Genomic DNA, 124,350 nt, shown 5'->3' with positions numbered 1-124,350 from the left:
CACAAGTGTGTCTTCTCCAGTTACCATCATGCCAACAGATATCCCTGGAGAGAAGACTCCAAGTGTCCTGGGTGCAGCCACAGCTGGGAGTGGTCCCTGGGCTCAGGACTGATAACATATAGACTGCACTCTACCAGGAACCTTTTCCTGCACATACCCTCCTTGGACAGGGAGGCTTCAGTCATTTGGTCATTCCACAGTTTGCCCCACCCCAGGTTCCAGACCCAGGGCCTGCCCCTGTCTTGGGAAGGCAGCATCAAATCTATTAAATGCTCAGGATGCAGCATCAGCCTGGACACAAAAAAACACGGATTGATCTCAAATAAATGATAAGTAGGATCATATGTCCCTCTGCCTGGCGTCTTCCCCTCCACTTACTGAGCACCTCCCTTTTCCCCCTTGTCCTCCCACCACCGTACTTCCTCTGCCCGTAATTTTACTTGCTCTCTCAAGAGCAGACAGCCCCACGTTCACATTTCAGCTTCAGATGTTGACCATAATGTTTGGCCCCCGGCAGGTACTCACAGAAGGGGTGTCACACATTTTTAATTGAATGAAGGAAATGTTAAAACTAACATTTGGGCTGGAGAGTTGTTAGGAAGGCACAGAACTGGGGGAACTTGGAATGCTAGAGTTTCAATTGTGTCTTATAAGGACCATCAAAAGAGATTTTGAAACAAAGGAATGTTTTTCAGATACTTCTGCCCAAGGAATTCCCTGGTGGTCCAGTGGTTAAGACTCTGCGCTCTCAATGCCGAGGGCTCAGGTTCAATCCCTGAAGGGAAATGAGATCCCACAAGACACACCGTGCAGCCGGAAAAAAAGAAAAACATTAAAAAAAAAAAAAAAGATACTTCTGCCTCACCCCCAAGGGCATCAGTGTAGAGGACAGAGTCATGGCAGCAGGTAAGTGGCCAGAGGCATGAGAGGTCCAGAACCAGCGGTGGAAATGGGAAACTTTCAACAACAGGGTGGATCCCAATGCAGGGAAGCAATTCAATTAACTGATTCAAGAAATCAGACCTCAACAGAGAAATTTCCTCACCACTTCTCAAAAGATTGAGATTTTATGAATAACTGCAAAGCACCTATATTTGAGTTCCAGCAAAGGACCTGCAAAATATTCAGGTCAGAAAATAATAGCTGGATTTTACTGGGGAAGACACCATGGGCCAGGCACGATACTAAGAGCTTCGCCTTCATTTTCCATTTAATGCTCATCACTATGAGAGGCAGGTGTCAATCAGTAAGCTCCTCATTCTAAAGATAAGGAAACTGAGGTACACAGGTGTTAAGTTGCCATGATCACACAGCTAGTGGGCAGGTGGCTTGAAGCAAAGCACCCATACTTTGAAATGTAAATTGAGAGTACAGTTTGTGAAAATATGTCGAAATGATTGAGGCTGGTTTGCACCAGGAGCTAGTCATCAGGAGACAATCCAACATCCATACTCTCTAGAACCTCACCAGGTGATAGGAGAGACAATGGGTAAACAGAAAATTAGATCTATCAGGGCGAAGATAAAGGCAGGGGCTGTGGTTATCAACCAAAGGGGTCACTGAAGGCTCTTCAAAGCTGGGTGACTTAGGAATTTGCAAGGTGGCCAGAGGGAAAAGCCAGTGCATATCAAGGAGAGAAATATTAGGAAGTACTCAGACTGCCCAGAGTTGAAGTCACTTTTTCTTTTTTGACTTTAAAAAAAATTTTTTATTGGAGTATAGTTTCTGCTGTACAGCAAAGTCAATCAGTTATGCATATATCCACTCTTTTTAGATTTCCTTCCCATTTAGGTCACCACAGAGCACTGAGTAGAGTTGAGTTGAAGTCATTTTTGATTCTTCTCTCACATCATTTATCTGACCCATCTGCAAATCGTATTGGCTCTACCCTCAAACTCTACCTTCAAAATATATCCAGTGGCAAAGCACACAAAAAGATGCTCCATACTATTTCATTTGGGAAATGCAAATTTAAAACCGCAATGAGATTTACACACCTATTACAATCGCTGACTAAAAAGACTAATCATGTCAAGTGTTGAAGATGGGGAGTAATCAGACTTCTCCAATACTGCTGGTGGAATGTGAAAGTGTACAACCAATTTGGAAACAGCTCAGCAGTTTCTTAAAAACATATACACCTACCATATGACCCAGCCATATGGAGCCAAGAAAAATGAATGCACATGTTCACACAGAGCCTTTTACATACTTTTATTTGTAATAGCCCCTAACTGGAAACACCCCAAATGTCCATCAACAGGTAACTGGATAAACAAATTATAGATATAAAACAAATATATCCACTCTGACAATAAAAAGGAATTACTTATACAATGTGAATCTCAAAATAATTAGGCTGAAAGAAGACAAAGAGTACACACTTTGTGATTCCATTTACACACGACTCCAGAAATTGCAAGCCAATCTAGTGACAGAACCAATCTAAAGTGACAATGGTTGTAGAGAAGGGATGACAAAGGGACACGAGGACGTTTTGGGGGAGTGATGGATATGTTCCATTTGCATGACTCTAGGGGTCCCTCTTCAATCACTGGGAGAAGTGTGGGGTCACTGACCACAGAACAGGGCAATCAACCCTGCGTGGGCTTGTCCAGACTCATGCCCGCCCCAGCTGTGTCCTCATTTATGCAATCGCAAAGGGTGAGAATTTGGTCTCTTAGAAACCTTCTGGGAATTCCCTGGCGGTCCAGTGGTTAGGACTCCGCACTCCCACTTCATGGGGCACGGGTTCCATTCCTGGTCAATCGGGGAACTAATGCAAATCTCTTGCATTCCTGATGAGGGGTATGAGACTCCAAGAGAAGAGCCAGGATCCTGGACTGCTTTAATACACACACCACGTCCAGCCCACACCTCTGACTTCTTATCCTGGGCCTTCTGGGGCATCAGCTTTCACAAACATTTAGTTCTTCCTTTTGTAACATGGCCACTTGCAGTTCAGCAATCAAGCTGGAAGGAGTCGCGGATTAAGGAGTTAGGGCACAAATTCAGGGAGGGAACGAACGACGGACACCAAGGCCTAGTCCAGAGGCGGGTGGAAACCACCTGCACGGCCCAGCCCGGCCAGGCCCCGCGGCCGCACTTGAAGGTAACATCACCCACCTGTGAAGATGGAGAGGGAAAATCAGGCCTTGGAGTCCACCTGGCAGTCTCTCGCCGCCCACAGTGAGCAGGGACAAGAGACGTGACCTGTTTCGAGGGGTCCAACTAGTGAATAAAGGCCGAAGATCCCAGGCCGTCTGACCGCGGGGCCCGCGCCTCCGCCCAGAGCCGGCCCACTTCCAGGCGCGCGCTCCGGCTCCGGCTCCGCGCGAGGCATCGCGGGAGTCGCACGGCCTGACGTCACTATAGGGCGCGGGCTTGGGGTTAGGTCGGATCCCGGCTGCTGGGCTGTGGAGCTCCCGCAGACTTTCCCCGCGACGCGGTCTCGCCCGGTAACCCCCGCCGGCCCCGCGCCCTCTGAGCCATACTCCCTGGGAGCCTGATCGTGAGAGGACGGGTGAAAGGCCCGGGGGAGGAGAGGGAGCAGGGCAGGTACGTCGCCGGCCTCCGACACTATGGCGGTCACGGCCCGGAGCCCGGTTGACCCCCTTCAACCTCGAGCCGTCCCTGACTCGCCGTGTGGCTCAGCAAGCCCTGCACAAGCCCCTGACACTGCAAGTTTCCTTCACGCTATTTGTCACCGTCAGCAACTCTTACGAGGTTTATTTCTCTCTCGCATTGTGAGCTGCAGGAGCGCAACCCTAGGATGAATCATTAGTGGGCTTCGTGTTAAAATTTGGTATAAGCAAGATTTATTACTCTTTTTAAAGTATATATTTCTTCCTGTCTCTTGAAGGCAGCGGAAGAAATTAATAACATTGGTTGCAGAAAGAGGAACTGAATGGCTAAAGAGGGTGAAATTCTCTTTCAACATCCTTCAGCCCCGTGCTTACGTATTACCTAAAATTTTTTAAATTAAAATTTAAATTTCCTTAAGGCATACGTAGCGCTCTAGGACCTTTTACGGGAGAGTTTGAAAACGTCTTACATATGATTTTATGAATAAGAAGTAACTTAGCAAAAGCCACACAATGGATCTATGATCTATCATAAGATACTTCAAGTTTTCCTCCGTGCTCTTGGGGGAGGAGAGACCCTTTGTCACCCATACATCTCTCTCATTATGTTATCACCTCTTCGTTTTTTGTTTTTTTTTTTTTTGCGGCACGCAGGCCTCTCACTGTTGCGGCCTCTCCCGTTGTGGAGCACAGGCTCCGGGCGCGCAGGCTCAGCGGCCATGGCTCACGGGCCCAGCTGCTCCGCGGCATGTGGGATCTTCCTGGACCGGGGCACGAACCCGCGTCCCCTGCATCGGCAGGCGGACTCTCAGCCACTGCGCCACCAGGGAAGCCCTTTTTTTTTTCTTTTAATATTTATTTACTTATTATTTATTTTTGGCTGTATAGGGTCTTAGTTGTGGCACACTGGCTCTTCGTTGCGGCCCGCAGGCTTCGTTCTAGTTGGGAAGTGCGGGTTTTCTCTCTCTAGTTGTGGCGTGCAGGCTCCAGAGAGCGTGGGCTCTGTAGTTTGTGGCACGCGGACTCTCTAGTTGAGGTGTGAGAGCTCAGTAGTTGTGGCCCGTGGGCTTAGTTGCCCCGCGGCATGTGGGATCTTAGTTCCCCAGGCCAGGGATCGAACTTGAGTCCCCTGCATTGCAAGGTGGATTCTCTACCACTGGGCCACCAGGGAAGTCCCTCCTCTTCGTTTTTCTTTTAAATAAATAAATTTATTTATTTATTTATGGCTGTGTTGGGTCTTCATTGCTGAGCGCGGGCTTTCTCTAGTTGTGGTGAGTGGAGACTTCTCATTGTCGTGGCTTCTGTTGTTGCGGAGCACGGGCTCTAGGTGCGCAGCCTTCAGTAGTTGTGGCACGTGGGCTCAGTAGTTGTGGCACACGGGCTTAGTTGCTTCACGGCATGTGGGATCTTCCGTGCCAGGGATCGAACCCATGTCCCTTGCATTGGCAGGAGAATTCTTAACCACTGCACCACCAGGGAAGCCCCCTCCTCTTCGTTTTGATACCAACATTTCTCTGATGAGAGATTTTTTGAGTTCAACAAAGTCTCCAACAATTTTTTTTTTCGCTGCTACCTGCTAGGACTGGTACTACTACTTTATTGTTGTTTTGTGTGTATGTGTGTGTGTTTTTTTTTAAAGAGTGAAGTTGAAACACGTTCGAGTCAGTTAACTTTTTCATCTCAAGTGGTTTATGTGCCAGAAAAAGTATGTGCACATAGGTGAACAGCATCTGGGATAAAGGGCTCATGTTTGAATTTAAAAACAGCCCTGCTCGTTATCTTAACCAATTGTTTAGACTTAACTTCACTAATACTGGACCAATCTGACATTATACATAGCATCACCTATGAAATATTCTTGCCAAAAATGTTTAATTCAAAGCTAGCCTTTTATGTCTAACTTCCAGTATGCAGGAAATAAAGAAGATAAAGGGACAAGTTAATAGACATCAGATAAATTTAGTCTCTTCAAAAAGTCAATGTCATTTAAAAAAAAAAAGGAAAGAAAAAGGAACCAAAGAAAGAGGTAGGGAGACTGTGTATTGGATTTAAAGAAACTAAAGAGACAAATCCAATGTGAAACTTGACTGGATCCTGGCTTGAAAAAACATCTATAAAACATTTTGGGGACAGTTGGGAGACATCTGAATAAACATTAAATATTAGGTATGATAATGCTGTGTTGTAGTTATACACTGATGTATATTAAGGGGTAAAGTATTATAATGTGTGAAGTTTAATTTCAGATGTTCAGTAAGAAAAATTATACACACATCAAGTATACATGGCAATATGTTAACTTTTGAAAGTAGGTGGTGGGTACTGGTGTTTATTGTACTATTCTTACTACTTTTCTGTATGGTTCAAGTTTTTCATAAGAAGTTGGGGAAAAACATACATCCTTGCCACAGTCACCCATAGACGAAGGGGAAAAGGCAGCTGACGCATGGCAGGACAGGCCTTGCTTCCTCCGAGGAACCTTCTCGAGTCAGTAGTGTGGGGGGAGAAGATCCAGGTTAGCAGGCAGGCAGTGCTCCTCTGGACCTAGGTTTCCCTAGTCCTCTGTGTCCCAGTTGGAAAGGGAAGTTGGATTAGTTTCAGATCCAAAAAGTTCCTTCTAAAATTGTAGGTATGGGACTTCTCTGGTGGTGCAGTGGTTAAGAATCCGCCTGCCAATGAAGCGGACAGGGATTTGAGCCCTGGTCCAGGAAGATGCTACATGCTGCGGAGCAACTAAGCCTGCGAGCCACAACTACTGAGCCCGTGTGCCACTACTGAAGCCTGCGCACCTAGAGCCCATGCTTTGCAACAAGAGAAACCACTGCAATGAGAAGCCCGCGCACCACAATAAAGAGCAGCCCTCGCTCGCTGCGACTAAAAGCCCATGCGCAGCAATGAAGACCCAACGCAGCCAAAAATAAATAAATAAAATAAGTAAATTTATAAAAAGATAAAAAATAAAATTGTAGGTATGAACACGCAGATACAAAGAACAGAGTAGTGGTTACCAGAGGGGAAGAGGCAGGGGGGAGGGCAAAATGGATAAAAGGGATCAACTGTGGTGACAGATGGAAACTAAATTTGTGGTGGTGAGCACACTGTAGGAAATAGAGGAGTAGAAATGTACACATGAAACACAGAATGTTATACACCAGTGTTACCTCAATAACAAAATTGTTATCTACTGCTGCATAACAGTGTACTCCAAATTAATGGCTTAAAACTGCCATTTTATTATGTTCATAGATTCTGTGGGTCAGGAATTCAGGAAGGTCAGAGCAGAGACAGCTTGTCTCTGCTCCATGATGTCTGGGAACTCAACTAGGACAACTCAACAGACTAGGGGTGACTTCATGTTTGGAGTCCTCTTCACCACGTTTAGCAGGTGATGCTCGTACAGGTTGGGACCTCTGGCTGTTGGCCAGAACATCCATACGTGGCATATCCACGTAGCCTATCCAGGTGGCCACAGACTTGTATGGAGGCTCCGAGTGCCCCAAGTGAACCAGGCAGAAGCTGTATAGCCTTTTATGACCTAGCCTCAGAAGTCACAGTGTCAGTAACATAGTGCCAGATTGAGAGGGAGGGAACAGAGATCTCACCTCTCAATGGCAGGAGAACCAAAACCACAGTGTAAGAGAAGAGCACATGGGATGGGAGGTAATTGTTGAGCACATTTTTGGAATGTATTCCAAATACATTTCCATGACACTCCCTGCTGTTCCACAGCTGCTTGTTCTCAGCTGGCCCCCAGGTCTGCCCTTTGAGCAAAGTGGCCTCCCCCATCCCTAACATTGTGTTCTGGCTTGGCTACTCTGAATAAGCCCTGCACTAGGGCTTCAGTGTCAGAGAATGGAAGCCTACAGAGCCTTAACATGAAAAAATCATTTGAAATTCAGGATGTGACTTGAGCCTTTCTCCCCAAGGTTTTAAATTTCCAAAAATGTATAAAATAGATAACTAATGAGAACCTACTATATCGCACAGGGAACTCTACTGAATGCTCTGTGGTGACCCAAATGGGAAGGAAATCTAAAAAAGAGGAGATATATGTATACGTATAACTATTCACTTGGCTGTACAGCAGAAACTAACACAACACTGTAAAGCAACTAGACTCCAATACAAATTTCAAAAAGTGAACTTCCAAAAATGTTAATTCCTCGACAGACTATTTTCCTGGCTTCAATTATCCTACTCCATGTGAACAACTCAGGTCTTGAGACTGGACACCTTTCCTAAGCCTTAGTTAGGTATTTCTAGCTATTTACTGGTTATTACCACTTGCACGTATTGCCACTGTCTCAGCTGGCTCCTATGCTCTGCAACAGCTCACGCTTCAGAATCCCCGTCTTCCAAAAACTCCACCACTGTCCCAGGCAGTCAGGCTCAAAATCTTGCCAACCTGACCTCTAACGCCCAGACCAAATCTATTTCAGAATGCCACCTCTCCTACAACAGCATCTTAAATCCGCACTCTCGTTACTTCCTCTTGGAGTTATATGACACTCCCCCTAAGGGCCTTCCTTCCAAAGTTCTATCTTTACAGAACCCACCAGCTAAGCTATTCCCATTGCACCATACCCCTTACACACTGGCAGTGGTTTTGCAATCTTCTATCTGGCTTTCAGGCCTTCGCCAAAGCTGGTTCCCAGTGTATCCAGTACATTTGCACAATGCACAAATGCTGTGCATTTCCACATCAACTGCTCCATTCAAGCAGGTACAGTCTCTCCCATTGTCCTTGGGACAGATGATCACATTTTGCCCTGCATTATAACCTAAAACGATGATAGAACTGAGTGGCAGGAGCTCAGAGGAGAGGGACAAAGTGTGGGTGAAGGCAACGGCCTCCAAATGGTTGTGCCTGTGTGCAGCTGGGAGATGAAGGAGTGAGTAAGCTATGTAAAGAAGATACCTATCAACTATTTTACCTTTTTCATTAGGTACAGTGGGGCAAACAGACTGTGGGTTAAGTTTGTTTTCTATCCTTTTGAGCTAGTCCAAAAGCTGTACAGTATTCATAAGCTTGAGAGTTATTTATGCTTCTGATAAAAGAGACTCAAATCTAGAACTGGAGTCGAAAGAAAAGACTTCAATGAAAGACTGATGCATAAATTATAAAAATACATATTCAAACAGATTTAATTTAAAAAATGGAACACACCTTACAGAAGTTAGAAATGTTATCCCTCTCTGGGCACTATAGAAGATGCACAGACCTTCCACAGCTCACAGAAGAAAGACTGTATAGACAATTTTGATAAAGAATTGAGGGACAATTCAAAAAGAGTTTATAAAGAGAGAATCTGGAGGCAGAAAATGCTTGAAGAGGCTTGGTCCTCAGAAATTGTTCTGGAATGCCGTTTCACTTGTATCAATATCATGTTCCTGGATGAGGGAATAAGACAGAGAATCTTAGAATTTCAGTTCAAAACCTGAAATGTGAACTCTTTGTTGTTTTGGACTTTGATTAGAGATTCTAAATCATCACTGATTGGGACACAGAGCTAATCTCTGGGCTTTAAGGCTAAATCCAGCCCGAGGATTAAGTTTTCACGACCAGGAGAAGGCTCTGACCACAGCCTACCACCCACCATGATGAATGGGGAGCAAATACATTTGAAGGTACTGATGCAGACACCACACCAGCCTTCTTACCTTGGCCTTAGGGGCCTGACCCTGCCTTGCCACCAAGGTAAGTACTGCTGGGAATCTACCTGGCCCCCACCCCACATTTCAGTGCTGAGCAAGGATACCAATACGTTGCCTCTGAGTTGCTTTCCTGGCACTGATCTCAGAGCACTCTAATTGCCCAGATGTTCCTGTCTCGCTCACTGCACGTAGCTCAGGCAGACAGCAACGACAGCACTCACCACCACAGCCCTGACATCTAGCACCAGCCCGGCACATACGAGGCATATATTATAATAGAGTACACAGCAGAGCCAGCCCCCGCCAGTAGCGGCTCAGATCCTAATCAGTCTCTCTGTTCAGCATCTAAAATCGTGTGTGTGTGTGTGTGTATGAAAGATGGACATTCTCTTTATACTGTTTTATAGTCCTTTCCCCCCACCCCATTTACTGCATCATGAATGTCTTCCTAAGTCCTTAAACATCCTTCTAAACATTCTTAATCTTATGGATGCACCCTAGGTACTTGTTCCCTACTGATGAAAGTTTTTCTTCAATTAAAACAGTGCTTCACTGAGCATCCTGACTGGTAAATCTGCACACATTCAGGAATATGTATATATATTTTGGCCACGCCACATGGCATGCAGGATCTTAGTTCCCCGCCCAGGGATTGAATCTGTGCCCCCTGCAGTGGAAGTGTGGAGTCTTAACCAGTGGACCACCAGGGAAATCCCAGGATTATATTATTAAGACAAATTCTAAGCATTAGAATTGCTGGGTCAAAGGTATATATATATATATATATATATATATATATATATTTAGGGCTTCTGAACGATATTATAAAAAATATCTCCATAAAAGTGGAACCAGCTTATTCTCTCATCAGTAGTATATAAATGAATGCCCATTTACCAACCTTGGTTGGACATTTAATTTTAGAAATCCTGTCCAGGGATACGCAAGATGAAGGCCAGGCATAATTTTTAAGTTCTTGGTCCTCAGCCCTGGGCAAGATGATTTCTAACATAAGGTGCTGACCTCACGTCCTGCTGCTCCATCCTTGGTTCAGTTATCTCCAGCCACACAGGCATTACTGCTGTCCCTCAAACAAGCCAGGCAGAGCCCAGCCTTAGGGACTCTGCACAGGTCTTCTCTCTGCCTGGGACACTTGTCCCCCAGCTATCTCCATGGCCAACTCCCTCAACACCTTCAAGTCTTTGCTCCCATGTCAGCTTTGTAGTGTGGCCTATCCTGACCACCCTATTTAATTTAATATCACCACATTCAGCACACTGACCCCTCTGACCCTGCTCTACTTTTTAATAGCGCTTATCATCTCCTAGCATCCTATGTGATTTACTTATATATTACGTTTATTGTTTACTGTCTCCTCCAGCTAGATATATGTCCCAGAAGTGCAGGGAACATCATCTGTTTTGTTCACCTAGTAGCTAGTGAAATGCCTGCAGAATGAATGGCACGGAACACGAGAAGTCCAGTTTATGGATGATATCACCACTGGAAGGACTCCCACTTGAGTGGGCCTTCTGGGTTCTGTACCTGGTTCAATTTCTTGAATTCCACCACTTGGAAGAAGATGTGCTCGAGGATATGTTTGGCATCTTGCTGGTCCTTTGGTAGTTTATTGGTGACTCCAAGGATGTCACCACACTTCCTGATGTAGAATTCCAGGTCTTCTTCAGTACCTAAGCACAGTTGGGGCAGTTAGGTTCACCTGTGACTCTGCCCTTCCCCAAGTACAGACTTACTGTGGTTTGGGTATCCCTGTCAGGTTCCTACATCTCTCAAGATCACTCACCTCTCCCTTGGGTAATGTGACCAAAGGACTTAAACAGTGACAAACTGTAGAGATCTCTGATGTGCTGTTTTTGTAAATTAGGACAAAAGTGTGACACTCCTAATTAGAATAAAGCTAGCCAGGTTCTGGCTCGCTATTACCAGATCTGGCATTCCTACATTACAAAGAACAGGAGCCACCGGCGGGGAATCAAAGTACCATTCTCTGATTGCCGCAAGGATCATTATGTGAAGGACATATGCGTATTTTATTTTATTTATATTATTTATTTAAAAAAAATTTTTTGGCCGCACCACGCAGCTTGCAGGATCTCAGTTCCCTGACCAGGGATCAAACCCGCGCCCCCAGCAGTGGAAGCGTGGAGTCTTAACCACTGTATTGCCAGGGAAGTCCCAGGGGTATTTTAAATAGCATTTACTATAGCAATATTATAGGAAAGGAAATAAAAGAAACAAAAAATCATCCATAATTCTCTGTGTAACCATCCCCAGTCCTGTATCAAGGATGGACAGCCATTACTGCCCTACTTACACTATACTGTAATTTCTTTTCTTCCCCTCTGATTTGCATTTTTAAAGTTATGATAGAAGTGTTCTCTTGCTCTAGCTCTACCCCCACCAATACTTCCTAGGGTAATTACTGCCATGTATGTCTACATGTCTACATATGTGTAAAAACAGGGGATCAAACTATAATAGTTCTGTAAGTTGCTGTCATCAGTTAACGATGTAACATGGACATTCCAGTCAAAGCTTATGCTCCACATCTTTCTTTTAACAGATGTATAATATTCCACTTTGTCTCATATTTTTTAAAACCAATTCTCCTACTGATAGACTATTAGACTGTTGTCTATTTTTTGAATGCTACAATTAATATCTCTATATCTTTTCTGTTATGCATTTCTACTAGGATTTCTGCAGGATAAACCGCTAGAAACAGAAACGCATGGTCAAAGGGTCTGATCCTTCACAGGTCTATTATTCCCACTGGACTAATTACTAGGTCTTGCTAATTTCTGATTGCCTAGCACCTACCACAATGCCTGGCATGGAACAGAGATGCAGTAAAGGTGTCTGACATTGAACTATTTTCATTTTTGCACATTCCTTTCTGGTCTTCGAGCACATACAGATGTTCACATAGTTGGGATCCTACTCTAAGTGCAGTTTTATATCTTGCTTTCTTCATTTAGGAATCTCAGTGTCACCCCCTGGCCTTTGTAAGCCTCTTTTATAATGACTACATATTGTCCCACTGATTGAATGTGGTGCAATTTACTACCATTTCCCTGTGAGTGAACACTAAGGCTATTCCCAACTGTATTTTATTTTTTAATAAGTAATGTCGTAGTCATCTGTGTACCTTCATTTATCTCCCTAGGTTAGATTCCCAGGAGTGGGGTCACTGCCTCAATTTTCTGTCTCCGAATCCATGTGTGCAGGCCCACCTGCTGTGCTGGAGGAAGGGCATGTCAGGAGGAGCACGGGGCTGAGAGTCGGGAACACGACTCACCCTGTAGCTGTGTGGCCCGGAGCCTCATTTCCTCACCCACGGGTCAGGGTGGGCACACTTGACTCTCTCTAGAATCCCTTCCAATTTGAAGTCTCTGTAATTCTCTTGGCCCTGACTGAATTTTTTTATTCAACGGCTCCTGTGACCAATGGCCTAGGTTTGCTAAGAGGCAGCCAGAGTCAGAATTCATCCTGGGGTCACCCAACAGGTCAGAACTAAAGACACACAGGAATTAAAGCTGAGACCCTGGCCTCTGCCTGGCACCATGTTCTAGCTCACTGAGCTAACTGACCCCTAGGGAAACAAGCCACATCATTCACATGAAATAAACAAAAATTGTGCTTTTATACTTCCATTCATATTCTGTTCTCCCTAAACAAACTCTAAGCTTTCTTTCACGACAAATCTCAGAAATTCACAATTTAATAAAACTCACAAAAGAAAACAAACAAGAATTTGACCACACTCACACTTATTGGTGATCTGAGCAAGCCGGGCCTTCTCAGAGGAGAACGTCTCATCTAAGTCAAACAGCTCCAGCGGAGGGGGTGATAATTCCCTGAAACTAGGAGGGAAAACCTAAAAGGCAATAAAGTCTTTCATGAAAGAGCGCATCCAAAGCCATAACTGACGGTGATGAGATGTAAGGAAAATGAGACGAAGAACCGCCCAGCGCCCATCACCTCCTTCCGTCCTAACCCATGAGGCCACAGCAAGCAAGACGGCGGCCCAGTGCAAGCAACCCAGTAGAACCAGCTCCAAGCATGCCGCCAAACTCGCCAAGCTGATGTACCAGCGCCCTTGCATGTACCAACTCATGCAAGGACACACAGCTTGGGGCTTATCCGGCTTATTTGCATTTTGTGCAAATTTGTGTTGAACACTTGATTGCATGAGTCGTTTCTCATCTGATGATGAGTTCTTCAGGAACAGAAATTGGGGAAACAGATGTAGATTAATGTAGAAAGTGCTGAACTTATAGCCAGAATTTGCAGGTATGAGGCAGTGGTGTGCTGATAAATGTTGAGCTATCACTCAAAACAAGAGGCCTCATCTGTAGCATTTGTCATTTCCTGTTTTGTAAACACTTCCGCTGTGGCCGATTTTCAGGTTACCAAGGTGAAGCCAGCTGGCTCACAACCTTCCAGAATGTGGTGGGATAAGACAATTTTGAAGGCAAGTGGAGCTCACGCTGGACTGGAATGTTGAAAAATAACCTATAGACACATGACTGTCCCCTGGGCTCTTAGAACTGTGCTGTGAATCTGAGTGCCCGTTGCCTGGAGAGCTCAAAGCTTTCTAGCACAAAGCTCTTCCTCCTTTTCAGCCAGGTGTTCTCATACATGCCCTTCAACCCCACAAGACAGGAAACGTTTAACAGCCAGAGAGGTCCACACCCGTGATTCCTCAGTTGGGAACTACACCAAATGGAAGTCCCTGTAGAATACTAACAGATTTGGTCTCTGTGCATGGTTTGAGCCAGAGAAACATGACCCCATGAGGAAGCCAGCCCCACACGAGGCCAGCTGGTGAGGGAGGGGCAAACAGCGGGGCTCCGCGGCAGGATGCCCCCCACACACCCACTGACCGCTGGCTGAAGGGCTGGCAGCGGCGTCTCAAACTGAGGTTGGATGAGCTGGAGAGGTTCATGTTTCACGTTTAGCTGTTCGTGAGCCCTGTGTTAAGAAGAAGATAAAAAAGCAGGAAGCAAGATGAGACACTGATGCAAAGCATGTCTAACTGATCTCACGGTGCTCGTCTCCAACGATCAGGAGGCTCAGCACTTTGGCAAAAAAAATAAAAATCACACAAAATGTATTGTTACACATAATGTAATGATCCTTTCAGGAATCTTCTCTACTGCAACAGACGGCATGACTTTATTGAGAACTGAAAGGGAAAGTTCATTCAAGTTTCCTATCGGGCTTCTCCTAATAGGCTTTTAATTTTTACCCACTGGACACCGTGAATCTTGTAACTCACTGTGTTTCCTTATTTGTTTTCACCATCAAGAGACAGGAGTCAAATCTGAAGTCTGCTTCTGGCGACTGAACAGATCCACAGGATATGCACTTCTGTGTGCTCATTCACTCCACAAACATCTACTGAACACCTACTGTGTACCAGGCAGTTTTATCTGCCAGGAGTACGGCAGCAGGGGAAGAAAGAGACCAAGGCAGGCCCTCGTGGGACTGACATTCTAGCGGAAGACAGACACACAATAAACAAAAGCCAAGATGCCAGGGATTAATAAGCATTAGGAAGAAAAGCAAATCTGGAGAGAGGGACAGAGACAGGGAAGGGGCAGGGAGTGGGGCTTTGCCAGAGCAGCCCTGAGTGAGGGGAGGGGCAGGTCAGGCAGTCTCCCTCAGAGGCGTCCCAGGCAGAGGCCAGAGCAAGAAGAGGGAAAGGGGAGCGAGACATTTTCACGGAAAAGCAGGGCAGCCAGAGCAGCTGTGGCGGAGTGAGAATGGCACGAAGGAGTTAATGGAGTCAAGGGCTGACCTTCCCCCATGGTAGTTTTTTTATTGCGGCTTCCCCTTTGCCTCCGTCCTCCCAAACCTTAATTTGACCTTCTGCATTGGGGTATAGATTGTACAAGCTCTGTGACCTCCTCTGGGAATGAGGCAAATTAAAATATACTCACTCACCCAACTTAAATTGTGTGCTCATTTGTGGCCTTTCAAAATTCATCTAAGCAAGCAAATGCCAAGGGGTGTGGACAAAGTTCATGACTGTTTCTCTGTAGGGGTGCTTTGAGAAAGGAGACAGGTCTATGACCGCAGAAAGATGGCTAGCTGAGCTTATGCCGTCACCACCTCCACTAGTCCAAGATGCTTGGGGAACGTCTATCCTAGCAATGAGCAGATGATCCCCACGGAGAGAAGAGAAATAACTTTTCTTGAGCATCTACCACATGCCACGTGCTGTGCCTGACCCTGTGCGAGGCACTTATTTAATGTAATCCTCAAAACAGCCCTGGACAGTGGGTGTAATCTCTTACAGAAGAGGAAACAGAGGTATAGAGTTGAAGTAGCTCCCCAAGGTCATGTGCTTAGGAAGCAACAAAGGCAAGGTCAGAACTCAGACCTGGCTAATCCCTGCCAACCAGAAGCCCCGCGACTCAGTCTACCCAGATGGCAGAATTAGAGGCAGTTCTAAGCTAAAGGTTCTAGTACCCACACACAAAGAACCCTGATGCCAAGTCCTGGCCTTGGTCATTCTAGCCATGACATTCTGTTTTCTGTCCCTAGGTAGAGCTGACTGTGCTGAAGCCCTGTGTAAGTAATAAAATAAATTCCATTAAGTCTTCCCTTTCTCCACTCGGCTCACCACCTGCCCAAATCGTCCTCCTACTAGTAGCCAACATGTACTTGATGGGGGTGGGGAATGGGTGGAGAAGCTAATCTTAAAAGCAAGCAAAACCTAATTCAGAAAGATGATCAATATGGGAAAAGGGCAAGAATAAATGCCATTGCTATACACAAATCTGTGAAATGGGGCTGCTCTATATTCCAGAATACTCTGGCCTGACCTTTGGTGGTGCATTTTCACCGCCCATGTCTCACTCTCCATCCCACCATGAACTCTGAGGGCAGGGACCGCCACACTGTCTCTACCTCACACCCCACAGGCATCAATAAAGACCAGCTGGACAAATGAAGTCACTTCAGAGCAATACCCTACAGCTGACATAAATATTTAATGACGAATGCAATTTTTATTCAAAAAGAGAATCTGCGTTCAAAAGTTGTTACATGCGAATAAAAATACCTAAGCGCTCCATACAGAAACTGTAAACCAGTAACTCCTGCCCTTTGCTGTGGTATGAAAGACAAATACAATTAAAGGAGCCGTCCAAGCCTCTGAAACATCCACCACCTGACTCTGCCGACACTAAAATAGCAGACAGTTCCAATCAGTCCCTCATTCAACACTGAAGAATGGTCGTGATGGCCTGGTTCACCTGCATCAGGAGAGAAGCAGGTCAAAACGGCAGAAGCCGGCCGGACTGGAAGCAGCCAGCGGAGCAGCCTGATGGAACTTTTGTTATCCTAAGAAAAGCCCTGAGTTAGAAGGAGAACATCAGAGCTCAAAACCAAAGTGCAAATGAAGAGCCAAATGTGCAGGCAGGATTTACAACCTGGCTGTCACCCGCAGCCTGCAGGTGGTGAGGGGGTGACAGAGATGCCCTGGCAGCTCTGGGGGTGTCAGTGTTGTCCTCTTTTTCAGAGACTCTCTAACTTCCTACAGTAATATATCTCCAGATAATTTCTTCCCAGGTTCAGGGTTAAGATTGGCTGGATTCAAATTCAGGTGCCACCAAAAACTAGCCGTGTGACCTTAAGCAACTCACTTATTTTTTTCTGTGCCTCAGTGTCCTCATATGTAAAACAGGGATAATAACTGTATTATGATTAGTACATGATAAAGCAACGTACATAAAAAATTAACATGGTATTGTTAAAGGAGTCAAGGCTAAATGCAGTTCAAATGGCAACTAGGAATGAACTTCCTTGCCTGGACATACCCTGCCTTTGCTCAGAAAGCAACCTCCCTGCAGAATGTTCTCTCCCAACACCGCAAACCATCTCCTGAAATCCTCTCACCCCTTAAAGTGTGCCATCCATCAGAGGGCCAAGCAGACACAAGTCACCCAGAAATGTTTTTTGAAATCCTCAATGCCTGGCTAAAATGGCCCCTCTTTCTTAAAGCCTTCCCTGCTTACCCCAGTCGGAATCGAATTCTCTTTCCTCATTATGCCATGGCCTCCACTTCTACATTTCACATTTAGCATTAGATTAACCTTGCATCACAGCTTTTGTCTGTCTCCTCCATAAAACCATACACTTTAGGTACGGTGCTCAGCACAGTCAGAGCTCTGTGAGTGCTTGATGACCTTGAACATAAGTACAGGGCCAGGACGTTAGACAATCATCTGTAGCTGTGCCTTCAGCCTTTGGTTTATCCAGATGTCGATCCTGTGCCAGGCCAGAGATGCTCAAAAATGTTAGGCCCTGCCCCTGTTGTTAGGGATGCAGAACACCACCAACAAAGCCGGCATGAAACAGAGTCAAGGACTGGCCTGAAAGATACTCAGGCCTGGCTTGAGATCCCTGCTCCCACCGTGGGAGAATCCTTTCCCTCTCTAAACCTGTTTCCTCAGTTGGAAGTGAGGCAGGTAACTCAGAGGACCACTGAAAGTATTAAATGAAGGCACAGTGTGGAGTGCTTACAGGGTGACTGCCCCCCTCGGTTTACTGAGGGGGGTTTCTGGGACATGGGGCTCTCTGTGCTCAGACCAGGAATGTCCTGGGCAAACCGGAACAAGCTGGTTTCTCTAAATGTCCAATACAGAGCCTGGAACACAGCAGGAACTGACAACTGCTGGCAGTTCCCTCTGTACCGAGCCCCGCCCCGAACTCCCAGCTGTCTCGGCCAACCTCCTCACAGGTCTGAGAACACGTTCTGCACACCACACTTGCCGTGCCCCTAACTCCCGCCCCCAGGCCAGTGTTTTCAAACCGAACACTCAATGGAGTGCAGAGCAGCTGAGAGAGCCGAGGTACTGACTTGATGACCTTGGGGAGGGAAGTGGTATCCAGCTGGTAGATGGACAGGTCGAAGAGGGTGGTGAAGTCCCGAGGGTTCTCATCGCCCTCCTGGAGACACACTCGCAGCCGCTCGGACAGGGTGGCCGTGTCGGGCAGCATCATGTAGTCGGAAATCTGAAAGCCACAAGAGGGTTCCTTTCAGCATAGCAGGGACAAGAATTTACTCTGTCTGGTCTCCAGCGCCTCAGGTCTAAATCTGCAGTATTTCTACTCGCTTGCTAAGACATCTCACTGTTCATGATCACTGACAACTAAAGCTTAAATAAGCCACTCTCGGTGGAAAGAAGGACAAAGGTCACCTGGGTAATCCCCAATGCTGACAAAACCCACCTCTGCAATGATTCATGCTGGTCCGCACACAGCTGAATATGGCTGGAGAAACGCACAACCCTGCTGACTGGTCTCCTTCTCATTACACACTGATCTTGAGTGCTCAGCCATCAATTAAATTCTCAAGTTCATTCCCTTTCCCATTCTTGTAGGCAACACTTTCCTTCTGTCACTTCAACCATCTAATATGATTTTCTATCTCTTAATTTTAGCTGATGACCTTATTTTCTACATCAGTGAGAAAACAGACACAATCATAAAAGAAAGTCCACAAGCTACCATTTCAACATGTATCCTCTCTCCACCCACTAGCATCTGGGCCATACACTCTGCTTTCTCTCCTGTCCTGTGTACGAACCACCTGTGACCCCAGCACAGACAACCCCTCCTTGGACACTAGACCCCAGCCCTTCTCACCTAGCCGAGGACATGCCTGCAGCACTGCTGAGAACCCTTAATGATGACATGTGCTCTCTGTTGGTAAAAGACCGGGAAAACCTAAATGACCATCAATAGGAGACTGGTTAAATATACCACAGTACAAATACTGGAAAATTCAGTTTTCAAAAAACAAAACAAAAAACAATCAAAAGAAAGCTCTTTATGAATAAGTATGGGAAAACCTCCAAGACATACTGGTAATTGTAAAAAGCAAGGTGCTAGACAGTGTGTATACAAAGCGTACATAGCACCATTTGGGTAAAACAAGGGGGAAGGAGAGCATAAACATAAGCGTATTTGCTTATCTCTATATAAAATCTCTCTGGAAGAACATACAAGAAACTGCTAAGACTGCTGTCACTGGGGAAGGGAACCAAGTGGCTGGGCAAAGACAGAAGGAAGACTGTTCATTGCGTATGCTTTTGAATTCCAAACTATGTGAAGGCATTACCTAGTCGAGCAATAAATTGAAGTTTAAATAAATGCATGCTGGCAACCAGGAGTTTGTGTATTCCTAATTTCCCTTTGAACTGCATTTAGCCTTGACTTCTAACAAGGCCAACTTGGTGATAGTTTTAAAAACTGGTCTCTGAAATCACCCACAACATACTGTTCCACATTCTCCAGAGCCAGCACTTGGGGAAACGTGCCTGAGCGTGACGGAAATGAGACGTCAAGACAAACAGGCTCACTTTTCCCTATATCCCAAGCGTCGAAAATTCCCCCAATTCTCAAACTTTTTTTTAAGACAAGAAACAAGGGAGAAGCGTCAACAAATGTCCTTCCTAGCACTATTTGGCTGTTGTAGAGGCTTCAACCCTCTAATAGGACAGGGATGAAGGTCAGAGCAGTAACAAGGGCGCTGACTATGGCAGAACATACACCCGGGTCACAGCTCAAAGATAAGTATGGGCCCAGCAATCCCAAAGGTCCCGTGGCTGATTCTTAGCTCTGCACAGAAGACTGCTACAAAATCCTAGTTCAGACAAGTAGCAAGGACTTAGATGTCCAGACAGAAACATAAAAAGAGTGCTCCCCAGGGAGATCAGCTTGGTGCTTTGTGACCACCTAGAGGAGTGGGATAGGGAGGGTGGGAGGGAGACGCAAGAGGGAGGAGTTATGGGGATATATGTATATGTATAGCTGAGTCACTTTGTTATGAAGCAGAAACTAACACACCATTGTAAAGCAATTATACTCCAATAAAGATGTTAAAATAAATAAATAAATAAAAATAAATAAAAAGAGTGCTCCCAAGACCACTGGTTTTCATGACTTCCTGGCAGATTTTGAGGTTAAAACTTGTTATGTAAATTCCTTCAGCTCTTTATCAAACTATTGTTTTATTAAATATCATTTGAAACTGGGCTATTGTCTGGGTTTGAAACCCATTCCAACATAGTAAGATCTGATCTGAAATCACAGGAAGTTTAGATTTTCAGAATTTCTTACTGTACAATGTTACTGGGTCCAGTGTTTTACTTTCCAAAGCCTTACAATACAAAGAATGTTTTTCACCAGGTCTCACAACTGGAAGATATATGAAACTGCACGGTTTTAGAGAAAGGCCTTAACAACACTCCCCTCCTCTGGTTTCTACTGATGCTTCTTCCCTTTGGAACCAGCCCAGTGTCACACGTGGTGGAGTGTGAACAACAGAGCAGTAGAAAAGGCTCAGGCTCCGGAATCAGCCTGAAGTGGGCATTAAGAATGGCTTGAGCGGGTATTAATCGAAGTGGGAACCTTGAAGAATTTACTTACTTCAGCTTCCTCAGCTAGAAAACAGGAATGACAGAAACTTAGCAGGAGCAAAGTGGCCACACAGGACAGGAGCAGATGCGGCACCTCTTAGCGCTGCTTCCCTCAACCCACGACACTCTAAGTAGGATTGGCGGCTGTCAAAGATGCCGTCCACTCAGAGTTGGGTCCTGTGAGACCTGAAAAGCGAATTCCTGGCTGTACCCCAATTCTTCTGTTTTGGGGGCGAACATCACTTTTCAGGAGAAATTTAAGCAAAATAGCTCCACACTTAATGTTTCCAGGTAAGGGAGTATTTTAGACATAGGGCTCTCGCGTTTGCTAACCCTAGTCAGGCCCTGGGTTTCCCAGCGAAGTCAGTCCTCAGCTGAGGGCAGGAGCAGTCAGCGGGCAGCCATTTCTGAGGGCCTCTGCCCACCTCCTGCTACCCATCGCCAAGAAATCACTTTCCTGACACTCCAGAGTTTAAGAAACACAGAAGTAAAGGAAGAAGGAGTAGATTTTGAATTAGGAGACCTGGGTTTGAGTCCCAGCTCTGTAACTGCTTGCTCTTTGGGCATATTACAATCCTGCAGAATCTCAGTTTCCTCATCTGTAAAATGAGAATAAGACCATCTACCTCCCAGGGCTGTGGTGAGGTTTAAACAGGATGATTTATGTGGAAGTATGTGATATACAGTGCTTGGTAGATAAAAAATACAAGAATTTTTTTTAAAGTCTTGATAGATATATAGCCCTTTTTACAGCCTTTAGTTTAACAAGTAAATTTACATCTATTCATTTAGGCCTCACAATTATCCTGTGAGACAAAGAACACAGGTGTTAGTGTCCCCAAAACTAATGAGAAAACTAAGATGAAAAGGGTCCGAAATAACCTGCTTAAGGTCCCAGGGCTCATGGTGGAGCGGGACCTAGAACGTAGTTGCTGGTTCCTGGTCCAGTCCTGGTCTCACCACTCCGGTTTGTCTGACAGGTATTATCATAATGCCCTTAGGACTGTTATTCCTAAAGGCGACAAAATGATAGCTTAAAACTTAAATTCTGATGATCTTTGTTTCTTCATGAAAAAATTATTTTTATATCCTTCATATTTTTGAAAGAAGTATTTCTCTACAGATACTGACTCTGAAAGTTTGGGCCAGACAGCATACATTAAATTCCAATCATTACATATACAGAGAGAGGCTCCCACCCCACTGAGCTCTACGACGAATTATATAATTCATTGATTATTTTTTTACAACATGGCCTTCGTCTCGCCAAAAAGCATCACTTCTTGGGCTTCCCTGGTGGCGCGGTGGTTGAGAATCTGCCTGCTAACGCAGGGGACATGGGTTCGAGCCCTGGTCTGGGAAGATCCCACATGCCGTGGAGCAACTGGGCCCGTGAGCCACACCTACCGAGCCTGCGCGTCTGGAGCCTGTGCTCCACAAGAAAAGAGGCCGCGATAGTGAGTGGCCCCCGCTTGCCACAACTAGAGAAAGCCCTCGCACAGAAACGAAGACCCAACACAGCCAAAAATAAATAAGTAAATTTAAAAAGCTTCACTTCTTGCCATCTGTCTAACAGATAAAGTAAGAGATAGATATTCTTTTGGAACTGTTAGAAGTGGTGCTGAGAAGCTGGACCCATTTTTCATTTCAAAGTTTTCTTTTAATGATTCACAACCTCCTACCTCTGGGTCCTCAGCATCAATCTGGTTTAGGTGGATGTCTCCTGTTGTGAGCCACTGGAAAACAACGTCCTAAATTTAAAAAAATAAACACAGAATTACCCATTTGGTTATTTGAGAAAGCTGAGGGCAGGACTAGAGAATAAAACCAATCAAGAAAAATGATAAAGGGAAAGAGAATACACACCAGTGATTTGAAAAAGGGTAGCCACCCTTATCTTGGTGAAATCATATAAAAACTGCAAAGTTTTCCTTACCCTAGTGCCATTTTTATTAATGGAAATTTATCATTTATCTTAGGGCACTCTAACCTTTAATCACCAGCCAGAATTTATTAAAATTTGTTCACTGTTCTGAAACAATCCCTGTGTAATGTGCTGATGACAGTCTGGACTTAAAAAGTACAATATAGGGCTTCCCTGGTGGCGCAGTGGTTGAGAGTCCGCCTGCCGATGCGGGGAACACGGGTTCGTGCCCCGGTCTGGGAAGATCCCACATGCTGCAGAGCGGCTAGGCCCGTGAGCCATGGCCGCTGAGCCTGCGCGTCTGGAGCCTGTGCTCCACAATGGGAGAGGCCACAACAGTGAGAGGCCTGCGTACCGCAAAAAAAAAAAAAAAAAAAGGTACAATATAACAAGATGCCCCCAGAATGTGATAAACACGTTGGAACTTTGTGTAGATTCTACAGAAACAAGATCCTTTTTTTTTTTTTGGCCACAGCTCACAGCTTGTGGGATCTTAGTTCCCCAACCAGGGACTGAAACCAAGCCCTCGGCAGTGAAACTGCAGAGTCCTAACCACCGGACCGCCAGGGAATTCCCGGAAACAAGATCTTAAATCAATCTCTCAATAAGACAATAATCTTTAAGGCTGAAGGAACTTATTTCATTAATGAGAAAGCTCAGCGGGACCTTCTCCCTCTGGTTGAGTGAGTCACCGGCATCACGCCAACATCTAGCTCTGGCCTGCACCCTGTCACCCTTCACAGGACATGCTTCCTTTGCACTTACCATGCCTTTCCCTCCTTCCCCGCCTCAATCAGGGACAGTCCTATCATAACCCCTCCTAAATCCCACTCGTGCTGGCCAGCCCCTCCCCCCACTCACACCTTCCCTGCCTTCATTCAGGTCCTTGTTCCTTCTCTGCCAGCCTCCTAACTGGCTCCAGATTGCCCTCTCCCTTCCATCTTCTGCACTCACAGATCTGACTATGCCCAAGGCTGCTGGACACTCTACAAGGGCTCTCCGTGGCTTTTCAAAGAAAGTTTGAGTTCCTAGGCTCTATACGGGAGGCCCTGCTTGGATCTGCTCCTCCCCACTTCTCCAGGGTGGCTCCCAGCCCGGGGTGGTGTGCTTAGAAACGCTCGCCACGGCCTTCTGGATTTAATTCTCTGTCTCTCACATTCTGTCTCAGTGTCCTATATACTTTTTTAGAGCAGAGACTATGCCTGACTCATCTTTGTATCCTTAGTACCTGGTGTATAATGGGTTCTGAATAGCTGGTTTTAAATGACTAGATGAACTCAGCAGTACTTTTTTTTTAATGACAGGAAAATCATACATATTATTCATTAGATAAAAGAGAAGAGCTTACCATGATTTTGCTGTTTTCTTCTTTATCCAAATATTGGTCACTGAACATGTGACATGAGCCAAGCACTGCCAGTTTCCCACCTTGGTTCTGTTGATGACAAAGCAGTGTCAGATATTCAGACCGCAAAATGTACCACGTGCATTTCAGTCCCCAAACACTTATCATTACAACCATGTGAGCAAATGTCTTATATACTGAGAAATGCCAATTCACATGGGTATTTTAATGGTCTAGAAATGTCAATTATGATAACAACTATATTCCAACCTGCTTCTCAATTTAGACACTTCTATACCCTTCAATTTGACATTAATAGAAAGCAGTGTAAATTCATTCGACACTATTTTCCCCATTGTTAGTGAAATTATAAATGAATATCATAATCTTAAAGGAAAAAACAGACAAATCCATAGATAATCTATAAAGATTTAGACATTTATGAATACCAAAAAACAGTATTTAAGATCCAAACAGAAAACTAAGCCACAAGCATGAAAAATTCACAAAAGAAACGACTGGTTAATAATAAAAAATTTAATATTAGTAATTTTTAAAAATCAAAACAAAGTACTTTTTCCTATCAGATTAATAAGAAAAACATGACTACAAACAGTGTTGGTCAGGTTTAGTGAAGTAACTTCTTTGACACAACGTTGCTGAAACTGTCAACAAATGCAACAAAGCAGTATAAAATATACCAAAAACTCTGCAGAACTTTATAGTCATAATCACAAAAGATTAGAAACAAATCCAAATGTCCACCCACAGAAATATGGTTAAGAATAATGGAACCTCCCCCAGTTGTTAAATTATATATTAGAAAGGTTTCTCAATAATATGGGAAAATGCTTCTGTCATAACATTAGGCTAAAAAAAAAGTGTACCATCAGTTGTACAGCTATTGGAGTTTAAAGCCTGTGAGGCAAGTAAACAAAAATGAGGCACAAGCAAAAGTGGGAGAAAATGATCAAAACGTCAGCCTGGGCTGCCTCAGAGTAGTGCATCTCTGCATTTAAAAATTTTCTACAATGAGCATGTATTATTTTTGAAATGAGAAAAAAAACAGTGCAATATTAAAAACACAAAATGAAATCAGATTTTCTAGCAACATCGCATACAGAGAACAGGCACAACTGCAACCACGCTGGGAAAGAAAGACACCTAAGCAGAGTTGCTGAGCTACAAATGCACAAATTCTGTAAATAAAACAAAATTTGCAAAACAAACTCTGACCTGTCCCACATTAAAAGCAAATGCTTCAGAGGAAAAATAATATGATTACTATACCATAACCACTGCAAACAGATAGGTTACTGAGAATAGGAAGTGAATTGGGTGGAATTCTATAGAAATAGCCGGGACGTGACTAAATGAACTGGGCTGCGATTTGAATCCCTGTAGGTGAGTAAACACCTACACCTCTACTCACAGTCAGATTTATATTATCTTTTCCTTAGTATACAGTTGACCCTTGAACAACATGGGTTTGAACTGCATGGGCCCACTTACTAGCGAATTTTTTTCAATAGTAAAGAGTACTGTACTACACAATCCGTGGTTGGTTGAATTCGCAGATGCACAACCGCATATACAGAGGACTGACTCTGTAACACACGATTTTCCACTGTGCAGAGGGCTGGCACCTCAAACCCCTGCACTGCTCAAGAGTCGACTGTATTTTCTTTTCCCTACCTCATTTATTTCAAATAGATTATACATCGTCTTTTAATCCTTTTATTCTGTCCTGACTGATTCTACCATTGTCTTCAGCTTCCTTTTCCAGCATCTGTCTATAATTTGTTCCAATTAAATAAGAGTATGTCTACTCAAGGACCAATTTGCTCCTTCAATGTTAATGAGTCTATCCCAGTAAACCAAAGACCTAGAAAGGACCATGATAAGCTCAAGGAAGGCAATGGCCCTGGGCAAGGAGGCAGAACGCCCCCGGTGCTAGCCTGGCGCTGCTATGGGTTCCAGATGGAGCCTCTCCCTGGGATCACTGCTTCATCTCACCAACAAGAGTGACAGGCAACAACCTCTCTGAAAGATTGTGTTTATAAGGCAGGACTGAAAGCCTATCAGGAGGAGAAAATGGGCTTTAAATAGCTAGGCAATGAGCACATGATAATCTCATGCATTCTAGAAGAATCACCACACTTAGCACAGAATTCTGTACCCAACAGATGCTCCATATAAATCCACTGATTAAGCCAGGTAAAATCTCTGTGCACAGTTAGAAAATCAAATAATTATAACAGTTCTAGTATTATACTACCAGAGGCCCCTTAAGATGGTGTCTCATTACTTTTGTGCCTATAAACAGACATTTAATGTAAACAGTTATTTCCACGTCTTGAATCATTTAACAACACGTTAATTTGGTTTTTTTTGGCCGTGCCGTGGGGCATGCGGGATCTTAGTTCCCAGATCAGGGATCGAACCTGTGCCCCTTGCAGTGGAAGCACAGAGTCTTAATCACTAGACCACCAGGGAAGTCCAATAACAGTTTAATTTTAAAACAGTATTTCCTGCTGTTTAGGAGAGACTAACTACCATTAATAGCTATACCAATTTTGTCTAAATATCATCTTTCAAACACAGCGTAGACATTTATTTACTTCCTAATAAAAATGACGTCAGAGCTTTTAAATATGAGAGGGAAAAGTAATACTTAGGTCCCACAAAGAAAAACAGAATCATGTGTAGCTAGAGACATGCAAGTCTCTGGAGAAAAACTGAGAGGTCAGCTGGTGAATTCCAAGTCTTGGTAGACAGATGAAGGTGAATTCAGCAAACACGAATTCAAAGGCAGTGGATACGTGGGGTGATAATGAGGACGGCTGTGTCCTCTGGGACCACCTGTTCCCACATTTTGTGGGGTTTCCAGGATGAGAATTGAACACGTAGTCTTCTGGTATGTCTTCCTGGGATGCACTAAAATACCAGCAGCACAATTCTGTGCACTGTGGTACAGGTTGCTAACTCAACCTTTCTCTGAATGGATCCTCTTACACTGAGGGTGAGAGCTGGTAGTCAGAGACAGTTATACTACAGTGGCCTCATGCTACAGTGGAAAGGCTTTGGATCTGGAATAAGAGCTAGGTGTAGTCTTGATTCCATCAATGACTGGACAATCCACTGTTTCCCCGTAAGTAAAAGGTAGTTCATTGAAATCCTACTTCGCAGGACTGTTGTGAAGACCAATGAGAAAATATGGGAGTTCCCTGGTGGTCCAGTGTTTAGGACTCCAAGCTTCCACTGCAGGGGGCATGAGTTCAATCCCTGGTCGGGGAACTAAGATCCCACATAGTGGCGCAGCCAAAAAAAAAAGAGAAAATATATGAAACCCCATGGAAACTAAAGTAGTTCTTACTATTTCAGTAATAAAAATTACATATCCACCCTTATCTAAGAAAGGCTGTACCTTCGAGTGATAGAAAGCCAGGATGGGTCTGTTAAGTGGGAAACAGACAGAGCCTGTGGACAGAACAGCCACTGCTGGTTTCATGACACTCAATGTGGCACCAAAAGGATAGACAAAGGTGAGAGCCCTGAAAGAAATAAAGAAATATTCAAGGTTTTTTTTTAATGAATAAAAATTTTTTGAAGGTAATCTCAGTGTTTCTTGAGCAAGTCACAAACAAACAGAAAATATTCTATAAGCTTTGGTTTGTTAACTTAAAATTAGTATCACTCTAGCTACAGGTTTAATAAAGCATTTTAAGAAATGTGAGTATAAATTAACAATTTACAATCGTATGTGTAAATGACTGTAACTGGAAGAACTAAAGTAGCCCCAACGGAGGAAGAGGAAGAAGAGGGGGCCTCATCTAAGAACTGAACCAGAGCTATACATGAGCCTGCTCTGTGTAACAATGTCGTAGATGTAAATACTTTCCTCTCCCTTATAAATTTGACTGATGTTATCTCTAAGAATGAGTATCTGTCATCAGAAGGGTATGCTACCTGTTGAGTGCTTCTATCAATAGAGGCATATATTTATCTCACATTGGACACTTTTACACAGACCTGCTTTGGAGTCCCTCCTCTACTCTCCACTGTCCTAGCAAAGACTGCGAGTGTCTTGAGTGAATCAGTACTTGGGGCAATGTACTCCTAGAAAGGGTGTGGGATGGAGGGGATAAGGGTGGGGTGCAGACCTAGAGGAGGTCAACCCCTGCAGGAGGGGCTAGGGTTTTAGTGAAAGAAAAATGGAGCTCTGCAAAGGTATCTGTTTGAAGGAAGTGTCCTCAGAAAGGAAAGAAACGAGAATCTTAAAACCAAAGCATTACAACTGGAAACCAGGGCAGGGGGGAGGGGGAATGGGCAGAGGGAATACCCATGAAGAGTTCCTTATGAAGATTTTAATTTTCCTTTCTCTTAGACCATTCTTTTTAGCTTAAGTTTTAAATTATTTCCTTCCAGTGTTAGTTTTCCCCATCCTTTCAGTAAAGTCTCACCTACCGCTATGACTTCTGTGTCTCATCATGGTTGAGAAGTGGTGCCTGCCCCATGTTCCTCATTCTCCTCCTTCCGCCCCTACCCCAGTAGTATCCCAGTAAGGGGGGTGCAGCCCATGATTTCCAGGACAAGAACAGAAAAAAACGAGCAGTTGCCAAGGAGGAAGAAAAGGTAAGTGGGAGAAATAGTTCTGTGGATGTCAGGGCACATTCTTCCCCACACCTTCCCAAAATGCACTCAAGGGAGATAATTCTTAAGGAGGAAGGTAGAATGATTATATGACAGAAATTGTCAAGCTATTATTTACACTCCTCTATTTCTTTTATTATTACTAAGAAATCAATCAGACTGACATTTTGATAAGACTTTAAGCATAAGGTTAAACACCCACCCCCAAAACAAATACAGGAGTTTTTCTAACCAAGTGTGAATGAGTAAGATTAGCTGGGAGAGTATATTCCTGGAAGAGGGAGCAGATATGTGAAGGCCCTAAGGTGAGACAGAGCTTGGCATACTTAAGGAATTAGAACAAAGTCAGTGCGGCTACGGCTGAGTAAGAGAAGGAAAAAGGGACATGATAAAAAATGGGGCTAAATGAGAGCTTGAGACTCCATTAGGTCAAGACATTTCAAAGCACAAAGCAGGACTGCTTATCCCACCTCAAAGCCTCCCAAGACACTGTGCTGCTTCCGGGATGACCCAGGAAATTAACAACCTGCCATCTGCCCTTCACGACAACTACTGAGGAAGTAATGATGGTCACATCACAGGTAAGGTACAATGCCCTCTACCTTACAGAGCACTTCCACACGTACTGCCACACTGGAGTTTCCCAAGAACTTTGTAAGATTAATACTGTCCCCATTACACAGATATGGCAACTGAAGCTAAAAGCTACTTTGCCCTGGGTCACGCTGCAAGTAAGGCATGAAGTCAGGAACTTCAAAATCCTTCTAACTCCAAGTCCACAGTTCTTTCACTTATTCACCAAGAATCAGATTGTGATTCTTGAATGTCAAAAATGTCAACTTATGATATATGTTGCTATACATTTTCCTCTTTATGACTTTACCTTGGTTTCATACTAAGAAAGGTCTTTTGTACTCTAAGATTACAAAACATTCACCTATAGTTTCTTTTAGTGCTTTTTATGGTTTCATTTTTAATATTTAAAGATTTAATCCATCTGAAATATATTTTGGGGCGTGGCATGAAAATGGAAATGTTTTTCCAAATGATTAGCCAAAATTATACCAGGGCTTCCCTGGTGGCACAGTGGTTGAGAGTCCACCTGCCAATGCAGGGGACGTGGGTTCGTGCCCCGGTCCGGGAAGATCCCACATGCCGCAGAGCGGCTGGGCCCGTGAGCCATGGCCACTGAGCCTGCGCGTCTGGAGCCTGTGCTCCACAACAGGAGAGGCCACACAGTGAGAGGCCCGCGTACCGCAAAAAAAAAAAAAAAAAAAAAAAAAAATTATACCATTCATTCCCCAATAATTTGAAATGTCACTTTAACTATAAACTAATAACCCCTACCTTCCACATATTTTGGATCTGATTCTAATTTTTTAATTTATTTTTCACTATTTCTGTATTAGTATCACATTATTCTAACTACTAGAGCTTTGTAATATGCTTTAATTATACAAAAACATTCAACTTCTATGGGGCAAAATACCCCAAAGTAAAAAGGTAAACTGGGAAAAACATTTGCAACACATGGAGGTCTTATAAGTGAATAAGAAAGACAAACCATCAATAGAAAAACAGGCAAAAAAGCAGTGAGCAGGAAATTCACAGAATAAATACAATCAGCCAGTAGACTTTAAAAGCCACCCCATTCATAATAATCAAAGAATTGGGGCTTCCCTGGTGGCGCAGTGGTTAAGAATCCGCCTGCCAACACAGGGGACATGGGTTCGAGCCCTGGCCCAGGAAGATCCCACATACCGCGGAGCAACTAATCCCATGCACCACAACTACTGAGCCTGTGCTCTAGAGCCCACGTGCCTAGAGCCTGTGCTCCCAACAAGAGAAGCCACCACAATGAGAAGCCCGCGCACCGCAACGGAGAGTAGCCCCGGCTCTCCGCAACTAGAGAAAGCCCACGAACAGCAACGAAGACCCAACGCAGCCAAAAATAAAATAAATAAAAATAAATAAATGTATTAAAAAAAAGAAAAAAGAATTGCAAGTTAAAATAAAGAGGTATCATTTTCAACAGAATATTCCATGCTGGCAAGAGAGGGAAAAGGGGCACGTTCATAGGGACTGTAAATGTTACAAAAGCCTGGAGGGTGACTTGGCAATGCATCACATTTGGTAATGCTAAGAATCTGGCCTACTAAGATATTAGCATTAAGTGCACAAATTGTACGTACAAAGACGTTCACTTTGTGCTTCGTTATTTATGATAATATAAAACTGTTTATAATAACAGTAAGGAAAAGAAGTTAAGAGTACAGGCCCTAGAGCAGACTGCCTAGGTTTGAAACTCAGTTCTGACACTCACTAGTCAAGTGAGCTTGGGCAATTAAACTGTTATCTTGTCAACAACCTTATAGGTTGTTGTGAGGATTAAATGAGGTAATCATACATGCCTGTGACACAGTAAGTGCTCAATGAATGTTAGGTGGTATTATTAAACCAAAATATTATAAACTACCTAAATGTTCAATAATAGGAGATTGAGTAGATTAGGATACATCCAGTTTAATCCAGTCATAAAAAGGATAAAGTACCTAACTCTATTTTTATATATGAAAAAAAATTTAAAAATCTGAATACCTTTTTTATTTTTTTGGCCACACAGTGCGGCATGCAGGAACTTAGTTCCCTGACCAGGGATTGAACTCATGCCCCCTGCAGTGGAAGCACGGAGTCCTAACCGCTGGACCGCCAGGGAATTCCCGAAAAAAATCTAAATACTGTTAAGAAGGATTATCTTTGGGGAGAGGGGCATGGATTTACGCCAGAGGACTTCTATTTTCTTCCTTTTGAACTGATCAATCTGGTTTTTGGTGAGAATTACTTTTGTAATCAGAAATGAAAATGCTTCGCTTTGAAAAAGAAAACTCTTCAAATGGCAAATACGTCCTCTTCAGGTGGCCTCAGAAAACACTCACTGGGCATTGTTTCCACTGCTCTCCTCTTCAATGATCCCAGGCACTGCCTTCCCTGCAGCTCGGCTAATTTCCCTTGAAGAAAAAAATTAAAATCTAGTAAACAAAAAAATTTAGGAATTTCACAATCCATTCATTAATAGTAACTATGAATTAGATACAAGTACTGTGCAGACTTGTTCAAAATACCATTCTTAAAAATCAAATAAAGGTACTCCTACACACCTACAGCTCTTTTGGGAAGCCTGCAAAAGTGAACATGAAAATATAAGAATCAGTTCCTCTTTCTTGAGTCCTGAGGGAAAGGTCCATATATGTACTAGACCCGCATTCTAGTCCTGTGTTCTAGACTCTCTATCTTCAGACCGAGCAGAGTAACTGGCAAGTTCAAGTGTGGAAAGAATCATTTGGAATATAGGGAAAAGCTCCCAGAAGGCCCCTGTTGTTGCCCCCTCATGCATTCATTTCTCACTTTCTCAAATCTCTTAATTTATGTTTTAGGATCCAATGGATGAGAAAAAACTGACTTCATCCTAGGTTCCAGGGGTGGAGAATATGACATAACTGTGCCACCAGGGCATTCTATGCCTTCTGTCACAGCAAACCCCAGGTCTACTATTGCTGGGAATGCTGGGACCAAGGCATATGCTCTTGCCCTAAATGGTGTGGCATGAGGATACAAATTTGGGAACTGTTAAAACTAGTCAGCTCCCCCACAACAGGAGAGCAGAGCCAAGAGAACTGCAGAGAAATGGAACTGGAGCCCTGATGACCTTATGAATATTATAGTCAATCCATACCCAAAGCCTGCCCTAGTTCTCGACTTTTCAATGACATGAATCAATAAAGTCTCTGTATTGTTTAATCCCATCCAAATAGGGTTTTCTTTACTTGCAACTGAATATATTCTAATCCTCAAAAAGGTGATGTGGAGTAAGGTTTCAAAAGATGGGAGGAATGTAATTTGATGGATGAGAAGTAATATAATAAAATATACTATGATATAATAAAATTTTTAGAAAAGGCAAGAAAGGAAAAAGGGCCAGAGAAAAGAATGTGTGAGAGGGAGAAGGGAAGAGTCATGTAGGAAAGGGGAGAGTCATTGGCAAAGTCATTTCTGTTTTCAATATGCTTACCTATTCAAGACTCCATTGGAAACTAGAGCTTCTTTAGGATGGAAATACTTATAATATACATTTCTAACCACAGCATCTTTAAGGGAAAAAGAGAGGAAGGCGCTTCTTAGATTAGAAGTAAGTTTGATATTATAGACACATACAAATTTTGACCTGAAAGGAATCCTGGAACTATATTCCAATCTTTCTCATTTTATAAATGGAAGAAGCCTAGCACTAGAAAATTCAGACTGCCGATGAGGCCAGAATCCTGGACCATGCACCCTCACAGCCCAGGGCTTTTTCCATTGTACTATTAGGCCCAGAGGACTACGATATAAATAATAAACAGGAAATTACTGCCTCTATTAAAACAACAATAATAATTACCGTTATTAACCATGATTCCATATTCTTCTAGGAGAAAGTTAATGTTGGTGTCAAATCTGGATTCCCCACCCTCTCCTAGCATTACAAGGATATCTCCACCGCCATCAAGGTACTTCTTCAGGACTTCAAACTACACAAAGAAAAAGAAACAATCTATGAATATACCTTGAAGACTCTTATCCAAACTACTATGAATAAGACCTTAACTAGGGACTTCCCTGGTGGCAGAGTGGTTAAGAATCCGCCTGCCAATGCAGGGGACACGGGTTCAAGCCCTGGTCCGAGAAGATCCCACATGCCACGGAGCAACTAAGCCCATGCACCACAACTACTGAGCCCGCACGCCACGACTACTGAAGCCCGTGTGCCCTAGAGCCCGTGCTCTGCAACAAGAGAAGCCACCGCAATGAGAAGCCTGTGCACCGCAATGAAGAGCAGCCCTCGCCTGCTGCAACTAGAGAAAGCCCGCACGCAGCAACAAAGACCCAACACAGCCAAAAAAAAAAAAAAAAAGAAACAACTTCAAATCTATAAAGGCACTTAAATGTAAATCTATCTTAAGATAATATAAAATTTACTCTCTGTGTAGGATTTCCACACTTGTCTTTAGTATAAAGCTCCAAAATACTCAAACTGAAATGACATTTTCCAAGTTGACTATCTGGACAGCAAACTAAAAGTGGAAAACTATTAGCTAAAGGAAGCTCACAGGTCTCCTCCAATCAGCAGCATCCCTGGTCTTTACCTACTAGATGCTAGTTGCGCCTACCCTCTCCGGACAATCAAAAATGTCTCCAGATGTTGCCAAATGTCCCCTGGGGTTGGGGGAGGGGGTGTGAAGTGAGCAAAACCATCCCTGTTTGAAAACTACTGGTAGAGATCATACCTTTTCCTCACTGCCAGCCAAGGATATCAGGATAAAGGCATTTCATACCATCTCTCAGGGACAGATTCTGTTCAAGTCACTGACTGATCAAACCACATAAGAAAGGCATGCTGTCTACCTATCTCTTGGAAAGCTCTCTTGCTTTCACAAAGCTGGGGAGAGAAGAAAATCTAGGGCTGACTTTGTTGACCTAGCCTAAGAACACCTGGGGTGGGCGGTCTAGACCAACAGTCTCTCAACTTTCTTCAAGCACCCCATCAGGAAAAAATTTGAATGTGTGCTCCAATATGTATAGAAAGTATGTATATTTATATCATTACAAAATACTCTCCCCAGGGAATTCCCTGGCAGTCCAGTGGTTAGGACTCTGCGCTTTCACCGCCAAGGGCCCGGGTTTAATCCCTGGTTGGGGAACTAAGATCTTGCAAGCCGCGTGGCGTAGCCAAAAACAAAACAAAAACTCCCCAAAAGGACATTTTTAAGGATGATAAAGATATGAATAATTTCCTTCTGGCACCCCAGTGGTTCATCACACGCATCCCACTTGGGAAACCACTGTCCCAAAGCAGCTCTGCTACAGCACGGCCCTCTTCCTCTTGCACACAACCTGGATTTGCTTCTCTCCCCCAATCCCCTAAATATAGAAAATACAGCGCAACGGTTAACATCGCCAAGATGGCTTGCTCCCAAATGAGACAAAACTTTACTGATTCTGGACTCCACACAACAGGCTGTCCCATTCATGGTGATTCTGTACACTTAGATTTACATTTAGCCTTTGTTTCAAAATGGCAAATGTAAAGAAGTGATCTAACTGTATGTAAGTTCAAGGATTAACACGCTAAAACATACATATTCTTCTAGAGTATATATGCCCATACATTTACCATTCGAAATTCATATCTTTTTAATAAATCATCTCCCTTTAATATAGTTACAGCATCAACTTTTTTTTTAAACGGTGATGAGTTACATTATCTATGCTTTTCAATTCAGTATGATAAAGGGGCATTTGTAATAAGGTGGCCCTTGATCTGACGGGGTTGGGAAGCATTGCGTGGGCTGCTGGAGATAACTGAATACCACCACTAAGCGAGTGTGATGAGCCAGTGGAGGTGAGGTGGGAAACAGGGGAAGACTCTGAATTCAGCCTCGCCCCTAGCTTGATTCTTGCATCTAATGTCAGACATATGATGTCTGTTCTGTCACAGAAGTTTCTGGAGGACAACATCAAAGAGGGATCACATAGCCCTTGAGGTGTGAACTGACCCTTTACGAGTCCTCAGAGACCAGCAACGATAACCAGGAAAGCGGTGATCTCTGCCCTGGATGAAGACCTCTGCTGACCACTACGATCAGCCCAGTGGAAGCATAAAAACACAAGAGGATGTTGGTTCTTAGGCAGAAGCTAAACGCTTTTCTCCCTTTCCTTCCCGCCTCACTCCAACTCTAAAGAAAAAACATGGTGCCAGGGGCTGGTCTGGTGAGAGAACATTAGGCTAAAGTTCCAAACAACAAAATCTGCCTCTCAAAGGACCCTTGTCTTTTGGAAGCCACTTCCCATCCCTGAAAGCCTGAAAAAAGGTTTGGCCTGGCGCTCATCTCCTCTTGGAGAAAGGCCCAGGCATGGGTCTCTGGCCCTTACTCTGGATGCCCCGGCTTTCCTGAGGCTGCTTGCTCCTTGGCCCAGACGGGGACACCTCTCTTTCCGCCCTAGCTGGAGAAGGGAGGTGGAAGAGAAACTATCAGAGTGTGGAACCAAAGCCCAACAGTATTCCTTTGCAGGCCACTGCCCGCTGTGTGTACTTTCCGAGGGGTCTCATGGGGTAGGAGTGGCTGGTCACCTCCACATTCCCGATGATAATCCCTGCTCCTCCTCTCAATTAACCTGATTAAATAGTTATGTCTCCCTCCATGCCCCTCCCAGATGAGAGGGTGGCCTTGCAGTCAGGTTGAGAAAAAAAAGGACGACAGGGGCTTCCCTGGTGGCGCAGTGGTTGAGAATCTGCCTGCTAATGCAGGGGACACGGGTTCGAGCCCTGGTCTGGGAAGATCCCGCATGCCGCAGAGCAACTAGGCCCGTGAGCCGCAACTACTGAGCCTGCGCGTCTAGAGCCTGTGCTCTGCAACAAGAGAGGCCGCAATAGTGAGGGGCCCGCGCACTGCGATGAAGAGTGGCCCCCGCTTGCCACAACTAGAGAAAGCCCTCGCACAGAAACGAAGGCCCAACACAGCAAAAATAAATTAATTAATTAACAAACTCCTACCCCCAACATCTAAAAAAAAAGGACAACAGGAATGCTCCCCTGTGGACCCCTCCCCGTGGCCTCACCCAAAGTAAGAGAAGGAGACCTTGGACACCTAAGTCTAAGGACCACACCGGCCCCGCCCTGCCTCTACTCCCTCCCTCCTCCCCACAACCCTCCCTGAACACCAAGCACTTCCAAGTCTCTGTGAGAAAGGCTCTTGCTATGTTCTGGGTTTTTTGCTTTTTTAACTGTGGTAAAATATACATAATATACAATCTACCCTCTTAACTACTTTTAAGTGTACAGTTCAGTAAAGTTAAGTACATTCACAATGTTGTACAAACAATCTACAGAACTCTTCACCTTGCAAAACAAAACCTTCATACCCATTACAAAATAACTCCATCTCCCTCCTCCCTCTAGGTCCTGGCAACTACCACTTTAACTTTCAATGAATTTGATTACCCTAGGTACACCATATGAATGGTACCATACAGCGTTTGCCCTTTTGTAACTGGCTTATTTCACTTAGCATAATGTCCTCAAGATTCATGCATGTCGCGGCAAGTACCGGAACTGCCTTCTTTCTTAAGACTGAGTAATAATTCATTGATGTATTGATCCCATTTTATTTATCATCTGTTGGTGGACACCTGCGTTGCTTCTACCTTTTGGCTACTGTGAATAATGCTGTGATGAATATGGGTGTACAAACACCTCTTTGAGACGCTGCTTTCCATTCTTTTGAATATATATATCCAGAAGTGGGATTGCTGGATCATATAATTCTATTATTAATTTTTTGAGGAACCGCCATACTGTTTTCCATAGTGGCTGCACCATTTTACCTTTCCACCAATAGTGCACAAGGGGTCCCATTTCTCCACATCTTTGCCAATACTTGTTATTTATTTATTATTATTTTGGCGGTACACGGGCCTCTCACTGTTGTGGCCTCTTCCGTTGCGGAGCCGCTCCGCAGCATGTGGGATCTTCCTGGACTGGGGCACAAACCCGTGTCCCCTGCATCGGCAGGCGGACTCTCAGCCACTGCGCCACCAGGGAAGCCCAACACTTGTTATTTTTGTTTGGGTTTTACACTTAACGATTCTTTGTCTGTCCATGAAACAGAATAAAAAACAGCTTAATTTTAAATGGAATTTTCCTATTTTTAAAGCAAAAACATGGCAAAGAAGTATGGTTAATATTGAGTTAGCCTGCACTATGTGTCTGGCACTTATCATGCATTAACTCAGTTAATCATCACAACTCCAGGATGAAGAAAGAGATGAAGTGACCACCTTAAGGCAGTCAAGTGGTGAAGAGGGATTTAAGCCCGGGATTTCAGAGCCCATGCTCGTAACTACCTCACTACATTTCTTCTTTATGGATATTTCTTACCTCAGCTGCAGTAAATTTTTCCCTTGGCCCCGCTGTAATCCACAGCTTCACTCCAGTTAGCTTCTCAGATGTAATTTCATCTTTTAAGCTAGAAATATGATTTTAAAAGCAAGTGTTAGATCCATTATTTAAACCAATTTATGAGCTATTTTAGTGTCTAGACTGTATGGAATCAGAGGCTACAGAGGCACAGAAATGAAGGGATTTAGAGGTACCTGGTCTAGCCTCTCCCCCAAAGTGAGAATCCCCTCTAATAGGTCTGCCCCAGTCATCAGCCTGTGCTCAAGCACTACCTATAAGCCAAGGTGTCCAAATTAAACCACACTAGAGCATAAAGAAGTCCTCCAACTACTAATTCAATCAGCTCTACCATTAGCTTGTATGATTACACATCCTTTACCCATTAACAAAAACCACACACACACAGATATTTTCATTTTTCCTTTCCCTAAACTAAAGTACTGACCCAAGTTAAAATATGGGGAAAGCCTCTAATCTCTTAAAAACTTGCATATGTATAACTGGAATAATTACTTGATTTGTGATTTGGGGGGACCACTTAATAATATGCTAATTGCCAATTTTTGAAAGATATGTTTTAATAATCATTTATTTTTTTCTGAACGACCTTTAAATGGAATTCCTCCCACCTAAACAATCTATTTTACATAAGAAAATAAAGACTTTTCAGTGTTATAAGCAGGCTGTCATCATCACTTAGAAGGGAAAACAATTCACTCGGTCACCTCTGAATCTTCCAATTACTCCGAAGTCTTTTCTGCATGGATTTATAGCCATTGCTGGTGGTAAATACTTCCTTTTTGTATGCATTGAAAAGAATGGTGCTCCGAAGCTCTTTCTCCATGGTCACCTTATGGAAAAAAGAAGGGATCAGCAAAAAGGGAAACAATAAACAATATTCCAAAAGAAAGACCCTAAAAGGAACCAACAGTCTACTTCTTATAATTCATTAAGAAAAGGTGGGCTTCCCTGGTGGCGCAGTGGTTAAGAATCCTCCTGCCAATGCAGGGAACACGGGTTCAAGCCCTGGTCTGGGAAGATCCCACATGCCGCGGAGCAACTAAGCCCATGCACCACAACTACTGAGCCTGTGCTCTAGAGCCTGCGAGCCACAACTACTGAAGCCCACGCGCCTAGAGCCCGTGCTCCACAACAAGAGAAGCCACCACAGTGAGAAGCCCGCACAACTCAACGAAGAGTAGCCCCTGCTCAGCTCAACTAGAGAAGGCCCGCGCACAGCAACAAAGACCCAACGGAGCCAAAAAATAAACAAATTAATTAATTAAATAAATCTATTTTTAAAAAAGGTACACTGCTGCAACTTAGCTACAATTTCCCTACAATTCAAAGGCTGAAAGTGAAATGAATAATCACGGCTGCAGAAACCCAAGGCAAACCCTGGGCTTCCCATCAGCCCACTTCCATGGCCCTGCCCTGCCATCACGCTACAATGTGGGGAACCATGTTTCCAACCTGATTCCTCACTGCTAACTACTGTTAAATGTGGGGTATAGTTTTCTAAATTCTTTTTATACATATGGTAACTTATAGTTTTATTTACTAAATAGGACCATATGCACTATTCTGCAACACACTTTTTTCACCTAACCGGGATCTTTCACATCTTTCCATGTCACTATATGTGGATCTACCACTTTTTTTTTTAAACTGCTGCACAGCATTCCATTTTATGGATGTACTGAAATTTATGCAACCACTCACATACCAATTGACATGTTTTTTCCCCCAAATTTTTGCTAGTAAAAGAATACTACAAACATCATCTTTGAACATGATGTTTTTGTGCACTTTGCATATCTATAGAATAAATTCTTACCTGTTGAATGGCTAAGTAAATTATTTCCAAATTGCCCTCCAAAATATTGTACTAATTTTTACTTCCATTAATGCTAATATATTTCTGTTTCCACACAATCTTATTTTTAATTTTTTTAATCTTTGCTAATAAGATAGGCAAAAAAAATCCTTATTATTTTTATTTGCACTTTGAAATTAGTGAGATGGCCATCTTTCACTGTTTATATTGGCCACTTGTATTTTTTCTGTTTTTCTTGTTCATATACTCTGCTATTGGGTTTTAAATTTTTCTAATTGATCATTAAATAAAGACTTCCATAAGTTTGTCTTTAGACTTAGCTGCTGGTAGTTTTTTTTTGGTTTAGTTTGCTTGAATTTTGCAGGCCACACAGAAAGTTTTAAATTTTATAGAGTCGAAAGCATTAATCTTTTCCTTTCTGGCTTCTGGATTGCATGACATATTTAGAAGAGTTTTATTTTTTAATTAATTAATTAATTTATTTATTTATGGCTGCGTTGGGCCTTCGTTGCTGCAGGCGGGCTTCCTCTAGTTGTGGCAAGTGGGGGCTACTCTTCGTTGCGGTGCGCCGGCTTCTCATTGCGGTGGCTTCTCTTGTTGCAGAGCATGGGCTCTAGGCACATGGGCTTCAGTAGTTGCAGCACATGAGCTCAGTAGTTGTGGCACATGGGCTTAGTTGCTCCACGGCATGTGGGATCTTCCCGGACCAGGGCTTGAACCCGTGTTCTTAACCACTGAGCCACCAGGGAAGCCCTTTAGAAGAGTTTTTACCATGCTAAGATTATAAATACATCCAACAATGCTTTCTCCTAGTACTTTTATGATGTCAAAAATTTTAAGACTTAAATTTTAGTCCATTTGGACTTTATTTTGGTGCTTTAATTTTGTTATTGTTTTAATTACTAGCAAGCTTCCTGACACCAATCCATCCCTTCTATGCTAATTTAAAATACCACCTTGCCTATATAATAAATCCCTAAAAACTGAATTTTATCATGAATTCTATATATTCTATCTGCCTGTAAGTTCCTGCCCAGTTCCATACTATTTTAATTACTACAGGTTTATAATATGTATGTTATAATACTTGGTGGTGTTGATACGAGCTAATCTCTCTTATTACTCTTAAGTTTTAGAATTTTTCTCGTTAGTCCCACATATTTATTTTTTAGGTTGAACTTTAAAATCATTTTGTCAGGTTAAAAAAAAAAAAATCCCCCCATGATCCCACCACAGCTATCTTTTCATGTTCCATTCCATCCATGCCTATGCTTATTTTCACAGTGTGTACATACAACATTGTATTCTGCCTTCTGATTAGGTTAGTGGTTGCGTGGTTATGCCATAATAAACTCAATCTTCATGAGCATCTTTTCAATTTTTTGACATCGTAGATCCTACTGAAATGTACATATTTCTGCTTCTGCCATTAATTATTTTTGCCGTAGGACAGATTCCTAAGAGCAGGATTCCTAGAAAAAGGGGATGGAACTAGGATGTCACATTATGGTTTCTTGTCCAATGCTCTTTCATACTCAGTAGGATGACTAAACATCTCCAGGCCGAAGGCGAGTTAGATTCGAGCCCAGTCTGAGGTCCGGGATCCGGGACTATATCTGCGCCCCCCCCACCCACTTTTACTTTACCCTAGCGCACCTCGATTTTCTCTAAGACGGGCCCAGCGGCCTCGAGGACAGTCCGGCGAGGCCCTCGCCAATTCCCAACACCTCGGCCGGCCCACCACGGTCGGAGTCCGTCTTACCTGAAGCCCAGTGACCACCATCTTCACCTGACGCCGCCCAGCATCCTGCGGCCAGGTATCCAAGGCCGCTTAGCAACTGCGGAGGCGAAGCTGCGCGCTGGAAGGGCGTGGACCCGAGCGTGGAACTACCTCCGGAGCGACGTGATGACGACAGGACGGAAGAGACCGATTTACCTAGCCAGCGAGGAGGGAGAAGTATGGGTGGGGGCAGGGGGCGGGACTAATGTGGGACTGTACCATTATTTTAGATGAGGGGTAAATCCAAATAGAATGTGGATTAACTTTAGGCCAAAGATAAACTCATTTCATTTTCTCCTTTAATACCCAGTCTCATTAAAGCCTGATAAAAATGATAGGCCCCAAGGGCCCAAACTTCGCCCCGCCCTGAGGGAGGAGACTAGTGGAGGCTTCCGGCGGAGAGTGCGGAAGGCCCAGCCTTGATCCCAAGGGCGCAGGCGCAGAGCGGTGACCCGACGCGGGGCGGGGCTTTGCGGCTGAGGCTGCGGCTGCTGTTGTGGGTCGGTGTCACCCTTTTTAGAACGCGGGACTCTAGGCACGGCGCGCATTATAGGAGGGTTTCAGCGCCCTGGAAGACCGGGGAGGTCCAGACTGGAGGGTGGGCAGGTGTAGTGGTGAGGATGGGAATATGAGATAATTCTTTCTGTTTGATTAGCCCCGCATCTCTGAGCGCAACAGTGCCACGCCCAGGATGTGGCGGTGAACCAGCCTCTGGGCATCCCCTGGCGGCGAGTTAGACCTGACCAGATTCTACCAAAAAATAAAAATATAAACTGTTTTAAGGGAGCTGTGAGAGGCCGAAGCTGGGCAGACAGGGGTCCCCGTTGAGCAGAAAAGTGAGAGAAGAATGGTTCATTAAGGCAAGGGTTGGGGAAGGGCATTTGGGCAGAAGGAACTGCTTATGCGGAAGAGCCATCGCCAAGTACGGTCTGCCCTGCTGTCGCCGTGAAAATGAGAAACCAGACGCCGATAACCACAAACAGGCAACCCTTCTCCCCAGGGGAGGGCTCAGTGCCTGCCCTGAGGGAGCGTGGACGTGTGTGCAATGCAGCTGTCTCGCTGGCTCAAACCGATGTGAGCAGAGACTAGAATTTTTGTTAGTCTTCAACGGGTACAGAGTAGTCGGAGTTTTAGGGTCTTAAAACACACACACTACTCCTGTTGCTTTTTCACAACTACTGTGACTGCAAAGTTAAAAAGTGAAGAAGAGGGTGATTGTGATTTCTCTTCCTGAGGATGCTGTCTTTTGGTACCAAATTGGGTGAATACAGTTTGCAGTCAGGCTTTGCCAGAAGACCAAAAAAGCTGCCCAGAGCACTTCTTCCACTATTGGAGGTTGTAGACAGAGCAAGGGCCTTAGAATCAGCTGCCACCAAGTTCAGTTCCTGGCTGTGCCTTGTACCATCTGGGTGACCTTGGGCAAGTTGCTTACTATCTCTGAGTGAAAGTTTCTTACCTGGAAAGTCAAGTTAATAATTTCTAAATGCTGGCTTATTGTGAGGATTGTAGATAATGCACATGCGGCTCAGAATGTGCTCAATAAACCGAGGTGTGAACATACCTGTTCTGATATTGAACAGATCAAGATTCATAATTTATCATTTTTATTTTCTCTCCTGGTGAAAATTTTGTGATTTTACAGTCTTAGAGCGGATAGAACCATTACGTGTTTCACAACCCATAGCAGGTTGTATACTTTGACAATACTATCACATTTCTGACAACTACGCTCTGTTGCTTTTTGCTTTGGGAAGTTGGGGGGATTTTGGCTTCGCCTTCGTCACAGTTCACATTTGTCTATTAGCAGACGCTATTAAGATGGAAATCAAATCATAGTGTTTCGCTCAGAATTCACAGCACATATCAAAGGATAATAGTAGCTCTTCTTGACTCAGCTTTGATCCCCAGTAGGTCAGTGTCAGTGTCACTGGTGTGTTTTCCATGGTCTTCCAGCTTCATCCCCCATAATTCCTGGGGCAGGGGGCTGGATAAACAAAAATGTAAGGCAAAGAGTGGGACTGAGTTAAGAGGAAAAGGCAGTAAAATCACCAGCACACACTGATATTAAGAAAGTTCTTGTTCACAAATCAGAAAGCTAATGAGACCACCATGAAGTAGGTGATGAACCACAAGCTTGTGAAAAAGACTTTTGTTGCACTGAAATAAGGCAGCAAGATCCATCAGATAAGTGCAGGGTGTCCTGGACTCATGGGGTGTTATATGCTCACATTCTGTCCAATCAGAATTGCTTTTAGAAATGGCTAATCCCCAGGACTGTACCAGCCCCAGCCTGGGCTCCCTGTGGCCCTAGACCTGCCAAACATACAGAGGTATGTGAGGTAGAGCATAGCATGAACTTGGCAGCCAGGCTCAGACGATGAGCATCCAGTTGAATGCCTCCTCTTCAAGACCCCGTTTCCCATAACCCGGCTTGGCTCTCCTTAGAGATTTTGAAAGTCATTCTGCTTGGATCTAACAGAGTGAGAGGCAGACCAGCACAGAGGTTACTAGTGAGAGCCCCAGAGTCAGCTTATATGGCTCCAAGTCCCAGCTCTGGCCCTTATTAGCTATGTGACCTCCAGGCAAGGTACAACTTCTCTCTGTTTCTTCATTGGTAAAAAGGGGATAGTTGCTACCTTGGGGTTGTTTTGATGAAAACTGAGACTTGCAAAAGTCTAGCACAGAAACTGGTTCAGCATAGGCAGATGTTCTCAAGCTGACTTTGACCAGTTAAGCAAAAAGGGAGTGGTTAACAGGATCAGAATCTCTCAAAATCATTGGGAAAACTAGAGAATAAGACTCAAGGATTCCCAGGAACGACAGGAATGACGCTGCAGCACGGATCTGTTGAGGGAACTGATGCTGCCAATAAGTACCAATTGCTATATCGTTGCCACTTCTACACCAGGCACTCAGTTTTGTGGGTGTTGTTACCGCAGCTACCACATGAAAGAGAGCTCCCAGTTCCTTCCTTGAGTCAAAAATCTGGCACAGGTGCATCCTGAGGCCACATGCCTGGCCTGAGCCGCAGGGTGGGCTGGGAAAGTTAGTATCTAGTATTTTCAGCTACTGTAAGTGGAGGTAGTTATTGCCTCTCATTATGGCTCATAAAACAGGAGATTCCCTGAATATAGCAAGAGGTTCAGACAGGCAGACAAACCTAACAAATGTGCAATCCACCCACCCAAAGAAAGACATCATCGACATAGAAAAATAAGAGGGTGTTGGGTGATACCCTATAGGCTTGTTACATCTCCGTCATTTTACACATTGAGATCAAACTCCAAACACCAAGAGACCCTCTGGTAAAGAGGTGCTGGTTGCCTATCCAACATTTCCCCCTTCTCTCTTAGTGTTGGAACCCCTGTGTTGTTGCGGGGAGTAATGTGCCCAGTTAATCAGACATATATCCCAACCTCCATTACAGGTAGGGTGGACGGCTACTGAGATGCAAGCAGAAGTCATTGGGTGGGGCTTCTGGGGAAGCTCTATAAAGGTGCCCTTTTGCCGTTTCCTCCTTTTTCCCTGCCCAGGACACAGAAGCAGTGGTTAGAGCTCCAGCACCATTTTATGATAATATAACAATCCTAATAGTAGAAACCACTTGCTAAGGACGGCAGAGCAGAAATACAGAAAGCCTCTGATGACCTGTCATACCAGCCCTGGACCACCTAACATCACCCTTCTTTTATGGGCTGGGAAAAAAAAAATCTTATTTAAGCCATCGTTACTCTGGGTCACTGTGCCTAGCAGCTGAAGGTAATTCTTACAGATACAAGCTGGCTTCAGTGGTTTCACAGGTGCTTCTCTTCTAGCAATCTAAGACGGCGTCATCCTCCGGTGCATAGGAAAATCCCAGGAAGGCACTTGAGGCCCCAGCACTGCTGGCCATAGTGTCGGGAGTGCAGCCAATGGACTTTGACACAGCTTCTTGGGTGAACTCTGGGTCAAAGTGTTTCAAGTCAGCAGGTCCTGCCTGTGAATATAAGCCAATGGTAAGAAGGGAACACTGGGGGCGGAGCTGCCAAAGGAGCCCACAGCCATGAGAGAGATGTCAATTCTCCCCTCTGAGTGCCCCAGGGGCATCCTTACTTAATTGTCATTTATTTATGCATTTACATTGGTCATTGTACTCCATGAGGTCCAACAACAGTCTATCAATTCCTCCATCCCCCACCCCAGCACCCTACCTGCTCCACATCAACCCTCCAGACGCTGCTGGTAGGAAGTAGATTGTGACATAAATGCAGTATGAATCAAGGACATAAAAAGTGTGCACAACAGGGCTTCCCTGGTGGCGCAGTGGTTGAGACTCCGCCTGCCGATGCAGGGGACACGGGTTCATGCCCCGGTCCAGGAAGATCCCACATGCCGCAGAGCGGCTGGGCCCGTGAGCCATGGCCGCTGAGCCTCCGTGTCCGGAGCCTGTGCTCCGCAAGGGGAGAGGCCACAACAGTGAGAGTGGCCCGCGTACCACAAAAAAAAAAAAAAAAAAAGTTCACAACAGATACAGTACAGAGAACAAGCTAGCGGTTCCCAGAGGGGAGAGGGGTGGGAGGAAGGGCAAAATAGGTGAAGGGGATTAAGAGGTACAAACTACTAGGTGTAAAATAAATAAGTTACAAGGATATAATGGACAGCACAGGGAATATAGTAATACTTTATAATAACTTCGTATGGAGTATAATGTTTAAAAATATCAAATTACTATGTTGTACACCTGAAACTAATGTAATACTGTAAGTCAACTATATCTCAATAATAAATAAATAAATAAAAATACATTCACATTCTTTGACTCGGTAATTCCCCAATTGGAGTCCATCTTAAGGAAATAATCACAACTGTGGGCATAGATATACACTTAAAGCTATTAATGAGTCCATTATGATAAAGAAAACATGGTAACAACCTAAGGTTCGCCATTAGGAATGTGGTAGAGTAAATTATGTTGCCAACATAGGGCTGAAGTATTATACAGCCGCTTAAAATCATACTTATAATGTCTTATATGACTTAGGGAAATAATGACATAGTTTTTAGCAAAAAGAAAGAGGGGAGAGATGATATTTATATATATGAAGTGTGACCTATGTAAAAAACATAGAAAAGACTTGAAGGAAACATGCCAGTGGTGCTTTCTCTTGGGTAGTGAGATAATAAGCTTTTTCTCCTTGACGCTTTAAACATCTGTTTCACACACTTTCTAGAAAGAATACATGCCATTTTTATTATAAGGAAAAAAGCTAAACATAGAGAGAAAATCTTTACAGGGCTTGGCTCTGTCTGGGTGTGCTCCGTGACACAGCACTTTAAAAACTGTAAAGAGCTCTGCGATGAGGGTTATTGGTGCTAAAAGTAAAGAAGTGCAGCCTGGCTCCTCACACAGAGCTGAACTGGCGGTCAGGACTTCTGGGCTCTAGACCCAATTCTGTGTCTAACTTATGGGGTGGCCTTGGACAAATCACTGAGCCTCTTAGACCCTTGGTTCTCCCATCTGTAGAAAGACAGCAGGCTCAGATAACCTCCCCAGATACCCTCCAAGCTTCCATCAGCCCTGGGAATCCAGAATCTAGAATGTGAAGACCTCTTACCACATTAGGGTTGAAGGGTGGAGTCAGCCTCTTGTGGTACAAGTCGTCCCAGTTTATGGGGCTGAAGAATACATGGTTCTTTATCTCAAGCTGCAGGAAGAAGGTGCTGATCAGAAGTTGCCCTTTCCATTGGCGTTCCCACCCCACCTCACATGCCTTGGAGCTCCAACTCTATTGGCAACTGGTTGTCAAGCCCTAAACTCTTTACCAGGAAGGTAACTTGCTGTTCTGGCTGGTTTCCTGGGACAAAGGAGTGTCTGCAGTTAGACTTCTCCCCTTCGCCATTATCTCGAACTCCAGCCCTCTCCTCGTAGCAGTTGTTTATTCCACAGCTATTTAGTGAGCACCTACTCTGTACCATACTAGGCTGTAGAGGTATGTCAGTGAACAAGACAGCAGGACCTGCTCTTGGGGGCCCCAGGGGATCTTGGGGACCCCCTGCCCCCCATTCTGCTTCAGTGCATCCTGACTCTTCCAGAATTCTAACCAGAGAAATAGAGCAAATCGACTCACTATGGAAGATTTGGGAAATAAAGCCCCAAGAAAAGCTGCAGTTTCCCAAATATCCAGAATTTAGGTTTCAGCCCTGGGCGTGATTCACCACTCCTTTCCTAATCCAAACCAGTGCTGGCACGAACTTCCACCTGTTCCAGCAGGACCCTCTCTCTACCTGTGTTTCTCAAAGAATGATTCTCTGGCTCCATATCAAAACTCCCCGGGGGGTTGCTACAAAGCCAGATCAAAACTATTTCCAGACGAACACCCAAGAAACTGGTAACACTCATTGCCTCCAAATTTAAACAACTCAGTGGCTGGAGGGACTTTTTCTGAATATCCTTTGGGCTTTGATCTATGGGAATGTATACCTTATTTAAAAAATCATACATATTTTTTAAGATGCAAATTTCCTCTGGGAAGGAGGGGACCTGTCTTCATGAAAGCCCTGTTCTTTAAGCTGTCCAGGGATGGGTAGGCAAATGCCCTAAATGTTGTTACACTTCACAGTATCTGGCATATAGGGCACTTTGTAAAAGCACTACGTGCTAGACACTGGCCTAGGTGCTTGTATATATTATTTAATCTTCATAAGAGCTATGAGCTGGGTGCTGTTATTACAGATGGGGAAACAGGCGCACAGAGAGAGGTTAGCCATGTGCCCAGGGTCCTGCACCTAGTAATTGGTAGAGGAGGGATCTGAACCCACGTAGTCTGTCTCACAATCCATGCATCTCAGCTTCTACGCTAGAAGAGCAAGCTTCTAGGGAGCATGCACAGCTGGGACAAATTATGAACCATAAGATACAAAAAGGCCAAAAACCAACTGTCGCTTCTGAGGTGCTGGGAGCAAAAGCAGGATACTGGGCATGAGCCCTGTACACACCACCACCAAGGGGGTGGGCAGACAACCTAAGCCACCCCTCCTGCCCAACCCACAGATCTGCCCCTACTCTCACCGCATTTAAGGAATGAGTCCACCCTCCTCAGAGAGCAAGCAAGGGCACCTGTTACTTTCTTTTGCCCCCTCGCGCTGTATAGCACAAGTCCCAGTAAAGCCCTGCCTGAATTCCTGTCTGGCCTCTCATCGTATTGTCACACTGTGTAATAATTTGTGTTTGTTTGTCTGCCTTCCCCTCATAAACTTAATAAGGGCAGAGACCCAGTCTAACGAATCCCTAGCATTTAGCTCAATGCCTGGCACATAGTAGGTGTTCCATAAGTACTGGTTGAATAAAAGCGTTAGAATGAAGGAAATAAGTAGGCAGCTGTGAATCTCCAAATGCGTGAATTAGCAGTGCCTGGTTTTAGAAAATAGCTGGATGCATGTCTCTGCTTCTGGGTTGCCTCTGCAGGAAGCTGAGAGCCCCACGAGGGGCCAGTGCTCCGCTAGCACACTTACAAAGTCTGTTTGGGAGCCCAGCCGCTGCCTCTGGTCCTTGTGAAGAAGGGCTTGCAGGAGGTCACAGGCGGCCACTGTCAGGCCCCCAGGGATCCGTAGTGGCTGGTTCAGAATGTTCTCATACATCTGGGATAAATCTTGGCTGTAGAAGGGCGGCTGGTGAGAGAGAGAGAGAGAGAGAGAGAGAGAGAGACAGGAGGATCATCCGTGCTAAAGTGGGCACAGTTCTCAGGGATACTTGGAGCAAAGTGGGTAGCTGGAAGGATTCAGCCAGACCTGTGTCTGTGTGATGGCTCAGATGGGAGACAGAGACCTAAGGGCATCCAGCACAGTGGACAGGCTGTTGGGAAGGCCGAGAAGTCTCTCCCCACCAGTGTGAGGCTTGTGGATCCCCCAGGTGCCTCCTCTATCCCACTTCTCTTAATCCAGCTTGTGCAACGACTTTGCACTTTGCAAAGTTAACAGTTTCCTGTCGTCATTTCATCCCAGCCTCACAACCATCCTTTGAGACAGGTTGTAATTTTTCAGATGAGAAGAGCAGGCAGCCTAGGATTGGGTCCAGGGGCTGGTTCCACAACCTGCCAGCACTGTGACCTTTCTGGGTCTCAGTTTCCTTGTCATGTGGCACCACAGGAGTAACGTGAGATGGTATACTGTAAAGTGCGGAACTGACTTTATTGAAAAAATATATCTAATCCTTGTATTCACTTTGGCATCATCTTTTTTCAGCTTGGAGAGGAGTGATGGCTCATTCAGTTCCTCAAGGAGCCTGAGGAGGCCACACAAGGGACAGATCCACCCCCATCTCTTCCAGAGTCCGCTATACCCCACTCACCAGGCCGTGCAGCATCTCGTAGAGAACGGCCCCCAAGGACCACCAATCCACTGCCCGATCATAAGGCTCTTTACGAAGCACTTCTGGAGCCAGGTACTGTTGAGGGGAAATACATTTATCTGAAAGACACTCAGCCTCTGTCTCCCCATTTGTAAGCAAGGCACTTGGAGGAAAAACTCAACAGGGGTTGATCCTGCTGTGATATTTACTTGTCTGTGCCTATGTTTATTCAGCATCCATTTGTCAAAGACCTGATTTGCGGGGGCTCTTTGCCAGTGTGCTAGGGACATAGAGGAGATCAGGCAGGACTGCCCTGTACAGTTGTATGTGTTGTGCATCACGCAAAAGTACCAACCAAAGGGGTAAAAGGGGCTGCAAGCCTGGCTATGATCAACTTACCAAGCCATAACCCTAGTATAGGGGTGCATCTGACAACTGACATATATTTATTTTTAAATTTTATTTATTTATTTTTGGCCATGTTGGGTCTTTGTTGCTGCTCAGGCTTTCTCTAGCTGCAGTAAGTGGGGGCTACTCTTTGCTGTGGTGCACGGGCTTCTCATTGAGGTGGCTTCTCCTGTTGTGGACCACAGACTCTAGGTGTGCGGGCTTCAGTAGTTGTGGCATGTGGGCTTAGTTGTTACGTGGCGTGTGGGATCTTCCCGAACCAGGGCTCGAATCCATGTCCCCTGTATTGGCAGGTGGATTCTTAACCACTGTGCCACCAGGGAAGTCCCAACTGACATATATTTAAAGGGGAAACTTTTTCTAATTAGTCTGCCCAAAGTGGGTGCCTTTATCAAATTTGCTCAAAAGCATCCAATCAGTGTCTTGGGACTAGGAAAGCCCTAGGAATACTCACGGGGCAGTGGGAAGACTAACGGATAAAGTGTAAGTCAGTGTGGCACATACTTGCTCTGGAAATCTTAGTAACAGATGAATGGAAAGGAGTCAGGAAAGAGGAGGTGACACTTGCGTTCCTCCTGACAGCTGAATGCGTGCCTTGAGCAAGGAGAGAACCTGAGGCAGAGCTGTGCTTCCTGCCAAACCCGAGGGCTTAGTGGCCTCTTAGCCTGGTGTCTCTGCCACTGAGGAAAGGGGTCTCAGCAACAGACAAAGCCACTTCGAGAGACTGTGCGTGCGGAGAGGGGCAGGGAATTACGCAGACCTGAGCCCTACTGGGCGTGTGGTCACAAGCAGGTCATTGAACCTCCTAGAACCTTGGTTTCCTCATCCACATAATGGGACCGCAGAATCCCTCTCTAGGGGCTGTGTTAAGGACACATGCTAACATATGTGTTACCCCTTGAACAATGGGAGCAACTGTGGTTACTCCTGTCTGTGCTCCCAGCACCATGGCAGTGGCTGAGTCATGGAAGAGACTCGTCAGGGCCACATGTCTCCGACACAATCCAAGGTGCCGTATCCCCTCCTCGCCTCAGCAGTGTCCAAGGAAGGGACGGCTGGGCTTTTAGGCTTTGGGAGGCCAGTTCTGTCTGAGGACACCCTGCCATACCCAAACACTAGACAATAGCTCCTGCTTAGAGAGGCTGTCTGTCCATCAGCTCCCCTAAAACCAAATTGAGGAGACAGCTGAAATCTGAGACCCAGATTCTCAAGCACATGGAGAAAAACAAAAGCTAAGTTCCTGTCCCATGCCAGTTCAGGAGGACTTGCCAGCCCTGCAGCCTCAGTCCCCCACCCCCAATCCAGACAGCTGTCCAAGCAGCTGGGAAACCCTTTGGACCCAAGGTCTAAGGAGTTTAAGGAAAGGTTTTTAACCCCAAAGCTGCAGGGAGGCCTTGGCAGGACAGAGAGATGTATGTGAATTACTGCTGAAACTCGCAAATTTTAACCCTCCAGGATCTTGGTGGCTGGAAGAAGGAGGTAGACCAGTGTCTTTACCCTTGCAAACCTTGATCTTAACTGTCAGGTCAGGGCCTCCTGTGGCACATGGACTTCACCCTGCAGGGCAGTGCTGTCCAATACAGTAGCCACTAGCCACGCGTGACTGCCGAACATTTGAAATGTGGCTGATCTGAGCTGAGAGGGACCATAAGTATAAAAGGCATACCAGATCAAAGACTTAGTTAGAAAAAAAAAGAATAAAGTATTTCAACAATTTTATGTGGATTGTATGTTGACATGATACTACTTCGCCTGTGTTGGGTTAAATAAAATATATTATTAAAATTGATTTCTCCTCTTTCTTTTTAAATGTGCTTGCTGGAAATTTCTTAATTGCATATATGGTTTGCATTTCTGTTTCTATTTCTATCGGACAGCACTACTGCAGAGTTTCACCAGCCGGGTCCCAGCAGCCCCTAGAGCTGGTGCCCCCATGACACGGAGGAGGGAACCAAGGCTGAGTGTACAGCCAGCTCGGGGAAGTGCTTGGGTGGAAGAAGTGAGTCCCTCTGACATAAGCTGGTGGCTCTAATCAGGAGCTGTGGTCTCATCCACTCCCAGCCTTGCGCCTCCCAGGAGGTTTAGCTTACCTCTGGGGTGCCACAGAACGTGGACGTGGTCTCCTCAGGCTCTACACCTTCCTTGCAGAGGCCAAAATCCGTCAGCACCACGTGTCCCTATAGAGGAGGGAGGGCAGGGGTGGGAGGGTGGTCTGAGCCAAAGGTATACCCAGGTCTATCCCCAAAGCCCAGATGCCATATCTGGGGCAGTGGCTGTGGGGTCTGTTGTCCCTGGCAAAGGCATGAGCTGGCGGCTCCACTCAGAGACTCAGTGCTTCTAACCTGGATGCTAAGAGCAGCACAGGGGCCAGGTGGGGAGATGGCATTGCACTGTCTACCCCCAGCTCATCACAAGCTCAGATCGACAACCTACAACAGCAACAGTTCCAGAATGTTCTCGCTGGAGGGGCCTAGTGTCAGCAGCCCCCTTAACAGAGGGCTGGGGACCCAGAAAGCATGCCTTGTGGCAGCTGAGCGAGAGGGTGGTTGGTAGAGCAGTGAGTGGATGCTGCGGGGCTCTGTCCAGATCCCCTCTTTAGGAGCTGTCCAGCCCATCCCCCCATGCTGGGCTATTGCCCTCATCCAAAGTCATGCCCCCTCTCAAGGGGCAATCCCCATCCAATGACTGGTCAGTGTAGGGGCACAGGTGCCCAGCCTCCTTGCCTCAGTTTAGAACAGTTCTAAAGAGCCATCCCAGCTCAGGCCCACCCCACCCCTGTACGATCAGCTGAGGAGGCCTCACTTGCAACCACAAGGCAGGCGAGCTGCTTCCTCTGCCCAGTCCTGCCTCCTCAGCCCCTTAAACGTGGATCTCTTGAGACTGTTCCCCAGGAAGCTTCTGCACCCAGTGGTCCATCTCAGAGTCTATTTCCAGGGAACACAGTCTGTGCCACGGAAGGACTACAAAATCCTCGAGCCTCCACATGGCTCCACCCCTGCCCCCCACCCCGTATACACGTACACACACATGGATACGTAGCCACGTGTACACATAACGCACATGCGTGTACATATATGCGTGCATGTGTGTATACAGGCATAGGCACACATGCGCACACATACTTGAATGCATCCCTAGCCCCATGCAGGCATGCGTAATGCGTGCACACACACTCACGGGCACACAGCACACACGTGCGCACGCACACACACATACCCACCAACCTGGCCGTCCAAAAGAATGTTCTCTGGTTTCAGGTCCCTGCAGAAAACAAGAGAAAAGGGCGCTGTGATGTCACAGCTGCTTAGTGACGTGAGCTGGGGACCGGGGTCCTGCAAGAGGACTCTTCATGGAGATGCAGAGATGCACAGGGAGAGCCGGAGGAGGATGGGCACTCAATTCCAGGAAGGAGGAGGCCCCCACTCGCTGGCGGGCCCTCCTCCTCAGACAGAGGACCAGGTTCACCAGGATTTCAGCAGGGTCTGGGGGCCCATACGACGCCTGGCTGTTGGGGCAGAAGGGCCAGGCCTAGCTCTGAGCCACAGGCAGGCCTCACCTGTAAATGATGTTGAGGGAGTGCAGGTAGCCAATGGCGCTGGCCACCTCGGCGGCGTAAAACCGGGCCCGGGGCTCCAGGAACCGGCGCTCCCGCTGCAGGTGGAAGAAGAGCTGGAGGGGGAGGAGACAGGTGAGCGGGTTCCTGGGGGGCTCCAGCTCCTCGAGAGTGGGGTGGGGGGCAGCTGGCCAAGTGACCCACTCTCTAAGCTGCAATGTCCTCATACAAGGAAGGGCATGCTGGTCCCTGCCCCACAGAGCGGGCAAAGTGTCAGCAGGAAAGATGAATTAGCAGGGGTGGACCACCTAACTGAGTTTCAGGCTCCAGCCAGACCCTCTCATGTCTCTAATCTCCTTTAATCTTTCTGACTACCTTCCAGGTATCAAGTAGGAGGCCAGTTTCACAGAAAAGGAAACTGGAAGAGTCAGAGCAGTCAGGTGACTTGCCCAAGGTCACGTACTGTAGGCAGAGCTGTGATGTGAACCCGGGTGCGTCAAAGATGTGCTTTTCCTCCAACCCAGGTGATAAAATGATTATGATGGTCAAACTGAGCCTAGGTTAGATCTGCTCCCGGGCCAGTTGCTTTGGTCTATTTGGCTGGCGAAGAAAGCCCTTTACCTCCACCAGGGAATTTAGGGATGCAGGACAAAAACTTCCCTCTTGGCATCAGGCTAAGGAGCATGAGGTCACACAGGTTAAATCTGGGGTCACTGAGAAGGGCCATCTTGTCATCTTGATCAGAGAGGCAGAAGAGGGAGCCCAGCTTATCCCAGCTGTGCTTCTGGGGCACCAGGTGGCCTCAGATCATTCCCACAGGGACTGGTCACTCCCATGTAGTGGTCTTTGGTGTAAGATGGGGGCATTAGAAATACTGACCACAGAGCTCCTTTAACATTGACTTTTCCCAGGTCCACTGAAGGGATTCTGGGCAGCTCTGCTTGGAAGTCAAGTAATGATGATGGCTGGGAGTTCGATAGACCTGCCTTCAAATCCTGGCTCTGCCGGGTGCAGGCTGAGTGGCCTTGAGCAAGTGAGTTACCTGCCCGAGCCTCGGATTTCTTCAGCTGCAGAATGGGTCTGTTGTAAGGATGAGGGGAGATTGTTCCAGAACCTGGGGCACAATGAGCATGTGGGATGGAAAGCTCCTGCCGAGGGCCGGGCAGGGAAGGCGCCAGGTGGACCTATACCCACCTCTCCCCCGTTGACATAGTCCAGCACAAAGTAGAGCTTCTCCGGCGTTTGGAAGGAGTAGCGCAGGCCCACGAGGAAGGGGTGGCACATGTTCTTCAGGAGCACGCTGCGCTCCGCCATGATGTGGCTCTGCTGCAGAGTCACACAGATGGGCTGTGTCACCGCCTACACGGCCACCTCACCCAGGACCTTCTCGTGCCCCTGCTCAAACACCCACCGTGACTCCTCACTGCCCTCAGAGCCAAGCCCAGGCTCCTTGCTTAGTATTCAGGACTCTGCGGTCTACGTCATCCCTGACCAGTCCACGTGGGTGCACCTCCAGCCCTGGATCCAAAGGCCCCGCCCCCCTCCCCGAGACAGTAAGCAAAGCTATGTTAATACCGCATAAATGAGTCCCAGGGACAATCTTGCAGAGGGAGAAGCTGAGCGTTATCCACATTCAGCCTTGGTTGCTGTCCCCCTGCCTGGATGCCATTTTCAGACCATCAAAATCCTATCTTCAAGGCCAACTGCAAGGCCACCTCCTTCAGCTTTCTGAAGGACACCTTCCCTTCGACGTACTTGTTAACATTAATTCCCTCTCCTGAGTCCTCCAACTTGACATCCAGTTCTCTCTCAGGGCCCGCTCTGTCCTTCTTATGGAGTTGGTGTTAAGAGACTCAAGTCAGCCAAAGTATCTAGAACTCCCCGTTGGCTGTAGCTTGAAGTGCGTTTGGAGCGCCTGAAGTGTGACCCCCACGTTGCACAGATGGGGAGGCCGGCACCTGACAGAGCAGAGGACTGGTCCACCATGGAGCCCTGAATCTTTAGGGGAAAGCAGAGAGCCGGGCCGGGTCACCTGCAGGCCCTTGGGGTAAGGTGGTTAGCCTGCCTTCCTGGAGAAGGGTCAGCATCCCAGGCACCACCTGGCCCCCCTGCTGGGCCACCTCTGTGCCCAGAGTTGGGACGCATCTTTGGAATCCACCTGAGGCTGGGGGCGGGGGGCCGTCAAGAAGCAGGAGAGAAGATGCCTGGGCCCAAGCCCTGGTACCTCTTTCTTCTTTAAGATGGACTTTTTCTGTAGCACCTTCACTGCGTAGAACATCCCGTCGGACTTGTGCTTGGCCAGTAGGACCTGAGCAGAAAGACAAATGCAGAACCCGTGGTGACTACTCCTCCAGGCTTTGTATTTCTCGATGGCAGTGCAGGCCTCCAGCCCCTGCCCTGCGCCCATGATTCTGCAGGTTGTAAGCCCCCTCTCTGCATGTGCAGGTAACAGCAGGGAGAAGAAGAGGCCAGAGAAGGGGAGACCCAGGGCTTCCATGCTCATGGGTCACTCACCTTCCCGTAGTTTCCTTTGCCAATGACTTTGAGGAAGTCGAAGTCGGTGGGCCGGGCACTGGGGGACGAGGGAGGAACACGGGTCAGCATTTGCAAGCTTGGGAAACTTGATGCTTTAGTTCAAATCAGAGCTTCTTTTTAACTTTGAAGCTGGAGAAGGCAGGGAGCTTTCTAAGAACGCCACGTTCTCCCAGCCAGGAGGGTCTTATAAGACTGGCCCCTGCCCCTGGGGATCTCACAATCATGTAAAAACAGACAAGGTCGGGAGAAAACCAGACGCAACAGCATAGAAGGCAAAGGAATCTGACCTCCGAAGACTGAGAAGGGCCTGGAGGGTGGGGAGCTGCTAGTAATGCAGACTTTGGGGGGATACTTCAGCCACAGGGCTCAGCATGGGCAGAGGCTGGGGAATTAGTGGGAGATGAAGCTAGGGGCCGGTCCTAGGCCCAGATGGCAGAGGATCTTGACGCTGGACCAGAGAATTGGATTATATTCCCAAGGTGATGGGGGAGCCAGGTATGAGGGGAGCCAGGGAGGAAAGTTATATGAGAGATGAGAACTCACTTTGGGTTGGCCGAAGGCCCCAGGTTGATATTCCCATTGGCCCTTGGGGGCTAAAGACATTTAAAGAAAAAGTGATTAAAGTCAGAGGGTCCCTAGGTCTTGGCTCCCTCTCTTTCCCCTGGTCCAAGCCCTGCTCCTTTTCCAGTATCTCTACTAGAATTCTTCCCTCCCTCCCTCCCTCCTCCCTGCCTCCCTCCCTCCTCCCTCCCTCCCCCATTCCCCCTGCCTCCTCCCTCCCTCCCTTCCTTCCCTCTTTCCGTCCACCTGCCAACCCACCCACCATCTCACCTGCTTCACACATCAGCCTTGGGAGGCTGCTGGCCGTTGTACCAAATGTGAGCGTGAGGAAACTGAAGCCCAGAGAAGAGCCATCCAAGGACTTCCAGGATGCCCCACTGGCATGAGAACGCAGGTGTCCTCAGGGCCAATCCCATGATTTTCCACCCCATTTACTTGTTGAAGCCCTTGCCCAAGTCTCTTCTCTCTTTACCCTGCAAACGGCCCGGCCCGGTTCTGTGGGCTCACAGTGACCCCTGCGGGCACCCCCAGTCCTGGGACCGCCCACGCGGCTGACTGGGACATCCAGGGCTTTCCTCAGCCTTGGGAGGAAGTGAGCCCCCTGGTGGTGGGTGGGGGAACCAAGACCCACTCACCTGCAGACTGGGGGTCCCAGCCGGGCTAGAGTCCATCTTGTAACAGTGAGCAGGTGGGCTCTGGGGACACAAGGAGAAGCAGCATGAGATAGCTGATGCTGGGGAATTAGTGTCACCTGTCTGGGGCCTTAGGCACCACTGCCTTCTCCACCCTTCCCCAACCCAGACACCTGCCCGAGGTCAGCAACCCCTGCGTGGGACAAGAAATGATATCCCCTGGACCCAGCCTCTCCCATCAAACATCTCAGGAGGGAGAGGGAGGATGGTCAGCGGTGGCCCCTCCTAGGCTGAGTCCTTTCAAGGGTTGAGGACGGCCGGGGCAGCAAGATCCCTGTGAGCCAGGGCAACTCTGGATATCTGGGGTGGCCAAGGCTGGAAGGAGACTTGCAGAGCATGAAGTCTGAACCCTTCCCCCCATTTCACTGGTGGGGAGTCTGAGGCCCAGAAAGGGACTTGCCTAGGGTCCCACAGCTTCTGAGGGGCAGGCTGGGCTCCCCTGGATCCCTGTGGACGGCCCCGGGCTGGGCTCTGTGCTGACTATTATCTCTCTGTCACAGAGACTTCCGCCTAATGTCCCTGGAAGGGCAGCTGCCCTGGGGACCTTGGGCCAGAGCCATGGACAGGCCCACTGACCTATGTCTATTTGAGATGAAACAGTAGGAGTGTGATCAACAGTCTATGTGGCCAGGAGCACATGTCTTCCCTGCCCCCAGCCTGCAGGGTGGGGGAGGCCGGTATGTCCAGGCCCTGGCTCAGCGTGCCCAGGACCCCATAGCCCTATCCCTGCTTGGATGGTCAAGGCCAAGAACCGAGATCTCACCTGAGAACCCAGTTGCTCGTGCAGGCCGCTGGGCACTGTGCATGCCAGGACCACAGCTTTGGCCTACTGTGGGACCTGGGTTGCAGTAGAGGCCACCCGTCTTTACAAGGGGGTCCCTGGAGCAATCACCCCCTGGCCTTCTTGGGAGCTGAGAAAGTGACCACAGGGGAAGCGAGGGAATGGGCCAGCCCTGTGGAGCCCTGAGAGAGTGAGCCACAGAACTGCCCAGATAGGGAGTGCAGCCTGGCTTCAGCCAGTGCCCCGTGTCTGTGCTCCCGCAGACAGCCCACACGCCCCCCTGGCCTGGCCCTGACAGCCCCTCTGCCAGGCCCCGGCCTCCCCAGCCCCACGTACCTGCACAGCCTGAGGAGAGGCCGCTGGGAGAACCAGTGGTTGGAGCCGGAGGATGGGCAGCGGACAAGAGAGCCTCTCTCTGTTCTCCCAACAAGGGCCGAAGTGTCTGTGCCTGGCGCCGGCCCGGCCCCGGCACCCAGCTCGGAACTCCCGGCCGCAGCAAGGGGGCTGTTGATGTCACGCGGGAGCCAGCGGGGCTTAAGAAGGGACCGAAGACCTCTGTTCCCTCGGGGACATCGCCTCCCCCTGGGGGGTGTGGGTGGAAGGCGGTGAGCGACAGCTGCCAGAGAGCCCGGGCGACGCTGGGGCTTGCTAGAATGCGTGTGAAAGTGTGGGGCAAGGAGTGTGTGTGCAGGTTTTCGTGCAGAAATGTGTGTCAGTGTGTCTGTCTGTCTGGTGTATCAGTGTGTCCCTGTATGTCAGGGTATTTTGCATCAGTGTGACCACGTTTGTATAATTTTGTCCGTGTGTCTGTACACCTGTGACTCTCTGTCCTCACTGTGGAGATGTGCTTCAATGAGTCTCTGTGTAGTGTAGTGTGTGGACGTGGCAGTGTGTACCTCTATATATGTTAACGTGCTGTGTGTATAAGTGTGAGTCTGTGTGATACCTGTGTGTGACAGTCGTCATTGTGTGTCTGTGTTCATATCGGTGTATATCAGTAAATTGTGTGTGTGTGGTGTGTGTGTGTGTGTGTGTGTGTGTGTGTGTGTGTGTGTGTGTGTAGGGGGCCTGTCTGTGAGGAGACATGTTCCCCAGGGCCTACCAAGGCCTGGTACAGACCATCTAGGGCTGAAGATGAGGTTCCAGAGACCTCACTGTGGCAGCCGAGAGCCCTTTGCCTCCCAAGAACCTGCAGGTGTTTCAGAGCCCGGGTGTCTGGTTCAGTCAGCGTGGCCTTGGTCTTTGCTGAACACCTGGCCCTTTGGGCCTTTCCCTGCCGGCGCTCCGGGGCTCTGGCCGCTGTCTCCAGGGCAGGGCTGGTTGGCTGTGTAAGAGCCAGGAAGCAGGGTCCCGGTGGCACCCTGGTGCGTGAAGGCCTTGCTGCCTGGTGCGATAATCAGGTACTCACAGGGTCCCTTCCTCTCTCTCGCGGAGGTTACATGGGGCGTTCCGGGGAATGAAGGAGTTGACAGGGCCTGACTAAGCTCCTGCCCTTCTGGAACTTTCTATGTGGTTACCACATGCCACACCCAGACCTCTGTAGTTCACCACAGGGTGGGTATCTGTGCAGCTGGGGCCGAGGGGGCTGGTCAGGGAGGGACCAGTGGCCTTGGGGGTTCTCTGTGGGCTCTGAAGCGGGGGTGTCATACGAGGAAAACCCAAGAACAGTATCAGAGCTCTCCATTTTTTAAGAACAGAAATGTTGAACCAATACACAGATGGACAGGATATCATGTTGGCAAAACAAATGCCCAGAACAAGGACATTTCTTTTCAATGATGAGACACTGATGCAGCCTTCATTTAGGAGCACTGCTTAGAACAGGAAAACAATAATAAAAATAATAATAACCTCAGTGTCCCACAGTAGGGCACTTCAGAATACCCGCCGGCTGTAATAGCTCCCTCTCTGGAACTTACATCCCTCTTGAGAGACTGTCCCACTGCTATGTTCGCTTCTCAGTTAAAGTCCTTGAAAGAGTTGTCTGGACTTGGTCCCCACTCCCCCTCCTTTTCTCTCTTGAACCCATTCCAAAGAGGCTGTCATCCCAACATGCCTCCAGAAGAGTGGACCAATGACCTCGTGTTCCAGAGCCAGCGATGGATTCTTTGTCCTCATCTAAGTCAGTGTCTCTGAGGACATAACCTGTTTTTCGCAGCTGGCTTTAGGATCTCCCGGTTTCCCTCCTGCCTCGAGGATTGCTCTTTCTTCAGATCTTCCACTGGATTCCCCTCTTTTTTACCCTGAAACACTGGCCCGGCCTCTATCTATACTTGTTCCCCAGTTGACCACAACCAGTTTCATGGTTTTCAGTGTCGACTAAACGCCACGATTTCCAAACTCATCTCTCTAGTTCTGCTTCTCTCCTGACTCTGGCTTCTCCGACACTTCACTAGTTAGATGCCTAGAGGCGCTTCACTCTTAACATGTCCAAAAGGAAAGTCTTGAACCTTATTCCTTCCACTCTGCCCCAGACTACTCCTCCCTCTGACATCCATCTCAGTAATGGTACTACCACCTACTCAAAAGTTCAAGCCACCAACTCGGAATTCATTCTAGAAACTCTGCACCCTCATCCCTCCTCCATTCCACCATGAAATCCCATTAGACTCCACCTTCAAAATGTATCCAGAAACTACTGCAACCACCTTGTCCTGAGCCACCATCATCACTTGCATGGATTATTGCCCTAGCATCCCTTTTTTTTTAAATTAATTTTTATTGGAGCAGAGTTGCTTTACAATATTGGGTTAGTTTCTGCTCTACAGCAAAGTGAATCAGTTATATGTATACATTTATCCCCTCCTTTTTGGATTTCCTTCCCATTTAGGTCAGCACAGATCATTGAGTAAACAGTAGGTTCTCATTACCTATTTATTTTATACATAGTAGTATATATATGTCAATCCCAATCTCCCAGTTCGTCCCACCCCTCTCTTCCCTCCTTGGTATCCATAAGTTTGTTCTCTACATCTGTAATTCTATTTCTGCTTTGCCAATAAGTTCATCTCTACTATTTTTCTAGATTTAGCATATAAGCGATATTACACAAGGTTTGTTTTTCTCTTTCTGACTTACTTCACCCTGTATGACACTCTTTAGGTCCATCCACGTCTCTGCAAATGACACTATATCGTTCCTTTTTATGGCTGAGTAATATTCCATTGTATATATGCCTGTGTCCCTATTTCTATCTTAAGCCTCTAGAATCTTTCTTCACCAAAGCCAGAGTGACTCTTTAAAACTGGAAATCAGACCATGTGACTTTGTTGCTCAAAAACTCCATTGTTCTTCCCACCACACTTAGGATTCAGATCCAAAGTCTTTACCACAGTCAACAAGATTCCATGTGAACCGGCTCCCATCTCCATCTCCACCTGGGTCTCCAGGCGCTCCCTCTCACTACACTACAACCTGTCTGGCCTTTTTGCTGTTCCTCAAACACACAGAGCGCCCTCTAGACTCCTGTCCCTTGCACTTACGTTTCCCTCTGCTTAGAATTCTTCCCCCAGATGTCTGCATGGCTGGCTTCCACTAACATCACAGAAGTCTCTGCTCAAATGTCACCTCTCAGAGAGGACTTTTCTGATTGCGCATGACTGACTGTCCCAGTTTGTCTTGGACCCTAGGGGTGTCCTGGGATGTGAGACTTTCAGTGCTTAAGCCAGTACAGTCCTGGGCAAACCAGGATGGTTGGCCACACTGCAGTACAAGTCCCACCGGTTCCCCATCCGGTGTAACACATCACTCTCTGGCACCTTATCCTGCAACTCTTTAATTGTTTATTTTCTGTCTTGAACTAGAACATCGGCTCTGCAAGTGCAAAGGCTTTTCTTGTTCACTGTTGAATCTCCAGCATCTAGATCAGAACCTGGAATATGGTTGGTGCTCAGTACCTATTTGACTAATGAATCAAGGGATGAACTGATAAGATAAATTATAGTACATACATAAAATGGAAAATTACCCAGCTAAAAAATGGTATACAAGGGCTTCCCTGGTGGTACAGTGGTTAAGAATACTCCTGCCAATGCAGGGGACACAGGTTCGAGCCCTGGTCCGGGAAGATCCCACATGCTGTGGAGCAACTAAACCCGTGCGCCACAGCTACTGAGCCTGTACTCTAGAGCCCACAAGCCACAATTACTGAAGCCCGTGCGCCTAGAGCCCGTGCTCCACAACAAGAGAAGCCACCACAATGAGAAGCCTGTGCACTGCAATGAAGAGTCGCCCCCCGCTCACTACAACTAGAGAAAGCCCGCAGCAACGAAGACCCAACGCAGCCAAAAATAAATAAATAAAATAAATTCATTTATTAAAAAAATGGTATACAAGCTTATGTGAATCAAAACGGGAACATACATGTGATACAATGTCAAGGCAAAAAGCAGGTTTCCAAATGGTAGGTGACCAGGAATACCATCTTTGTAAAGAAAGTATAGACATGCAAATAACCATCAAAAAAACGGCTGGAGGGACATGACCCAAGGTGACAGTGGGTTACGTTCCTTTTTATCTTTGTACCACTGTGTAAAAATTCTCAAAGTGTTGCTGTTCACTTAATACTTAGGTACTAAGTCCTGGTGGGAGCTTTGACATGCTTGCTGCCCCCAAACACACTCTCCCATCACCTTGACTGTGACTCCCACACCTGAGCAAACTCTCAGCATCTTTCTCTCCTGGTACCACTGCCCTCTGATTTTTCTGGCCAGAGGCTGAATGAACATCGATACTTTTTCCCCGACTCTTCAGACCTACAGAGACCCCTGCAAACTCCCGGCGGGGGGTAGTCCAAGCTCCTCCGTGAACCCTCCAGCCTGTTCCACCCCTAACTTGCCCCAGCCTAGACTTGCATCCCTCTGCCCCATCACTACACTCACCTGCCCCCATCTCCCTGGACCTGCTGAATGCGGTGGGAGTGCGGGTGGTGTCACACAGCTCCCTCTTCTTGGAACACTCCCCTGACCAATCTGGTCTGCTCAGCTAACCTTTGCACCTGTCCTCACTCGCCTTCCCCAGAAGCCCCGCCAGACCACCCCCAGTGCCATGAGCCCTAGCTCCCTTCCCTGGGCCCACTTCTGTTATTACACTGTCTTCACTCTGCTGTCATTTATTCCTTTACAAGCCTGCCTGCCCAGTGCCTAGCAATGACATACCAATAACAGTGCATACCAACTGGGTCTTATTTTGTTCCTGCAGTGCCATGGGTTAGGAACTATCATCATTGCTGTTTTAAAGAGGAGGAAACAGGCATGGAGAGGCGAAGTGACTTGACTGAGACATCTAGGTAGTAAATGATATAACTGGGTTTTGAACCCAGGCAGTCTGACTCCAAAGCCCATGGCCTGGAATTTCAGGAAGAAGTTAGGAATTTAGAAAAGAAAGGAATGAAGCTAGTGGGAAGGAAGTTAGGATTAAATGGGTTAGTTAGGAAGGAAGAAAATTAGGCAGCTGAGAAGGCAGAGAATTAGTTGAGAGGGAAGGAAGGAAAGGAGCAAAGAAGGGATGGAGGGGGACTTCCCCGGCGGTCCAGTGGTTAAGACTCTGCGCTTCCACTGCAGGGGGTGTGGGTTTGATCTCTGGTCGGGGAACTAAAGATCCCACAAAAAAAAAAAAAAAAAAAAGGAAGAAAAAGGAAGGGAGGAGGGAAATGATAGAAAAAATGAAGGAAGGGAGTTAGCAAGGAGGGTGTTAGGAAGGAAAGAAGTCCATAGGGTAGTTAGAAAGGAAATTAGCTAGGTAACTAGTTCCCCAGTTTGGTAGACCAACAGGCCGGCAGGCAGGTGCCCTGCTCACAGCTGAGCCGCTCACCTGAGAAGGCTGGATCCCAGCTCAGGTCCTGGGCAGCAGTTCCGTGCCCAGCTCTGCCTTCCGGCCTCTCTGCATGGTCCCTCTGACCTGAAACCCAACCCTGACTTGCCGAACAACCTTCCTGGTCAGGAGCGACCTGTCACCCACTCGCTCAGGCTCCCAAACCAGCTGAAGTTCAACCTCCCAGCCCTGCTGGCTGGGAACCGGCTGCAGGGCTTTCCAGTTACTAATTAACCGCTGGACCTGAATCACGATGCTGGCTGCTCCCACTGGCTCCTCCACGGGGCCCTGCCCTGGGGACCCTTTTGAAAAAGGTACAGCACAGCTTAAGTTGTGTGACCTTGGGCAAGCGACTCCAGCTCCCTGAGCCTCATGTGAATCGGTGATGACAGTGTGTGTTCTGCCTTACAGGGAGGAGCTCTGAAGTCCCTTTAACACTGTCACATTTCACTCTCTGAAATCTTCCCTCCGCCCCCCTCCACCGAACCCCACCTCCAATTCCAGCTCAGATGCTGACTCTCCCACATAGCCTTCCCTGATTCCATCAGCGGAGTCACTTTCCCTTTCTCTTAGAGCCTGGAGAACTGACCATTGAAAGGGCTTGTCTTGCACAGCCTCCCTGATGGGGACCACCCGCCTGCCTCTGGGATTAGCCCAATCATGGATCCATCGAGGGAGGGGCAGCTCATTCCCTCCGGAGCCAGTCTCATCACCTGATACCTCTGGCAGTCTCTTGTGTTGAGCCAAAGCCGGGGCACAGAGCTCACCTGGTCTTGCCCTGCCTGGGCACCGTCCTGGGAGGAGAACCATGGCTGAGCTGAGACCCATGCCCCGCTCAGCTTTTTGGAGAACTGAGGCTCAGGCACCAGGGCTCAGCTCGCCCCAGGTCTTCTCCTGCTTGATCTGAAGCTGCCCAGACCAAGGGTTCTAACTCAGGGAAGGCGTAGGGCCTGGCCTGCTGGACAGGTGAGAAAACCTCCGCTCAGTGCCCCCTTCTTAGCAGGCAACTCAAGAGTCTGACTGCCATGCTGCCTCCTTCGCTGCTTTTTTATTAAAATGTCAACAATTTCCCAGTCATTCTAGTGCCTTAGAAACTGGCTGCTCTAATGTGCTCTGGAGGAACCCTGCACACCTCATTCCCAGCCTCCGCCAACACACAGCGGCAGGTGTCTGGCTCCTGCCCCGAGAGAAGTGGTGGCTGGCCAAGGGCACCAAGCAAACCAGGGCAGAGCCCCGGGTCCTGCCCCTTTCCGGACAGAGCTGCGCCTGCTCTGCCAAGCTCCTCCTCCCCTACATCCCTCCTCCCACACACTCGCAAAGCCAGTTAAAAAAAAACAACAACCCACATAATGGTGTTGCATAAACTGTAGGGAAGAATTCCAACATACCGAAGACTTTGAAATAAACAGTGAAAGCTTCTCCTCCAACCCACCTTCAATCTCATTGCCAGGGGTAACTGCCGTTAACAAAACGGTGATTCTCCTTCCAGACTTTTGTCTGCGCCCTCATCTACATATCGCATCCATTTTCCCCCCAGAAAAATGGGCCGTACTATACATATTGTTCAGCAACTCACTTTCTTCCCCTCACACACAGCTTTCCATGTCAACACATACATTTTAAAAAACATCTGTATCACATTGCATATTGTGGGATTAATTTCCCATTCATATTTCCTATTCACTGTTCCTTTGCTGATGGATATTCAAACTGTTACCAAAATCACAGTAATTCTAAGCGGGGCGCAGAGAACATCTTTGTGTTAATATCCTGTGACCTTGGGCAAGCGTTTCTGTCTGATAAACTCCTGCAAGTGGGAATGCTGGGTTAATTTTGACCTATCTACCAAATTACTGTAACGAGCTGTACCAACTGACATGGCTATCGGCAGTGCTTAAACTTGCCCATTCCCCTCAAAATACTGCAGAAAATAGCCAAGGCCTCCCCTACCCTGATGCCACTGCAGTAAGGCAATCCCTTCCCATCTTCATCTTCCTTCTTCTTTCCCCTTCCAATCTCCCTGTCTCTTCTCTCTCAGTTGGCTGGATTCTGTAGTTTGGGTGTGAAGGTCAAAGGTTTCTTCTCAGGGATGAGAAGGGGAAACGAGAGCCTGAACCAATAGGAACCCACCTCCGTGAATATTCCCTCCACCTTGACATTCCTCAGCCCACTTTTCTGTGCTTTATCTGGTCCCCTGTCCCTACTCCCACCAAATACCCCACACTTGCACACACCCTCTCACACCTGCAGATTCACCCATAGGCCGAGGGAATAACAGGCATTGGACTGAAAAACCTGTTACCCAAGTGGGCTGGGCGCAGGACGCTTGGGCCAACATCGTTCACACACAGGCCAGAGATGAGCCCCCTAGTTTTCTCTTAGGAAAAAAGATTTTTAGAAAGTGATAAATGTACAAAATTTTAAAAATCAAGCTGGACTATGAGGTGGAGAATGAAAAACTTCAGTTCCTTGTCTCATTCCTCACCGACAAGGAACGCACTTCAGCTGCTTCCTTTGGTAATCACGTCCACGTGTCTAAATAGCATGATTATACTGCGATTCCTCCATCTGTCATTTTTAGAAATTCTCAAGTGGCTTCCTTCTTTTTCTTTTTCTTTTTTTAACACCTTTATTGGAGTATAATTGCTTTACAATGCTGTGTTAGTTTCTGCTGTATAACAAAGTGAATCAGCTATATATTTACATATATCCCCAGATCTCCTCCCTCTTGCGTCTCCCTCCCACCCTCCCTATTCCAGCCCTCTAGGTGGTCACAAAGCACCGAGCTGATCTCCCTGTGCTATGCGGCTGCTTCCCACTAGCTATCTATTTTACATTTGGTAGTATATATAAGTCCATGCCACTCTCTCTCTTCCTTCTTACAATATTTAGATCTCGCTCATCCAAATACACACTTCTGCTTTTCCTAAAGTTAATTAGTAATTGTCTCATTCGATGGCTTAAAATATCGAACATATACCTCTGCATACATACACACACGTATATAAATTCTCTCTCAAACTCTGATAGAGTTGAAAATAGCCTCCTAATACAATAATATATCGATTTCAGTTTGGTTGTTTTTTTTCTCATCCTTCCTGGAGACTTTCATCCTTCTGTTCTCATCTGGGCGGCTGCTCAGTTGTCAACTTGGCCCTTCCTTTCCCATCACTCTAGAAATTCCCTTTGTCCCTCTCCTTTTTTTAAAAATCAAATTAAATTAAATTTTTTTGGCCACGCTGCGTGGCATGCGGGATCTTAGTTCCCCGACCAGGGATCGAACCTGTGCCCCCTGCAGTGGAAGCACAGAGTCTTAACCACTGGACTGCCAGGGGAGTCCCCTTTTTGTCCCTCTCCTTGTTGGAGGTCCTATTTCCTGGATCCTATGTTGTCCTCTTTTTTTTTTTTAACATCTTTATTGGAGCATAACTGCTTTACAATGGTGTGTTAGTTTCTGCTTTATAACAAAGTGGATCAGCTATACATATACCTATATCCCCATATTTCCTCCCTCTTGAGTCTCCCTCCCACCCTCCCTATCCCACTGCTCTAGGTGGTCACAGAGCACCGAGCTGATCTCCCTGTGCTATGCGGCTGCTTCCCACTAGCTATCTACTTTACATTTGGTAGTGTATATATGTCCATGCCACTCTCTCACTTCGTCCCAGCTTACCCTGCCCCCTCCCCGTGTCCTCAAGTCCACACTCTACGTCTGCGTCTTTATTCCTGTCCTGCCCCTAGGTTCTTCAGAACCTTTTTTTTTTTTTTTGATTCCATATATATGTGTTAGCATATGGTATTTATTTTTCTCTCTGTGTGTCCTCTTTTTTTTTTTAATCTTTAAAATTGTGGTCAAATCTATATAAATAAAATTTGCCATTTTAACCATTATGAAGTGGACAATTCAGTACCATTAAGTTCTTTCAGTGTTGCACAACCACCTTCATTATCTATTTCCAAAAACTTTTCATCACCCCAAAGAGAAACTCTGCAGCTATTAAGCAGTAACTCCCACTTCCCCCTTCACCACAGCCCCTGGTAACCTCTAACCTACTTTCTGTCTCTATTGCCTATTCTAGATACTTCATATAAGTGGAATCATACAATATTTGTCCTTTTGTACCTGGCTTATATCACTTAGCAAAATGTTCATCCATGTTGCTTAGTCCATTTTATGGATGAATAATATTCCATTGTATGGGTGGATATACCAGTTTTTGTCTACCTATTCATCTATATTTTGTCTACCTATTCATCTATCAGTGGACACTTGGGTTGTTTCTACCTTTTGGCCATTGTGAATAATGCTTCAATGAACACTGGCATACAAATAATCCATTTTCACATCTTTTAGGTGTATATACTTAGGAGTGAAATTGCTGGGTAATATGGTAATTCTATATTTAGCTTTCTGAGGAACCAAACTTCTCCTTGAAGAGCCGAAGTTTTCATGGTGGCTGCATCACTTTACATTCCGACCAGCAGTTTCTCCACATCCTTGCCAACAATTATTATTTTTCTTTTTTTTTTTTTTCGATTAAGGCATCCTAGTGAATGTGACATGGTATCTCATTGTGGTTTTTTTTTTTTCTTTTTTCTTTTTTCCCGCCGTACGCGGGCCTCTCACTGTCGTGGCCTCTCCCGTTGCGGAGCACAGGCTCTGGACGCGCAGGCTCAGCGGCCATGGCTCACGGGCCCAGTCGCTCTGCGGCATGTGGGATCTTCCCGGACCGGGGCGCGAACCCGCATCCCCTGCATCGGCAGGCGGACTCTCAACCACTGCGCCACCAGGGAAGCCCTCTCATTGTGGTTTTGATTTGCATTTTTCCAACGACTAATGATGTTGAACATCTTCCCATGTGTTTATTAGCCATTTGTGTCAATGTATCTTCTTTGGAGAAATGTCTAGTCAAGTCCTCTGCCACTTTTTATTTGGGTCGCTTGTCTTTTTGTTGTTTAGTTTTAGGAATTCTTTATATATTCTGGATATTAAACTATTGTCAGATATAAAATTTGCACCTATTCTCTCCCTGCAGGTTTTCTTCTCACTTTTTTTTTTTTTTTTTTAAACATCTTTATTGGGGTATAATTGCTTTACAATTGTGTGTTAGTTTCTGCTTTATAATAAAGTGAATCAGTTATACATATACATATGTTCCCATATGTCTTCTTCTCACTTTTTTGATAATGTCCTTTGATAGACAAAAGTTTTTAATTTTAAAAAAATAAATTTATTTATTTATGTATTTATTTTTGGCTGTGTTGGGTCTTCGTTGCTGTGCACGGGCTTCCTCTAGTTGCGGCGAGCAGGGGCTACTCTTTGTTGTGCTGTGCGGGCTTATTGCAGTGGCTTCTTTTGTTGCAGAGCACGGGCTATAGGCACGCGGGCTTCAGTAGTTGTGGCTCGTGGGCTCTAGAGCGCAGGCTCAGTAGTTGTGGCACACGGGCTTAGTTGCTCCGCAGCATGTGGGATCTTCCCGGAGCAGGGCTCGAACCTGTCTCCTGCATTGGCAGGCAGATTCTTAACCACTGTGCCACCAGGGAAGTCCCCAAAGTTTTTAATTTTGATGAAGTTCAACTTATCTATTTTTTCTCTTTTGTTGCTTGTACTTTTCGTGTCACATCTAGAATCCATTGTCAATTCCAAGGTCATAAAGATTTACCTCTATGCTTTCTTCTAAGGGTTTTATGGTTTTAGCTCTTACATTTGGGTCATCGATCCATTTTGAGTTCATTTTTTATATAGTGTAAGGTAGGCATCGAACTTCACTTTTTTCACATGTGGAAATCCTATTGTCCTGTTCTTATCCCTATTGAATGGACCTGACACTCTTATCAAAAATCAATTGGCTGGGGCTTCCGTGGTGGCGCTGTGGTTAAGAATCCGCCTGCCGATGCAGGGGACATTGGTTTGAGCCCTGGTCCGGGAAGATCCCACATACTGCGGAGGAACTAAGCCCGTGCGCCACAACTACTGAGTCTGCACGCCTAGAGCCCATGCTCCGCAACAAGAGAAGCCACTGCAATGAGAAGCCCGCGCACTGCAACGAAGAGTAGCCCTCGCCTGCTGCAAGTAGAGAAAGCCTGCACGTTGCAAGTAGAGAAAACCTGCACGCTGCAACTAGAGAAAGCCCACATGCAGCAACGAAGACCCAACACAGCCAAAAATAAAAATAAATAAAATAAATAAATTTATTAAAAATATCAATTGGCCATAAATGTATGGGTTTATTTCTGGACTCACAGTTCTATTCAATTGGCCTTTAGGTCTGCCTTTATGTCAGTATCATACATGTTGATTACATTATCTTTGCAGTCAGTTTTGAAATCACAAAGTGTGAGTCCTCCAACTTTGTTCCTTTTCAAGATTGTTTTGGCTTTTGGGAGCTCCTCGCAATTCCATACAAACATAAGAATCACATGTTACATTCCTGCAAAAAAGGCCATTGGAATTTTGATAGGGTTTGCACCGACCCTATAGATCACTTTGGGTAGTATTGACATCTTAACAATATTGTCTTCCTACCCACGAATATTAATTCTTTCCATTTGTCATGTTGAGGAGGTTCCCTTCTATTCTTAGTTTTCTGACAGTTTTTATTGTGAAAAGGTGTTGGATTTTTGTCAAATGCCTTTTCTGCATCAATTCAGATGATCATATGTTTTCCCCCTTCATTCTAGTAAGGTGGCCTATTATATAGATTGGTTTTCTTATCTTGAAAAGACATATCCTTGCATTCCTGGGATCTTCCTCCTTTTTTATATACTCTCTCATTTTGATGGAACACACCCTCCGGTGGCTTCCTGAGGAAAGGTGCATAGGAGGTAAAAGTTTGAAACCTTGTACGTTTGAAAATGTTCTGCTTTCATATTTGACCGATAGCTTGGCTGGGTACAGAATTCTAGGGTAGAAATAATTTTCCTTTGGAATTGTGAAGACATTGCTCCTTTCTCTTGCTTCCAGCATAGCTATTGAGACATTCAGTGCTACTGTAATTCATGTTCCTTTGGATGTGACCTGTCTTATTCCCTCTGGAAGCTTTTAGATCTTCTCTTTGTTCTCATTATTCTGACATCTCACTGTAATGAGGCTTGGTATCATTCCTTTTACATCCATTGTGCTGGGCATTCAGTGTGATTTTTTAATTTGTCTCTCTGTGAAATTTCCTTTTTTTTTTAAGTTTGTTTTTGTTTCATATAATTTGTTTTCTCTGTTCTCTCTTAATGGCATTCCTGTTAGTTGTATATTGGACTTCTAGTTAGTCCTCTAATTTTCTTATTCTTTCCCATTTTCATCTCTTTTTTTATTCCACTTTTGCGGCAATATCAACTTTATCTTTCAACACTTGTATTGAATTATCTCTGCAATCACATTTGAAATTTCCAAAAGTCCCTACTCATCACTCAATATTTCTTTTCCTTTTTTTTTTTTTTTGCGGTACGCGGGCCTCTCACTGTTGCGGCCTCTCCCGTTGCGGAGCACAGGCTCCGGACGCGCAGGCTCAGCAGCCGTGGCTCACGGGCCCAGCCGCTTCCCGGACCGGCGCACGAACCCGCGTCCCCTGCATCGGCAGGCGGACTCTCAACCACTGCGCCACCAGGGAAGCCCCTCTTTTCCTTTTATAGCAGCCATGGCTGGTAGACGATTAACTTTGGACAAATGGAAGGATCAATTATTCCGCTATGATAGCAGGAAAGAAGGAAGGATGGATGTAGGTAGGAGGGGACTGGAAGATGAGGTGGCTGGAAGGTGGGGTATTCCTTCTGAGGACCCCCATTTTCTCTGTGACATAGATGGTGAGGACATCTATTGAGACAACTAGGAAGGTGATGGGGTAGGAGGTTTGAGGAGCATGAAAAGGGAAGTCAAACCTAATCCACCACCCGCCCTCCAAATTCCAGCTGCTTCCTGGGCAGCCCTAAGGGTTGACACTGAAGCCAGAGATCATCAGTCAACCATGGCACAAATCGACTCGGTAAGGTAAGTTCCTGGTTAAGGTGTGGAGAAGATGGGCTCTTGGACAGCTCCATGGCTGGTATTCTAGCCAAGCAGTCTGGCTAAAGCAGTGGGGCAGAGGAATTAAGGATGCTGACAGAAAGGCGTTGATGTGATTGAATTTTTCTGCCACTTTCCCATCAGCTCATACTATCTCTGGGAACCTAAACAAATTCTAACTGTTCAGTTTGACATTTCCACACCCCAAAATTTGAGGTTATTTTAAAAACCAGAGGCTTCATTGAATTTTCTGCCCTTGACCATTTATAAACTGTCAAGGATCAGGCCATTTTCACACTGTTTTCAGGGGGTTCCCATTGTTTACATTTCTCAGTGTTGACAAGTATACCCATTTATCTTTATCCTTTGTTTTTTAATCTTTAAAATAGAATAAAAATCAGGCTCTTTAGGACCCCTAACAGCAAACAGAATGCTTTATTCTCTTCAATGATGGCAAAATATTCATCTTGTGTTTTCTGGATGTTGGATCATGAAAAGAGAAACAGACTCAGAGCAAATCATCCCGTTCTTCAGGTTTATTTATGTTGTTTCAATACACGGACAAAATACACCACATTTTGTCACTTTTTCTCTCTCAAGAGTCAAGAGTGACTTTATCTTTAACCAGAGGATTCTCTTAAAGAACACGCACATGTGCGTGCACACACGAACACGCGCACACACACTCTCTCTCTCTCTCTCTCTCTCTCTCTCTCTCTCTCTCTCTCGCGAGGCAAGTACAAAAAACATTAACTCCACCAAAGTGCATGTGAATGAAAGTGCAAACAGGCTTCATTTTTGAACTCTGGGATCATTCTCTCTGCTTCATAAATTAAACAGAAGGCGTCTCACTGCCCTAGGCCGGGGCTGGGCAAGGGCTGGGAGAGGCTGCCGGGGCCAAAGGGTATGTGGTTCCTGCCGCTGGAGAGCTGGGCGGAGGGCACAGGGCAGCGGTGCCAACTCCCTCCCCTCACCCCTCACCGCACGCGCCCAGGTCAAGGTGCAATAATCTCATTGGGGAAGGGATAGGGGTGAAGCGGCAGCGGGGTCGACAGAAGGCAGATTTCTTTCCCCCTTTTTTATGATTTGGTTTCTTTGCAGAGTTTGATGTTGGCGCAGACAGTGCTGAGGCCTCCAAGTTCAGAGGCCTGGGGGCCCTTTTCTCCAAGGCCCTTGGTCCATCCTGTCTCTCCTGTAGACAAGCATTAGGATGGTGGTGGACAGACCCACATGGCACAGCCGTCCCAGCGGCACTCCTTAGAAGCGGAGAGGCCCCACAGCACAGCTGTGTGTGCTTGCTGTCTTCTCCTCACACCAGAGTCAACGAGCATCTCTCCCCAGTTTCACAAGGAGCAGACGAGGCCACGGAGCTGGTGGGATTTACTGCCACCCAAGCAACCAAGAGAGAGAGGCTCAGCTTGCTCCACCTTACTCCTGGCCAAGGGGGCCCCAAGCCTCTGTAAATCCAACCCCCAGCCCGAGGCAGGGCCTGGCCGAGCCCTCCCAGGAAGGTAGGGCCTCTGAGGACCGTCTGCGGCCCTGCAGCAGCTCAGCTGGGGGAGTTGAATGGCTGCCCTGGCCAAGCTGCCTCTGTGAGAGAAGGTTCCCTCCTGGGCTGGGGCAGGAACTCAACAGAGCTTTGGGTTTCCCGAAGATAAAGCTTCATATTTTAACAATAATAGCCCTTGACATTTTCCCAGCACCAAGGCTCACACCTGCACCCTGTCAAACACTTCCAAGAGTGCCCTACACGCACCCGCACATACACATCACATGATGGACAGGAGGGGTCTGGGGAAGGCCCCTGGCTCCACAGGAGCTTGGCGGTGGCTCCGCACCTCCATGTGTGGGGCTGGCTCTTGCCATGGCCTCTGCCCCACCCCTGTAGGGTGGGAGGCGGGTTTGGCAGTGGCTCAGCAGAGGCTAGGCCCCCTCCTGGACAGAAAGGTCAAAGTCCCAGAGCCCTGGCAGGCACCTGGCTGGCAGTGCAAGACAGATGGAGAGTGGTAAGAGAGGCTTAAGGGACATGGAGACATCGAAGATAGAATTCACCTTCTTCACAACTCCCAACTTCAAGGGGTGTTTGTAAGACTCCCCAAGAGCAAGACATTTAAGGGACAGGTTGAATGTGATGCCATGGGGTGTATGTGCCAGGTAGCATGCTACATCCCCACGGCAGGAGGCCTGGCAGGCATAGGGCCCTCACCCCCCGGGCAACACGTTGGCTGAGACCCATGGCTGCAAAGAAGGATGCTATACCCAGCTTTGAAAGCCACCACGCCTGCCGGACTGCCCTGCTGGCCCAAGGCCCGAGGTTATATGATGTACCCTGGGGCTGGCCTCAGCCACCTAGCCAGCCAGGGTGCCTCTTCTCCACACTTGACACAGAAGGGGTGTAAGGGGGACATCGTAGAACCTTAACCTCTGCTACAGAAGTTAAACAGGTTCTAACCACCCGCTCTACTGGGAACAGGACGGGGCATGGGACACTAAAATACCATGTGGTCCAGAACTGGGCGTGTTGAAGAAGGCATCCTGGCTCAGAATCCCCCACTTCCAGGCAAAAAAGAGAGAAAGGCAGTCAAAGCCTCCCAATGGATCCTATGAAGACATATCTCTGGGGCTCACCCGTCTAAGGGGGAAGAGCCAGCGGGGTCTGGCTGGGCCACGCCCAGGAAACCAGACAGCAGAATGTGGGCAGCAAAACCAGCAGACAGACAGAGGGGAGGTGTCTTTTTGAATAAATACATTTTCGGCAGGGTCGCTTCCTGATAGGAGGAAAGGAAGCAAGAGCGCAGAGAGATGCCAAAGAGAAAAGGGCCTCAGATTGGAGGACTCCTGTTCTACCAGACTGTTCTTAACGGCTGAGAGAAAGACCCTTTGGTGATGAAACAAGTCGCTGGAGATGCGGGGCCGCCATGGGTGGGGCACCTTCAAACTTCTCCATCAGTGGCGCTCCCCCCGCCCAGTCTCACCCTCACCGGTGTGCCCGGTGGCAGATGAGCTCTAGGACTCGGGGGCTAGGACTCCATCCTCCCCAGGGCTCCTCTGCTTCCCTGGACCTTGTACAAGGCAGCCCCGGAGAGAAGGACCACCCCTGATAAGGGACAGAGGGTGGCAGGGGCACGGATGGGATGTGAGGAACTCGAGCCGGGAAGGAAGCAGCAGCCGCAGAGGGAGATAAGTTAAGAGACCAGCCCTGAGCCGGTCACTTTAAGGTGTCGTCGGCGTTTTTGAACATGAGAATGGCGTTATAGATCTTCAAGGCTGGGCCCAGCTTGACACTCATGATCTTCACAATGTCCGCCTGTGTCAGCAAAAGGAAGGCCTCGCCGTCAATCATCTGAGGAGTTGCGGGAGGGAGGTGGAAAGCGGAGAAGGTGGAGAGGGTCACGGGGAAGGAGGGGGTGTGTGTGGGGAGTGGAGAGGGAGAAAGAAAATAGGAGTAAAGGACAGATGGGGGGAAGGGAAACAGGAGGGAGGGGGAGAGGGAGGAGAAAGGACAAGGGAGGGAGGAAGGAAAAAAGGAAGACAGCAATGGGGAGAGAGAAGGAAAGAAAGATATCCACTGGTTTCCCCACGTCCACACACAGACACAGACACACACAAACACATGCACGCACACGTGCTCTAGCTCTGTCTCTTTCTGCTGGCTGGTCTGGATTTCAGTATGTGTTTACATAATGTCCTCTGAGTCCTCACTGACAGCGGCTTCAAAATACCTGCTGTTGCTGTGCCCACATAAGGGTCAATCTTGGCACTGCGAATAGTAAATAAGCAGACACCGAGGGCATTCCCACGTGCTGCAGGCTGAGCGCTACCATGTTACCTATGAGCTATTCCTGAGAAGGAAGGGGCAGCGGGGAAGGAAGAGAGGAAGAGAGAAAAAGAGAGATTAAATCTGAACCTAACCAACCTCTGCACCTGACATCCAGTTTATAAGAAACACAGGGGAGAGTGGACCTAGTTAAACGACACCACGAGGAAGCAGTGAGACAGATCTAGAAGTTCACATTCACCAAGACTGTTTCCAATGTCACACACACACACAAAAATAAAAAAAGGAGAGGAAACTATTCTAGAATAGAAGATATTTAAGAGACATAACAACCTAAACCAACTGTGTGGACCTTGCTTGGGTCCTGGCTCAAAAACACCAACTGCAAAAGATACTCTGGGCACGAGCAGAGAAATTTGAATACAGGCTGGGTATTAGGTGATATAAAGGAGCTACTGTCCACTTGTTCAGTGGGATAACAAGGTTGTGGTTATGCGGAGAAAGACTTTAGTTTTTAGAGATGCGTGCTGAAGTACTCAGGGGTGAAATGTCATGATGGCCATTATCTACTTAAAACTACTTCATCTGGGACTTCCCTGGTGGCGCAGTGGTTAAGAATCCGCCTGCCAATGCAGGGGACATGGCTTCGAGCCCTGGTCCGGGAGGATCCCACGTGCCGCGGAGCAACTAAGCCCACGAGCCACAACTACTGAAGCCCGTGAGCCTGGAGCCCGTGCTCCACAACAAGAGAAGCCACCGCGATGAGAAGCCCACGCACCGCAACGAAGAGCAGTCCCTGCTCGCCGCAACTAGAGAAAGCCCGCGTGCAGCACCAAAGACCCAATGCAGCCCTAAATAAATAAATAAAATAACCTTTCTTAAAAAAAAACAAAAAAACCCTGCTTCATCTAAAAATAGGTGAAGCAGGGCTTCGCTGGTGGCGCAGTGGTTGAGAGTCCGCCTGCCGACGCAGGGGACACGGGTTCGTGCCTCGGTCCGGGAGGATCCTACATGCCGCGAAGCGGCTGGGCCCGTGAGCCATGGCCGCTGAGCCTGCGTGTCCGGAGCCTGTGCTCCGCAACGGGAGAGGTCATAACAGTGAGACGTCCGCAAAAAAAAAAAAAAAAGGTGAAGCAAATAATTGTTAATTCTCCAGGATAGGGAGATGGGTAGGGAAAGGGAGGGGAGAAGCCCATTGTGGAGGAGGGAAAGAGATGCAGACAGCCAGGGCGGGAGATGGGGCTAGGGGTAGGGTATGGTGAGCACAAGGGCCTTTTCTCTCAGCGGGTGGGCCTGGCTGGGCTGCGGAGCCTCTGGGCAGGAGGGCCATGTGGCTCCTGGTCCCACCATTTGGCCTGAAGAATCCCCTCCTCTGGGTACTGGGACCCCTTTTTTGAAAAGGTATCATCCCTCCTATGCTCCCTCCTTAAGAATCATGGCAAACAAAACACTTCTATGGTGTTTCTTATATGGCCAACACTGTTCTTAAACACTTTTCGTATATTAACTGATTTAATAATTCTCACAACACCCCTCTGAAGCAGTACCAGTATTAATTACCCCCATTTTACAGGTGAGGAAACTGAGGCAGAAAGACTAAGGAATTTGCCCTCATCACATGATGCTGGGCCAGGCACACAGCAGACTTCGATAATTATTTGCCGAGTAAATTAAACAAATACATGAGAGCTACAATAAAGGTGACAAAGGGAGGACTGGGCAGACTTTTCTTAGGCCCATCAGTGCCAGCCACCAGCCTGAACAGACTACCCCTAAGACCATCTATCCGATATGCTCTAATTTCTCACTCATGAAGCATCCCTCTAATGAACGGTCTGTGCCCTGGCTGGAAAGAATCCTGACTCATGTCCCTGAAAGCATCAGTTCAGCCAGAGAAAGCCCATTCCTTGGAGCACGGTCCTCCCTGGGGAAATGGATGACATGGACCAGATCCCGGAGAAGGTGATCCTCAGACCCTGCAAAGGTCCTCCTCCACCCTGAGACTCTATTTGATGCCCGTGGGCCACCAGCACACCTTCCCCGCTTTTGCCATTGCTTTTTTGTTTCACAGATCATGCTGAACTGAGATACACAGCAGATGTTCCTGGGAGAGATAGACCTCTTCCTAAAAAGGGGAGGATGCCCAAGGATAAAACTCTGGGGTGATTCCACAGCTGGCTAAACCACTGCACTCAGAGCGTTGATTTGTGACCTGCTGTCACCTACAGGAAGATCTCTAATGGGTGTCACGTGCTCCTGCTCTGACTCATTAAACACATGCGGTGAAGACTTGGCGGAAGACACAGAAAGCTTAGTTTTCAAATGTACAAGTTGTGTGAGGCTGGAAAGCCCTATGAATATCAGAGATGACAGAATCAAGATTTAAAACAATGAGACTATGAAACCAATGAGAGAACATTTAATAGGGATAAATGTAAAGTTTTACATTAGGCTAAAAAAAAAAACCAAAAAAAAAACCCCAGTGGTACAAGGAACACACTGGAAAATTTGGTTAGACTATAATAGATAATTGACAGAAAAGGCACTTGGGGGACTTTGATGAACTCCAGACTGGTGTGATGTGGCTGTAATAAAGCTAGTGCAAACTTAAGTTTTGCCAACAAAAACATAGGGTTCAAAACTGGAGACGGAGAAAACAATGCAAATGCCCACTAACAGAACTGTGGGATTTTCATAAAACAGAGCACTTCTCAGAAATAAAAAGGAGCTAATTGCTGGTGTACACTATAACATGCATGAACCTGCAAAACATTACACTGAAGAGAGACAAACGCAAACGAGTACGTGCTGTATGATTCCACTTACGTGAAGTTCAAGAACAGGTAAAACTAATTTATGGTGCTAGAAATGAAAACAGTGGTTGCCTATGAGAGCTGACGAAAGGGGCCAGGAAAGAACTTTCTGGTATGATGGAAATGTTTTATATCTTGATTGACATGTTGGGTTCAGGGTGTACACAGTTCACAAAACTTGTAGAACTGTACTTTTAAGATGTGTGCATTTCACTCCATGCATATTTTACCTCCATTAAGAAAACAAAACATCTAGGTGTCAGTTCATAGGTTGTAACAAAGGTCCCACTCTGGTGGGGATGCTGATAATGGGGGAGGTTGTGCATGTGTAGGGGGCAGGCGGTACGTGGGAACTCTCTGTACCTTCCTCTCAATTTTCCTTGAACCTAAAACTGCTCTAAAAAAAAATAAAGTCTTTTTAAAAACAAAAGCATCAGACATACAGGGGAGCAGCAGCCCAGTGTGTTCTGTGTTGGTCAGACGGCATCTGAAACTTGGGGCATAGACACATTCTGATAAGAAGATCATCAACCCAGAAGGCAAGCACCCAGAGTGGGGAGGAGTTTGGGAGCGCCACCACCCAAGGGTCAATGAAGAAACTGGCTGTGTTGGGCCTGGATAAAGAGATTCTTTCAGGGAAAGAGGAATATACTTCTTTCTCCTGGGCACCTGACCTGGAGGTGGCATCTATGGGGAGCTGAAACCACGCTCTCTTGGGCTAAGGGGGGTATGTGCATTCTTTGGAAGGAAGACCTAAACAAACTGAAAGGTCCCTTCCAATTTCAAACTCTACGAATTAGGCGAGTCATGATAAAGCTCTTTATTTGAGGACAGCTACACATTGAAAGCCAGAAACACCATGGATTGAGCTCTCCCTGTATCAGGCATGTGGCTATAGTGATGTGATTTGTATATTACTCTACAGCATTGGTAGATCATAATATAGATGCTGATGACATAGTTACACTAGACATTCTGGTATAGTGATCCACTCATCATTCCCAGCGCTCACATGGCCCTGCAAGGCAGTCATCATTACACCCATTTTATCTCTATTTTTTTGGCCATGCTGCATTGGGATCTCAGTTCTCCAATCAGGGACTGATCCTGGGCCATGACAGCGAAAGCACCAAATCCTAACCACTAGACCACCAGGGAACTCCCCACCTCTATCTCACGGATGAGAAGATGCAGGCTCAAAAGAGCTCCAACCAGCAGAACTAGGATTCAAATCCACCTGTCCACAAAACTAGTGGTCTTTCACCTACGGTTCACTGCTTCTCAACTTTGGTAAGCTTTCGGGTCTTAATTTTAAGTGTGTGTTAGGATGCTTGCAGTAAATGGCAATGGCTGTGCCAGTGAAAATACACTTTAATTGACTGCCATTGAGGAAGCTAAGTTTGGAAAACAAAAGTTCGAGCAGAGAGCACAATTTCTGTTGTGAATGGAATCCCGCTTCCAGGATGGTTTCCCTTCCTGAGGACGGTCTGAACAGAGGGTTTGGTTCCCAAGCTGGGCCATGGTGTGTACCAGATTTTTCCCAGAGACGTGGGTCACTATGACTGGTCCCCCTAGGTGGGACGACAGAGGGCCCTCTCTAGTTGGGGGCAGTGCTGGGGAGGGCTCCTGCATCCTGCTATCTCAACGATGGTGACCCTCCTCTGTCCCCACCCTGCGCTTTGCACCTTACCTCATCTTTGAAGAGCCGTGCTTGGTCCTCACAACCTGTCAGGGTCTGAACAAAGCCGAAGACCTTGGAAACCAAAGAAGATGTGTTGCCAAGGCGACGGGGCTCAGGAGAGGAGGGAGGAGGCCGGCCTACCCGGCCTTGGTGCCTCCTGGGCTATGGCAGTGTTGCTTTCTCTTATCAGCCTAAGAGGATCTTGCATCTCTGAGCTGCTGAGTGAGCGAGGTGGGGCCCCTTGCTCCCGAGGCCCAGGCCTGAGCCTGTCTCTCCTGCTAGACTAGCAGCACGCCCTCCTCCCCATGCACTAGGATGGGCCTATCAGACAGTCCCTCAGTTCCCCCCAAGGCCCCCATTGAGCAGCTGGGAGGGACTGTGGACCGCAAGAGGTTGAGTCAGGAGCAGTGTGGGCCTCTGCCCGACAGGGGCCTTTCCTGAGCCCTCCTGCCAGGGTGCGGTGAGGGCAAAGCAGAGGAGGAGGAAGAGGGAGGGGTCCTCACCTCATTGATGGTCCACTTGGCGACTGTCGAGGCCGAGATGCCCGCCACTCCTGGTAGGAGCTTGCGGTGCTGCTCCCAGCACGCTGACAGTGACCGGTCGGGGTGGGCCGACAGGGCCGACATGAAGAGGGACTGGTGCATGACGTCAGTGGTCAGTGCTGGAAGGCAGAGGCAGAGGCAGAAGCAGAGGCTGGCGGCCAAGGCCGAAGGCTAACCTGGTCTCTGAAGCCCGCTCATCCCCAGGCCACCTGAGAGACTGGCTGGCAGAGTGGGCAGGACCATGGCCCCTTTCGGATAGCCCTGCAGAGCCAAGAGGGTGATCCGGATCTCCTGACTCCTCATCCAGGGCTCGCCCCTTGGGGTAAAGTGGGTTCCTCACGTTACAGACTGTGTAGGATGTCCCCACCCCCAACCTTCTGAGGCTGCATCACCCTGGGCCCTTCGAGGATGCTCTTCTCTCCTGGATCTGCTGTAGCATCCCAGAAACACCACTAGATACCTTGCATCAAAATGGCCCCCAACATCCAAGCAACCTCAGCCCGGATATCAAAAGTCCATTCTGGGGCTTCCCTGGTGGTGCAGTGGTTGAGAGTCCGCCTGCCGATGCAGGGGACACGGGTTCATGCCCCGGTCCGGGAAGATCCCACATGCCACGGAGCGGCTGGGCCCGTGAGCCATGGCCGCTGAGCCTGCGCGTCCGGAGCCTGTGCTCCACAACGGGAGAGGCCACAACAGCGAGAGGCCCGCGTATCGCAAAAAAAAAAAAAAAAAAAAAGTCCATTCTGCTTGTCCTCCTTTTCCTAAGTCCTTTTGGGCCCCCATTCTTGCAGCCTCAGGGGGATCCTGTTTGAGAATCAGGATCAGCCTGCCCAGCCTGACACGCACCTGCTACCTGCTGCCTCTGTCTCAAGCTCTACTCCTCCCCACTACGTCCCCAGCCGGGTCTACTTTATTCTCTGCGTACCAGACCCCGGTCTACTCAGGCACATCTGGGGTGACCCCTGACCCACTCGGCATGCTGCCTGTCCCTCTGCTTCCTGATCTGTTCCTGGAACCCCTGGCTCCCAACTCCAGCCTCCAAGCGGCTCTTCGATTTGGTGAGTGACCCTGTTCTACCTGGCTTCCTCTTTGGCCAGGCTTGGTGGCTGTCTGCTTGGACTTCATCTACTTCTGGCCACTCTGGCAAACCTGGTCCATACCCACTTTACCTGCCGTGGATGGGCCACATGGCCACTGTCCCATGGGGCTTGCCCTGTCTCTGCCCAGAATCCAAGACAGCTGGCTCTATCCTGTTCAGGTGGTAACTCTAGACTCTCGTGAACGCGGCCCCCCACTGCCCTCCTCTTGCAGGCCCACCCTGCTCATCACATTGTCCTTGCATCCCTCCTCTTCGCGTCAGCCTTTCACCCTGACTCCTTGCACCTCACAATTATCCTCAGAATCTCTGGGATCCCGTTTCCAGCCCCACTGACTGTTCTTCTGTAACTCAGCCCGCCTGCGGCCTCTCTGCTCATCAGCCCAAACCCATTTGGGGTGCACCCCGGACCTCCCGTGACAGCTACTGCGACCAGCGCTTCATTTACCTGCCCTCAGGTCTGGCCTCCTGTCCACCAGGTGCCCCTCTCTGAAGCCCTGTGTCTGGTGCTCCGTGTACGCTGGCAAGGAATCTGGGAGCTGTGCTGCTCCTTATCTTTCTTCCCCAGAGCACAGGGCAGGAGCTTTTGCAGGCACCTGTGATATTTTATCTAACTGCAAAACATCTAGCTGCAGGTCAGAAACAGCTCCTCTTGTTCTTTTTTTTTTTGGCTTAAAAGCAACAGAAATGTATTCCTCACAGTACCACAGGCTGGAAGTCCCAGATCAAGGCACCAACAGATTCAATATCTGGTGAAGGTCTGCTTCCTGACCCACAGGCTGCCATCTTCTCACTGTGTCTTCACATGGCAGAAGGGGCAAGGGGTCTCTTATAAGGGCACTAATCCCATTCTCAAGGGCTCCATCCTCATGACCTAATCACCTCCCAAAGGCCCCACCCCATATACCGTGACACTGGGGATTAGGTTTCAACATATGAATTTGGGGGGGATACAGACGTTCAGTCTATAGCACTATTATTATTGGAGGTTAATAACGGCGTGCTGAATAGGCACTGCGGAAAGGCAGGGGAACCACGGCGGGGGGGGCAGTGGGGTTAATGCAATATAATAGAAAACACAAACTGGACTCAGAATCAGGAAATGGGGTTAGTTCCTTACTAACTTGCTCTTTAGTCCTGGGCAGGTCATTTAACATGGGCCTCAGTTTCTCCATCTGTAAATAAACTGGTTGGGTAAGGAAATCACTGCTGTTTCCTCATTCCTTCCAACAGCTGACACTCATGGGGTGTGAATGGCCCTGCGAACAGGTGAGCACAGGTGAGGCCTGTCCTCTCCAGGCAGTCTCCCCCAGGGAGCTGTTTCCCAGCAAACCCACAGGGAGGAGGTCTACCCACAGATGCGTGAGAAGACTCCTCCGGAACGAAATCCAGAGTGACAAGTGTCCCCTCTGGGAGAGCCAGCTGGTGGAACGGGGAGCTCTGCCCAGAGGTCAGAGGCCTGGGCTCTGTCCCCCACCCTGTCCCTGAAGTGCTTCAGGCCTTGGGTGAGTCCTTCCCGGTCCAATCTGGGCCACAGCCTCAGTCTGTGGGAAGAGTTCTCAGGATAATTCTGGAATGAACACAGTAGGCAAGAGCCCTCTGGCAGTCAGAACATGGAAGCCAACAAGGTGTACCAGGATGGGATAGAAGAGGTGCCCACGGCAGTCCCGTCTCTGAAAGTCCCCACTCTGAGGGCCGGGAGGCAGGCCAAGACCCGCCTCACTCAGGCCTGAGGCTGCGGGAATTGCCTTCTGTTTCTACCAAGAGGAAACAGTATGGAACAGCAGCAAGAGGGAGTCAGGCAAGACATCAGGACTAATGATTCCTGCAGGTTATCGAGCACTTCACATGGACCACCTCATTTAAGCCTCTCGCCACCTTTTAAGATTGGCACTGTTATTACTAGCATTTTACAGATGAGGAAGCTGAGGCTCGGAGAGGTGGCTTCTGCTCAAGCTCTCACAGCATGTAAAAGACAGTCTGCCTTGAGGTTGTGCTTTAAATCTCTGTGCTAATACTGCCCGGGTTACAGAGACTGTTCCTGAAGAACTGGAATAGCCTGGGTCCTGCCCAGAAATTGTGCATTGATCCAGGTGATTTCTCAAGGTCTCTTCTTGCCTTAAAGGGATGTGCATTCAAGGAATTCCCTGGCGGTCCAGTGGTTAGGACTCTGTGCTTCCACTGCAAGGGGCCCAGGTTCGATCCCTCGTCGGGGAACTAAGATCCCGTGTGCCCCCAGGCGTGGCCAAAAAAATTATCTAACAAAAAAAATGATGCGCATTCAACTCAACTGAAACAAGATCCCCAGCATCCCTGCTGTGTATCAGGACCTATGCCAGTGGCTGAAGATATAGATGAATTCATCATGCAGTAGAGGGCTCGGTCACCTTGTTCCTCCCCTTGGAGCCATGGGCTTCAGATGCGTCCCATGCCCCTTAAAATTGATATGTTAAAGCTCTAATCTCCAGTACCTCAGAATGCGACTGTATTTGGAGAAAGGGCCTTTAAAGAGGTGATTAAGTTAAAATGAGGCTGATAAGGTGGACCCTAATCCAATCTGTCTGGTATCCTTATAAGAAAAGGAATTTTGGAGACATGGAGAGACCCTGGGGGCACACAGGCATAGAGCAAAGACCATGTGGGACACAAGCAGGAAGGTGGCTGTCTGTACGCCAAGGAGAGAGGCCTCAGAAGAAACCAAACCTGTTGATCCTTTGAGCTTGGGCCTCCAGCCTCCAGAAGTGTGAGAAAGTACACTTCTATTAAAGCCACCCAGTCTGTGGTGCTTGGCTGTTGCCGCCAAGTTAAGACAAAGGAGGTGGAAAAGTGAACTGATGTGTGGGTCAGATAATTTACGTCTGTTGTACCAGCAGCGATAGCAGGAGAAGTCAGACCTGAGTTTGAAGCCCAGCTCAGCCCCTTATGAGGCGAATGACCTTGGGCAAATGACCTCACTCTACCAACCTCTCACTCCTCTTCTCTCAGGAGAGAATGACATCTATGTTACAGACCACTTGTGAGAGTCAGCAACGGTATAGGTAAAGCATCTGAAATGGTGCTGGGCCCATAGTAGGTGCTCAATAAACAGCAAAGTAGCCACTATTATTTCAGGTAATTGACACCGGAAAGGCAGATATTATTCATGTTTTCAAATGAGGAAACTGAAGCTCAGAGATGTTAACTAAGTTGCTCAAGGCCACACAGCTAGAAAGTGACAGCCATGGCCTCCCCCCCTGGAAGCCTAGATCGAGAAAAGCAGAGCTGGAGGCATCATCCCACCTTGCAGTGAACCAGAAGTCCAGAGAGGCTCTGCGCCTTTCCTGGAAAATCACAGCAAAACCAGGGATGAAAAGGGGCTGGAATCCGAGGTCGCTCAAGGCCCTACCCTGTGGTCTTGCCACTGCTCTGTATCCCCAAGTATCTCGAGTGCAGAGGTGGCCTGCCTGCCAGCTTCTCCAGCTCTGGGCACCCCTGGTGACTCCTCCCACCAATTACTAAGTACTCATTGTGAACGCGGCGGAGGGCACAGGAATAAATGGCCCAGGACTCACTCGGGAAATCTTCCTGTGGGATCTTCTGATACTTTGGAGGGCGTCCAATCCTGGAGAGAGAGGGACCAGGTCCATGGCAGGGAATCAGGGCCTGGCCTGGCCCAGGAGGACTCGAGGCCCTGCACCCTTGCCCTCCGCACCGGCTGTGATGGCGAGGCTTCTTCCTTAGGGAGAAGCCCGAGAGGTTCCTCTTACGGGCCAAGGCCTCCGTGTCGGACAGCTCTGCCTTCAGCCGGCTCTGGTTCCTCTCGGCCAGTGGGCAGCCCGAGAGGCAGTGGTGGGCTGTGAACTTGCCTGTGACGTGGCCAGAGCCATCACAACCAGGAGTGGGGCACTTTCTGGAGAAGAAGAAGGCTTAAGATGGGCTGAATCTGATAGTTCCCACTTAGCTCTTCCCAACCCTGGCCCCATTAGGAGAGCGGCTGGGTGGGCCCTCGTCGGCCACCCATAGTGGGTATAAAACAGACCCTCTCTGAGCAACAATGCCCGAGGGTCTCTTAGCAGGAGCCCTTCACTCACCGGTGGTGAAAGCTGTACTTGGAGGTCCTGGTCTGTGGCAGGCTTCGACAGCTGAGAGGGGGACAGCCCCCAGGGGAGGCAGAGCTGGGCTCTCTGGGTCCTGGAGGGGCAGGAAGAAAAGGGTCAGCACAGGGCCCTGGCGGTGGGGGCGGGGCTGGGAGAGGAGTCATGCAGGGCAGGGAAGGTCAGCTCCCTGACTAGGAACCAGTTCCCCAGGTGCAAGGGGCCCTGAACCAGGCTGGGACACCACTTTCTGGATGGATATGGATGTCAGCCCCTCTTGGGGGAATGAGGGCTTGGCTCTCATACACTCTGTGGAAACCTGCAGGCCATACTCTCTGAAAGGAGGAGAACCCTTGGGGAGAGCAACTCAGAGCCGGTGTGGGCACAGCTGCCCCGGAAAGCCACATCAGGCAGATTTTCATGTTATTCTTGTTTCTCAGTTTTACCCCCAAGACTTTGGTGACCATTTTTAGGCTCTGCCCATGTGCAGAGAACAATCAAGAAGAATCAACACCACATGTGAAACAGATGTGGGTGACCTCTAACCCCTGCCTGCTGAGGGGACCAGGATTTGATTTAGGGAGCCACACTGCCTTAGCAAACACAGCGCATGCTCGGTGTGGCTCTGCTATTCGCTGAGAGAACTCCCCAGGGGTACAACTACCTCCTAAGCATATGCTCCCAAGTGAGCTTGGCCTTCACACCTCCAGGCTCCAAACCCCACAAACTGGGGAGGCCAGAGGCACCGCTATGTGTAGCAAAGACCCCTGAGGTGGGGAGGATGAGGGACCCCAGAGCTCACTGTGGGCATGCTATAGAAGGGGGAGGGGTGCCAGAGCTCGGGGGCAGGGCCGGACATCAGGAGGAGAGGGTCAGAGGGCCCCAGGGGTACACACGGAGAGGAGGCTGCAGGGGATGCCCTGTCTTGGAGCACCAGCCCGCGGGGTGGATGTCAGGGTGATCGGCATCGATCCAAAAGTCATAGGCGTGACTCCAGCCATCAAAGTGGAGCTGGGGAGGAAAGACCCTTGGAGGTCAGGTGCTCCTCGTGGAGCCCAGCTCAGCCGGGAGGCCCTCCAGGCTTCAGGAGGCTCTCCCCATCCCTGGGGCCCATCAGAAGCAAGATCCTGGATTGGAAGAACCAAGGGGCCCACCCCACAGTAGTCTGTCTTGGCCACCACACTTCCCAAGGGTTTCACCCTTTAAGTTAGTGGCATCTCCCATCAATCCTTGGATAGGACAAGGATTATTAGGCCCATTTTATAGGCTCAGAGAGGGGACGTGACTTGTCCAGACTCACAAAAGTAAGTCACAGATGAGGCCAGACTGAGACCCAAGATCTTCGGCCTCAGGTTTAGAGCTCCCTTCCCTGCAACGCACAGCCTCCCTCAAGTCTGGCTCATGCCATGCCCTTGACCTCAACCCAGCCTACAGAAGTCCTGCCCAACTGGCCTGTCCACTCCCCCAGCCCAAGGAGCCCAGAGCCACCTTTATCCGATGGTCCTCAACATCCTCCACGCTCGCCACACGAATTAGGGCTGGGTTCCTGCGGTCCACGGCCTCCAGTTTCATGTTGACCAGGAAACTGTGCGGGGGTCGCTGCGGGGGGACAGCAGCCTTCAGGCCAAGGCCCAGTTCAGCAGAGCTGAATCCCCAAGAGGGGAGCCCAGGTGCTGTGCCTGGGGAAACCGCAGCCAAAGGGGGTAGGCCAGGGCCCCATCCTGGCTGGCCGAGGGCTCCTCGCCTTCCCAAGCTCAGCTCGGGGTGGGGAGAGATGACTCACCACCTTGAAGGCCCAGGCGGGCACAGCAGAGGCCCCAGTTTCTTCCAGATATTTCTCCCAACAGAAGCTGTCAGGGTCTGGGTAGTCTGGAGGAGAGGATGAGCGCAATGTCTAGGCACCCAGGTGTACTGGGGGAGCTCTCCCCTCCAAGAAGGCCCAGGGGCATGGAAAGGACAAAGGCCCGTGCAGAGAAGTCCCCTGGCATCACCACAGCCTGCTCCTTGCAGGGGGCTCCTGAGGCAGAGGGGTGCCAGGCAGAAGCAAGCACACCACCTCACAGCTCACAGGGCTTTCTGGGAACCCTGGCCCCTAGACCCCTCCTCGGCTCTGCTGCTCCAGCCCCGGTCCCATCTGAACCCCTACTGCGTGTGGGCCAGCGTAACACCCCGACAGGGAAGGATACACTTTCGTTGCTCTGGACTCCGGCTCCCTTGCTGAGGGGGGGGGTCAACTAACTTTCTTCCCTTCAACCTTAACAGAGTCAGGGTTTGACAGGCCTCTCCTAAGATCAGAGGGTTCTCAACTCCCAGGCAAAGAAGCTAAGGCTCCAGGCCACATCTGTCCCCTCCCCCTGCCCCCTAAAGACCCAGCTAATGAGATACTGGTAGGGGACCAGGGAGAGGGGGGCTTGGCTCAGGCTGCAGGGTCACCTTGTGGAGGGGTGAGGGGCTTTCCTTGCTTCTGGCACCAGCCCACCGGGTGGATGTAGGGGCTGCTGGGATCACACCTGAAAGGCAAGAATTATTCACTGTCCCAAGAATCAATCTTGTGAAAATGACTCTACTACCCAAAGCAATCTACAGATTCAGTGCAATCCCTATCAAATTACCAGTGGCATTTTTTTACAGAACTAGAACAAAAAATCTTAAAATTTGTATGGAGACACAAAAGACCCCGAATAGCCAAAGCAGTCTTGAGGGGAAAAAAAAGGAGGGGGAGGAATCAGACTCCCTGACTTCAGACTACACTACAAAGCTACAGTAATCAAGACAATATGGTACTGGCACAAAAACAGAAATATAGATCGATGGAACAGGATAGAAAGCCCAGAGATAAACCCACGCACCTATGGTCAACTAATCTATGACAAAGGAGGCAAGGATATACAATGGAGAAAAGACAGTCTCTTCAATAAGTGGTGCTGGGAAAACTGGACAGCTACATGTAAAAGAATGAAATCAGAATGCTCCCTAACACCATACACAAAAATAAACTCAAAATGGATTAGAGACCTAAATGTAAGACCAGACACTATAAAACTCTTAGAGGAAAACATAGGAAGAACACTCTTTGATGTAAATCACAGCAAGATCTTTTTTGATCCACCTCCTAGAGTAATGGAAATAAAAACAAAAATAAACAAATGGGACCTAATGAAACTTAAAAACTTTTGCAAAGCAAAGGAAACTACAAACAAGACAAAAAAAAACCCCTCAGAATGGGAGAAAATATTTGCAAATGAATCAATGGACAAAGGATTAATCTCAAAATATATAAACAGCTCATGCAGCTCAATATTAAAAAAACAAACAACCCAATCCCAAAGCGGGCAGAAGACCTAAACAGACATTTCTCCAAAGAAGACATACAGATGGCCAACAAGCACATGAAAAGCTGCTCCGCATCATAATTATCAGAGAAATGAAAATCAAAACTACAATGAGGTATCACCTCACACCAGTTAGAATGGGCATCAACAGAAAATCTACTACAACAAATGCTGGAGAGGGTGTGGAGAAAAGGGAACCCTCTTGCACTGTTGGTGGGAATGTAAATTGATACAGCCACTATGGAGAACAGTATGGAGGGTCCTTAAAAAACTAAAAATAGAATTACCATATGACCCAGCAATCCCACTACTGGGCATATACCCAGAGAAAACCATAATTCAAAAAGACACATGCACCCCAATGTTCATTGCAGCACTATTTACAATAGCCAGGTCATGGAAGCAACCTAAATGTCCATCAACATACGAAGGGATAAAGATGATGTGGCACATATATACAATGGAATATTACTCAGCCATAAAAAGGAACAAAATTGGGTCGTCTGTAGAGATGTGGATGGATCTAGAGACTGTCATACAGAGTGAAGTAAGTCAGAAAGAGAAAAACAAATATCGTGTATCCACGCATATATGTGGAACCTAGAAAAATGGTACAGATGAACCGGTTTGCAGGGCAGAAACAGAGAGACAGATGTAGAGAACAAATGTATGGGCACCAAGGGGGGAAAGTGGCAGGGGTGGTGGTGGTGGGATGAATTGGGAGATTGGGATTGACATGTATACACTAATATGTATAAAATGGATGACTAATAAGAACCTGCTGTATAAAAAATAAATAAAATAAAAATTAGAAAAAAGAATTATTCACTGTCCCAGATGAAACTTCGAGGTCTTAAATCTGCTATCCTATGAGATCATGGCGACAGGGCACACCCTCATGTTACTTCTGAGTGAGAATGAGACAGATGAGGTGAGAAAGTCAGAAAATTCCAACAGTAACTAAAAACTCTAACAGCACCTTAATATCTCAGGGACAATCATGGGTCACAGGGGTTTGCTCGTCTTAACCTTGGTACTTTTAGATGAAATATTTAATTGCCATCATAATTAATAAATGATGTAGATCAAATCCACAGGGCAGTCAATTGTCCCCCAAGCAATATGTCAGGGCTGGGCTGGGTCTATGTGAAGCCTCCCGCCCCCGCCATCCCCTCCCCATCCCCGTCCCCACCCCCCAGGGCCAAGTCTGGGTCCTCCCACTACCAGTAGTCATAAGTGTCATCCCAGTTGTCAAAGTGCACCAGGAAGCGGCTGTCCACCACGTCGGTCACACTGGCCACACAGATGAGGGATGGGTTCATGCGGTCCACGGCCTCCAGCTTCATGCCCACCTCGAAGCCCAGGGGTGGGGGACTCTGGGGGCAAGAAGAGGGGCTGCCACGGCCAGGCCCAGGCTGGCTTGTGCTGGCCCAGGACCCACCGGCAAAGGAAGAGGAGTAGGTTCCCTGGGGGTCATGCCTGGTGGGTGGGCAGGGAGGAGGGCGGGACAAAGAGGCTGAGAAAGAGGGTCCCTCCAGGGCAGAATCACCAACCTCAGCCCTGAGCCACTCAGGAATTTCTGGCCTCCAAGGGGCTCTCAGAGGAAGCCTCAGTGTGGCAGAAGATGACTGACTAACACGAGGCTATACACTCACCCAAAGAGTCTGCCAGGCTGAGCACAAGCCTCCCCTCCCCAGACAAGCCTGGCCCAGCTTGGGCCGAGGCAGGTGGGTCCACAGAGGGGTGGCAGAGAAAGAGGAGTTGACATGTGAGGCAGGGAGCGGCAGGGGCAGGGCAGGGAGGCACCTGCCACGTGTCGGGCATGAACTCCAAAACCCATCACCTCCCTCAATCTTTACCAAAGCCCTAGGGAGATGGGTATTATCACCCCCATTTTATAAATTAAGTGACTTGCCCAGGACCACAGAGCTGGTCAACGGTGGGGACAGGACTTAATCAGTTTGATTTAAAAATCTGCATCCGCCGTCACAATAGCTGGTAGAAGGCCACCGGTCACATGGGAACCTCAAAGTATGATCTCTGGGGCTGGACTGGGGCTGGGGGTACCTGCCCGTTCCTGGACAGCAGGGTACAGCCCCCGGCCCATGGGGACCCTGGGCTTTCCAGATGGTAACAGTTGCACTGGGAGTTCCCTATATGTCTCTCAAACCTTTTGCTTGGGATTAGGAGATATTTTAGCTGCAGGATAAAGTTGCCGGCTGCCTTGAACAGAGAGAAAGACAAGGGGTGAGTGTTGGAACCAAATGGGAAAGCCTCAATGTTGGTTAAAAGGAAGGAAAAAGCCACTCCCACAATACAGGCTTAGACCTGACACCAAGAACTGCAGAGAAACCCAAGCCAAAAAGAAGAATGACACCTCAGTGCCCAGGCTCGGAGGGGGATGTGCGGAGGAGAGGATTTCAGTGGTAGGGAGGAGGGAGGGAATTGGGGGAACCCCATAATCGGCTTCCTCCTCTGGCCCTGGGCCTGCCCAGTGGGCCCCTCCCATCTGGTGAGGACCAGAGCCCAGCTGGGGGCACCAGGAGATGAGTGCTTGTCTGCTGAGTCAGAAAGCCTGGCCGGCTGCAGTGACTCTATCCTGGGAAGCACATGTCCGCTCGTTCAGGGGCACTCACGTGGCTCTGGCTCACAAACAGGTGCTTGGGGGCAGCCTGGGTTCTTGTGCTGCGCAGGTAATGGCTCCAGCTGAACTCCTCCTCCTTGTAACCTGGGCCCCTCGGGGGGGAAGAACAGAGCACCGTGCAGACAGAGGCTGGGCCATGGCATGCGCACCCCCACACTGAAGCAGCAGAATCAGGCAGGCCTGAGGACCCCACAAGCCTCGAGAACCTGCCCAGGGAACCCCTGCCAAAGCAGAACACAACCTGGGCGGACTTCCGCTCAAAGGGCAAAGGGCAAAGCAGAAGCCCTGGGGCCGAGGCGTAGCAGGATGAGACGCAGAGAGGCTGGCTGTGCAATGGGAACAGGGAAGGAGCTACCACCAGGAAGGGGTGGGGGCAGGTCTGGGAGGCTCACTGTTGCTCACTGGGACCAACCCAGCTAGGCCTTACCTTTGGGGGGCTGCAGCTTGTGCCCCGTCTTCTCGAACCAGCCAGCGGGATGAATGTCAGGGGAACTGGCATTGATCCAGAAGTCGTGGCACTCGGAATACCCATCGAAGTGCAGACGTAGGCGGTAGCCACATACCTGGCCCCATGAGGGGAGGGAGGGAAACAGTTGCTGCACTCCCCTTCCCTCATCTCTCCTGGCCCAGCCTGGTGTCTCAGGGGCTCTGGCAGGTTCCCCACTCCACCCCTCCTCACCCCCAGGTTTCCCTGCATCCTGCACTTTGCCCCACACCCTCCCATCCTGCAATGAGGATGGTTCACATACTCATGAGCCCTGAGCTCTGGGCACAAGACAGGTAGATTCTAAGGCACTCTCTGGCCCCTCTGAACCCTGGATAGAATCCCAAGGGCAGTGACCAAGGCTCAGGCCTGCTCAGGGCCCCCGGGGACCTTTCCTTCTGCTACCTTCTCTCACTGCTCAGACCTCAGCAAGCTGATGGCGGCTCCTTGAGCACCGCGCCCTTGAACGTGGCATTCCATGCCTCAGTGCTTCCGCTCGCTTTGCCTCTTGTGCCTGGTACATCCTATTCATTCACAACTCATCTCTCGAGACTCAGCAATGGAGGCCCTTCCTCTCTGAAGCCGCTCCTGTCCCCTCAGTGCCCCCCTGCTCACATCTGTCATCACCCCTGTGGGCTGTGGCCGTTTATCTGGCTGATTCCCACACAACGGTGAGCTCCTAAGAGGACAAGGACCTTGTTGGACTCGTGCCACCATCCCCGCCCTCAGGAGTGCTCCTCCTCAGTAACATCACCACCCCGACCCTTCGCCTGCTTTTTGTCCGATTTTTAGCTTTCTGCGCCTTCCCCTCCCCTTTCTGAGGGCAGTGCAGTGACCCCCTCATCTGAGTTCGGGCTCTCCGTGCCCCTGGCTGGCTCCTTCAAGCCATCCTGAGAGGCATCACCAGGATGGGGGTGCCAGTCTCAGCTCACCTCAGCCACGGTGAGGATGAAGTACATGCTTGGGTGCTGAGGGTCAATGCCTTCCAACTTCATGCCCGGTTTGAAGCCATTCTTGTTATGAGTGACCACCTGGTACTGTCAACGCACAGATGGAAAAGGGCTCAGCTTCCCTCCAGCCTTACCCTTACTTAGTGCGCTCGGGGCAAAGGAACTGCCTTTGGGCTCCACCCGCCCAGTACTACCAAAGGGGTAACTTATTTGGGGATCTTTAGTGCAGGGATCCAAAGCAGGACAGACTAGCTCCTAGGTCCCTCGAACAATGGATTGCAGGGCTCTCTCTTATCCAAGTCACGGAAAGATCAGAATTGATTAGAAAGCACCAGAATTCAAAAGTCTGCAGGCCCAGTGATGGGTGAGCCTGGGTCTCACTCCCCTATTTCTTCCCACCGAGGAAGCCCCTTACAGTGAGCCCTTTTCTACTCTGGGCCCCTAACAAGTCTTTCCACCTTCCATTCTGCAAGTCCTTTGAGGGATGTCAGACACAGAAAACACCAGAAGGCCTGAGTTTGGTGGTGAGTCCCTGGACTGGGAAGACAAGCTCTTCCTAGGAGGAAAGTATGTGACTCACATCCTGGAAGAGGCTGACGGGGGCAGTGATGGCCTTCTGTTCCTCAAGGTAGGATTCCCACGACCAGCCTTCCTTCTTCTCCCCTGAGGCTGTGGGCAGGAGACAGACAGGCTGACCCCTGGGCTGCTCCTCAAATACCATCTTCCAACCCAACTCTACCTTAACCTCCAAAACAAACTTTTGTCTGTGATTACATGCTGCCCTCTGGTCCCACTCAGCCATGCGGTGCCGCACACAGCGGGCTGTACCAAATTCTGTCCGCCCCGTCCCACCCCAGCCCACTGTCAGCAAAAGCACTTCGGATTAGGGAGCGACTAACAGAGGTTAGCGTCTCAACCACAGAGGGACAAAGCTGCGTGACAAATCCTGAGCCAGAGGACTTAATCACAGCAACACCTAAGCTCACCGGGAAAGAAGAGGAAAAAGAGAGATGGGAGGAAAACATGCAATGAGGAAGAAACAGAAGAGACCACACAGAAAGAAGAAACCCCCTTTTCCCGATTCTTCTTCCTCTGAGCACTGACGGACAGGCTCACACAGAGACAAAATGTATGTATGTGTGCTTGGCGTGCCCACAGAGTAGAGACTGACTACACACACACACCCCAGACATACACACAGAGTGCACACAAACACACACTCACACACACGTACTTTGGTCAGAGCCTACAGCCCTCGGAGTCTCCAGGTCCTGGGGAGGGGGAGCTGAATCCCCCTGTGGGACCTTCAGTTTTGCCTGAGATGGAGTCCTGGCCTCCAACACAGAGGCGAAACATCCTTTAAAGATGGGAAAAGCTGGCAACATGTAAGGTAAGCTCCCAACGTCAGCCTGAAAAAATTTGCCACAATCAATTCATATCGCTTGGGTGAATAGCTCCAGCTTCTTCTAGAAACTTCCGTGCCTCAATTTTGTCATCTGTCAAATGCAGATCACTTTGTCTACCAGAGAGGGTCATCAGGAAGAGCAAGTGAGATGCTGTGAGTAAAAGATCCTTATGAGATACTGGATCCTTCCTAGGTCTCCACGAAGGCCGTCTGGTCTGGATTCTCGCTCTGCCTAGCTCTGGCTCGCTTGGCGATTGCTCTGGGTCATTCTGGTGTGGAGTGGTTTGTCACTCAGGAAGAAGCTTAATTGGAAGAAGCTTAATGGTTCCTTAATTGGAACCTACATGGCTCCTAGGAGCTGCCTAAGTTCACCAGTCACTCCACTGAATCTTGAGATCCCAACCATCTAACACAGATGGGCCAAAGCAGGTATTTTCTTCACCAACAGATCAACTAAGCCAGGAAACTCTGAGACCTACACCGACACAGCAACCTAGAGCACTGCTCTTCCAACTCCCCTTTGTCCAGAGTGAAACCTTAGAATAGCGGTCCCCAACCTTTTCGGCACCAGGGACCGGGTTTCGTGGAAGAGTTTTTCCATGGAGGGGGATGGGGGGATGGTTCAGGTGGTAATGTGAGCGATGGGGGGGTAAGGGGAGCGGCAGATGAAGCTTCGCTCGCTTGCCTGCCATTCACCTCCTGCTCTGCAGCCCAGTTCCTAGCAGGCCGAAGACCGGACCGGGGGTTGGGGACCCCTGCCTTAGAACACATCACCCACTACGGTCCCTCAAGAAACTCTCACTGTTCCCGTTCGGTCCTCATCTGGACTTACGGTGTAGGGGGAGGGGCAGGGAGGAGACTTCAGGATGCCAGGCTTAGCATCACCTTGCTGTTTCTGGCCACTGGCATTCCACATCATCCTGCATAATACCTGTTTTTTCAAATCACCAGTACTATTTACCAATCCCTTTACAGCACCCAGTTCTCTGTGGATGACATCTAGCTTTTTGTCTCACTCTTCCCAAACTATAACACAAGCCAAGGAGCTGATTAGCTGTCAGATTCCTCATCTCAGGCACCTCGGCCCCGCCTCGGCTCTTTCATTCCAAGTTCATTTCTCTTTAGCCATACTCCAACATGGCCAAGCTCTAAGCCCCTCATGCCATAGTAGAGACCTCTGACATCTTCACCTGCCATCCCTCACACCCCCATCCTTACCCTCCCATCCTCCCCACCACTTCCCTCCCTGGGCCTTTATTACCTGGATTCTCTCATAGTCATAACGCATCTTTACAGTTTACCATCGCCCACCACTTCCTTCTACCTCAACCATTCCTTTTATCATGTAGGGGTACCTCCCATGCACCATGTCTGGTGCCAGAAACTGGGGGTACAGGGATGGTTCAGAGACTTCATATACATGGTCCCCTTTAATCCTAACATTGTCTGGACATGATAGGCAGGGCTGGTAGTAATCCTTTTCACAGATGAGAAAAGAGATTAAATGTAATCCACTAGAGAGAGGCCTGACCACTAAACCTTTTAGTAATGACTAGACTCCCTCCCTGACCAAGCCTCCAGCCTCCTCCAGTTTCCTGCATCCTTTTTCCATGGTGAACAACTGGCTGAAACTTTAGGTAAATCCCCAAGCTCAAGTAAGTCCCAAAGCTCCCGAGCATGTTTGTATAGTTTGTGTACCATACACAGGTGCCCAGCCAAGAGGGTGAATGGGGGCTGAAGTCTAGCCTGGCTCCTTGCCAGGCCACGTGGCTTAGTCTGCTATGAAGACAGGTTGCCTTTTTCTAATTGGTCTGTTCCGAAGGGGCACCTTTTTATAATTTGCACAAAGGCACCATATAGGCTGGCTGTAGCACCGATCCTCTCTTGATTTCCAGAAATGCTCCTTTGCTTATTTCTGCTCCCTTAGACTAGATGCCCCTGGCTAGCACTTTCTTAGCAAGGTCAGGCTGTCCAAAACCAAACTCGCAACTTCTCTGCCAAAGCTTCTGCCCCTCTCAGTATTCTCTATCCTAGTCAACAGCACCACACCATTCATCCAGTCATGCAAGCTGGAAGCTTGGAAGGGATCCTTTACATTTCTTTTTTTACTCCCCAGGATTCTTTAGTGCCTGAGTCCTACTGATTCCAACTCCTAGCTATCTCTTGACTATATCTCCACTTCTCCATGTTCTCTGTCCTTCTTGTTTTGAACCTAGTCCTAGAGCCTCTTAATTTACTGTGCCTAAAACTCAGTCTGTTGCCAGAATATCTCTAAAATAAAAATTAGTTTGTTATTTTTTTGCTTTGAGGTCCTCAATGGCTTTGGATTTCCAATCAAAAACCAAAAATCCAAATAGCTTTCCACACATACAAACCCCCTAGTGAACTAGCCTCATCCTGCATTTCCACGCCTCTGTGCCTTTGCACATGCTGATCCCTCTGTCTCAGAGATTCTGTCACCACCCTGTCCCATCCTCCTATCTTTTTCTCATCCTTCAAGACCCAGCCATATCTCTGGCACCTAGCATAGGGTTTTGTTTTTTTTTTTTTCCGGTACGTGGGCCTCTCAAAGCTGGGAAAAAAAAGAAACAGAGAGAAGGCACACGTAATAATAGGAGAAATTTTAAAAGGGATATCACTACATATCCTGCAGACTTCAAAAAGATAAAGGGATATTATGAAGAACTTTAACATTCTTTTGACGAATTTCCTTCGTAATCACCCAGTCTTAAGCCTACTTCTACACACTAATGAAATTGCTCTCTTGAGTCACCAGGGCCACAATCCAATGATCTTGTCTTATTACTCAACTCTCTTGATCTCCATGTGCTACCAACCACCTGTTCCATCTCAGCATTTCCTTCTTGCTGTACTTTCTTGGCTGTATCTTCCGCCTCTTCTACTTCCATTACCAGTTTTTCTTTCTCCCACCCTAACCCTGCTCATTAATGGTGGATCCCTAGAAATCAATATAGTACTTCCCTCCCATCTTCTCTCTGGAAGCTTCTTCAGCATGGCTTCAGCTTTTCAGTAGAGATAATTCCCAAATGAATGGTTCTAGCCAGACCTTCCACTGGAAGGTCAACAGGAAAGACAAAAAAATGTAAAGAGAAGAACAGAACACCATGGTTCAAGAACAACCGATGACAAGCAGTCATCAGGATGCCACCATTGGCTGGCTCTTTTCATTTTAAATTGCTACAGATACATCTCTGTATTTATCTACTTCTTATAGAGCATGGTTAGCCAATTCATAATCAGTTCATTTTAAGACAGAATGCTTAATGAAGAGCCTGTTACTTGTGTTCCAAAAGTATAAGGGATCTATGCCTGGGAATACCAGACTCAAGAGGTTGGGCTCCATAATGCTGTGCTCTACTGTTTATCCAGCCCTCAGTTTCTACGGAGTATAAATGGACTCTTTTCAAAATCTAATGAAAGCCATGGGCCACCTCCCCAGGAAAATGAGCAATTCACAGAATTTTGCATGTAAATTTAAGAGGGCACTGCTGCAAGCGGCATACTGATCAATGTCTTGTACTGAATCACACACTTATATTCACAACTTGTTCCCCAACTCTGCATGGCACTCCTTGTATTTTGATAGGAAACGTGTTTCTTATAACCAATTTGAAAACAGCAAGGATCTGAATAAATATTTCTCCAAAGAGAATATATAAATGGCCAACAAGCATATGAAAAGATGTTCAACATCATTAGCCATCAGGGAAATGCAAATCAAAACCACAAGGAGAGGAACTTCCCCGGTGGTGCAGTGGTTAAGAATCTGCCTGCCAAAGCAGGGGACATGGTTCAAGCCCTGGTCCGGGAAGATCCCACATACCACGGAGCAAGTAAACCCGTGCACTGCAATTACTGAGCCTGTGCTCTAGAGCCTGTGAGCCACAACTACTGAGCCCACATGCCACAACTACTGAAGCCCACGCACCTAGAGCCCGTGTTCCGCAATAAGAGAAGCCACTGCAATGAGAAGCCCACGCAACGCAATGAAGAGTAGCCCCCACTCGCCGCAACTAGAGAAAGCCTGCGTGCAACAACGAAGACCCAACGCAGCCAAAAACAAACAAACAAATAAATAAATAAATTTATTTAAAAAAAGAACACACAAAGAGATACCACTCCATACCCACTATGATGGCTATAATCAAAAAGACAGTTAATAACAAGGCTTGGTGAGAATGTGGATAAACTGGAACCCTTATATGCTACTGGTGGGTATATAAAATGGTACAGCCACTTTGGAACACAGTCTAGTAGTTCCTTAAAAGGCTAAACATAGGGTTACCATATGACCCAGCAATTCCACTCCTAGGTATATACCCAAGAGAAATGAACACTTATGTCCAGACAAAACTTGCACACAGATGTTCATATCAGCATTATTCATAATAGCCCCAAAGTGGAAACAACCCATATATATTCATCAATTGATAAATAAAGTGTGATATATCCATACAATATTGTTCAGCAATAAAAAAGAGATGGAAAAAAAAGGGATGAAGTACTGATACATGCTACAACACGGATAAACCATGAAAACACTGTGCTAAGTGAAAGAAGCCAGTCACAAAGGACCACATGTTATATGATCCCATTTATATGAAATGCCCAGAATAGGCAAATCCATATATACAGAAAATAGATTGGTGGTTGCCTACGGCTGGATGGGAATTGGTGGTTTGGGGGGAATGTCAATTAATGGGTACAGGGTTTCTCTTTGGAGTGATGAAAATGTTTTAAAATTGATTGTGATAATGGCTATACAACTCTGTGAATCAACTAAAAACCACTGAATTGTACACTTCAAATGAGTGGACTATATGGTATGTGAATTATATCTCTATAAACCTATTAAAAAGTTGTTTCTTGGGAGTTCCCTGGTGGCCTAATGGTTAGGATTCCTAGCTTTCACTGCCATGGCCCAGTTCGATCCCTGGTCGGGGACCTGAGATCCCACAAGGCGTGCATCGTGGCAAAAAAAAAAGCTGTTTCTTGTAAAAATACGTATAAAGCACTAACTGTAAAAAAATGGATATGTTAGACATCATCAAAATGAAAACTTTCTGTTCCTCAAAAGACATCATTCAGAAGAAAACAAAAAAGCTAGCCAAAAACTGGGAGAAAATATTTGTAATATATACATCTGACAAAGGACTTGTATCCAGAATAAAGAATTAATAACAATTAATTCAAATAATTAAGACAATAACTCAATTCAAAATGGGTAAAAATATATGTCTAAAGTAACTATAAGGAAATAGAACAGGATTTCTCTGAACCTGAAAAGGCTATAACAAGTTGACCCCAAAGAGTGCCACTGCAGATACTTGACCTGGATGTGGGCAGGATGAGAGATGAAATGAGAATATCAGTAACTGTTAAAATTATCAGAATAGCTATTAACGACTATATAAATTATTAAGACTTTTGCAATGGTGTGTTAGAAAATGATGCTTCATTGGACTTCCCTGGTGGTGCAGTGGTTAAGAATCTGCCTGCCAATGTAGGGGACATGGGTTTGAGCCCTGGTCCGGGAAGATCCCACATGCCATGGAACAACTAAGCCCGCGAGCCACAACTACTGAGCCCGCATGCCACAACTACTGAGGCCTGCGCACCTAGAGCCCGTGCTCCACAACAAGAGAAGACACAGCAACGAGAAGCCCACGCACCGCAACAAAGAGTAGCCCCTGCTCGCCGCAACTAGAGAAAGCCCGCAGGCAGCAACAAAGACCCAAAGCAGCCAAAAAATAAATAAATTTAAAAAAAGAAAATGATGCTTCACACAAAACAATTGAAAAGGTGAAGGAGATATATGGGAGAGAAGGCTGAGTGTGTGTACATGAGTTACATGGTTCTAACTCTTAAACTATTGGAACATTCCATCAGGACTAGATACGTCAGGTCTGTAGAACATGAATCCAATAGGGTAGCCATCAAACTACCAAATAGAATGTAGATAAAATACAGATTATCCACACACACAGGACATGCAAGCAGCCCTGCCACTTCCACCTCTACCCCAAGATTCTTCTCCCAAAAGATCCTAAAAATGAGTGGAAAAAGATTTTAGCCATAAATGCAAACTTCTGTCTACTGACAAAGTTTCTTCCCTTGAAAAAAGGCGGAAGGGAGAAAATATCCAGAAACAAATGCCACACTAATGTTCACAGTTGAGATGGTGAAATGTATGAATCAAAAGATAACTTTAGACTGGTCAACAGGAGCCACCTAAAAAAATGCTGGTTTAAGAATGTATTTCTGGGGAGGGAATTCCCTGGAGATCCAGTGGTTAGGACTCTGTGCTCTCACTGCCGATGGCCCAGCTTCGATCCCTGGTCAGGGAACTAAGATCCCACAAGCCACACAGTGCGGCCCCAAAAAACAAAAAAAGAATGTATTTCCTTAAGAAAGATAGAGCAGTTGAGCCAACAGCAGTTAGACACTAACTCCTTCCTCTATTTAAGACTTAAGATGCCATAAACCAATGAGAGCTAAGACTTTGGCTTCTGATGTGACAGCCTCGGGTGAAAGAGAGAGCGGTGAAAATCTGGTTTGGCTAAGATGGGCAAAATATGGAATAGGCACTATAGAGTTCAGAGCCCTGGACACAGATTGCACTCTTCTGTATGGCACTGGATCCATCAAGGCAGAATGATGCCCTAGAACTGACCTCACTCTCTGGTTCTCTCTGGGACAGGAAAGACAGTGACTCATGCAACTGAGCCATGGTCCAAGAGGAAGCACCAACATACAACTCCTCCATTCATCCACTGAACAAACACATTTATTGAGAGTGTACTCCACACCAGCCTCTGGACTAAGGACCAGGGATACAAATGCTTAGTAGAAGAGATTCGGTTTTGAGGGAGGAAGACAGACATTGCTCCCCAGTATCTAGGTGATTATAAGTGTGATAAATGTTACTTGGCTCCAGTTGGCTGTTGTCACATGGCAATGTGGAGATGGTAATGGAGAAGACCTGAGGGCCAGAGCTAACTATGAATGACCTTCGTTCCATTTTTCTTAGAACTGAAGGGTCAGAATGGGGGCCCAAATAGCAAGGTCAGACCAATGACCGGTACGGACTTGCTCACACCACCACATGGTGCCATTAAAGGCTGCTCAAGTCTTTGGATATTGTGAGGCCTACTCACAACTGGATAAACAAACACATGACATAACCCCCAAGAACACACATATACTGAGGCACAAACCAAAAACACCGTCTCTCTCTCTCTCTCTCATTCTCTCTGTCACACACATGCTAACTTACGGTTATCTGTATATGTACAACACACCATCACAATGGTAACCCACACTCCCAGCCTCACACTTCCGAAGGTGTATACACACATGAATATTATATATACACAGGCCATCATACCAGGCTGGCTGCTGTTCCACTCCTCACTTTCTGGGGTGCTAGTGGTGGGTTGTCCCTCTGAATCCTTTCCTTCTTCTTGCTTCTCCTGTGGAAGGCAAGCCAGATCCCAGCTTCCTGTCGTCACGGATTGGCGTGAAGCCTCAGCCTCTATTCCTGGCCCCTGCCTAGCTCTCTGGTCACATGGTGCTCTTCCCCAAACAGATGGATATTCTTCTAGGCTACCAGCAGGAACACAGCTCTGGCAGGCAGTCCCTTACCACATGGGCAGAGACTCACATTAGCACACTCCCCCTAGTTACACAGCCTGACTACAATTCTCCTCATTCCCAGGTGGGGAAACTGAGGACACAAATACTTGCCCTGTGTCAATTTTGCCTGCCCGGTGGAACTTTCATGCTCTGTCTTTTCCAGCTTCTCTGCAACTAGAGCCCTGTGCTCCCTGGCCTCTGGCTCAGAGATGGGGCTCCAGTGATGAAGCTTTCCATCTGCCTGCACATCTACTTGGTTATTGATTCAGGTCAATGTGACTTAGCCCTGCCACTAGACTGAGATGGGAGCTCTAGAAAAACAGGAGAGTGGTTTATTTATTTCCCTCCAACCAAGTACAGGATCTGACTCAGGATGGGACCCCAAAATATGATGAGTGAGTCACTATGTGTCTTCTCTAGCCCAGCCCCACGATCTGGATTAATGGAGGGGATAGTGGAATTGAGGTATAGCCTCTAGCCTCCCCCTCCCCTCCCCATGCCCTCTTCCTACCATGGCCTCCGGCTCCGAATCCTCCTCAGATAGGCTCTGATATTCCCTATGCTTCCTTTTCTTCATGGGTTTGAGGAGCTCAGAAGCGCTGGTGCAGGAGTTGTTCTGGCCTGAAGAGTTCTCCACTATGACTGACCTGAGGGAGGGGCAGCCTGAGGGAAAGAACTACCCACCCTGCACCATCCACACCCTCTCCTAAGCCCTGAACAGGCGTGGGGCTTTGAGGCCCGCAGGCAGAGAAGAAGAGGTGAATTCCCTCCCCCTTACCGCTCCTGGAACAGCTGGGGGCAGCCATCATTGGAGGCACCAGGATCTGGACCAGCGCCTTGCTGAGGCCCACACGCCTGGCATTGGCAGGTGCCATCATCCTCTGGCGGGTCCTGAGGGTTATCTTCTGGAGGGTCCTGGGGGAGGTCTTCTGCAGGGGGCCAAAAGGGTCTCAGGCCTCCCACCCATCACTTCCACACTCAGGCTCCGCCCACCTCGGAGCCCACGCTTGGCCTCCCCTTTGGTCCCCCCACCTTGGGCTCCCCTACTGGATAGCCTCATCTACTTCCCTTCCCACCCCACCCCCCCCCGGCCCACAGCCTTCTCCGCCCCAAGACCGACCCGTGGGCGTGGGCACACCTGCTGGCACCCGGGCCACGCCCCCTCTGGCCACGCCCCTGGCCTTGGCTCCTCAGGGAGTTCAGGGCTCCCCCTACTCCCACAGAGGCCCAGCTTCGGGCCTTGGGCTCCTACCCGGCTGTTGGGGTCCCGCATCGCCACCTCCCGCCAGGGCCTCGCCATCTTCGGCCACGCCTTCCCGCCGCTGCTCGGGGCTTGGGGGCTGCTCCGCTCCTACCATGTTCGGCGGTGAGTATTCGCTTATCTGAAACTGGAGTGCGGAGGGTCAGAGGACCACGGCTCCTGTACTGGCCCTTGACCCACCCCTAGTCAGCATGGTCCCTCTCCAGCCGCCTCACTGCAAGCCACGCCCCTGGAACCCATTCCCCATAAGCCACGCCCCTAGGGCCCCGCAAATGTCTCGTTTGGGGAGGTCTGCACTCCAAGCCACGCCCCCAGAGTCCCTCGCTCCAAGTCCCACCCCCAGAATCCTCCCTCTCGGCCAGCTTCCCCACCTTCCGCCTCAGGCCCCGCCTCCAGGCCCGCAGGCCCCGCCCCGCAGCTGCGGCTCGCTGGACCCCCCCAATCCTCACAGATACTGACCCGCAGGCCACTCCTAGAAGGCGGGGCCGCGGCCTCGGTCCACTCCAGGAGCCGCACTGTGCTGGCGCTGGGGCTGGCCGCCGGCCCAGCGCTTAACTGTGGCAGAACGGTGGCGGTGACAGGTACGCTGCCAGCCACTCGCTCTGAGGTGCCCACATGGATCTGCTCCCGCGGAAAGCAGGACACATCCAGGGCACTGCTGGGCAGACCAAGGGTGGCCGAGCTGGCTGCGAACAGATACACGGACAGACACGACACAGATGAGCCCGGTGGCCCTGCCCCAATCTGGCCATGCATGTGTGCAGGCAGGTGAAAAGTATCATCTCCCCCCCAGGACCCACACCTGCTTGGGCAGGTATGTGGGTGCTTCTCTTCCCCAGACCCCTGGCTATGCCCACCTGGAATGATAAAGGCAGCAGCGGGCAGGTGAGAGCCTGAACCTGGGCTGTCTCTGGCCACCAGGTGCACGCTGACCTCCCCTGTGGAGGGCCCCTTCAGTGTCCTCAGCACCTCTATTTCAGCATGCCCCTCCATCCTGGTAGGCCTACAAAAGGAACACAGCCCCCAAGGTGATCAGGGAGGTAAGAGGCCTCCTTGAGGAGGAGCTGCCCACCCACAGAGAAAAGCCTCAGTGCTGAGGGGAGTAGGGTGTTTTAGGAGCCCAGCATCAAGTTTGGCTCCTGGCTCTATCCAGGTCACTCAGGTGAGGGCTCTGGCCAGGCCCAGCACCTCCCCCAGTCTCTGTAAGATGGGCATGTGTGAGGGTGCTTTGTAAACTGATGTGCACACTCTAGGGAGTCTCAGGCAGTGTGTTTCAGGCCAAGGTTCTGTCTGGCCAGCTGTCTCAGCCAGCTGTCTCATGGCACAGCCCAGGCCAAGTCCAAACTCCCCCTCTTTCTCAACCCCCACCTCCATCCCCAATAGAATCACTCCCTTCTCCCTCTGGGGATTCAGATTCTCCTTCACTCATACACGTTCATTTTCCTGGGGGATGATCTTTCCTGATCGTGTTCTTTTATGCCCCCTGTCCACCACTCCCTCCAATCCCAAGCACAGAGTAGGCACTCAAACATCTGTTGAAGAAATGTATGCATCTGAAGAGCAAAGAGGTAGTATATGAGAACGCAGGCAGTGCATGATTTTGCTTTAATCAAGCCAGGGCAGCAGAGACATTTAATAAAGAGTTAGTTGAACAGGTAAGTTTATAAGAAAGAAGACCTAGTGACATAACAAATGTGCTTAATACCTATCATTTACTTAACTCCTAAAATGTGTCGGCCACTGTCCTAGATGCCCTCCCAGCACTGTCCAGTAGAATTTTCTGTGATGATGGAAATGTCCTATACCTATACTGTCCAACACAGTAGCCACTAGCCACATGAGGCTACTCAGTACTTGAAATGTGGCTCATATGTCTGAGGAACTGAATTTTAAATTTCGTTTAACTGTACTTAAATTTAAGTAGCTACCGGGGCTGGCCATAGCTATTGTTTAGCACAGAACAACTTTATACATTTTCTTTTTTTTTTGGCTGCGCAGCACGTGGGATCTTAGTTCCCCAACCAGGGTTCGAACCCGCACCCCCTGCAGTGGAAGCGAGAAGTCTTAACCGCTGGACCACCAGGGAAGTCCCTACATATTCTAATTAGCCTGTCACCTCCACCTCCAAAACACATCTCAGAGTCTGACCACTTCCCCCCATCTCCATCACCACCATGCTAGTCCCAACCACCATCAGCTCTCCTTGGACTTCTGAAATTGCCTCCTAATTCATCTCCCTGCTTCCTCTCCAGCCCCTGCTACAGTCTATTCTCCACTAAGAGCAAACTTTAAAAGTTTTTTTTTTTTTTTTTTTTGTGGTACTCAGGCCTCTCGCTGTTGTGGCCTCTCCCGTTGCAGAGCACAGGCTCTGGACGCGCAGGCCCAGCGGCCATGGCTCACGGGCCCAGCCGCTCCGTGGCATGTGGGATCTTCCCGGACCGGGGCACGAACCCGTGTCCCCTGCATCGGCAGGCGGACTCTCAACCACTGCGCCACCAGGGAAGCCCTAAGAGCAATCTTTAACAATGTAAACCAAATCACATAATTTCCCTATCCACAATTCCCCAAGGGCTCTTGGCTGCCCTTAGAATAAAATCAAAGTGCTTTACAGTATAGAATCCAACCTCTGCCTTCCTCTCTGACCTCATCCTCCACCACCCTTCACCTTGTTCTCTACCCTTGATAGATTCTGGTTTTCTTCTATTGCTTGACAAACGTTCGCACCTCAGAGCCTTTGCCCTTGCTGTTCCTTCCACCTGGAATGCTCTTCCCCAAGCTCTATGTTTGGCCGCCTCCTTCCCCTTCATCAGGCCTCGGCTCAGCGGTCACGTCCCCAGAAGAGGTCTTTCCTGATCACTCAAAGCACCACGCCCATCACCCTATCTCTTATCTCATAACTGTGTTGATTTCCTTTATGTCCATCATTATAATCAATAATGATCTTCATTTATTTATTTGTGTTTGATCAGTCGTCCCCACAGAAATATAAGTTCCACAAGGGCAGAGACTTTATCTGTCTCGTCCATTGCTATATCCCTAGCACTTAGAATAGTCCCTGGCACACAGTATGTACTGTGTTGGATTTCAGTAATTTGAACTTGTTAATAAAAAGCAGTATAGGGGGGCTTCCCTGGTGGCGCAGTGGTTAAGAGTCCGCCTGCCAGTGCAGGGGACACGGGTTCAAGCCCAGGTCCGGGAAGATTCCACATGCCGCAGAGCAACTAAGCCCATGTGCCACAACTACTGAGCCTGTGCTCTAGAGCCCGCGTGTCACGACTACTGAAGCCCGCACACGTAGAGCCCGTGCTGTGCAGCAAGAGAAGCCACTGCAATGAAAGGCCTGCGCATCACGACTAGAGAAAGCCCGCGTGCAGCAACGAAGACCCAACGCACCCAAAAATAAATAAATAAATAAATTTATTAAAGAAAAAAAAGCAGTATAGGGAATTCCCTGGCGGTCCAGTGGTTAGGATCCATGATTCCACTGCTGGGGGCCGTGTTCAGTCCCTGATCAGGGAACAAAGATCCCACAAGCTGGCGGTACAGCCAAAAAAAAAGAAAAAAGGAGTGTATGAGTGATACTTGGTTGCTTTAAGGTGTTAGCAGGGCTTGACGATGGCTTTTGGCATACAGCTTAAAGGAAAGAACATAGATGTAGGCTTAAGACAGACAAGTCAGTTTGAATCTCAGCTCCCCCTTAATACCTGTGATTCTGAGTAAGTAGCTTACCTTCCCTGAGCCTCAGTTTCCTCATGTGTAAAATGAAGGGGGTAATGGTATCTATCTTGAAGGGCTCTGATGAAGATTAAATGGAAAAAATATGGAAAGTCTTGATACCGGCAGGCCTTCAATAAATACCAATTCACTCCCTTTTAACAGAAATTTTGAGGAGCTTGGTAGCTCCAGTAACAAATAAGCTGCTTGCTGGCAAAATCAGCTTGCAATGGTTGCTATCTTTCCCACCCTTCATTCCTCCCTCCTGCTGTTCTTGAGCACTGATTTATCTTCCAGCTTTTCCTCCCTAAAATACAGAGTACCTCCTATATAGTATATAGAGAGTGTATATTCAGGTAGGCAAAGGCTTAAACATATAACCTGATGAATTAAGGCAATAGTCAAACCAAGGTTTGTTCTCTCTGCTTCCCCCGCTTCAAAAAAATATTAAAATATAATAGCATTCCCTGAATTTCAATTCCAATTATTTTGCTTTGCACAGCTGACACAGTTGTACCATTTTAAGTTCTTTTAAATAGAGTTAACCTTTTTATTCAAAGCATTGGCAGTCATTAGGAGTGAATATGGTTACTCCTGAAAGAATTCCATTCCGTCTGAAAGCCCATCATATATTTCAGGTCTATGAAGGGAGGGTGGTTGAGAGAGCTGCCCTTCTCTGTTCAGGTTTCTGCCCTTTTTTCAGCAGACACTGGAGGGCCAACTAGGTATCAGCATCCTTCTGTGCCCTGCGAATAGTCTCAAACAAGAGAAAGTGCTCTCATGAAGCCTACATTCTAGAAATAAGGGATAAAGTTAAGGCTGGAGTTATAATTTAAAAACCATCCTGTACAGACGGGAGGGAAAAATTATAGAACCGAGTATAAAGTAAAAGGTGGGAGCCTTGGAGCTCACCAAAATTTATAGGTTGGGAAGAGGAAGAAGATCTAGCCAAAGAGACTGAGAAGGAGCTTGCAGTGAGATCAAAGGGCAACCAGAAGCATCTGGGCTCCTGGAGGGATTTCTGGAAGAAAGCTTTCTAGAAAGTGGGACTGCTCAGTGGTGTTGAATGACACTGACAGATCAAGTCAGATGAGAGCTGAGCGTTGACCATTTTAGCAATAAAGAAATCACCAGAAATCTTGACAAGTGCCATTTCAGAGGAGCTGTGGACACAAAAACTTGATCAGAGTGGGTTCTAGAGAGAAATCATTGATTAGTTCAATATTTATTGAGCATCTACTATGTGCCAGGCACTGTTCTAGGCAATGCAGACTTGTAAGGAACAAAACAGACAAAAACCTCCATTATGGGGTCTGCATTCTAGTGGGGAAACTGACAGTAAGAATTGATCCTTGTAGGGGATGGGAGAAAAGGTAGTGGAAACAAGACTAACAACTCTTTCAAGGAGTTGTGACGGGAAAGAGAACATGGATGTGGGGGATGGTATTTGGAGAGTGATGAGTTCTCAGGGAAGGGGGGGTTTGTTTTGTTTTTTAAATAGAAGATGCTACAGCATGTTTGTAGTTGATGAAAATGAGCCTATAAAGGAAGAAACTGACAGAGCAGGGGAAAAAGAATAATTCTAGAAGACAAGTCCTTGACAGTGCAGGAGGGGAGAGGATCCAGGGCACCTGTGATGTTTGGGACCCATCGCATGTGGCTGTGGGCTCCTGGCTAGCAGCACCAACTCTGTGTGTATTTTTCCCCAGCTGGACCATTAACTTCTCCGAGGCCTGGAACTACCTTCTCTGTAATTTGAATTCACTTCTCCTCTACCACTACCAGCCCCCAAATTTGCAGCTCACACAGAATTTTCATAAGCTTTGTCCCTCTAGGAGCACACAGCAACACAACCAGTCTGACACGGCTCCCAGGCCTGAGCCAGATGCCAGGAATCCATCCACTCCCCGCTGCAGCTTGGTCACAGCTTCAGAACCCCACTTCTGCGGCCTTCTATGTGCACATGCTGATCCTTCTGCTTGGTACCTTACCAGATCCCATATGTCTGGAAAATTCCTGATCACCCTTCAAGATCCAGCTTGATACCTCTTCTGTGAAAGGCCCAGAATCCACCCCCCAAAACAAAGTTCATCGCTCCCTCTACTGTTCTCCACTACACCACAATCTAACTGTACATTAACTTGTGTCTTCCCCTGGGACAGAACAAAGCACCAAAGAGCCTGATCCAGAGCCTGCACCCACAAATAGTCAGTGAATGAATGAAAGAGAGATGGGAGTAAAGAGTGATCAATAACATAAGAAGAAACACATATTTCTGAAATCCATAAATGGCTTAGCCATTCTTGCCTTAGGGGCTAGAATACTATTTCCTCCTTCTGTGTCTCTCAGAGCCTGGAAGAGAAGGGGATAGAGTGGGAGGCCCGGGCTACTGCAAAGGTTGTCACTGGCAGCCCTCAGCTGTCAGCTCCTCTCTGAACTGCCCTCAGCCAGGGGGAGCAAGTGCCCTCTCCAGGAAGCAGCCATCTGCTCACTAGTTGATACGGGGTAGGAAGGCCCCGCCCCCTTGCCTCAATTTGGGACATCTCTGCAGGGCCTTCTTCCCTCCAGAACTTCCCTTGGGACAGGCGGAGGCCTCTGTTAAGACTACATCAGCAGTTCACCTTCTTCCTCTGCCCAACCAACCTGCTGTCTTCACTCCCCTACAGGTGATATTCCCAAGGCCACCCCGATAAACCTACACTCAAACCTCCCTCTCAGAGTCTGTTTCCAGGGAACCCGACCTAAAACAACCGTTGGATTCCCAACCCAGATTAGTGTCTAGCACATAGCAGATGCTCAATAAATATTTATTGAGTGAATGTGTCCGTGTTTATTTTCTCTTGGACTGTCTGCCAAGGCTTCCCCCAGCCCTTGCCCGTCAAGGCCTCACATAAAACAGACCCTCAATAAATGCCCTCTCTCTAGGTGTTGGGGATGGCGAGCTACCGCCCCAGACAGATACCCTCAACACACACTCTGAGCCTCAGCGAGCCTGAGCGCCGCAAACTTGGGGCCTCGGCCCCGCCCCCCGCTGCAGCTGCGGCCAGAACGCCGGAGGGATGGCTGCGGGCTTCAGGGTACCCGCCTCCAGGGACTAGTGTAGACGGCGGCGGGCGGGGCAGTCACTGACCAGTCAGCCCCGCGGAACGGTTACTTTTTAAAACGCCAAAATGGCGGAATTCTTTTTATTCTTTCCCTTTATGGCAAAATAATAATAATAATAATTCAATTTTCCGTTATAAAAATTGGAAATTAACGGTAGGAAAGAGAAAGTTTGCCAAATGACCCATTTCAAGAAAACCAAAGCCCCGCCCTCTACACCCTCTCTTCTATTAATGAACAACTCTTAATTGACTGCATTTCTCTAAAAACCAAGCCGCCTCCCTCCCCACCCTCCCGATCGCCGCCAGCAGCAGCACGGCGGACGCGCTCGCCTTGCCCTCGAGCCCCGCACCCGCCCAGACCCCCTTGCACTCAGGCTCCCCCAACGTACTCCTGGGCCCGTGCACCCCGCCGGAGGCGCTCTGGAGGAGCAACGCCCCGCGGCCGCAGACGCGAGCACTCGCTTTGCCAGGCGGGGCCGGGCGGCGCGGCGCCCCGCACCCGGGGTCCTACCTGCAAGGCCCGCGTGCGGCCACCCAGCGCCGAGCTGCGGTCCGAGCCCCGCGCGGCGCGCGCCTGCGCGCACAGGGGGGCGGGCCCGCCTCCCCGCAGGACGCGGAGCGCAGACCGCGCGCGGAGCCCGTTTGGGGGACGCCGGCCGGGGGCCCTCCTGCCGGGCACCGACTGCGTGGGCCTAATGTCCCCTAGCCCCGGGGTCGGATTGCTGCGCGGGCGGGACGGGTCGAGATTCTCCCTGTCCCCCACCCCGTGCCTCACAGCTAGCAGCGCGCAGCGGGGCGCGGGGACCACGGCGCCGGAAGAGAGAGCCTGGTGGGCCCCTGAGCTGAGTGGTCAGTGACAAGACCAGGCTGCACTCCCGTACGCACCCTGGCCGGGTCGCTGCGCTATCCAACGCCTTCCCACGGCGCCTGCTTCTCACCTGAGGAAGGAGAGCCGAGGAACGTCAGAAAACCGTCTCAGGGCGCACGAAGGGCCATGCGACCAGAAGAAAGGAGCCCCCCGCGAGGTGCGGGTTCCGATCCTGGCCCTGATGGCCTAAAGGGCAGCATCAGCCGCGCCTGCGTCTGGATGACCACATTGCCATTGGCTGCTGCTGTGATCTGGGGCATATCACTTATCCTCCTGGTCCTCCATTTCTCCATTTGTAAAGACTATAAGCTACTTCATGGCGTAGGGTTTTTGTTTTGGGTTTTTTTGTTTGTGTGTTTTGTTTTGTTTTGAATAATGGGTTCCCCTGGTGGTGTTGCCTTGCGCAAATCATTGCCTGTCTGTGCCTGTCTGTGCTTCGATTTCCTTGGTTGATCTAACTAGTCAAATCTCCCTGTTGCTAGTTCTTGTAGCACAAAATGCCTCTAAACGTACGGCAGCTGTAACTTCACATAGATTTGTGTTATTGGAGAGGTTAAGAGACTGCAAGCTCCAAGAGGGAAGGAAACACACTAGTTTGTGTATCCCCAGCACCTAGCACAGGGCTGGACACTTGAGTGGGTGCTCAATAAACGTTTGTTGACTAATGATGTACTGCATGCAGATGAAAACAGGGCAACTCTTGGTACAGTCGAGTTGTGCCCCACACCCACATTAGTGGTTTAATCTAACCTCTTATTTTACAGAAAAGGATATTGAGGTCCATCTGGCCTAAGGTCATGGCCACAGGTCAGACCTCCAGGCTCCTGATTTCCAGTGCAGATGAGAAAAGCGTTCCTAATTAATTGTAGGCAAATTCCCCTAATTGTTGTGATCATCAGATTTAAATTTATGCAGACTTTATTCTGGTTGCCACACCAACGCATTACATGTGTCCTTCCTCGCCGCAGTGTCAGTTTTTAATCACAACCTGTATTATTGGGAACAGGATTACAGCAGTTGAGGATGCTGGTTGCCATAACAATGGAAGTCTCTTTATACACACCAACATACACACCATCCACTCACTTTTCTCTCATTTCTACCCAGACTGTGCTTGTTCTAGATTCCAAAAGGTTTATTTTAGGTATTCAGAAGATTAAAGGAAAGTGACAGAACTACACAGACACATAAATTTCAATGAGTCTTTTAGACTAGTGGAATCTGATCTAGTGGGACACAGGAATAAACAATGAATGCGGGTGTGAGTTGCCGATATATTATTTTTTTCTGCTCGTTAACAGTATTTTGGTGGTCTTGATACCTTTGGTGGGCCTGCTTGCCTCCACACCTTCAGGGATGGAGAGCTCCTCCCAAGTGGATGTGTTTGGGGAAGGTTCTCCCTCTAATATAGCCAGAGTTTGCTCCGCTGGTCCAATCTGCCCTCAGGAGAAAGTGATCAAGTCCAATTCTTCCCTCAAGAGACAGCCCCCTCTTCTACAAGTTAATAGCCCCCAGTGTCTTCTCCAAGTTAACCCCCTATCCAAGAGTGGACCCAAAGCTTTTTGAAATGTTGATGAATAGAAGCACAGAGAAAACTGTTGTTTGTGAGCAGCCCACACCTTTCTGTTCCTACAGCAGATTTTAAATTCACCATTGGGGCAGTCCATGTATTTTACAAAAATCATCAGGATGTGCCCTTTTTGTAAGTGGGAAAACACTTCTGGTTTCAGCGGTATGGCACATTTTGCTAATAGGGAGCATTTTGTAGCACAGACACCCCAAAATCCTGGATAAAATATTACAAGGAAGGAAGGAAGGAAGGAAGCAGGCAAGCCAAGAAGGAAGGAGAGTAAATTCATGGCTGAACTTGAAAGAAGGGGAAGTCAGCAGGAGTCAGAAACAAAGATGGAAACAGAGCAACCAGGGGGTGGCCTGATGTCTCTCTTGTCCTGGAGGTGGTTGGATAGGGATTTGGATTTCATCACACACATAATGATGGGAGATGGGATCTTGGGTCCATGTGGTACTGGGAGTTGAAACTGAATCCCCTGTATAAAGACTGGATACCCCTGACCTGGGGGTCCCATGGTGGAAAAGGCAGGGGAGGTGCAAGTTTCCGAATATGATTAGCTTCAGGTCCTGCTTTCCCCCTGGACATAGGTGTATGGGTGTATGTTTTCCAAAGCATCAGAAACTGACAAAATTTATATTTGGCTTTGGGAATTGAAGCTTATATTTGCAACCACTAGGTAAATTTGTCTCAGTGAGGGCCAGAACTTCGGCTATTTCTGTTACCCCAGCCCTGCTAAATATCTGAATCTTGTTCTCAACCATACTGATAGAATTCATGTCTCATGATGCTACTGAAAAACCCAATGGGTGGGCTTCCCTGGTGGCGCAGTGGTTAAGAATCCGCCTGCCAATGCAGGGGACGTGGGTTTGAGCCCTGGTCGGGGAAGATCTCACATGCCATGGAGCAACTAAGCCCGTGCATCACAACTACTGAGCCTGTGCTCTAGAGCCCACGAGCCACAACTACTGAGCCTGCACACCACAACTACTGAAGCCTGTGCACCTAGAGCCCATGCTCCGCAACAAGAGAAGCCACTGCAATGAGAAGCCCGCGCACTGCAACGAAGAGTAGTCCCTGCTCGCTGCAACTGGAGAAAGCCCGCATGCAGCAACGAAGACCCAACGCAGCCAAAAAAATAAAATAAATTTTAAAAAACATTAAAAAAAAACAATGGGAAAAAAATCACTGGATTAAGCTTATTTTTTAAAAAATTTTGGTTGCGTTGGGTCTTCATCGCTACGTATGGATTTTCTCTAGTTGCGGTGAGCAGGGGCTACGCTTTTGTTGTGGTGAGCTGGCTTCTCATTGTGGTGGCTTCTCTTGTTGCGGAGCATGGGATCTAGGTGCGTGGGCTTCAGTAGTTGCAGCACACAGACTCAGTAGTTGTGGCACGTGGGCCTAGAGCACACAGACTTTAGTAGTTGCGGCGCACTGGTTCAGCAGTTGTGGCTCACAGGCTCTAGAGCACAGGCTCAGTAGTCGTGGCACACGGGCTTAGTTGCTCCGCAGCACGTGGGATCTTCCCGGACCAGGGCTCGAACCCATGTCCCCTGCATTGGCAGGCAGATTCTTAACCACTGCACCACCAGGGAAGTCCTTACTAGTTTTTAATTGGTGAACAAATGACCACAAAGTTAGTGGCTTATAACAATACAAATTAATTATCTTGTAGTTCTGGAGGTCAGAAATCCAAAATGGTGGTGCTGAACTCTTTTATCTTTTGCTTGTCCCTAGAACTCTTTCTCTCTCCTTCAAATTTAAATGATAGACTTGCTGGGTAGAGTATTCTTGGTTGTAGGTTTTTTACTTTTCATCACTTTAAATGTATCACACCACTCCCTCCTGACCTGCAGTTTCTGCTGAAAAGCCAGCTGATAGCCTTACGGGTGTTCCATTCTACTTCCCTTGCTACTTTTAAGATTCTCTCTTTGCCATTTTAATTACAATGTGTTTTGGTGTGAACCTCTTGGATTGATCTTGTTTGGGATTATCTTTGCTTCCTAGACCTTGATGTCTGTGTCCTTTCCCAGGTTAGGGTAGTTTTCAACCATTATTTCTTCAAACACGTTCTCTGCCCCTTCTCTTCTTCTCAGACTTAGTACATCTGATGTTGACCCAGAGGTCTCTTGAACTATCGTCACTTTTAAAAATTCTTTTTTTCTGTTCAGCTTGGGTTATTTCCACTACTCTGTCTTTCAATTCACTGATCTGTTCCTCCATATCATCTAATCTACTGCTGATTTTTTCTAGTGTATTTTTATTATTGCATTCCTCAGCTCTGTTTGGTTTTTCTTTATATTCTCTAACTCTTTGTTAAACTCCTCCCAGTGTTCATCCATTCTTCTGCTGAGTTGGTTGAGCATCTCTATGATCATTACCTTGAATTCTTTATTGGGTAAATTGCTTATCTCCACTTCGCTTAGCTCTTCTTTTGGAGTTTTGTCTTGTTCCTTTGGAACATATTTCTGTGTCTCCTTATTTTGCCTAAATCTCTTTTTATTTCTTTGTATTAGGTAGATCAGTTACATTTCCCTTTCTTGGAAAGGTGGCTTTATTAGATGTCCTATGGGGCCCAGCAGCACACTCCCCTCTGGTCACCAGCGCTGTATGCTCTAGGGGTGCCCCCGTGTGGGCTCTGTGGCCCTTCTGTTGGGCAGAACTGATTACTGTGGGTGCAGTGGTAGGTGAGGCAGACCCCTGGGCCACAGCTGGCTGTGGGGCTGGGGTGTTCTGGGACTGATGCTGGCCTGCTGGCTGGTGGGTTAGCACCTGGCAATAATAGGCCACAGCGAGGACTCCAAAATGGCGCTTGCCAGCACCAGTGACCTCATGGTAGAAGGAGCGCCCCAAAATGGCTGCCACCCATTTCTGTATGCCCCCGGGGGGAGTCTCACTTGCCTCCTGCCTCTCTGGGAAGCTCTCCAAGGTCAGCAAGTGGGTCTGACTCAGGCTCCTGAGAATAAAGCAGCAACCAGGGCTCCTGGGAGAAATGCCTGATTGCAGGTTTGGGACTAGATATATGAGCCTGGAAATCTTACACCAGAAAGCAAAAAAACTGCTAAGATTATTAGGGTTGTTTCAAAAGAACTCAGGAAGCAACTTAAATTGACTCCCACTGATCAAAGATAGAATAAAGCAACATCAAAAAGAACTGCAGTGGGTTGAAAAAAAGTTTTAAAATCAAGGGTTCATGGATTAATGGATCTTGACAAAGATCCTGACAAAGATCAGTGGCTGCCAATATGAACAACAAGAGATGAATCAGAATCTTATAAAAAGCCTCCAGAATAATGGGTCTCAAATTTGAGCGTGCCCCAGATTCACCTGGAAGGCTTGTTAAAACACCTATGGCTGGGCTCCACCTACAGTTTGATTCAGTGAGTCTGGGGTGGGGCTTGAGAAATTGCATTTCTAACAAGTTCCCAGGTGATGCCGATGTTACTGATTCAGGAACCACACTTCCAGAACCACTGCTCTAGGTTTATTAATTCACAGGGAATGCAGGGGACAGAACACGCTAAAGGATGCCACGAGAATGCAATCAGTGAAATCAAGACCAGGAAACTACTCAACAGTGACCTTCAAGAAATACACTGCAGAAACAAAAAACAAAAAAACTCCAAATACAGTGCAAGGAAAAAAACCTGGAGGACCCTATAGATAAATGGGACTTAAGATGTCTTTTTAGAGGTATATATTGAACCATCTTCAGCTGAAATGTCTAGGATTTCCTTCAAAAGTATCTATAGAGAAAGTGGATAGGCATCTAGATAGTTAAAGCTGGATGCGTGCACAGGAGGTCCATCACACTATTCTCTAGGCGGTGTTTGAACTTTTGTATAAAAGTAGCAGCAATATATTTAAATAGTACACGCAAGGCTGTTCGTGAATGACTGGAAAGGGGTAGTGACATTTCTAATACTTGGGCACCATATTCAGCAACTCTGCTTTACCTTTTTCTCACCTGGCTAGAACATTAAGGTTTGACTATTCTAATCATGGAAATTTTTATTTCATCTTTGGCTGCACCGCTCGGTGTGCGGGATCTTAGTTCCCCGAGTGGGGATCGAACCCGAGCCCTTGGCAGTGAAAGCGCGGAGTCCTTAAGCACTGTACTGCCAGGGAGTCTCCTGGAATGGTTTACAACACAGGCAGCTACTATTTCACAAGTGACTGTGCCAGCTGCTCTGATGATCGCACTCACTGCCTACAATGTGGGAAGACACTTTCATAGCTGAGGACAGTTTTCTATTGCATACTCCTCTCATCTACGTAAAAGTTACCTCCAGCTCCCTTTCGGCCCTTGGCCAGGGGAACCACTGTCCTGGTTTCCACAATAACGGAGTACAAATTGATGCCATCAAAGCTCTCCGTTCAGTAACTTTGTCAGTCTCCAAAAGGATTCCTTCCCCTCCTAAAACCCAAACACCCCTTCTTTAGATCGGACCTTTAAAACAGTCTACCCCCCACAGAAAGCACCCTGACAGAATGCCAATGAACAAAACTTAGAAAATCAACAAATGTTAATAGTGGGTGACAGTTTGATAGGAACTGGGTATTGAATAGGCTCTGGTTATCTCCCACAAATTATTGACTATAAAGGGAAAAAGCGACTTCATAATTGATTCAGGTTATTATCACAATGCGCCACTAGATATGATGCACTGAGGACGGTCTCATTCTTGTGATATTTCTGCCAAAAATGCAATCATGAGGAGACATCAGACAAACCCAAATTGAGAAAACTTCTACAAAATAACCACCCTTTACTCTTCAAAAATGGCAAGGTCAAGAAAGGCCAAGGACCTGTTCCAGTTTAAAAGAGACTAAATAAAACCATGACAACTAAATGCAGCAAATGATCCTGGGCCAATTGAAAAAAAAGTATAAAGGATGTTATAGACAACTGACAAAATATAAATACTGTGGATGAGATAAGATTATATCAAAGCTATTTTCCTGGTTTTGACAGGCAGACACTATAGTTATATGAGAATGTCCCTGGAAATACACAAAATTTTAGGGATAAAACAGAAAGATATAACTTACCTTCCAGAGGGTTTAGGAAAAAACAGCGTAAATGAAACAAAATATTATTGGTGAATGGCAAAGGGTATGTAATTTTTTGTACTATATTGCAAGTTTTTCCTAATTTTGAAATTTTATCAAAATAACTATAAAAGAAGCCTGCTCATTCATGCCTCTTCAATGCTTTTCACTAAGAGGAATTGAGTATCTGAAATAGATATTGACACTTTAGGGCTGTTAAGAACTGAACCAGGATTTAAATCCTGCCTGTTAACAACTTCCCATACAAATAACATACCTTTCTCAGTAATGATCTCAAAAATGGGTGCAAGTTTCTGGATGTTAACAATAAATAATATAAATTACATGTGAGAGTTTCTTAGTAGAAAGTATAATACTTAAATATCACTTGACTTTGTAAAATTCAGATGAGCTATGATCAAACTACCTGGGAAACATTAATTTTACCAGGTTTGCATCTCCAGAAAGATGCATAAGAAACTAGTAATCCTGGCTTCCTCCAAGGGGTCAAGGATGGAATTTACTGTTTATTAACTTTTTGTATTTACCTTCTGATTTTTGAACCATGATTCCTTTCTATTCACTTTATCACTTTATCAAGTACTATGCTGGGGGCCCATCTGTGAAGTTGTTATAAGCCAGCCAGGCAAATCTAAACAAGCTATTTAGGATCTAGAAGACCAATTAACACAACTGCAAATACACATCCTTTTAGTGAATGGAAGCATACATGGTGTTAGGGACACAAAGATGTATCTTGTTCAAGAAGATGTGGTTGCTGCCTCAAAAAGCTCAATATTTTGGGACTTCCCCGGCGGTCCAATGGTTAGGACACCTCGCTTTCACTGCCGAGGCTGCGGGTTCGATCCCTGCTTGGGAAACTGAGATCCCACAAGCCGCACAGCTTGGCCGAAAAAAAAAAAGCAAGTCGCAGAACACACTCATGGTATGAATAGCTTACTGAAGCACATAGGAATTACGACTGGAGAAGTCTGGGCAAATACACTGTGTTAGAAGCAGCTACCTTAGTAAGTGGGCTCTAAAAGAGTGATACTTTATATTCCAAGGACATACTACTTTTGTAATTAAAAATTAAATCAGGAACTTAAAACATTCCACAAGATTTGTGTACAACCACAAAACCTGGATGAAGGTAGAAAACAATGCTTTCTGAAAGCAATGTAAATAAAAGTGAAATTAGGTGGGAAAAGATGACTGGGCTCCCTAGTTTATCTGAGTAATTGTCACAGAAAATGTTCAAACTGCTACAAGGTAACAATGGGTAAATTCTGTGTGAAAACTAAAGCAGGGCAATAGCAGAGACTTAGCATGTTTAGTCCTTCGTAGCAGCATAGTTACTTATTATGGTACTGTTCTAAGTACTTCTCACATATTAACCTTTCATCTTCACCACCCATGAGGGGTTACCCCTACCACTTTGCAGATGACACTGAAGCACGATGTTAAGTACTTGCCCCAGTTAAACCATCTACTATGTTGATCCTAACCTCATGTTTCTGAGGAGCTGAAAACAAGACCTTTTCTCATACTCAATTCAGGAATGAAACTTGCCAACGGCAACTCAAATTCAAAAAACCATCTGCCAAATACGTGGCGCTAAGCGGGAATACACAATAAACTCAAAACAAACCTTTCCCTCAGCGAACATTTTATTGAAGTAATAAAGCACAAAGCAGGTTAACAAAGTGGGAGAAAGAAGATGCCAAGAGAAAAGATGGTAACAACACAGGAGTGGAACATTAAGTCACAGGAGCAGGAAGGACTGGAACTGGCCATAAAGGCACTATGGCATGTCCACACGCTATCACATAAAAGAAAGGGGGATCCAGTTATCATTCACTTCTAGTTTGCTCTCCACCAGGTTAATACTCCATCCAGCCACAGATGAACATGTGGCAAGTTGTAGAGACTCAGATTCTACTTCAAAGTTAGCAAGGAACTAAACATTTCACTGGTCAAGTGGGCCAGTGTTATAAATACAGTGGTTTAGCACGTCCAATGATGTAGGTCCACAGGTGTGGGATAGGAACCAGAATTTTAATAAGTTGGCCTTTGCTGCTGAATTCTTATGGATGCAGACATTTACCTATACAATTACCCACGGGGTCGGGGGGGGGGGGAGCTAACAGTGCAAACAAACCTGACTACCATGCGATGGAATATCGACACAAGAAAGCCCAGTTGAAGGATGCTGCATACTTTTAGAAAGCCTAATTTCACATTGTAGTACTCCCCTCTTTCATTTCAACAGGCTGTGGTTTTAAAAGCTTTTGTTCTTTCGCTGAAAACAAGAGAACTTTGGTCAAAGCCAATTCTTAAAAGTAACTTGTCCTTAAATGTAATTTGAAAGGCAGTGGAGGCTTGCTTCCTCATGTAAGAGTCCTAACTTTTGTTCTTTCAAACAGGCAAATCAATGAACTATAATTACAGATACCAGTTTCTTCTCTCAAAATCTGAAGTTTATATTGAAAAAAAAACCCAAACAAACCATATTTCTTAAGAACATCTAAAAAAAATATATCAAAAGCATTAAAGAAAATAAGGTCTTGGAAGAAGCATCAACCTTCTGGGGCACTATGTTCCTAAGATTAGGCTCTAAGATTTCATAACAGGAAGCCCAGTAATTATTAGAACAAGTCTTTTTACATGAGCAAACACTAGCAGTTACAGTGTCACTTTGGCATCTAGATCTTTGACTCAACCTTTTCCACACAGTCTCAATTTGATTAGGCTTGCCTTCTGGATTATCTGAACCTACAAACCAACTCTAGATTATGATGCTTTCTAGTCCCCCCTGCAGCACAATGAGTGGTACCCACCACACCCTAACACTACCCAGCCCTTAACACCTTATATAGAGTGACAGCTCCCAGGCAGATGTTAAAGCTGAGCCATATAACCTACATCTTAATTTCAGACTAAGATTAATGAGTGCTTTTAATGAAATTACCTTATTTAAAGAATCTGAAGAGAGATATATATATATATATCTATATATATATAAGGTAATTCATTTCTCAAACTGCAATCTCAACTAACTAGGCTTAACGGATGTATGGACTAATTGGTAACCCAGTAACTCCTACAAATTTGCAGTATTATAAAATTTGGTTTCCACAGTATTCATTACCCTTCATGACGAAGTACAAAAGTTTAGGGTTAACCCATTTAAATTTTTTCCAAGCCAACCACATAAAGTTCTACAAGGATGATCTAACCAATTATCACAGAACCCCACTAACTAAAGGGGACTGACTTGTTAGGTGGAATTTTACTTTAATCAGTAAAACTGATTTATCAAGCGATCTGTTTTAAGTGCCTGTTAAGGATCTTTCAGTAGAAAATGAAATATTTGCTTTTCCATTTTGAATAACACACCAAATTTCTGATCAAAGAAAGGTTACTTCCATTTTTACATAACAAACATTAAAGACCACGGAACCTTATTCTAACAAAACACTAATTACAATGACCACTTCCAGAAAGTGGGATTACCAGGCTAGATAAGATCCCAAACAACAGGAACTATTTTTTGAAGAGTTCAATCAATTTAAGTTTGAAAAAGTTTTCACTATTTAAAAAATCTATTAATTTAGGAAAAATTGTAGAACAGATCGACTATAAAATCTTTTATTTTTAACTTAACCTGTTTAGGGGGCCAATATGACTTTGGCAAATTTGAATAACAGGACAAAATAATGTTATCCAAATTGAATAATTTATTGCTGGTCTGAGACTTGCCTTGTTTTACACTTAAGTAGAATTTACATTACTTCCACAGATAGCAGATAATCAATATTTGAAGGAATTTAAGAGTGACCTATTCAATAAGGCAATCATCTTGGTAGCAAACTTTTATTGAAATCTTACATAACTCAAGCTTTATAAAAAGCCAACATAATTGGAAATTGGGTTCTCCCTCTAAAGCCTTAAGTGTTCAAAGCTTGAAACGGTTAATTTAAAATTAAGCAAACATAACAATGACAGGAACCCCTGCAGCAGATGCTGCTGAAATACTTAAAAAAATCTAAATGAGCTTAATCTTTACAAAAGTTATTTTAGCTCAAAAGCTATAAAATCAAAGTTATCTTAATTCTACAAAGGGAGAAGATCTTTGACTTCATGCCATTTCTTTAGAATCTCATCTTTTTCATCAAATTTGGCTACAAATCCAATTTTTGTATGCCCCTGTTTTCGGGAGACTCTTCTTGCAGAAGAGGCCGAGTACAAACGTGGAAGAGTAACTGCCTAAGCAAGTAGGAAAGTGTTCCGTAATAGTGTGCAAAGAATGTAGAGTTCTGGGTTAATCTCTGGAACTCGATCTGGATCGTGACCTTGACTTTGAATGAGATCTAGAATGGGATCTTGAAGCTCTTTTTGGTGGAGGGGACACAGAACGGGCCTTTGAGGGTGGAGCAGGTAGGGGTGAATTGGAACGAGACTGGCTCCTTGATCTGGATTTTGACTTTATATCACCTTTCCCATTTTCTTTGGGGGAACGAGATCGAGAACGAGACCTGCTTCGAGATTTCTCATATTCATCCTTCGATCTGCTCCGAGAGCGCGAACGGGAGCCTCGATCAGACTTAGGTTTAGATTTGCTTTTTGATCTAGATTTCCTGCCTTTTGAACGAGAACGTGATCGACCTTTGCTCCGAGACCTGGATCTAGACAATAAAAGCCAGATTTTTTTTTCAGTACCTTGCCAAACACATAAGCACTCTATAAACATAAAGTATGTAATTCAGAAAAACACTCAAGAACACATTTACCGGGAGCGACTTTTTGAGATACTTCGAGATCTACTGCGGCTGCTCCTACGACTCCTACTTCGTGACCTTCTTCTAGACCGTGACCTGTAACAAGAAACGTGACAATAAATCTTTATCTCAAGACATCCTGATGTGAATGTTTGTACCATTTATGAAAAATAGACTAACCAACAATTGCTCCAATGATGCAACAAAAGAAACTAAGAACTGACCTAATTTCAATTAAGCAGCAATTGAAACACTGCTGATTGAATTTTTCTTTATTTGTGGCAAATACTGTTTCCTCCCTTCTCCATATCCTTCAATAAGTTACCTTGATCTGCTTCCAGAATAAGACCGCCTGTGGCTTGTTCGTGGTTTATCTTCAATTAGTCTAATATTTCTCCCATTGATTTCCGTACCATCCAGCTTATCCAAAGCACGCTTCATGTCAGAGTAGGAGCGAAACTCAATGACGCCTTCATTTGTGCGTTCTTTGTGAGCATCCGCATAGGTTACTTCACCTGCTTGTCTCATGAAATCCTAAAAAGAGCAACAAGACTGGTCAGACCCAAAAATCTAAAGAAAAAACAACTATGCGTTAAATCCAATCCTCAGAAATGAAAGAGCAATACAAAACCCTACCTTTTAGCCATTAGTCATATCTTTTTCACCTCACATTATAGCACTCACCTTTAAATCTTGCCAACTGCAACGACTAGAAAGATTTTCTACAATAAGCCTGAATTCTGTGCGTACAGGTGGTCCATATTTGTCTCTGCCAGAGGTTCTCCGACTGCTGTATCCACCTCCACCACCTTTATCACATGAAGAGAACAATTAGATGCTTTGTAGTGATAGGGATACAAGTTTTTGAAAGTTAGTACAAACATATCAACTTTTATTTACTGGAGTAGGACTTTGCTACTATATTGCTAAACCTTTGATACAGTTGTGATTTGCCATAAATTAAATTAAGGGCAAGTCAAATAGACTAAATCCAACTAAACTCTCCTACATTCTGTTAGAAAGTGACTGCTCCTTTATTCAATTTACCTCGCTAAGTTTTATTTTACAGAACATTGTAAAATATAAAACTTAACTGATTACATGCATTTCTACATTTTACAAAAATGTTTACTAGTTACACTAAGTACTTACATCACAGTGTGAGGTTTTTGGTGGTGGTTTGGCCACAAAACACGCAAGGTAACAGTCACCTAGTTCAGATTAACCAGTTTTGTCTAACCCTTGGAATCCTCACCATCACCCTGCGTCTAATGGCAAAAGGCTGCTGTCGTCATGGCTTCCGGTAAGGTCAGCCAAAGGGTCATAGGGCAAGGGTCACACAATGTATGGAAAAGCCAAGGCCAATCAGGAAAGGCAGTCATCTTAGCCTCAGTGGACACAGCCTCAGCCCCATTGGTCACTTTCAAATTGAAACATCAAGGACTTGTTAAAAAGTTTGAATTCAACATGCAACAATTTCAACATCAAACATTTAACATAACCAAAAATCCCCCCACCTCCTCCCAATAACATGCCCCAACTAGTTCAAATACAGCATAAAGCTCATTTAAATCTACTTTGTGGTAGACTACCACATTACTTCTAAAGAATATTTCCTTTGGCCCCCGCCAATTTGAATAACACTAAAATCTAC

General features: G+C 47.2%; 4 protein-coding genes across 10 annotated transcripts in view; all 4 read right to left on the bottom strand.

Moving 5' to 3' along the window:
- Positions 1-8,711: 8,711 nt before the first annotated feature.
- On the bottom strand, positions 8,712-41,360 carry IFT52 (intraflagellar transport 52). 4 transcript variants are annotated; one of them, XM_022592354.2, is made up of 14 exons: positions 41,212-41,360; positions 38,338-38,462; positions 37,592-37,679; positions 33,056-33,185; positions 32,687-32,762; positions 31,554-31,625; positions 27,392-27,518; positions 23,968-24,054; positions 22,378-22,446; positions 18,133-18,287; positions 14,147-14,234; positions 13,029-13,137; positions 10,785-10,930; positions 8,712-8,975 (listed from the first exon to the last, which is right to left on the bottom strand). In XM_022592354.2, the coding sequence occupies exons 1-14, from the start codon at positions 41,230-41,232 to the stop codon at positions 8,928-8,930; spliced, it is 1,341 nt and encodes a 446-aa protein (XP_022448062.1). In that variant the 5' UTR covers positions 41,233-41,360; the 3' UTR covers positions 8,712-8,927. The 4 variants fall into 4 exon arrangements, with proteins under 4 accessions (XP_022448062.1, XP_089753057.1, XP_022448067.1 ...); XM_089896931.1 differs by lacking the exons at positions 27,392-27,518; positions 32,687-32,762; positions 33,056-33,185; positions 38,338-38,462; positions 41,212-41,360 and having other exon boundaries at positions 37,592-37,678; XM_022592359.2 differs by lacking the exons at positions 27,392-27,518; positions 32,687-32,762; positions 37,592-37,679; positions 38,338-38,462; positions 41,212-41,360 and having other exon boundaries at positions 33,056-33,168.
- A 1,361-nt stretch (positions 41,361-42,721) lies between these two features.
- On the bottom strand, positions 42,722-58,476 carry SGK2 (serum/glucocorticoid regulated kinase 2). The gene is made up of 14 exons (XM_022592360.2): positions 58,422-58,476; positions 57,248-57,307; positions 56,595-56,644; positions 56,031-56,088; positions 55,741-55,824; positions 54,711-54,842; positions 53,520-53,632; positions 53,188-53,224; positions 52,054-52,140; positions 49,556-49,651; positions 48,721-48,876; positions 46,824-46,913; positions 45,000-45,205; positions 42,722-43,213 (listed from the first exon to the last, which is right to left on the bottom strand). Exons 2-13 carry the CDS (start codon positions 57,281-57,283, stop codon positions 45,041-45,043), a joined length of 1,104 nt encoding a protein of 367 aa, XP_022448068.1. The 5' UTR covers positions 57,284-57,307; positions 58,422-58,476; the 3' UTR covers positions 42,722-43,213; positions 45,000-45,040.
- Positions 58,477-68,950: 10,474 nt separating this feature from the next.
- Positions 68,951-105,875, bottom strand: L3MBTL1 (L3MBTL histone methyl-lysine binding protein 1). Of its 4 annotated transcripts, none has more exons than XM_089896928.1 (20): positions 104,465-105,875; positions 104,067-104,293; positions 103,599-103,734; positions 103,125-103,275; positions 102,858-102,993; positions 102,099-102,183; positions 93,866-93,954; positions 93,268-93,372; positions 92,279-92,414; positions 91,844-91,935; positions 90,432-90,583; positions 88,309-88,385; positions 87,659-87,744; positions 87,364-87,474; positions 86,772-86,886; positions 85,873-85,972; positions 85,354-85,691; positions 80,668-80,825; positions 80,174-80,236; positions 68,951-75,235 (listed from the first exon to the last, which is right to left on the bottom strand). In XM_089896928.1, exons 1-20 carry the CDS (start codon positions 104,598-104,600, stop codon positions 75,101-75,103), a joined length of 2,628 nt encoding a protein of 875 aa, XP_089753054.1. In that variant the 5' UTR covers positions 104,601-105,875; the 3' UTR covers positions 68,951-75,100. The 4 variants fall into 4 exon arrangements, with proteins under 4 accessions (XP_089753054.1, XP_089753055.1, XP_089753056.1 ...); XM_089896929.1 differs by lacking the exon at positions 80,174-80,236 and having other exon boundaries at positions 85,354-85,403; positions 85,494-85,691; XM_089896927.1 differs by lacking the exon at positions 68,951-75,235 and having other exon boundaries at positions 79,854-80,236; positions 85,354-85,403; positions 85,494-85,691.
- A 13,692-nt stretch (positions 105,876-119,567) lies between these two features.
- SRSF6 (serine and arginine rich splicing factor 6) overlaps positions 119,568-124,350 on the bottom strand; it is a 6,150-nt gene continuing 1,367 nt past the window's right edge. Inside the window, exons 3-6 of the mRNA XM_022592373.3 lie at positions 123,381-123,505; positions 123,022-123,230; positions 122,709-122,792; positions 119,568-122,603 (exon numbers count right to left, since the gene is read on the bottom strand). Of these exons, the coding sequence (XP_022448081.1) occupies positions 122,240-122,603; positions 122,709-122,792; positions 123,022-123,230; positions 123,381-123,505 (782 nt within the window). The 3' untranslated portion in view covers positions 119,568-122,239. The remainder of the gene's footprint in view (positions 122,604-122,708; positions 122,793-123,021; positions 123,231-123,380; positions 123,506-124,350) is intronic.

The sequence above is a fragment of the Delphinapterus leucas genome, chromosome 15 (assembly GCF_059928025.1).
Source record: "Delphinapterus leucas isolate spDelLeu-1000000601 "Yukka" chromosome 15, BTC_Dleu_Yukka2, whole genome shotgun sequence".
Classification (NCBI taxonomy): Eukaryota; Metazoa; Chordata; class Mammalia; order Artiodactyla; family Monodontidae; genus Delphinapterus; species Delphinapterus leucas.
Note: the sequence above shows the minus strand (reverse complement) of the source record. Positions and strands in the feature narration are given on the sequence as shown.

Excerpts from the sequence above, each read along its gene's own strand:
- L3MBTL1 (XM_089896928.1), bottom strand. The coding sequence starts at position 104,600 with ATGGAGGGGCATGCTGAAATAGAGGTGCTGAGGACACTGAAGGGGCCC. Across the intron at positions 88,386-90,431 it reads GATGACACTTATGACTACTG|GTGTGATCCCAGCAGCCCCT; the intron begins GTAGTGGGAGGA and ends CTTGCCTTTCAG. Across the intron at positions 87,475-87,658 it reads CCGCCTGGGCCTTCAAGGTG|CGACCCCCGCACAGTTTCCT; the intron begins GTGAGTCATCTC and ends GTCCCCCCGCAG.
- SGK2 (XM_022592360.2), bottom strand. The coding sequence starts at position 57,283 with ATGGACTCTAGCCCGGCTGGGACCCCCAGTCTGCAG. Across the intron at positions 56,645-57,247 it reads CTGGGACCCCCAGTCTGCAG|CCCCCAAGGGCCAATGGGAA; the intron begins GTGAGTGGGTCT and ends AAATGTCTTTAG. Across the intron at positions 48,877-49,555 it reads ACGAGATGCTGCACGGCCTG|CCGCCCTTCTACAGCCAAGA; the intron begins GTGAGTGGGGTA and ends CTCTCTCACCAG.
- IFT52 (XM_022592354.2), bottom strand. The coding sequence starts at position 41,232 with ATGGTGGTCACTGGGCTTCAG. Across the intron at positions 13,138-14,146 it reads TGCCAGCCCTTCAGCCAGCG|GTTTTCCCTCCTAGTTTCAG; the intron begins GTCAGTGGGTGT and ends ATTGCCTTTTAG. Across the intron at positions 8,976-10,784 it reads AATTCAAGAAATTGAACCAG|GAACATGATATTGATACAAG; the intron begins GTACAGAACCCA and ends TCCCTCATCCAG.